Source organism: Vitis vinifera, chromosome 7, assembly GCF_030704535.1.
Source record: "Vitis vinifera cultivar Pinot Noir 40024 chromosome 7, ASM3070453v1".
NCBI classification, from domain to species: Eukaryota; Viridiplantae; Streptophyta; class Magnoliopsida; order Vitales; family Vitaceae; genus Vitis; species Vitis vinifera.
In genome coordinates this window covers 19,837,491-19,981,669 of record NC_081811.1, presented here as the reverse complement: position 1 = coordinate 19,981,669, position 144,179 = coordinate 19,837,491, and the positions used below count along the sequence as shown (strand labels likewise).

The following is a 144,179-nucleotide window of genomic DNA, read 5'->3' as shown; positions in this document are numbered from 1 at the left end:
TTAGTCAACTACCACCGATAAAATCACCAATAAAATCGTTGATGTAGTTACAAAAACTGGTGTTGTGTCAAAGAATCGGTGATATTTTGTTGAAAAATCAGATTTTTTCCAAAAGAATCGTGAAAATTTCTAATTTTTTCGATTTGCTCCATAACCTCCCTAGAAATGCTCCACTTGCGTCAAACCCTTAAAATGCTCCCTTGACCTGGTCAAACCTTAAAAATTGATTTGCACTTTGAATTGAACCCAAAACAAAATATTAACCTTGAAACTTGGTCATCATTGGGACAAATTCACTCTTGGTTGTATAATTGCACAAAAATTATCATAAAAACAAAATATTAAAAGAATATTTTCATAAATAAATTTGTTCTAATTATTTTATTTTTAAATTTTATTTAATTGATTATAAAAAAATATAAAAACTATAATTAGAATTTTATTAGCAAGTCTTTTTTATATCATGTATATGATATTTAAATATTAAAAAAGATATTATCATAATTTATTTTATATAATTGAATATATTTGAATTTAAGATTTTAATATTAAATATATTTTCAATTTTGACATATTATTATCATTGTTAAACAATATTTAATGTAGCTTAATAATGAATATATACTTATAAAATTTATATTTTTTATTGACATACATGATATTATTGTTAAATATGACCAATTATATAGTGCATATATTAATTTCTTCAGTAAACAATTTCAAAATGTCTATTATTACTTTTTCTATTTAAATATAAAAATATGAATATTAAAAAACATATATCATAATTTATTTTATATCATTGAATATATTTGAATTTATAATTTTAATATTAAATATATTTTCAATTTTGACATATTATTGTCACTGTCAAACAATATTTAATGTAGCTTAATAATGAATATATACTTATAAAATTTATATTTTTTATCGACGTACATAATATTATTGTTGACTATGACCAATTATATAGTGCAAATATTAATTTCTTTAGTAAACAATTTCAAAATGTCTATTATTACTTTTTCTATCATTTTGTAGAGTTTTCCTAATATTTCCATGAGTTTTGATCAATTTTGATCCCATCAATGTTTGTATTGAAATACCCACTGATATTTCCCGATACATCCATAAAATTGACTTATAAATATATCCATCAAAACAGATATTTTCATTCTTGCCATAGGGTAGGATTTATTATGAAAGAACACTTTTTTGGGCTACAACAAACCTTAAAGAGTTGAGTGTTAAAATACTAAGGTAAGAAGTAATAAAAATGAAATATAGCATAAGAGACATATAGTGTAGTTGAATTTTCATGTCTTCTAAGTTTGAGCATATGAGGTTATTCCTATTATTAAATGAAATATGCTAATCAGGTCTCTAAGAGTTGCCCATGAATATTAAACTGGAGTGTTACTTCCACACCAACGTTCGCTAAGCTCCAACAAATTTTTTTTGAACTCCAATGTGAGTAATTTTTATCACTTTATATTTTGATAGTGTTGTTACTTATATACTTATATATACTTATGTTTTTTTTATTACATTACTTTAACTTGAATTTAACAGTTATGTTTGTGTTTGCTACTTAAACCTACTCTAAAAGAATATCAATAAGATTATTATAAGTATTTGAATAAGTTAGAGTCATTGCATGGTGTTTCTCAAGAAGTTTTAAGCCAACCAACAACCCCATAACATGACACTACGAGTGGCCCAAAAGATGAAGATGACCCAATAGAAACTTTTGCATATGTTGTAGTTGCAATGGAAGATGAGAACAAAGAGGATCATACAATTATTTATTAATGTCATTTTTTATTTTAATTATAATACCAAAAACTTAACTACAACTAAGTCTTGGTGAACCATTTTATTTTAAGAACTTAACTATGCAATTATTTGTAAATGATAATAGTTAAGTCAAAGTAGAAAGTTTTAATTAAGAATGTAACCATGTAGGTAAATATTTCAACTTTAGATAGCTTAACCAACCATAGTTTAGTTCAAGTGAGTATGTTGATTCATAACTCAATGTTAGTTAAATTCTTTGTAAATTAATTTAAATAAGATTGTAATTGAGAACTTAAACCTAGTTAAGTTTTTTTTGTAAATGAAACCTAACTATACTTAAGTTCAAGTGAATAATCAAATTGAGAATTCTACCTCAATTAAGGTCTTCATAAGTGAAACTTAACCATAGCTAAGTCAAGGTGAATACTTTGATGAACATAACTTAAACTATCATAGGCACACATCATTTCTTTGGTTTTTTTTTTTTTTAGGTACAATGATGTATAATGAGTTGATGTTTCATTTGTTTACAATAAGTGCGGAATCTATGGATAAAGTTTATGAAACATAGAGAAAACTCAAAATCAAATTTCAATTATTTGAAAAGAGAACCAAAGGAAGTCAACACAAAGATAGATGACTTAAGACAACTTTTACTGGATGTTAGTGATATACTTATTGCATTTTATATTTTGTTGTATAAAATTATGTCTTGTATTTGTGTATTTATGTTATCATATTGTATGGTGTATATGTGATTTCATGTTAGAAGGAAAAATGAGTAATGTGCCACACATAATATAAGATTTCCAAAACTATGTATATATGGATGTGAAGACAAATAAAGAAGATATAATAACTACAAAAAAAAAAAAACATATAATAGGGATGGGAATGGTGATGATTTGAGTCTTGATCCAATTATTGATATTGTCAAACTATTTAGTATCCCTAGTCTATTGAGCAACCTTTTAGTTTATATATTTCTATAGTAGCTATTCCCCACTATATCTAAGCAAAGACATCTTACTTTTTGTAGCATCATTTCATAGACCCTTTAAAAAGAAGGAAAATGAGAAAGTAAGGATAAACACATCTCAAAACACTTTGCAGTCTTTTTCCAAAGAAGTAAGGGAGACCTTTCACAAGTGACTGAGTCTCGAGCAAGGGTAAGTTATGTTAGTGATAAGGATAATGATCTAAGTTTATCTCAAATGTGATAACGAGTTTATCTCCACTAGCTCTATCCTATATTTGAATATTTGTAATCTATGTTTAGATGTTTATCTCTTGTAACAACCTGTGTTTAGATGTTTATCTCTTGTAACAACCTTTGATTTTCTGAGTTTTTGATTTGATCCAAATGTAATTCCTCTCATATAAATATTTGTATATACTCTGTATCTGGTAAGTTTTTCCAAAACAGTTTTTGTTTCTTTCATGGTATCAGAGCATCTACAAGCTCACGCTTTACTCGATCCTATGGCTGTTTCATCTAATGCTTCGGCTACCTTTAACCTTCCAGCACAAGTTATTTCCATCAAGCTTGATAGTACTAACTTTCTTGCCTGGAGTGCCCAATTACTTCCACTTTTTCGGAGCTATGGCTTGATGGGGATTGTTGATGGTTCCAATCCCTGCCCTCCTCAATATTCTAGTGATGCCCTCTGTGACCAAGGTGTTCTTAACTCTGCCTATGTCATTTGGCAGTATAAGGATCAAACTGTGCTTGGTTGGATTGTCTCATCCATTTCTCCTTCAATTGTTTCCACTATTTATGGTCTGGAAACATCTCAGCTGGCTTGGCAAGCCCTCAATTCGCGTTTTGCTGCACCTTCCACTTCTCGAATTTCTCTCATCAAGAGAAAACTTCAGTCTGTTCAGCAAGGCTCCATGTCATGCCAAAGTTTTCTAGATGAAGTCAAATCTCTCTCAGATGAATTATCAGCAGTTGGCAAACCTGTTGAGGATTCTGACTTGATTTTATCTGTGCTCAATGGACTCAACTCCTCCTTTCATTCCTTTGTCACAACATACATGCTGCTTGCAAAGGAAAAATCCATGCCTTTTTCTGACTTTCATGCTGAGCTGCTCAACTATGATCTCATGCAACAATTTCACAATCACACCATTCAACCTGAGACTGGTTCCTATGCTCTTTACTCCCACAAAAATAGTTCTAAACCAGGACCATGTAGTCACAATATCAATCGGTCTTGCTCTTCAGGTACGTCCAAATTTCCTGGCTCAGTTCCAGTTCCATCTTCTTCACCATTCCGGCAACCTCTACCCCACTTGCCATCTTCATCTTCTCCACCTGTGTCCCATGCTTCTCGGTCTCGATCACCTTGTCAAATCTGTAAAAGAGAAAATCACCAGGCATTAGATTGTTACAACCGAATGAACTATGCCTTTCAAGGGAGGCATCCTCCAACAGAGTTGGTTGCTATGGTTGCTGAGGCCAATACCACCTACCTGAATCAGCATCAATGGTATGCTGATAGTGGTGCGAACATTCATGTTACTTCTGATGCAGCTAATTTGGCAATTTCTCAGCCTTATGAAGGCCCTAATACCGTGGGCGTAGGTAATGGGGCAGGTTTGATAATCTCACGTACTGGCACTGCTACTATTAAAACTCCTTCATCTACTCTTGCAAATTTGATGGCGATCCCCTACTTGATCCTTCCGAATATCGTCACACAGTCGGTGCCTTACAATATATAACTCTCACTCGCCCAGATATCGCTTACTCCGTGAATCAACTTTGTCAACATATGCAAGCCCCAACTACAGCTCATTGGACAGCAGCCAAGCGTGTCCTACGTTATTTGAAAAATACTTTGGACTTTGGTCTCCTTTACAAACCTGGTTCTTTCGCCATTAACGCATATTGTGACTCAGATTGGGCTGGTGACCCTGATGATAGACGTTCAACGTGTGGCTATGGCGTGTTTGTTGGTCCCAATCTTATCTCTTGGTCAGCAAAGAAACAACCAGTGGTATCTAAATCCAGCACTGAGGCTGAATATAGATGTTTGGCTCTAGTTACCGCTGAAGTATATTGGTTGCGTATGTTGTTATGTGAATTGGAAATTTCTCTTGATTTTCCTCCTGTTATCTGGTGTGATAACATTAGTGCACTTGCACTTGCATCTAATCTTATTTTTCATGCCCGTTCTAAGCATATCGAAGTGGGCTATCATTTTGTGCGTGAGAAAGTAGCACATCGAGACATCATTTTGGAGCACATTTCGACTTCTATTCAGCCTGCAGATATTTTCACCAAAGGCCATACGGCTGATAGATTTTGTTTCCTTCGTGACAAACTGGCTATCTGCGATCTTCCTACCAGTTTGCGGGAGACTGTTAGTGATAAGGATACTGATCTGAGTTTATCTCAAATGTGATAACGAGTTTATCTCCACTAGCTCTATCCTATATTTGAATATTTGTAATCTATGTTTAGATGTTTATCTCTTGTAACAACCTGTGTTTAGATGTTTATCTCTTGTAACAACCTTTGATTTTCTGAGTTTTTGATCTGATCCAAATGTAATTCCTCTCATATAAATATTTGTGTATACTCTGTATCTGGTAAGTTTTTCCAGAACAGTTTTTGTTTCTTTCAAGTTATCCTTAATTGAAACTTGTAATAGTATATTTTTGGTAAGTTCTTCACTTAACTATGATTTTTTGCTAATATGAATACAATAAGGTCTATGGTTGATATCGGTTACTTGCATGTAGACCAACAATGGTTTCAACCACTAGTTCATCATGGTGCATGACTAAAAAATAAAGGTTTGTAAATGTTCTTATTGTCTTTGCTTTTACTTATATAATGTTGACATTTGAATCAAATAGTGTAACTATCGTTTTTTGTTTATATTGTTTAGTATAATGTTTCTAGAAATAGAGAATAGATAAGCCATAAGCCTTTTCTCAAAATTTCACTACTATAGACTCCATGTTTTGGGTATGTATAATTTTTTCTTACTGTTGGTCCTCATATTATTAGATAAATTATGCTATTTTAACTATTCTTTTTCACATTTTCTTATATAAAAAAATGTTAAAGCAAGGTAGGAGAAACATATCAAGAAATGGAATCAATTCCAGATGCAAGAATATGATGTTCTTATTGACTATGCTAATGGGCGTCGTCACCTAGTTCCTTCCATTAAATAGTCTTAAGTGGACATTGTCTATATCCCTATCAATGTTTGAAGTATGCATCGACTATTAGAAGTAGTTCAACTACTCAGAGGAGAATATGTGTATGACTCATTGATAGACATTAATAATGATAATGGATTGAAGGGGGTCATCACACCTTTAGCTAGATTGCATGATGTTCCTTAACAAGAACATGAGTAAATAAACAAATACCTAAACATTCATCTTATCATTTTACCTTTATGTCTTATGCAATAATTTTTTTTATAATGATCTTAGTTTTGATTATCAGTGCTTAATGCAATTGTGATTATGAAATGTTCATAATAAAAAATGCAAAATACTTGATGCATAATCATCCATTCAACTCACTAATTGATCAGTTTGGATGAATTTTACTTGGTGTTCAAAGTTATAATTTTTTGAATGTAGTTTGATATGTTAAACCAATATTTTGAATCAAAATGAATATTTTGATTATAATATTATACATTTTGTTATTAACACTTTATGTGTTGTTGAGAGATACATAATCAAAATCCAAGTAAATAGTTTGATTTAGAAAATTTAATTCACAATTTAACCATACAAGTAAACCTATCATAATAAAATATAAGTATGGATTTTTAAGTGACAATTTAAGCATATAGGTAAACATTATAATTTTAGAGAACTTATGTAATAGTTTTTTTCAAATGAAACTTAATCAACTAAAATTTTCGAAAAGTTCTTCACTTCGGTTGAGGTACATAAATTTTCACTTTATGTATAAATTATTCATCTGTGAAGTCTTTACATATAGATTTTTCATCTTTGAAGTTTGTTGTGGAATCTGAGTAAAGTGAAAAGAAAAGATAAATGATTTTAACAAACTTATAGTTTATTCTACAACTTTATTTGATTACTTTGTCATATTTTTTGTGTTCTTTTGTTATTAAATTTCCAATTTCCAATTTTAATTTAACCTAATATTGTGATTAGTTTGCTAATTTGATTGAAGTCTTTCTAAATATTTTCTTATTACTCTTCCTAGTTTAGATTTGGTAAGTGAAAATAATTTATTAGAAGTTTCAGTTAGGTTTTCAAATCTTAAAGTATTTCATGGTAGTAGGTTTGAAAACCGATTTGATATATGTCAAGTGATTCTCATATTACTTTTTTTATCCTTTGGATTTTGAGGGTGAATTTTTTAATGCTACCTTCAAATGCCAAAGAATCTTAAAGTTTGTCATAAATTAGATTGATTAAGGTGAATATAGAAAATTAATTTTATTTTATTTTTTTGATAAAATTGAGCTTATCCAAAAATCTTCCTTGACCCCTTTAGCATGACTGTAAAGAGCTATGTGGTTGAAAGTGTTTTACAAAGCTAAATATAAGTAAACAGAGTTGAGAAAAAAAAATGATTTATTACATTTTATTCCATGCAACGAGCATTGGCTATCATTCAAACCTTACCCCACATTTCCTTGTTTATTTATTTTATTTACTCTTCAATCTTTGAATCATTTGCACCTAAAATTTTGTGATACAGTTTCTACATACATCAACCTCCACTTCTTAACTTTCCATTTCATTTATAGAATTATTAATTGTATCTTTCCATTTCATTTATCGAATTATTAATTGTAGAACCTAGGCACTATCAACTCTCCTAAAAGCAATTGCTATCAGGAAATGAACATGCCCTAACCTTACCCAAGGGTCCACGATATTATAACAAAAGGGAGTTGATGGACGCGACCAATCCTCTGATTTGGCAACAATTTTCTCTCTTCCTAGGGGCACCCTTAGGGTTCGAACCCGTGACCTCGACTTTGATATCACTTGTAAGACCTTAGACACTACCAACTCTCCCAAAAGCAATTGTTGTTAGGAAATACGCATACCCTAACCTTATAGTGCATTCACCTAAGCACTCACGACATTTGAACACAAAGGAAGTTGATGGACGTGGCCAATCCTCCGATCTGCCAACATTAACCTACATTCTTATATTAGACACTCTATTTGTTGGAATTAAGAATCTTACACATCTAGAATATCAATACATATTGAGCAGCAAGGAATTTAAGCTATCCTTAGTTTACAGAAAGTACTAAAGAAAGAAAAAAAATGTTAAGGAAAATAATTTTTCCATGTTTGGTTTCAATATAAAAATTAAGAATGAAAATAAAATATAATTGAAATTAGTTAGAAATTTATACATCTTTAAATTATTTAATCTTTACATAAAAGAGGAAAAAATAAGTTAAATGAGTTTGAAGTAGTATATAAAATCATTTATTAATTTTAAATCTATTTTTTTTTCTTTCATTTTTTCTTTCCTTCTATTTTTTCTCTCTATTTTCTTTCACTCACATTTTCCCTCATATTTTTTAGGACCCAAATATAGCCTTAAAGTTCACTATTACTTGAAATGTAACCCTAGTCATAAATCTCAAATTTAAAAGTTTAAATAAATTAATCAAGATATATTTTATTAATAAACTAAAATGGTTTCCTATTTACTTAATTTACCACATCTAGAAAAATAAAAATAAATAAAAGAAAATTGTAGGCCTTTGATAAATCAAGTTGTTAAGGATTGAATGATGGAAGTCTTTTCAACAATATGCCAACATGGCATGCACTTATATAATTAAATTAATCAATATTTCTTTGAATTCATTTTTAAGTATGATTAGTGATTTATCATAAAAAAAATAAAAAATAAAAAAATGAAAGAAGAAAGATGTAGATGTCATGAAGAGATTTTTTTAGTAGGAATATTCTTTGTGTGTTTGTCTAGCTTCTACATTTAACAATAGATAAACTAGAATCAAAAGTAATTACTACTATGATAGTTTAATTTTATATTTAAAAAATGTATTTTAAAATTTCTCTTTATTAAAGATAAAAATAATTACTTTTTTTGGAATTTAAACTACAAAAATTTAGTTGATGTGACGAACAGTACCATCTAATTGTAATTCAAAGATGATGAATGAAAATATATATAATTTACCATTTAATGTCTATCTTTTATTGAATCAACTAAAAATGAAAATGATTAAAAGTTCATGTAAGCTTTGAAAAGGTCAAGTTTTACATACCGTTAAAATATAATCAGAGAGCTAACCTATTTCAAAATTATGGTTATAAGGTGCAATCTTACACTTTTTGCACCCAAGAAGAACCTTCAATTTAATGCTCTTCTTGTATAGAACCGCTTGTATTGAGAATAATCCACAAGGGATGAGAATGGAAAAACTCTTAAGCCCACTAAGAATCAACTCCCGGTCTCATGGTTAGGATTGGAAACCATACTGTTAGGAATTTTAGGTTAATCCAATCTATGGTAATCACCCTAGAGGGGGGTGAATAGGGTGATGGTCTCTTTTCGCAAATTTAAATAAGTGAATGTAAGAGACAATTATATGCAAGTATATAATAATCAATATATAGACAATTGCATATAAATTAAAGAGTAGGGAAGAGAGAATGCAAACACAAGAGTTTATAGTGGTTCGGCGCAACCCGACCTACATCCACTCTCCTCTAGCTTCAATCCCGAGCTTGAGGTTCCACTAATCCAAGGCTTCCAAACCAAGCCTTTAAGCAATACAATTGGATTATGGTTCCAATTCACCCTCTTGGACTTTTGGCTCAAAGCACCCTTTACACTTCTCAAGAGATATCCCACTCTTGAACAACCCCTCAAGTGATACCCCACACTTGAGAAACTTCCTCTCAAATATTTACAAATGAATGATCTCTCAAATATCCTAGCACAAGAACTTTAAACTCAAATGATACAAGAAAAACTAGGATTGAATGGTGCACTAAAGATATGCAAGTTTTGAAATAATGGTGCACTAAAAAATACTCTTCCAAGGCTCAAATATAATCAAGAAAGATTTGGGAACGTTAAGCTCATAGAAACAATGAAGATTAGAACCTTTTTATAGAAGAAAAAAACCAAACTAGCCGTTGGGGGTTCGACCGGTTGACTAGCCGTTAACATTTAATGCTTAACAAGTGACTGTTGGGCCTCAACTAGACCTCAATAGGACCTTAACCGGACCTCAAATGGACCTCAACCGGTTGAGGTTTAACCTTGACTGGGAAGAGAAGGCCACTGGGAGAGAGAGAAACTTTTTGGCCTCTCTCAACCGGTCTTCGATCGGACAAGCACAACCGGTCAATCGATTGAACCGGTTGAGCCATTTTTTGGCTCAACACCCAACCTTTTTCAACTTAAAACCTTTTAACACAAGTTTGAAAATCATTTAACACAAGGTTTTAGTGGAAAACATGAAATCATCCAATTCTTAGAGATATTTAAAACAATATTACTATTGGATGATTTTGGTTCATAAATAAAGAATGAAATGCATGAAAGTCCTAGTGCACCAACAACCTTACAAAGAGATCTTATGAAGCTTTGGTCTTGAAAAACTCTTCTCTTTGAGGTGGTCTTTTTCTTCATGATTTTTCCTTGGCTTGATTTGTTTTTGTGATTGCCACTTTGGAAATCGTCTTGCCTAATCACACTTGAAATATGATCATTAGTTCTAAACCTTGTTTTGTTATCATCAAAATCAAGATTAACTAAACCTTGGTTTCACACATACCAATATCTTCACAATTGAACCACAAGACTAAGCAATTTCCATGTATTTGAATCTTGGTGGATACCATCAGCTACCATTGATGCATGTATCAGTCAATTCTAGGAAATCCCATACCCTAAGATTCAACATGGAGACAACAAAACCGTAAGAGAGAGTATGAGGGGTTGAATTACCTAGTTCACACAATTCTAAAAAGACAAACGTGCAATTTAGATTGCATAGAAATTTTATATTGTCACAGGGAATAAATTGTCTAAAGCAAAACAACTAAATAATATGAATCATTTGTTCTTACCTCATTGTAGATTGAAATTTCATATTTGTGCCAAGAATGCAAGACCTTTTATGGCTCCCAAGAAGGATTCCCAGTTCCAAATAGTACTTTAAAAGATGAATCCCTATTTTAATTGCAAAAAAAGAAAAAAAAAAAAACTAATGAGTAATAATATGAATTCATCTTTTTCTTAAGACAAACATTGTCATAAGTGTCTATAAAAAAGAACAAAATCTATAATACAAGTGCTCACAAGAATATCAAACTTACAATTCTTCATGTAAAGGAAAACCCATGTATAGCAATGTGGTTTCTCAAAAGCGGAGTCAATTAGTAGTTACCTAGAAAACAACCAAAACAGAATAACGATTACCAACCTTATCTATTAAAGCAAAAGCTTATTACAAGCTTTAACGATTTCACTAAGGGACGATGAGGATCTCATTCTAAAAGTGAATGAACTTTTAACAAAGATACACTACATTAAAAATGACTCAACTACCATGTTAACTTTTTTTACCATATGGTTAGGAAAATTTTGAGCATGACCACATTCTCAACCCTTAGTAAAGATTAAAAGGCTTTCACATTTTGTTGGGGGTTTGAGCAATGTGAGAGAACATGCATGATGCCTGAGCCATTCTCTAGGAAATGCTTGAAGAACATTTAACAACTTATAAAATTGTTTTTTTTTTCTAAATATTATTATTAAAATTAAAACAAGAAATGTAAGATAAACATAAATTAAATCGCATTCGATGCTTTTACCAGTAACCTTTCATCTTCTTTTCATTATGACCACATGAGAGAATGAAGCCCTAACACTAGATTCACTCCAAACATTGAGTGAGCAATATAAAACTTAAATTTCCTTTCTATCGGTATAATAATGAAAAAAATTATCATGGTATCAATGTAAAAATCTTATAAAAAAAAAAATCAAAAGCATTTAATTTTGAATGTAAAACAAGAAAAAATTGTTAATGCAAAATTTATTTGTATATTCATATTCATTGTTGCACAAACAACTATCTTCCATGATTAAAAGCAAATTTATATAACCATTTACATTGCTAAATTGGAAAAAAGGTCATGATGCAATAGAAACAATTGAGGAATAAAAAGAGTTACAAATTAGAAAGGCTTGAACTTCTCATTGAGTTTAGTTTAAGGTTAAATGACTAACAGATGAATTAGAAAACTATAATTCTAGTCATATAGAATGATGCATATGAACCAAAAAAAATGAGGATTTAAGGAGGAAATGCCAATTAGTAAATGCTATGAAAACAACAATGGCTATAGCATGCAGATTTAAAAAAAAAAAATGCAATTATATGAAAAATTCGAGTCTAGAATTGCAATTACATGACACATATGAACTGATACCAGTGAAATAGAAATTGGAATCACATGCACAATTTTTTTTTTAAAAATGGTGCATTTAGTACAACTCTTTTCGTTAAATAGAAATTTTCATCTGCTTATTAAATAATGAAAATTATTTTCTACCAAAACCTACAATTCAATAGACTAATAAACACCTATGTTCTGGAAGAGGATGGTATGCATAATGTACAACAAACTTTATTTAGAGGTAATCCATAGAAGGGATGATAAACCAGTCCCCCTAAGAGGAAACAATGTTTGAGTACAATGACATTCTTAACTCTCTCAGAGGTGTGACACCATGATTAAAAAGGCTTTCACATTTGATTAGGGTGAGAGAACAAGCATGGTGCAGCAAACATTCTCTATGAGGTGCTTGAAGAATGTGTAAGGGTTATAAAGATGGATTCCAAAAAAGTAATTATTATTAAAATCAAAATAGGAAATGTAAGATAAACAAATGAAAATAGCATACCATGCTTTTGCCAAGTACTCGTTCATCTTCTTGTCAATATGACATGAAGAGCTAACACCATATTTACTTCAGACATGAGATCTCCAATATGAAAGTGAATATTCCTTTTCGTTACAATAATAATGAAAAAGAATTTACCATGTTAGCAATGTAAAAGCCTGAAGAATAAATCAAAAGCATTTCATTTTGAATTTTAACCAAAAAAATTTGTTAACGCAAAAGATATATTTGTATATCCTTATTATTGCACAAACAACAAGGCATTAGATGGTAGTTATCTTCCATATGTAAAAGTGAATTTATGTAACTATTTGAATTGCTAATTTTTTTTTTTTTTAGAAAAAGAGGTGCGAGAATTTACAGAGTTTTAGTTTAAGGTTGAACAATTAATTGATGAATTAAAAAACCATAATTCCAATCATTTAGAGTGGTGCATGTGAGTGACGAAAGACTTCAATTAAAAAATAACAATTAGTAACCACTGCAAAAACAAAATTTGCATTCATATGCAAATCTAATAAAAAAAAAAAAGTGTTTATATAAAAAAAATGGAGCTGGAATTGCAATTACATGAAACATAGAAGCTGAGATATTGGCCAGATAAACAAGAGAAAAAAGCGACAGTTGTGAATTGGGGTACCTGATTGAAATTTTTACTGTTGTACAATGCCATCTAGATGGGGGAACTGAGCAATTCCAGGTCATTTTTTTCTTTTGTTTTTCCTGCACCTCAGTTTTAGCATAGGTCATCTCTTGATTTCCAGTGTTGCAAGTATTTGTAGCAGCCCTTCATCTGTTTCCCATCAAACAAATTCTTAGGGATCCAAACTCATACAAACCATAGCTGTTGCCATGCATCATTTCATGGTGTTTTCAGTCTCACAGTAGCTGAGCACAAGCCCCTCTGTAGCAAGTATTGGAAGATTAATTATCACAAGTCATAAAAGATAGCGATTTCTTCAATAATTAATAATGGTTAAGATTAAAAGAGGAACATAAACAAAGGAAAAAAAAGCGTACCATGCTCTTTCTATGTAACCTTTGAGCTTCTTTCAGAAATAATAAAATCAAGAGAAACAAGTGGACCTAATGTACAGAACAACAAGAAAAAACTGGAACAATTTGGAGAAGAAAATAATTAGTAAGTAGAATCTTTGATGGAAGATTACATAGAATTAAGGGTACCTGGTTGAACTTGTTATTGTTTTACAACATCATCAATTTCCATACTGAGGATGTGAGAAATCTTGGGTGAATCTTTTCCTTCGTCCTTGAGGCACCTCTTTTTTAGAATAGGATATCTCCCCATTACAAGGCATGCATGCAAGTCTTGGTGGCAGCCCTTCCTTTGGCACAAAGGACCGGAGCTTAGGAAAATGCTAATCCAGAAATAAATTATATAAGGAGTAGAACATCATAAATCACACAAACAAGCACATAAATTTTCTTTTGTGAATATTACCCTCTTTCATGGGAAAAAACTGTATACCTGTGACCCCTATGCTTGCCAAGATCAAGCCAATTAAATATAATCAGAATCTGGTGTATGAACCTCTTCCATGTCTTTAAAACCAAAAGAGTAACACTGATGCAACATTAATTAAAGATTGCATTAACAGGGAATGCAAAGAGAAGCAAACATTAAGGGTATTATATGGATTCTTCAAATTAATATATATAACTATTTGCCATGTATATAGACAAAGAACATGCAGGTGCAGCCAAACGCATGACAAGGAATGGAAAAGAGGTAGAAAGGGACTAAAAAAGCTTTACAGTCAAAGGAATGCACATGTCCTGTATTCAAGAACTTTTGGCTTATGGTGGTCTGTGGCCTTGCAAGCTAATGTCTTATTATTGTAAACAGGAGGTTGTGTTTCTTATAGCTGGAATGAGACCTAAGGAGAACACTTCTATTATTGTGGCTGAGTGCATGGCATAGAGATGATATCCAGATGGCAATTTTCAAAAAGGAATTGCAGTTGAATCCAAATTTGTTCTAGATGCTTCATTAAGACAGGAAATTATTCTGGGTGTCACATTAGGTAGCATGTTGGCAAAGTAAAAATTCATACTCCTTAGAGTATATAGTTTAAGAGGATCCAAGGGTTGTTATTTCAGTTTCTTTAACTCTTCCCTCTTTTTAAACTCCTAGTTTAGAAAGGATCCACTCTTCCCTCTCAGGGTTTGGTAATCTCCTTCCTTTAGAGAAGTTATTTCAACCCTCACGAAATCAGTCTTCAATAAATACATCTGATTATTTTTTTAATTCTGCAACCTTAATATTCATCACAAACATTCATACAGCTATTTAGATACACCAATTTCTTACCAGTACTCTTTGAGAGTTATTCTTGAGAGAATTATGATGTTCAGTATAAAGAGAAAAAAATAAAAAGCAAAAAATAAGAAGAAAAGAAAAGGTGGTAAGCGGGGGGGCATCATTGGATCTCATTTCCAACTCTCAGACCAAACCATAGAGTGAGGGAGGTCTTGATTGTTGATTGAACCAACAATTGCCCTCTCTTCAACTCTAAACTGATTATGAAAGAAGATGACATTTTATCCCTATAAGATTGGGCAAAATGTTACATGATCATGAGAGACTCCAAATACAAACTGATTATGAGTCATCAGGGCCTGGTTAAGTTACAGAAACTAACCAGAGATATTAGCAAACTCTCTTCTTCATCACTTGTAACATGAGTCATCAGGGCCGAGATTTTTACCAAGCCGTAAGCTTCACCTTCTTATGTATGTCATGGGCAGAGCATGCCCACTGTCGCAAACACAATGATACAAAAAGAATCATGTAACACTAAGTTATAAGAATTTTGGTGCAGAGACTTGAGCAATCATATAAAAATAGTCAAATGTGAAAGCTACAAAGACAGTAATGAAATATCATGTTACCTGGATAGGTTGCAATGGTCTTAGTCTACTTACTTTCTTGAACTTCTCGGATTTTGCGGGGGTTTTGTCATGTGCCCTGATTAGGGGATTTTACCTTCAGCTTATATTATATTGACATAAATTTGAGAGAACACATAAGAAATCAACACAAAATAAAACAGTGCTAAAGACAATTTGATGAAATGCAATGGTCAGTTTAAAAGTTTGAGAAAGTTATACCTCTACCTTTTTTGCAATACATATTTCCAAGCAGATGGCAGAATCCCAAGAAAACTTGGTATTAAACAAGGGAGCATTCCTGTGTAATCAAAGTACAAAAGAAAATCAAATAAAGGGGCTTCATTAACTTAATAAATGCAAATTTTGGATTAGAAGAAAGGCTAAAACAAAAATATCATAAATACCTTCTATTAATCAATGTTGATTGAAAAAGTATACTGGCTTTAAGCAAAATGACGCATCAGATATAAGGCCTCTTGCATTATAGAAAGGACGCATACTTTAATAGGTGTATCAGACATCTATCTCTATGTGGAAGTTGTGGGTTAGTTCTACAACTTCACAGCTTATTGTTGAGGAGAGCAACCCCTGATTACAGAACAAAAAGAAAAGAGTGGAATATTTTAGAGAAAGTAGTAAGGAGTAAGTAGAGTGTTTGATGGAAGATCAGAGGGAAATTGGGGGTACCTGATTGAAGTTTTTATTGTTGTACAATGTCATCTATTTCCACGTAAGGGATGTGGGCAATCTTAGACCAATCTTTTCCTTTGTCCTTGAGGCACCTCTTTTTCAGAATAGGACATCCTTTGATTACTAGTCTTTCAAGTGTTGACGGCAGCCCTTTCTTTGGCACAAAGGACCGGAGCTTAGGGCAGTCCGTGAATTGAAGGACTTTAAGAGAAATGAGGGTTTGGAGACCAATGGAGGCTATGGACTTCAAGTTGTTGAAATCAACTATGCAAAGAATGTTGAGAGATGTGGGAAGAAGCTGAGACCAATCATCCGTAAAAGAAATCACATCTGGAAATGGGCCATGGATCTCAAGAGACGTGAGTGTGTGGAGGCTCCGGGCAAATAGAGGCCTCCTCACATTGTTTTTGCCATTTGCAATGGTCAATGTTTTGAGGTTCGAAGTAGAAAACACTTCCAAAGAGGAGGACATCACGTCTGGACAGTTACATAGAAACAGGTTACGAAGAGAGGTGAGATTTTGCAACATCTTCCCTGGAATTGACTCTAGTTGATTGCAACCCCAAATGGAAAGTCCCTCGAGCGTGGAGGGAAAGTCGCCCCTTGGAATAGACTTGAGAGAGGAACATCCCCATACTTGCAGGCGTTCAAGACAACAAGTGTGGTGCATAATTCCATCAGGTAGAGACTCTAGTTTCCCACAATAGTGAATTATCAACGTCTTCAGGGTGGTGGGTAGCTCACCTCTTGGGAAGCCAATAAGAGATGAGCAATATGTGATTTTAAAGAACTCAAGGGCACGACTATTGATCATCATTCCATCTGGTAGTATCTCCAGACCCTCACAATTTTTCACCAAAAGATTTCTTAGCATGGGCGGCAAACCTGTCTCTGGGAATGACACCAGTTTAGGGCAATTCAGAATTACCAAATCTGTAAGAGATGTGAGGGTGTGCAATGCATTTGGCAGCTTCTCTAAGTTGGAACATCCTTTCACTTGTAAGTATTGAAGATTACGAGGCAGCCCCTGCTGTTCCAAGGAAACTACCCCATCACAACTAATGATCCATAAATCTCGCAAACTGCTAAGGCTTTCCAATCCCCTCAAACATGCCAACTCATCACATTGAATTATTCCCTGATCTTGAAGGGTTGTTAAGGGTTGTGCAAGCCCTTCCCATAAACAACTCGGCTTTGGAATTTCCTCAATGTATAATTGGGTGAGTGAGGGCATATCAACAACCCTACTTTTTAACATTCCCTCGTTGCATCTATTTACTTTCAAGTGAGTAAGAAATGGAAATCGTGGAATTGAAATTGTCAATTCTTGGCATTCTATAACATTAAGTGTCACAAGGCAAGCTAAGCAATCAGGCAAGTTGCTGAGTTTTGGACATTTTTTTATTTGAAGCCAACGGAGGCAAGGAAACAATGCTTTAGTTTCCCCACCCAATTTGGGAATTAACCAGTCTGACCACTCTGGCATATCCTCAAATGCCAGGCACTGCAAACACCGAAAAGGATTCACAATCTCCCCATAAAACTCTTTACCTATGCTTTTAATTTCATTCATGCCTTCAATAAACAAGTCTTTGAGTAAACACAGTCTTCCAAGTGGTGGCAACACACTGCATTTTTTACAACCTGCAAGTCTCAAAATAACCATTTTTGAGAATGACGGATCTCCTATCCACCGTGGGAATATTGTTCCGCCATAAAATGCAATAGTGAGTTTTTTCAAACTTTCATGAGGTTCCAACAGCTTAAGAACCTCTTCTTCATCACTTTTATTCCTTGAATTACCAAAATCCTTGCTCCACTCCATCTTTATCACTTGAATACTGGGTCTCTCCTTTAAATTAACATATCTCACATCTCTTGCATCAACAATATTGTCCAACCCTAAAATGGCAAGCTCCCCTTGAAGATTCAATAAATTCTTCAATTCTATTATTTGTGACCCATTACCTTCGCTCAGAATAAACTTAGACAACGTTTGCAAATTTATCAACTTGCTAATTTGGGGAGGCATCTCTTCCAATAGAGTTGAACCACTAATATCAAGGTGTCGAAGATTGATTAAATTCACAATGTCCACAGGTAATTTCATGAGTTTTCTACAATTGCATAATATCAATGATTGTAAATTATAAAGACTACTTATTGTTTCAGGCAACCTTTTGAGTGCAGTGTGAGATAAATTAAGGTATCGTAAATGTTTCAAATCACCAATTGAATCCGGTAACTCATTGATCTCATAACAACTCAAAGAGAGCACCCTTAAGTGTCTCAACTTTGGCAACAAGTAATGAAACACCTTAGCACTCAAGTAGGATTGCTCCTCATTATCTATGTTGATTGGTAGAGCAAAAAATGTTCGTAATTGCTCCCTTTGCTCACAAACTTCAAATTTTTTAAACACGTCGCACTTGCTACGCATGAACGACAAATGACGAGTGCTTTTAGAAATTTTATCTAGATTCTCAAAAGTGAAGCATATTTTTGCGGCAACATCTTGAGCTAGATCATTGATCAAGTCATGCATCACAAATCGCAATTCACGATTATTTGATGGTTGGAAGAAACATCTGGATAACAATTCATTAAAATAATCAGCACCTGAATCTTCTATTTGTCGATTATCTCCTTCTGCTTGATGAATTAAACCTTCGGCCATCCACAGTAAAATTAACTGCTTCTCCTCAAATTCATAATCCTTAGGAAACAATGCACAATAAGCAAAACATCTCTTTAAATGTGGAGACAGATGTTGATAGCTTAATCTCAATATGGGGACAATAGGGCATTTACTGGTATTCCAAATGTTGCTATCCAATACACGTTTCCACTCTTCAACTTGTGATTTGGAGCGTAAAAGTCCACCAACCATCTTTGCTGCTAAGGGTAAGCCACTGCATTTTTGTACTATCTTTTCACCAATGGATTTCAGATTCGGATGTTCATCAACATTTTTACTTTCAAAGGCATGCTCCACAAACACCGACCAACAATCATCATGAGATAAAGGCCTGAGAAAATGGTGATAATCGTCTGCTCTCATTAGTGATGCAACATTTGTATCTCGTGTTGTTACAACGATTTTACTTCCTCTTTTCCCAGACTTGAATGGGGCACGCAGCTGATTCCATTGCTCGTAGCTTTTAATGTTCCACACATCATCTAAAACTAGCAAAAACCTTTTTCCAGCCAGACTCTTGCTTAACTTGAGTTGCACTTGATTAAAGTCATCCCCATCACGTATTTCATCTGGAGACACTGCATTCAGTATTATCTTCGTCAACTTCTCTACGTCACTCTCATCTGAAACACACACCCACACCCTTGGCTCAAACTGCTTCACTATCTCATCGTCCCTGTATATGAACTGGGCCAGTGTAGTTTTCCCCATCCCACCTATGCCTACAATGGGAATGACCCCAAAGTTGCTTTCACCTGCTTCATCATTCAACAGCATGTCAATAATAACTTTTTTATCTTCATCCCTCCCGTGAACAGGTTCATTAATCAAAGATGTAGTGGGGGATCGTTGCCAAGTAGGAGCTGCTCCAGATGCAAACCTTTCCCCACTTTTTTCAACACCCGGGACCATATTAAAACCTAGCTTAGCTTTCCGGTTTGAAATATCGTCTAACCGCCCAGTGATTGCCTTGATCTTGGAGCCCATTTCGATATTAAACTTAACTTCACCAACAGGATTGGAACCAGTAAAGCAAGTGGGGATGAGGCTCCGTACCTTACTTGTGGTGGCCACCTGATCAGCACGATCTGCAATCAACCTGCGTCGCAACAGCTCGGTGGCGAACTCATCCAGCACATCCTCCATGTCGTAGGCCAAGTCTCGGAGATCGCCTACCCACTCTTTCACGGACAACTTTGTTACCTGCTTCTCCTCGGCTTCGTCCAGGACTTCCTTAATCATCCGCAGTTCCCTCTTCCACCCTTCCAGTTCAGCAATGACCTCCTCCCGGCGTGCAAACTTGAGCAAGTCAGAGGAAGCCAGCTTACCGAACAGAACTTCAACGGCAGCAGAAAGAACAGATTCTCCAACGACCTCCATTGCTGTTTGATTCTTTCCTGAAATCCAAGGACAGGGCGGTAGAGAGACAGATCGAAGAAACAAGTGAAGTTGAAAATTTGCTCTCCGCTGTGAAGACTTAGAGCAACAGATGTAGATTCCTTCCTGGGTCAATCAGCTTTGGTGTTGGTGGGCCGTGGAAGAGGTGCACATGGCCAGCTGCGACCTCAGTACATCAAATTTTCTTTTCCAAGAAATACATTTATTTTTTGGTTATTTTATTTTATTTTTAAATCTAATACGAATTCAAATAGGAAAGTTGCAAACATTTGAAAAATGTGAAAGGCTCGTTGAAACAACATTGTTTGATATAAAAAGATTAACTATGTTTTATTTTATACAATGACTAAGAATAATATTTAAAAGAAATAACCATTTTGAAATAATATGTATAATTTTAATCTCTATCATTATTAAAATAATGAAAAATAGTCACATCTTTTTTAATTATAATAAAAAATTCAAAATAAAAAAATTATTTTAAAAAGAAAAATTCTCTACAAAGATTAATAAATAAATATATAAAAGTTATAGTAAAAGAGACAAAATTCAAAATAATAACAAAAAATAAAAATAAATTTATTTATAGAATTTTGATTAGATTTAATTCAAATTGAGTTCTAATTGAAAAAACTTAATCAACACCTTCATGTTAATGTTTAATCGATAAAACTATCATGTTATAGAATGATTTATATAATAATAAAGTTTTATAAAATATTTCATGAAAATATTTAAAAATTATAAAATAAAAAAAAATTAATATGATGAATGAGAATCAATGAAGGAAATAATTTTAGGGTACTACCATATTAGGAATTTTGTGATAATAAGTTATTATTTTTTAACCGAAAAAAATAAAAACTGGATCATATATTTTCAAATGTTTTTGTTTGTATATGATTGGTCTACATTTTTTAATTATTTCAAAAAATCGAAGGGCGGGCCAGTAGAGAAAACAAGGAAATGAAGTTGAAGATTTGCACATGCCAATGGTGGCTGTTCGGCGTGGTGGGCAACACGTGGGAGCACATGGGTTGTTCCCACGCAATTATTGAAGAGAGAGGAAATGAAAAGCACTCGAAAATATAAAATAGAAAATTCTAACGCCACTCAAAAGGGGTTTACAACGGGAGTAGTGCATTTTTTAAAAAAATTATAACATAAAAAATATATATTTTAAAATTATAACATAAAAATAATTCTAAAATTACATTACTTTTTAATTTCAAATAGAGTTCATGTAATGATGAATTCAGAGAACTCGTTTTTTCAAAAAAACAAGTTCACTATAAAAAAAAAAATTCATAATTCATGTTTTAGAAAATGAGGTTCAAATCTGAATTCGTTTAGAAAAATTGAGTTTAATACAAAAATAGAATGAATTTTTTAAGAAGATAAGTTTAGTGTAAAAATTTAAGTATTACAAATAATTGTCTAAGTTTAGACAATTGCTTGGGTACGGTTGTTAGAAAATGTTTTAAATTAGGATGAAAATATTTGAAAATTATAAAAAATAAAAAATTAATTGGATGAATAAGAAACAATGAAGGAAGTTAAATTTAAGGGTTTGATATTAGGAATTTTGTGGATAATAGTTTTAGATCAATTGGGTATGGTATAATATAATAATTTATCATTTTTTAAGTGAAAAAATATAACATTCATCCAATTATTTCAAATATTTTTACCTGACCGGTCTACATTTATTTTTTCGACTCTTTCCCAAAATCAAAGGGCGGTGGGACCGGGGCGGTAGAGAAAAGTAAGAAATAAAGTTGAAGATTTGCACATGCCAAGGGGTTGTTGGGAAACTTTGTGGGTGGTTCCCATTGAATTATTGAAGAGAGAGGAAATGAAACTTTGTGGCAAGCACTCATCAAGGGATATAAAATATAATATAGAAAATCCTAACCCTAATCTAAAGCCACGCAACATTATATCCAATTTTTGTGGTCGATGAATAAATGGAATCTAATAAACATTATATCAAAATATAAACTTTTTAGGTTTTGGGGTTTAGCCAATCCAATCATTCATAGAGGTGGTCATCCAAGGATACCTAGCATCCATCTTTTTTCCCCTCAAGGTGTGTAGCTAGTTTACAAAAATACCAAGGTTTAAAGAAAGAGTGATAGAGTGGAAAATTGTTGGAAACTCAGATTCACTTCATTCTCATGCCCCGAATCTCATAGGATATATGAAAATCTATCCTAGGCTCTCTAAATCTATCATAATGAAAAACCAAGTATTAAAAAAAAAATCAATATTAAGACCACAGAAATTATAGATTTAGATAATAAAGTCAAATACATTTGATCTGGACGTTCCATATCAATTTCAATCAATGTAGACAACTCTAAAGTCGTAATGGATCATGTAAACACTATGATCTTTAACTCGATGACTCTTCCTTTTATCTAGAGATAGTGAAGATCTCAAGAGTAGAGGATAGAGTTCTCTCTCTGAATTGGGGAGAGAAAATGACAAGACATAAAACCCTAACCTCTAAAGAAGTATTTATAGGCTTCCTACGTATTGGGCTTAAGTGACTTAAGCCCAGATAGGTTTGGGTCACTGAATCTACCCAAAAAAATTGTTAATTGATTAATTAACCATACATAACCCTAATTTATCAATTAAGATAGTCCAGAGATACCACTCACTTATCTTTGTGCAATCTTATGTAATTATCAAAATGTCTTTATGCACAAAAGTGAACTAAAAACATATCCAACCCTTACAAACCGTACCATCAAAGAATATGAGCTTAGAGCGGGGACTATTAGGACCTATAGGAGTATTGATTCCCTCAAAATCAAATTTTAAAACTGACTCAACATCTCGCTATAGAGAGTCAACTTCATTCCAATACTCTATATATATTACAACGAGACACCAAGTGCTCGAGTCCGTGACCTACTATCCATTGCATGTAGAATCCTCATGAACAAAGTAGTGTTATCTCTATCAAGATTACCTCTCAAATCCTTGAGTTACAAATCTCATTTATTATGTGATCAACTGACATACTCTATCTCCAAGGGGCATATGTCAAATTCCAGTAAATGAATTATTATGATTACTAATTTTATGATCACATGTCCTTAAAATCACCCAAGGGGACACACTATCTCAATCTCAAAAGATGGTGTCTTTATTCAAAATACATGTTGCCACCAACCTCCATCAATAGTGACTCAATCTATAGGAATATATGACCATTTTAAGGTCTCACCTATAAGTCAAAACCTCATATTAGACATAAGCTCAATATAATCTTAAAGTTGGGAGTTCATGTAGTATAGCAGTTTGGTGAATCATGATAATTAGTAATCTTGTGTCATGATTCACTATAGGTCTTGTCCAGTGTGCATCACATACACTAGTGCACTCACTATGGGAAACTCATCTCGACGGTCAAGACAAGTCATCCTTCCAATTAGGAGGTGACGCACTACAATCTCTACTAAATTGCCCAAATCTATGAACCGACTATGGATAACTTATCCACTTACAAGGAACCCATGACTTGTATCTTCTGTGCAACCTCTAATGAACCCAAATTATGTACAATGTAAGAGACATGAACTGGATACTCAAATCAATGTCAATATACCAAAAGGATAGCAAGGGGACAATTAAGTTTAACTTTGTTACGTTATGTTTTACTTTTAAGGGTTTAATCCCAACAAAAATCACAAGGTGTTTGAAATTCACTACATCGATTGAAATCTGATCTCAAAACATTCAGATCAATGGTAAAATTTTAAGCACCTAAATCTAAGATGTATTGTTTCTATTGTTGATAGATCTAGTAGACCTAGGATCTAGAGAGAATACACCTTTGTAATGTTATTCCCAACAATTATATGATTAAAGTTAATATATTTTGAGTTAGTATAAGAACTGAATATGTAAAAAAAAAATGTTAAATATGTACAACCCTTGTTTTATTTTGATTATGGTTGGAAGGAGAAGCAAAAGTACCTTTGATCTCATGCCTACTAAACCTTACCAGGCTAAATTTGTTGGAATCAGAAGAAACCTTAAGAACATGGTTACATGATGAGACAACAATACTAGAAATTTCAACACTTCCATCAATCTTAAAGGAGTAATAGATAACATGCACCCTAAAAGATCTAGGGTTGGGAATGGAGATATCCAAGTATTCCATTCAACTGGTACAAGTGTCCTAAGTTAGAATTTAGAATGCTAGAACTTTTATAGGGTATGTTAACTCTAATTTGTAAGGTTTTTTTTTATTATTATTCCATGCTCTCTAGGTTTGAATGCATGAGATGTTTTTATTTATTTAGTTAACTATGACTATTAATGAATATGCTTCCCTTTTTTTTTTGTTACTCTTGATATTAGGTTGTAAACTCTATAAGGAGTGTTAGATTTTTCTTATTGAATGTAAAATGTTTTTCCTATGTTCAGATGGGTTGTACGCTCTAGTTTGAAGGAGCGTAAGATTTTTCTATAATGTAAAATTCTCGCTTTTACCCATCTTTGCAACCCAAGAGAAAGAATGAGGCACTCCAAAAGTTATGTCACATCCATGATGGAGAAATCAACTAACAAAGCTGAGCTTTTCAATGAAAAAAATGATCGAGATCCCTAAAGGAAGCAACCTTGACTTGGAGATGTTGGTGGCACTGCTCAAGTGGTTGGATTAGCACTCAAATGTGCAGGTAGCAATAGGGATATATAGTTTTGGAAATTTGTAATAGAGGGCTTGTATTCTTGTCTAAAATTCCTGATTTTTGGTTGCACAATCATTTTGGTGATTTGATAAAATTATAATTTTTTTAGTTCTAGATTTTATTACCAAAATATGTGATAAGATCTTTAAAGGTCATGGAAAATAATTTTTTTTTTTTAGGCTTTTATACTATTTTTTATATTTGCATATGTTTGGCATAAAAATTGATGTTTTGGTCAATCTTAGAAATAAGTTTTCATGATTTTTTCAAATGATTGAGATCCTTAAGAATAAAGTTTCCTTATGGAAAGTGCTTTTATTTTTCTATATCTTTATAAAATATTTTTTATTATTATTAGTTGTATGAGATTTTGATTTAAGAGAATAAGTATAATTTTGGGAAATTCATGATAGATAATTTATTATTAAGAAGGTTACCTAATAGTTCTAGAAAATATACTAATTTAGTGGAAATAAAATATTTTGAAAATATATTCCAAAATAAAGTGTTTATTAAAATAGAAAATAGTGTATAGAAAATGAGTTTTTTTTCTTGAAAATAATTTTAAATTTTTGAAAACTTATTTTTTTTTTTAAATAAGGTCAAAAAGTTTCATTTCATTTTACATGAAGGTTCCAATTTAGGAAATAAATAATTTTGGAGAATTTTCATGAAAAAATATTTTATCCATTATAGAATCACTGGGATTTAAATTAATGCTCTTATTTTCATAAGATTAAGTGGAATAAAGCATTAGCAAAGCCCATATCTTTCATTATCAAGCCTATCTTAATTTTGGATCATTATCACCTCTTTGGACCCAAGGAATCAAAGGATATGAAGTTTTTACATGGACAATACTATATATGTCTACAATGGTTACACACTTAACTTGGATCTGAAATGGTTTAATCACCCACCATGGTCCCACTTACATAGTCCAATGGCTAAATGGATTAGATATGTCAATCTTGCCTTGAGATTGATTAATGCAAGAAGATGAATTTGAGACCTAGTAATATGATCATGACCTACCCATGCTTAATTTTTAAGATGCTAGATTACCTTGCAAAAGGATATATATTTTTGCTAAAAAAAAATTATTCTTACTTTATGTGAGTACTCAATATTTTAATGAATGGTTTATTTTCTATTACAACAATCATGTTATATAATCCAATTAATCTCATTCTTATAAGTCTTAATTTTGTTGGACTTAACTATGTGGATTAGGAAAAAAAAAACTAGACCTAGTTCTCAAATATCAGAAAAGTTGAAATGGGTAATTCAAGAATTTGTTCCTAATATCCCTAAAAAATAATCCACGTAGGAAAAAAAAAGATATATATCATAGTTGGCTAAAGCATATCAAAAGGCCAAGTGTATCCTTAGACCCTCTATTTTATCATTTTGGCACATGTTATCCAATGTTGGCTAAAGCATATCAAAAGGCCAAGTGTATCCTTAGACCCTCTATTTTATCATTTTGGCACATGTTATCCAATGTTTGCCTTCTTTCATCTTTCGATCCCTTATTGTACACTTAAGATCCATTTTTTAGCTTTTATTATGTCTTCATTGGTGGTCCATTGTTACTCACCTTATCACTATGTTTGGACTTCTTTTAAAAATATATCTTGGAAGGTGATATAGATCCCTCGTGTGTTGTTTTTTTTTTTTGTTTTTTTTTTTTTTTTTTTTTGTTTTCCTTTTTAGTGACTCTAGTTCTAGTTTAGGAGTCTATTTTCTAGTGAGTCTTTCTTTTGTTTGGTTTTTGTTGTTTTTAGTGCTTTAGGTTTGTTTTTGTTTTTTATTGCATGTTTTTAAGTGATGATAAACTTTGGTTTGGTATTCGATTTTTAGAGTATGATTGATTTTTAATTTTTAGTGCATGAGTGATTTTTAATTTTAAGTTCATATTTTATTTTTGATTGTGATTGCATGTGATCTTAATTTTTGAGTTTGTATTTGTTTTTTTTTTATTATTACATGATTGATTCTAATTCTTAATTGCATGTTTAGCATAGCTTATTTAGCTCACTTAGATGCATTTTAGTTTGACTTACTTAGATGCACTTTAGTTCAGCTCACTTAGATATACTTTAGTTTCACTTAATTACATTTTAGGTTTAGTTCACTTAGTTGCACTTTAGGATAACTCATCTTAGTTGTGTTTTAATTCATTACATTTAGGTACATTTTAAGTTAGTTCATCTAGGTGCATTTTAAGATAGTTTATCTAGATGCATTTTAGGATGCTTTTAAGTAGATGGCATGTGCTTGGAGCTTGAGTTTGGATTTTTGAGATTGAGAGTTAGAGATTGTACATGGTCTTTGAGATTTTTCTTTGGATTTTAAAATTGAGATTTTTCTTTGGATTTTCAAATCCAGATTTTTCTTTGGATTTTGAAATTGGGAGGGCTCTAAAAAGGAAAAGGGAAAACTTTTTGGAAATAGAATTCTTTGAAATGGAATATACGACTACATTGTTTTTTTAGATAGAAAGTTTGAATTAAGGAATGAATCTTTAAGTATACTTAGTTGCATAGGAATTTGAAGAAAAAAAGACTCTCATGGTGATGGAGGACAAGGGGGAATGGAGATGGAAAGTTGGAAATTGGAAGTTTAAAGAAAGAAAAATTATCTTGATGCATGGTTTTGGAAAGTTAGAAATTTAAGGGATTCTCTCTAGTAGACAATTTTGGGAGTTTGATTTTGGAGGGATTCTCTTGAGTCCACATATTTCCATTGAGAGTTGCAAAAGTCCACGAGCTACCATAGGACTCTAGGAGAACACACTCATGGATTACCATGGAGATTGAGAGAGAGTAGGAGAGCTTTCCCATCATATGTTGAACAGGTTTTAGTATTTTAGCCATAACTCTCCTTATACATATTGGAATAAGTTGATTCTTGAAGTTATGGAAAGCTAAAAGAAAGGGATACGATTCTTAAGAAAACTTTTCCTAAATCAATTGTTATCAAGGAGTAAATTTTGTGATAAAGTTCGGGTGAGCTTTTTCATTATATGTTAAATAGGTTTTAGTATTTTGGGTACCACTTTCGCTACAAATATCGGAATAAGGTGATTCTTAAAGATATGGAAAGATAAAAGAAATGGCTACAATTTGTTTGTTGACAACTTTTTCTATACCAATTGTTATCAAGGAGAAAATTTTGACAAGGTTCATGTACAGGATTAGCCTCAAGAGAGGATTACATCATTGAGAAGAGGCACATGGATTTTGGATTCTTGGAAATTGAGGGCTACCATTGGAGAAGGAGAATAGGGTTTCCACCAATTATTCTTGAATAAATAGAGAGGCATCTTGAGAAGGAAATGTGAAGTCTTGAAGAAGAAAAGAGAGGCAAAAGGTTTTTTTTTTTTGGGAGAAAAATTCTAAGTATTTATTGTGTCCCTGCTATGCCTTATTGCCAATTATTTTACATGTTTTTAACATTTCAACCTCCTTATGAATATTTGTGTGAGCTTATTTGATTACTAACTCACATTGTAGATATATTGTATATGATAAATGACTCTTCTTTTATGTCTTATTTTCCTTTTTGATATTTTATTTGAATTCATTTTGAGGGTGTAATAATGATTACTTTTCTTCAAGCTTGATTATTGTTTATTCATTTTGAGGTTCATTTTGTATATTATGGGACTTGTGATATGATATGTTCATGAGCTAATCTTTGTTGTTTTATGAAAGCGCTTAGCTTGCTAATAAGGTGTGTTTTTTTATTTTCCTATTTGTTTGTTTTTATTGACATGTATGCCGTATGCAATTATTCTCTTGATATGTTTTCATTTGATTATCATTCTTGCTTAGTTTATTTACTTAGATTCTTGGTATCCATGATTGATTGACCAATTTTGTCATAATTATCTCAACTTAATTAGTAAAACATGTTATTAGGGTTTAGAGGAGTGTTATGGCTTATCATAGTACATTTCCAATAGGAAACCTAACCCTCGAACTTAGATTCGTCTTTTCAAAGACATGTTTAGAGGGGTTTTATTTCTTATTTTGTTTTCCGTTTAAAAAACAACTCCAACACTCTCAGTTTGCTTCTTGATAATAGAGCATCGTACCATGTCACTTCTAACTCAAGCAGTCTTTCCATTCATACTCTTTATGATGGCTCTAATGACACTGTGATCGGTGATAGCATAGGCTTTCCTATCACCCAAATTAGTTCTCATTCTCTCTCTACACCTTCTCATACATTTTCTTTAAATAATGTCTATTGTGTTCCTACCATGAAAAATAACCTTATGTCTATCTCCCAATTTTGCAAATCTAATAATGCATTAATCACATTCTCATCCTCTACTTTTCATGTGAAGGATCTACACACGAGAGCAATCCTTTTACAGGGTTAGACTAAAGATGGCATGTATGAGTGGCTGGTTTTCTCTATCAAGTCTTCTCCTTTAATTGTTTTTTCAAGTGTCAAGACCACTTTGTTTGAGTGGCATCATAGATTAGGACACCCATTATCTTACATTCGTAGGCACATAGTCTCTAGCTTTAATTTAAGACTTATCGAGTCATCTATCTTTATCTTTTAATTATAATGTTTGTCAATGCAATAAAAGTCACAGATTACCATTCTCTATTTCTTCAATTGTTTCTTCTCAACCTCTTGAAATAATATCTACTAATATGTGGACCTCTCTTATTCATTCGTTAGTCAATTTCAAATACTATGTTATCTTTATTGATCACTTTACAAAATACATTTGGTTTTATCCTCTCAAACAAAAATCTCATGTTTCTAATTTTTTTATTCGATTCAAAGCACTTATCGACAAAAATTTTAATCAAAAAATCCTCACACTTTTCTCTAACAATGGTGGGGAATATTAAGCCCTTACTATTTTCTTAGCAATTAATTGTATTTCTCATCTCACTACTCCTTCACACACACTAGACATAATGTGTATTCTAAACGACATCATCATCATATTGTTGAAACAGGTATGTCTTTTCTCTCTCATGTTGTCATGCCTCTCTCATATTGGTCATATGTTTATTCTACTATTGTCAATCTCATTAATCACATGCCAACTCTCACTCTTCATCTTTCTTCTCCATATGCAAAAAATTTTAGATCTTAGCCAAACTACTCCAAATTTCATGTCTTTGGTTGTCTATGTTATTCTTATCTTCATACATATCTCCACATAAACTAGCACCTCGCTCCACACCATGTGTCTTTCTAGGTTATTTTCTCACCCAAAGTGTCTATTTCTACCTAAATCCTTTTTCCTCCAAAATTTACACCTCTCGTCAATTGTTCGTAATCAAGCACCTTATCTTACTAGCTTCTCCTCCCCCTTCATGTTTAATGTCCCAATTTTACCTTCCTCAGTGCCCCGTATGTCGTCTCCACCACTAAACCCTATAGTTTCATTGTTCGACTCCCCTTAATGTGCAAATTTGCCCCCAACTAAACAATCTGCATCCCCATCTCCGTATTCACCCCCACATCTTTTTTCACCTTGAGTTATTATTGTCCGCTCCCAAAACAACATTCAAAAACTCATTCAAAAACTTAACCTTTCTAGTCGAATCTCTTTATTCGATGATCTTGAACCTAGCACCACTACCCAAACCTTCAAAGATCCTAAATGGCGTCAAGCTATGTTAGAAGAGTATGATGCTCTTATTCGAAATGGTACATATGAACTTGTCCTCCCAGAACCAAAGCACAATATCGTTTGGTGTAAGTGGATATTTCACACTAAGCATTCACCTGATAATTTTGTTGATAAGTAAAAAAACACAACTTATTGCCAAATAATTTCACGACAGCCGGGTGTTGATTATCTAGTCTTATTGTCAAACCCACCACTACACACCTTGTTCTCAATATTGCAATCAGTTGTGGTTGGTCTCTATGCCAACTAAATGTTAACAATGTTTTCATTGAGGCCACTTGAATATGTTTTCATGGTTTAACCACTAAGATTCATTGATCGTGATCTTCCCGATCATGTTTTCAAATTACGTAAAGCTATATATGGTCTCAAGCAAGCATCGCATACTTGATATCATGAGCTTTGTTAGTTTTTATCACCTCTTACTTCACCAACTCCCATGTTGACACATCAATATTTGTATTCAATATTGGTGGTATCATGGTCTATCTCCTTGTTAATATTGATGACATTTTCATTACAGGTGACAATGATGTGTTGTGCAGTAGTTCATCTTAACTCTTGCCCAACAATTCTCTCTCAAGGATCTCAAGTCCCTCTCTTATTTTCTTAGCGTTAAAGTCACACAACATCATCATGGATATTTTTCCCTCAACATCAATATATTAGAGATCTTTTAGGTTGAACTCACATGTCAGATACCAAACCAATCACCGCAGCACTTATTATATATCCAACTATTGAAATCCACACTAGTACAACCCTCTCTGATCCAAGAGAGAATCAAACTACTATTGACAATCTTCAACATCTCTCTCACACTTAGCTTAATATCGTTTTTGAATTGAATAAACTCTCACAATTTATGCATCATCCTACTAGTGATCACTAGAATGTCGTCAAACAACTTCTTCAATATCTTTGTGGCACATCTTATCATGGTGTGGTAATTTATTATGACTTCTCCTTCTCACTTCATGCCTTTTCTTGTGTAGGTTAGGTAGGTAATAAAGATGACTTCACTTCTATAAGTGCTTACATCATCTACCTTAACTACAAGCCTATCTCATGGAGTTCCGAGAAGCAAAATGTTATATGTTCTTCTACTAAAGCAAAATATCATTTTGTTGCTTTCAATAGACTTCTGGAAAAGGCCCATAGTCTATGTAATAGAAAAGACATTTAACGATAAGCTTGTGATTGTTTGGAGGAATCATCATAGTACGTCTGTTGAATAACATTAAGTATGTTCCTTTCTTACTAAACTTGGTGTTTATGTTTCTCACATACTTGTGATCTACTGCTATAATAGTGGTACTACTCATTTATGCTCCAATCCAATCTTTCTTTCTCGCATGAAACATGTATTAAATTATCACTTCATTTGTGAACAAGTTCAAAGTGATGCTCTTCATGAAGTTCATGTCTTCTTCAATAATCAATTAGTCGATGCGCTCACCAAGCAAGATTGGACTCTCCTGTCAGAGCCCCATCTTGCGGGGGCATATTAAAGAAATTTAACGTTTATCCTTAATTTATATATTAGTCTTTATCTATTGTTAGTTTGAATTAGAATAAGATATAGAGTTTGAAGTAGAATAATACTCTATTATTAGTTTGAATTAGAGTAGGAGATAGGGTTTGAATTATTGTATAATTTAAATGTATTTATATATAAATATTCATCATTCTTAATGAAAATGTTAAGATTATAATTTCTAAAATTCTCTTTACATCTTTTGTAATGACAACGATATTAGTTAAAACATTCATTTGGGGTTTTAAGCTATTTTTATAAATTTTTATGTTTTGAATTCATTCAGAGTAAATAATAAAAATTGTCATAATGGCTGTTGGAAATGAGTGAACTCCACTTAGATAGTTGACTCATTATTTTGAACACCAGTAAAATATTGTTTTACATTATCTTTGGTAAATAGTGCCTAAATTTCAATGCATGAAAGAGTAATATATTTTATACACTGAATATATCATAAATGAGGTTAATTATATTTATATAAATACTTACTAGAAAGAAAGGTGACACCTCACTATAATCCACAAGAAAGCAAGTGAAATTATTTCTTGGAGGGGGTGGGGGTGAGGGTGGTGGGCAGGCAAATTATTTTAACAATTTGTATAATTATTACATTTATGATCATTTGAGCTATATGAAGAACAGGGATGACCAGTAGTTAAACATGAATGCATTGGAATATGATGCTCCTCAAGGATGTTGTACTAATACTTCTACATCTACAAGTCTTCCAAATATAAACTTACAACAAAGAAACTACATATTATTATGCATTCTACAATAGAAAGTATTTGAACATTGTTGTTTCAGATGTTCAAATATTTCTTCTGTTGAAGTTCCATCACACCTCCAATGAGCTTTATACAACATTCATGGTCTCCCTGCTTCCTGTAAGGAGGATTTGTACGACTTAATCCAAGCCTAATCCAACCTAAGGTGGGTTAAATCTTATTAACCCACGATAGTGTTTTCTTGGGTTGGATTGGGCTCACTCCACCCATGTTGCAGAACTCTATGTTTCACAAAATGCCAATGGAAAGGTTATTCTGTAGACTCAAAAGATTATTGTGATTGGAGAGTTATGAGCCTCAAGAGCTCTTCTTTCTACAGAGAAACTATGAAGAATCAGCAAAAATTGTAGTCATAGCTCAAACAAAATAAATACAGTACAAATATATTTTTGAAAAAGAAAAAACACTATTCACATATGCATATATGCTTTTAGCAAAATTTGCTTCAGAAATACATGTATCAATGCCATACACTGATCTTCAACATCAAATTTGAATCCAAGAAAGAAGAAAACAAATCAAGAGGGGGAAAGAATCTATAGAACTTTAGCAAAAGTTCTGCAGGAAACACCTATTCATCTAGTCCCATTCTCTTCTATTGATGACTCCGAAGCAGTGTCATCCATTGTCGAGTTTGAGATTGTCTCAGATTGGCTCCCATTCTCACTATCTGAAGCTCCAGATGGTCTTTCTTCAACAGGTTGTTTCAGAAACCAGTACATGATACTTGCTGTCAGTGTGAGGATCATCTTCTGATTTACCTGATGAAGTTCAGCTAGGTATAAGATTAGGAGGAAAAAAAGGGAAAATAGATACACCTCTGTTAAAAGGCTTTAGCTGAAGTCAGTTTGATGCACATTGTGAGGCTATAGTCTAATGGCTTAAGTATCTAACAACCTTATGAGATGATTTTCTTCATGTTTGGCCATATAGAGCTGATACAGGCTAAGATTTCATAAACTTTAAGTGGCCTCATTAAAGCTTAAACGGTCATTTTCATTGCCATTTCCAGACATCAGTGTTCTAAATACAAGAAATCCAGTTGAATTCCATCCACCTAGTTCTTCATTTTGGGTTCATAAACCAAATGGTGTGGAAAGCTTAAGTGGACTCATTAGAGCTTAAATGGTCATTTTCATTTTCATTTTCATTTCCAGCCATCACTGTTTTAAATATGAGAAATCCAGTTGAATTTCCTCCACCTAGTTCTTATACCACCATTTATGTGGATGGTGATACTGCAGTTGTGTAGAAATTTTCTATACACTTTAATATAAAAGTTCGGTGATAATCCCATATATACATACCTCTGTGATGTCTTCAGGAAGCAAAAATATTGAACATCCAAGTTTCCTTGCAATACTGATGATATAGCTGGCATTCATCTTTTTCTCCTCATCTACATTGCCCCCGAATTTGGAGGGAAAAAACAGAATAATCACTTTCTGACATGATGTTAGATTCAAATTAACCCAATAAAAAAAATAAAATAAAATAATATTAATGGTCAAGATCAAGATGAGTTGAAATTCAAACTCGCACTAAAGGAGGAGATGAGCCCCTATAGAAAGAGGGATTTTTCTGTGACTCCTTTACAACACTCATAAAATTGTTGCCATTTAAAAGACTATTGAAGCAACCAACTAAGGACAACTTATCCAGCACATGCAACTAGTCTCCAAATCTTAAAACCATGTCTGAGACTCAGAAGCAACTAGTCTACAAACAGCTCAGTAGAATATTTAAGCCAAGTACTATTGGCTCTAGAAGCACCTTAAATGTAGAGTACAGGCGGGCTTGTTAGATAAGGGTGGGAACATTCAAGGATCCAAGATAAGATTAGGACTATAAGATAAGCCAGATTGTATCATGGGGATCAGATTCTTCTCTCATTGATGGGGCCAACTGTGCTCATCTAGTTAGTTGTTTGCCAGCTTGATATCTATTCTTATTCCCAATCCTTACAAGCATCAGATTTCAGGTAATGGATGGTTTAACCTGGTACCAGTTGGAATCTCTCTCTCTCTCTTTTTCTTTTTTGTATTTAAACCAGTGTGAGAAGGCCACATGTCAGACCAGGCTTTAGCTATAAGACAGATTGATATCAGTTGTTTTCTCATTTTGTACAAGCTTAAGCTTTTGGGGTTAATGCTAGTTTAGCACACCTATGTAGGCTATGCTTTCAGCATGAGCACCTCATCATAATCTGCTGAAACTGTTTATTAACTCACCTCACCATCTTCTTGCAGGAAAAAAGGGCATATGGCATATTTATGCAACCAGAATCAAGGGAACTTTATGCTCATCCCAATTTGAAATTTAAAATTTGAGCAAGAGACAAATAGTAACAGAAAAATGACCTGCTGTTTGCAAATTTTTACTTACACAAGTAGATGACTTGAGCAAGCTATTATTCCTGGGTTCAATAGATTACTGTGAGATATACACAGAGGCACCTTGGTCGTATAGGTAAGAGAGGAGCAGGATCATATATCCTTTTTATGTTTTTTGGATGACTGAAAATTTCAGATAGCTGACCTGTGATTTATAGTGACAATCTTTTAAATAAGGTCATCTAGATGTGGTTCATTCAATACCAAATATGCATGCACATATTCCTCAATAGTAGTTAATGATAAATCTCTTAAAAGGGCCATCAGGTTAGCAGAATTAGGAAGAAAAATTATTCTTAAAAAGTCAATTATCCATAAATAATAAAGTTGAGGAGAAAATCTTGTAGCTCTCTCCTTTGTCTTATTTTTCTGTTCCTTTTATTTCTTTTTCCCTGTTCTTTTCTTTCTTCCATTTCTAAAAACCCTAAAATTCAAAGCAATAATACATTAAAGTTAAGATCAGACAGAAAATTAAAATTAAAATTAAGTTATAGGATACAGTAGACTGAAGTGAAAAACAAGTCTACAATTGTTCAAAAGTATCAGCCGGTATTTTATTTACATGAAAATCAAGAATTTCAGGTGTATACGAACATAAACTCACTCAAATGTCAAGAATAATATGATGAAAATTTCTAAGAAATATGAAACACAACCAATTTGAGTATAACTAATTCAAGAACGACCATATATAAATAGAAGAAATCATACCAGTTTGTCCTTTCGTAACAAGACTCCAATTTACAACTCTAGGCTGCACAGAACTAAGCAGCTCAAGGAAAAAAATGCCATCTGACAAACTCTTATCCTGTGAAATTAAAGTAACAACAACATGAACTTGATTGCCATCTAAGAAACTCTTATTCATTAAAATCGAACTAGTGACTTAAAATAGAACATCAATCATCAAACTTGGATATAAATGTGATCAAACTCAACCGATAGGAGAAATTCAGAAACGCCTGAAATAAAAGATATATTTATCTGAATCCTTTTTTAAAACTGGCTCTAAACTTTTAGTAATAATGTAATATTCATCCAATCATAACTTAAGTCTCTTATGATGCTTAAGAATATATGAAAACTGACCCTAAATTTTACCTAAGGAACTATACAAAATTAAGCTTGCATGATAAGAGGCATCCAGTCCACCAACCTTAACTCAATAGAGCAATGTATGTAAAAGAATCAATAGGCCTTCTTCTTACGAACAAAAGGACACAGAAAGCATCACTTTTACTGTCTTTTCCACATAGTAGGCCTTGGATTTGAAGCCCAAAGAGCCAAGACTGGACTTCAAGGGTGAATGATATACATATATGGATAGATGGATAGATAGATAGATAGATATAGATAAAAAAGCAGTTCTAGGAATAATACCTTAAAACTATCCATGTGACTTTGACCTCCCAAACTTCTCACTTTGCTGTTAGCCCATTCAAGAATATCAGCATCAATGATTTCCTTCCCATGGGAATGAAACCTCAAGTTCTTTAGAAGTTGGAGGATGTTGAATCGCATCAATTGCCATAAATAAGCTGAAGAGCAAGGCCAACATTTTTTGTTCAGGTAATCAAGTTGGTATCTAATATATAGGGGAAAAAGAAATGTTAGACAACATACCCAATATTAATTTCTTGTTTCCCTGTACAATATCATTTCCAGCAATATTAACCAGGGAAAACTTTAATTGTTTCCCAATCTTTACAACTTGGTTGCAGTTTTCTACTTTTCTGAATGGCATTTTAATGGGAGGCTTAGTTGCAATCTTCCAATGAACAATCCCTGGAGACACCTTGTCAAGAGTCTCTAAAAGTACCCACCTGCAGAAAGACAGAGATAACACTTCAGCCTAAGGATGAGGGTAAAAAATGAATAACAAAAATCAAGTCCTTTAGCAAGTGAGCTTAAATTTGGAAATCCTTCAATTCAGTTCAAGCCATTGCAAAATTTTCAAAATAATAATATCTGAGCAAGTTCCAATCTTCCAAACACATATTTTCCAATACTTAGAAGAACTGTTAAAATTTGGGCTTCTGTTGGATGTTAACCAGAAAATTTGATAATGAACCTTAAATATCAAGTCAGAATTGTGATGGAAAAACCGTATTCTTTATTTGTAATTTAAAAGTCAGGAAAAAATATTATGATATAAATTACTTATGATTACAGGAGTAGAGACAATATACTCTAATAGAACTGCACTCACCCATTTCTCACATCTTCAAAAACGTTGTTGATATATGTTGAATTTCCAAGACTATTTATCCAAAAGCGAAATGCTCTCTCTTCTCTAGAGATTTGGGTGTCATCCGGTAAAGTTTCAAGAAAAGATATCTGTTTCGCTTGGGTTGAGAGCCCATTCCTACATGCAAATAGAAGTTAGGTATGACATCAATGAACTCTTAATGGGAGATACGTATGAAAGAAAATGTATGAATCAACAGTGTTTAAACAGAGGAACATTAAAATGTGCAACAATTTCCCATTAACAACCCCTCTACATGAGTTAAAAGTTAAAACTTAACATTACAGGCAATTTGGCAACCCTAACAAGTACACAAAAGGCTAGTCAACAGGCTTCATTCTTCATACATGAACATACAACTCTAAGATGAAATACTTATTATGCTAAACTAGATATGTCAAGACTAAAAGTATACCTTTTCCATTTTAAGAGCCTTATGACATAGAAACAATGAACACTATCATTTCAATGGCTATCAAGTTAATATGTATATTTATTTTGGTTTTACATAGCAATAATTCCATAAAAAGTAAGTAAAGAGCATGTGCATGAGAGAGAGAGAGTTAAAAGTTGAACAGAGATTCAATAGAAACACAGATGAATCAATGTATACTGTTTTTCTAACACTAAATTGAATAAACAAATATTTGTACAGGATTCACAATGTGCTTGCAACTTGAAGATTATGAAACCTCATAGAGGTTTATATCCAACTCAAAATCCAAGAGTAAATATTTAAATGGAACTAACTGCTCGTAAAAGGATCCATCCTCACCTATGTTGAAAAACGTGTGCAACAAAAGCAAGGTTAAGATTTGGAGAACCTTCCACAATATCTTTTGCGGTTAAGTATCTCTTGCAACCCATCCTATCTGCATGTTCAAGAATTAACTTTGCCCTTTCTAAAGGATCTTTCACAGATAATGTAGATGGATTGCTATGCTCAGGTGCAAGCACATTTAAGAGGTGAGCATATGCCTCTCCATCCTGCAGTTCAAGCATATAATTTGTAAACAACTGGAATCATCTAGAGAATAGACAGCAAAAATATACACAGTTCAAAAAAATAATACAAGACACCATTAAACCAAATTGTTGGTCTTTTCATTATTGAAATATATAGGGAAGAATCTGAATTTAACTCTTGAAAACAAAGAAAAGTAAATATAGAACATAGTCTTGCATTTCCAATATACAACTATGGAGCATCTACATGGCTACACTGCAAGCCAGAACAAAGAACAAATGACCAACAATAATAACCAAAATAAGAACAAAAAGAGGCATATCATGGAAAGCATTATCATAAATATGACAAAAAATAGTGTTAAAGTTTTAATTTCTTAATAATTTTAAATTTTACTATCAGTTATATAACTAACCAACAAGGTTATCCAGCAAAAGAAGAGATGAACATATCCCTACTGCATTAAGAGTTCATTTAAATTAGAATATCTTAATATGTTTTTTCTATATCATGAATTTTTTAAAATGCACCAACATATAAAAAACAAGCTATATCATAGTAGGTAAAGAAGACAAATAATATGGACACTGATAGCCTAATAGTGTTATTGTCCCAAGATCTGGGACTTTGACATATCAGATGTCTAGACCAACATTCACAACAATCATCACATGTCTCCCAAGTCCACATGATAGACAAGAACGACACTGTTCAGATTGGTAATGGTAAGGAAGATGACAATCCTTATTTTGGCAATGGATGGATCCAGCATCCTAGGTGGAAACTGGCAGCAACAGAACCAAATCTTCAGTTAAAAGTGCTGCAGCTATTACTAGAAACTAGCACCATTAATTAATGATACTTCTACAAAGCAAATATCAAATTCCAAGATGCAAAGATTTTAGAGCTAAAGAAAAATATGGTGCTATTATCTTCTTTATCAAGTAGAAGACAGTTTACCTTTTAGTTAATAATCATAGTGCATTCTTTAGCATAAACATGGTGAGGTCAATCAGGCACTTGTAAAACTAGACAGTGTTTTAGCCTTCATGCTATATTCAATCTAGAAGAATTTTAGAAGCCTTTCTGTTATAGCTCAAACGACACAGAATGGCATTAATACTTAGTTTGATTTTATTCAGAGTGGCTGAAGAATCCAATATACTGCACAGAGTTTGAGTTATATTTAGCACTGAACACTAGGAAATAGGACAAGCTTTTTCTACAGAGGTCAATACCTTTTTCTTTCATTGATTTTGAAATGTCAAAGGTTTATAAAATACATGAAAGAGAAGGCAGATACAAGCAAAACAAATTAACCACAGAAAAAAAAAATTAAAAACACTTAAAACTTAATTTCATTTTTACCTTCACATCAGTAGAGAAGTTTGTAACTATTCTCTTATATCCTGCTTTCTTCAGTTGAAAATTCATCCACCGAAGTAAGATCTTCTCTGGTGGTAGACTCATCAGCTCCTCCACATCCTGTTGATTTTCAATATAATTGAAATCATGTTTATACTAGAAATTATTCATATAAAACCCTTTAAGCCAGTAGCTAAGAACCAATAACTTCTAATTGGGAGAAATATCTTCACCTTACTATCATCAACCAACTCCACCAACTGAGGTGTTTTCTTCAAGTTGAGATCAGCTAAAAGTTGAATCTGTAAAGAAACACATTACAAGGATCAAAACTCACCCAGATCCAAAGTAAAGATGGATATGTGGTCTGCATTCAGTTTTAACTTAATGGCTTGAAGTCCTAAAAGGCTTCCCTTTAATACTTATAGTTCATATTTAATCCACAGAAGTAAGCATCTACAAAATGATTAAATAAGTCGATAACCATTAGAATCTTACCTTGATGATTTGAGAAATTAAACCAAGCACAAGATGGCGCTGAAAATAAAACCAAACAGGCATTAGTTTTCCTGACAAGGACAACAGCAAAACCAAAAAACCAGGCTAACAAACAATTACACTTCAATTTGGTCCAGCAAGAAGCATAACAGAAAGTAGAAGAAGAGATAAGCAGATGATTCTTTTTTACTTAAACAGAATGAATTGGTATGGGTAGGCTCATGGGTTTGTTTAAGCAGAGTTCAGCCCAGTTTATTATTTAGTATCTTTCTAATAGTAAAAGTGAGTTAGTAAGGTTGGCTTGGTTTAAACGGCAATAAATGGGAAGGGTTTGGGATGATCCTTTTCAAATTTTGACCCATTTATACTTTGGCTCATTTTAGAACAAATCCTACACAGCCAGATTGAGGAATTACTAGTTCTAAATACAGATGGGATGTAGTTGTCAAGCAGTAAAAGCCATAGAGACTTGTCCACAGGAATCCAATTGTTCAAGCCACCACAATTGACATGTCAAAACACAATTCAGAACCCATAGAAATTCACGGAGTTAAAGAGGAAAATATATACAGATGCAAAAACAATAAAGTCAGCGACTAGCTTTCACATGTGGAGAGTGTAGACTGAAACAGAGGAGAAAAGAAAAGGCCAACAAGATTGTGACCCAAAAGTAAAAACAAAATTGAAAAGGAACTTTAAGCCAACTGGAATATCAAAGACTCCAGCACAATCCCAAATGAAAGAACCCGAGAAAGGATATTTTAGCATTATACTACCTAAAGAATTATACCCTTTATAGCACAAATTACCCTATATTGGATCAACCACTGAAATAGATACATGACAAGCTCGGGTATCTAGAATCTTATAAACCTCAACACTTGAAGCCCAGTTTCCCAGACATATTACCCGATAAAACCCATCAAAACATCATTCAAGATATCAAAAATTCAACTCCCAAACAAAGCATTCATATATGGAAAGGCATGCAAATATACCCTTCCTTCAATGAAGTCCTGTGTCCCGATATTGACCACAGTACATCCAATAGCTTTGGCAGAGTTGAGGCAGAGGGTGTGATTTTCATTCCTCTCCCAAGGATTGAGAACTCTCTTCGTGTTAATGGCACGTTCATCAATTGTTCCGGGAACTGCCACATTGATGAGCTTACTGCATCATCGAATGAAAACCCTTTTAATCAAACAAAAAACCCAAACGAGTAATCTCCACAATAAAGAAAACAACAAAGAATATCACCATAGAAGAACTCCATCCTTAGCAATCTCGAACAGATCATTGGTGGAAGCATCCATGGGAAGATATTGCTTTAAAAACTTATCTTCGCCAAGGTAATTGTTAATATGTGCAACATAGGACGCCTTCTCGGATTCGCTAATCGTGTGAAGCAAAGTGGTGGTAGCAGCCTTGAGAAATGCGGATGAGTTTTTCGCAGCACTTCCGACTCTAGAACTCGCATGAGCTAGCAGTTTCAAATAGACCTGCCAAGAACCCAGTTTTGAAAAAACAGTGAATCACAATCCCTTTCTATTTTTCCACACTTTCTCAGCAACCAAACATCCATGTCTTACCCTCAAAAAGAGCTCGAAATCAAGATCCTCGTCCAAGTCCTGGTACGAATCTCGGAGAAACGAAGCGCGCTCCTCCTCGCTCAGATTCTCCCCAACAACCTTGAGCCTGGACATCTTGGAGGACAAATCTCGGAGGCTGAGCCGCCCATTGTCGCCCTCTCGCCTCATGCTCATGAACTGCCAAGAAAAAAAAAAAAAAAACAGAAGTTAGATTCAAGATTGAAATTCCAGACAGAGTTGATGAACATTAATCCGAACTCTCACATGAGCCTTCAAGCCCCTGAGCTCCACTTGCGTGAACTGGTTCTGGAGCCATGGATCTGACACCAGAACTCCAAAATAACCACCTCCACCTCCACCACCACCAGCCATACCAAAATCAAATCGATAGATTGAGATTCAGACAATGATCCGCAACAAGAAGAAGATGATGAAGATTTTTGAGAGGAAAGTGAAGAGTAAGGAATGGAAAGGAAAAGGAAGATGATCTCTTTTGGTAGAGCTGGGAGTGGGGGGAGTGAACATATGGGACATGGATGTGGCTGTCAGAGCTTTCAAAGTTGTTTTGAGAATTCAAAATATGACCATTTTGTCCCCGTCGTAACAGCTCTTTCAAGCTCACTCTATTTCAAATTTAATTCTGTGCTGGTGTTAATGATTCCCTCCCACGCTCCTTACCTTATTTACTGTGACCCTCAGCTTCTATTCTCCTCTCATTTTTTATTTTTTTTTTTAAACCTACCATAAAATTCAATATATAAAAAATTCAAGCTCCCCTAAAAATTGTATGTACTTATTAAAATATTTAAAACTCTATCCGCTTGGTAGTGTTTTTAAAAAACACTTTTAAATTAAAAAAATATTTTTAAAAATAAAAAACAAGTGTTTGATAAAATTGAGGAAATACTTTTAAAAATTCACTTACAATATTAAAAAATTATTTATAATATTTTCTAAAAAAAATTTCAATATGTGATTTTTCAAAAAGAATTTTTAAATAAAACACTTTCGCTAAAAACATTTCAAATAGAAATATTATCAAACGCATTTTGAAGGTTAAAGAGAAATTATATAAGAAAAATAAAATATGAAATTAAGGGTTCGTTTGGACATGTTTTCTTAAACTTGTTTTGGTTACAAAAATTATTTTTTATTCTTTAAATTAAAAACAAGTTTCAAAAAATATAGTCCAACGGACTCATAATTTCCTTTTATTTTTAAAAATAGGTGAAAATAACTTCTCCTTATTCTTTAAAAACTATTCTTTATTTTACTTTGTTTTTAAAAATTGTTTTCAGGCAACAATGACCAAACAATGTTAAAAAATTTTAAAAACATTTTTTGTTTTTAGAAATAGAAAATTGTTTGAGAAAAAAAAAAAAGCAAAAACTGTTTTTAAATCAGGATTGACTTTTTAAAAAATCATTATTATTTGAGAAAATATATATTAATGGATTTGATGAAGCCAACATGGGTTTTGAGGTTTATGTATCTCAATACATTCCACTAGCTAAACTAAAAGTTGTTGGTTTTATTCTAAGGTAATGTTTGGTTCGGAGAAATACCAAGGAAAGAAAAAAAAAATGTTAAAGGAAAATAATTTTATTATGTTTGGTTGTTTTATAAAAAATAATAAAGAAAAAATTAAAAATTTATATATTTTCAAATTATTTAAGTTTTATATTGGAAAGTGAAAATAAGTAAAATGAATTTAAAATAGCATATAAAAATAATTTACTGATTTTAAATCCATTTTTATTGTCCCTCTCTTTTTCTTTCCTTCCATTTTTTCTTTCTATTTTCTTTCCCTAGCATTTTCCTTTACATTTTTTGAGAACCAAACATAGCCAAAATAAATATCATAAAAATTAAATATTTTTCTAAATTTGTATTATCATTAATAGAATTCATTAAAAGTACAAGACAAAATAAAAATAGATTTTAACGTAATAAAATTTTCTTAAATATTTCCCCCAAAAAATTCAATAAATTTTTCTTAAATATTTAGTTATTGTATATGTTAGCACATGAAGTCAAATTAAAGCTAAAAAATTGAATGAAGAAAAAAATAAGTAAAAGGGAGATTAAATTTCATAAATTTACTTACATATATATATTTTCAAATTTATTTATTTTACGCTTTTCATATTAAAAAATAGAAAATTTGAAAATATATAAGTTTTAAATTTTTTTTTATTTTACTTTCTTTCATATTTTCTTGATAAATTAAACAAATTATTTTGCTTAATAGACGAGCTTTATATCAAACTTTTAATCAGTGTACAATTAAAATTGAATCATTCAATAAAAATAAAAACAAAATAAAATAAATTGAAGTACAAACAAACGAAACCAATATATAAAGAAATTAAACCTAATTGCTAAAAAATGCAATTTAGATGCAAAAAAAAAAAAAAAAAAAAACCGATATCATTATCGAGATTAAAAAATAATAATATGAATGTGATTAGATGATAATTTTTCATTGGCAACAAATAATGACTTCTCATTAGCATGGAAAAACCTTGTTCTCTCCATGTAGGAATGTTGTGAAAGTGTGCAAGATCTTACCTCAATGGCTTCTCCTTTATACAATTTGCAAGTGGATCCAATTCATGTCATCACTCACTACCCACCACCCTTCTTTTAAAAGTCATTGAAAAAAGTAGCAAGACAGCCTTCTCTCCAATGTATTTTCATGACCTCTCTCCTTATTTTAAATTTGATTTTACAAATCTTGTGACCACATGCCTCTATACAAGTTTGGCTTCATTATAAAACACCCCATGTGTTAATCAAATGAGTTTATTGAAGTTTGGTTTTTTCTTTCTTTCTTTTCTTTCTTTTTTTCCTTTTCCTCATTTGGTATAAATAAATTAAGAATTTTCATGTACTTCGATTTTGGCAAGTGCATGTGAGCCCATTGTAACATATACCACATCACATGACATAGATTTATATTATCAAAAACTTTATGTTAAAAATAATTTATTACTTTTGATTTTAGCTATAAGGTGAAATTTAAGTTAAAGCCATTATTTTGTATAAATAACTTTGGTCGGGGGAAAATTTCATCAAATATTAAATAATTTCTTATATAAATAAAATAAATCGAATAAAAGTATAAAGAAGTAAAAGTAATTATAAAACATTACACCATTCCTCGATACACAAATGGAATGTTTAGTAACACTTAATACTTATTACTTAATGATTTATGTTGACTTAAAACTTATTACTTAATTCTTGCTTTAAGTATTAAGGTTGTTTGATAAAATTAATTTAAAATTTATTTTAAATCATCAAATTAATATATTTATCCTCATAAATTATAATTATGGCAAATAAAATCAAATAACAATAGAGATCGTGAAATAATAAAAAAGATCGTGAAGGTAACCAGAATAAATGGAGGTGGACTAAAAAATAAGTTAATTATTTTGACTTATTACTTAAAGTTGTTTTTTTTACTTTATATCATACTATTAAGTTATTTTACCAAACATACTTAATTTACTTAATGACTTAAATTAAGTTATTAAGTCGATTTAAGTCATTAAGTTGGTTTACCAATCACCTACAAATAAAGAAACTTCTTTTACCATGTGACTTTTTTGGATTGGGTGAAACTTTTTCAATATCAAAATTTCCTAGGATATTAAAAATATAATTTTTGGTACCAAGCAAAAATTATCATCTAATCAGATTGGATCATGCAATAAAAAAGTTGTATTATTTTCTATTTAAAAATAGTTTTATTGCTTTATATATACATTTTATTTTTTCATATTTAGATCTCATTTTTTTGTATTTTTATATAGGTTATGTTTGGTTCACTGAAAATACTAAGAAAAAAAATGTTGAGGAAAATTATTTTCTCATATTTAGTCATTGTACAGAAAATATCAAAGAAAATAAATATTTTTAAAACTAGTTAAAATTTTATGCATTTTAAAATTATTTAATCTTTATATTACAAGTTAAAATAAATAAAATGAATTTAAAATAATAAATTAAAATAATTTATTGATTTTTAAACTTTTTTTTAATCTTCCCTCTTTTTACTTTCTTTTTACTTTTATATTTTCTAGTACTCGGAGCCCAAAGGCGAGGACTCAATTCATAAAAGCTCAAACTTACCCATCCAAACAAGAAACATAAAAGTTTGGGTAAGACCAGATCGAAGTATTAACTAAGTAAACGTCCTTTAATAAGAATACAATATTGGCTTCTTGTTGCATTTTCCCTCAAATTTTCTAAGAACCACCTTTCTAATTTACATTTAGTCGTACACATGAAAGACCCAAAATCTAAATTCAATAGGTCTTAGAATTATTCTTTGATACCATTAAAAAAAAATCCTCATTAGACTTTTTTATTAACAAAAGAAGGCAATTAATACAAGTATTTTCAAAAGGCACATCATTTTTCTTACAATAAAAAAGGTAATAGAGTACAATGTGATTGATAAAGCATCTATCTAAATTTGTGATCACCTTTTGAGTAGAATAAAAAGGACACTGGTGTCATTTCAAGAAGAGGAATGATTTAGGCATAGTTCATAAGAAGGTCCACAAAAGGAAATGTTGCTTGCTTTCCAAAAAGTTGGTGTTTTCAACACAACTCCATGCTTACAATTGAAATGTAATCTTGGATGCTTCACTTTTGATCCATTTTGTGAGTCACAAAGTTGATTAGAATGTTCCATAAGTTATTTTTACTTAGAAAAGTGTCTTGTAAAATGTATAAGAGTTGGTATATCTAATATTATGTCTATACTTGAAGCGATGTTCTTCAACATACTATGGAGAGATGCCAACAAAGAGTCTTTCATTGATATGTATGAAGTTTTAAAATATTTTATTTATAATGATAAAATTTATTTTTGTTTATATTTTATTTTTAATTAAATAGGAATGGTGGGAAATTCCTAAAATGAGATGTATCAGACTACACAAACTTTTAAATTATGTTTGATTTTTATAAAATTTGAGGAAAAATGTTAGAGAAGGACAACAAAAAAGAAAAGTAGAAAAAAAAGTAATAAATAAATAAATATATATTTAAAATTAATAAATTATTTTTTATATGCTACTTCAAACTTATTTCACTTATTTTTCTTCTTTTATATAAAAATTAAATTATATATATATATATATATATATTTAATTAAATTAAAATTTAATTTTTTTTCTCTACACATTATTATTGGCAGATTGGAGGGTTGGTCGCGTCCATTAACTCTATTTGTATTCATTGTGGGCGCTTAAGTGAATGCACTATAAGAGTAGGTATGCTCTTTTCCTAACAGCAATTGTTTTTAAAAAAATTGATAGCGTCTAAGGTCCTATAAGTGGTATTAGAGTCAAAATCACGAGTTCGAACCCTAAGAGTGTCGTGTATCCATCAACTCCCCTTGTGTTTGTCATAAGAGTATCTGAGGTCTAATTGGGTTTTCTTTTTCCTTCATAATTGTGATTTTCTCAAGTTTTTTTATCACATGACCATGCATAAATTGTGTTGCCACTACTATTATTTAAAATAAGCATTTTTTTTAAAAAAAATATTGAAATTACATTGGCATTTGGAATATAAAAATGGGTTAACTTCAATAAATTTGATGTAAATTAATAATAATTAATTAATTAAATCAAATGAAGGATTAAAGACCTGTTTGGTAACTGTTTTAGAAAATAATTCTAAAAAACAGTTTTTAAAAATTGTTTTATGATGTTTTGTAAAATAAAAATTTGTTTGTAAATCTAAAATGTTTTTACCCTATTTTAAAAAAAATAATTTTAGATATTTTTTAAAAATAATTTTTATATCAAGTGTTTTATTTTTAATCACTATATATGTTTGTATAATTATTTCTTAAAACAACCATTAAAAAACAAGTGAAAACAATTAAAATATGTTATCTGAAAATATCTTATATTTTCTTTAAGTATAGAAAATAAAAAATAGTTTTTTATTATTAAACATGATTTCCTGATTTTTTGTCGTGGAGAACAGAAAATCGTTCTCAAAAACAGTACCAAATATGCCCTAAGCAAGGTGATCATTTTCTTATATTAATTTTAAAATTTAGAATTCACCATCTATTTATTACCTTTTAATCTAATGTTGAAATATTATGATAATTGATGTGACATTGCCATATCATTACATAGATATTAGAAGTATTATATTAATATAATATGTAAAAATTATAGAATAAAATAATAAAAGTAATGATCAAATCTTAATTAATTAGGGATTTTAGCATGTCCCATGATTTGGTGGTGGAACAAAAATAGTGAAGTTTTAGCCATCTTCCATACCCTACTCTGAAAAAGTGAATTAAAAAAGGTGGATGGGCACATGGGTGACTGAGAAACCTATCCACATTCAAGGTTGAATTGACCCAATGCCCCTGGATTTTGGAATGACAAGACACACCCCTATATTTAGGGGAAAGCTAGATTGGATGTCATGATCAATCAAACTAAGGTTAAATTCCTTCACATACAATCTAAGTATCACATTTAAACTAAATCATTTATTATAATTTTGTTTTTGAATATTTAAGATGATGTTTGAATTAATTTTGTAACATTTATAAGCATGTTTAAGTTTAATAAAATAATTAATTCGATCTTTGAATTGTTATAAGACGATTATTGTTTGCATGACATGAAAAATGGGATAAAATTGTTTTGATGTGAATTTATTGTAATGCATATGAAAAATTATTTTATGTTTAGTGGAATTTTGTAATGCTAAAACTACCATTTTGTGTGAAAATTATTTTTAAAAATAGAAAACTATTTTTTCAAATTGGAAAAATAAGGGTCTGTTTGGTAGTTGTTTTTTAAAATAGTTTTTTAGAACAGTTTTTGAAAGCTGCTATCTGAATTTTTATAGAAAAAAGTCTATTTGAAAACTTAAAATGTTTTTAATATTTTTAAATATGTTTTAAAAATAATTTTTATTTATAGTATTTTATTTTTAATTATTCTAAATATTTGTATAATTATTTTTTAAAACAATCATTAGAAAACAAGTGAAAAAAATTATAAAAAAACAACTAAAAATTATTTTTCTAAAAAACATCATATTTTCTATTCTTAAGAATAAAAAACATAAAACAGTTTTTTGTTAGCAAACGAGTTTTGCAGGTTTTAGGTTCTTGATAACAGAAAAATATTTTTAAAAAAGTTGTCAAGTAGACCCTAATTTTTTAAAAGAAAGCAATTTATTGAGAGCTTGTTATAAAAATATGGTATTTTTTAAGAACATATTTTTATCGTTTTAAACCATTTTTATTAGTTTTTGATGTTATTTAAAAAATAATTAAAAATATAAAAATAATTTTAAAAAAATACTACATATAAAAATCCTTTTTAATAAATATTTAGAAACACAAAAATTAAATTAATAACATTTTAGATTTTCAAAACAAATTTTGTATAAAAAACATCTTACAATTTTTTTGAGAAAATTACCCAACATTTTCTATACATTTGGAATCATGATTTTTTGCTTTTTTGCTCCAATATCAACTTCTAATTAAAGTACAAGAGAAAGGTTATGTTAAATAAAGAAATTTTTTAATAACTTTCTTTTAACTAAAACACTAAAGTCAAAAGAAGCATATCACTATCTTAGATAGCAAGTGGTGGTTGGTCACAAATTTAAAGTAATAGAGGACTAATGGATCAAACTCATATAAAGTTTTAGAAAGTTTATTTCAAATCAGGCAACCTACTTACCTAAATAAAGTTCACTTCTGATCTACCCAAGAAGTTTCTTGAAAGAATTGGCCTAACCATAACTCTCAATCTCAAATACAAATACCAAGATTAATTATAAAAAAAAATATTTTTATAGAAAATTCTTTTATATATATTGGGTAGTGATGAGTCAAAACAAATATAGTGGAATCTCATTGTAATGGCCAAGTAGAACATGATTTTGCATCAAATCATGGGTTAGGCCTGAATCAATTCAGATACTCAAAACCCCAAGTTCCAAATTTATGGCAATGATATAGTTGTAGGGAGTTTGGAGAAACTTTGTGAAGATGACATTTTAACTAAAAGTAAAGCAAACCCAAAAGGGAAAGGCAAAGGCAAAGGCAAAGATGTGGGTAATGATAAAAGGAATGGTAAGGAAGCAAGTTTGGAATGAGTTAGACTGACTCCTACCTGCAAAAGATATCAATATCATTAACATTTCTTCTCCTAGGTTTCGCTCCTCTTTACTTAAAAAATAAAATTATTATTTCATGATGATGGTCAAAAAATGATTTTTATTTTTTATTTTTTTTAAGTATGATATTAGCCTTCTTCAATAATTTTTATTTTCTTGGGTATATTTTATTATTATTTTTAAATAGTTTGAAAATTCTTGAGGGATTCATTATGTTATTGACTTATAGTACATTGTTAAAAGCAAATGCTAATCCTTTTATTTAAAATTATGATTTTAATTTTATTTTTAGCTTAACTTATTTAGAACTTATTTTGGGAATGATTTTGAGAGGATTAAAAGTAATTCCTAATACTTAAAAGGTGTTTTTTAATTAATAAAAATTAAGAATTTAATAAACTTTTAAAGTCATTTTTTAAAAAGAGCATTAATTGAAATAATACCCAAATGATCAATATATAGGTGATTCTTTGAATTCATTATATGACACATTTCTTGTTTGTATTTAAACACTAATTTATTGTTTTGAATACATTTCTTGTTTTTTTTTTATTATTTAAAAATAGAAAATGATTGCAACTCATATATAAAATACAAGAACTCTTATGGACTTACTATATAAAGATAATGACTTTTAAAAACTATTTAAAAAAATCGATATATTAAAAAAATTTAAAGGTAGTTTTTAAGGATCCAAGAGAAGCCTATATTTCTTATAATTTTTAAAAATATAAACTAGGAAATGTAAGTGACTATTTGGATATACTTCCTATTTTGTTTTTAATCTTAAAATTAGAAAATAATAATAACTTTTGTATAAGATATAGGAAATTTTCAAAAGCTTACATTAAAAAATTAATGATTTTATAAACTTAAGGTATCAAAAAAATTATACTACCTCAAATTTTAAAATATGAAAAATAATTTTTAAATAGATAAAATAAATCTATATTGCTTTATGCAAGATGTTATACTTTTATATAAAATTATGGTTTTAAAAACAAAAAATAGAAAGTATGTCTTGACATAAGATAATTCTCTTTAAAAATATTTCTAATGAAAGTTAGTGTCATGGTTCCACTCGCCATCAAATATTGTTGAGTTCAAGGTTGTGATGGACACATATGGTTCAACAACTATCATTAGTTTTGCTTTTTTTATTGGGCCTACGTCCTCAAGAAAAGATCTCGATAACGTGTTGTGAAAACCCACCATTTATAACTCTTTCTCGTTCACTCAGGTGATGTGGAACACTATAGTTCATCTCCCTTGGTCCTTGGAGCCCAACATCCTTGTTGGCACACTTCCGGGTAAAGATTAGTCGTTGACACACTTTCGGTCAGAGATTAGACTTTGATACCATTTTATCATGACCCAACTCTCCACTTGATATTGTCTGGTTCAGGGCTACAGTGGCATACACAAGCCCACCAACCGACCCTGATTTTGCTTCTTTATTGGGCTTATGCCCTAAAAAAAAAAAAGTTTCAATACACATAATTACTCCCAAATTACTTTTAGTTAAAAAACAAAAGTAAAAATAAAAATGATGTATGTTAGAAAATTGAAAAAAAAAAAGAAGGAAAAATGTCACGTGGGCAAGATGTGGAGTTGGACATATAATAAAGAAGGGAGGGTGGGAACCAAATCCAAGTCGGTGGGAGTTGTATAAATGCTTTACACAAAGGGGGAAGGGCATGGGGGGGCGACTTGGGCCTAATAATTGAGGAATATGTAGGCATTCTTTGCTGCGTTTGCATCTATATCTTCCAACATTGATATCATTAGCTTGGCCCTCTTCACAATCCCAATGAATCATCTCTCTTCTCCCTTTCCCCACATGCCTCTTAATTGGATCTTCAATCCTCCATCATTGCCTTTGATTTCAAAGTTTTCCCAACATTAAATCATCATTCGTGCTTATGTTTATTTGATTCTTATGTTAAGTAAATTTGAACGAGTCAAAGAGTTTCTCTACTTGTTTGGAATTACTTTTTAATATTTGCATTTAACCATAATAGCAATGAAAATGGTATGAGAACGAGGGTGAATAATGATTTCATGTAGAAGAGAATAATTTAAATTCTTATTGGCTACATTTGATTCCCTGTAAAGTACTAAGGAAAGAAAAAAATACTAAGAAAAATGATTTTCTCATTTTGGTTTCAAGTCATTTCCATACTTATTTCATCTTTTCAGTAGGACTTTCTATCATCAAAATGGAGACCAAAAAGGATACAAGGAAAGAGAAGTAAGAAGGAAAAGAAAAAAAAAAAAAAAAAGACTAGAAGAAAACTAGTGGATATATGCAGATTCAAATCTATAGCCTTTATCCAGTGTGGAGAAAAGGCTAAAAGTTTAAAGGCAATAGGCAAGAGCAAAAGAGAAGAAGGGAATATCATCATGGCTTTAGCTTCACATAGTGGTTGACAAGGTGATATGTTGGAGCTGGGCCTCCTCTTTTCAGATAACAAAAAGAAAAAAACAAGCCAACCCTTCTTTCATTTCTCTCATTTCTTTCATGTCTCATTGTTGTTTCACCCTCTAGACTAGTCAAATTCTCCTCTACAGTGATGTGCCAACCCATTCTCCTCCACAAAATACAAGTAGATAGGGAACAGAGAGAAGACGATAAAAAGAAAAAGGGATTGCTTTCACCATTTACCAGAATTTGAGCTAAGTCCCAAATCCAAAGAATGCTGTATAGTCCACAAAACCGCCATTGGCGGCTTGCTTTACAACCCGGTAAGCTCCTACAAGGAAGTAATCAAAACTTGCAGAATGTATGTATATACAATATGACAAATATGAGCAGACCAACCTGGGTGGAAGATTAAGGGAGGATTTGGTGATGGTTGCAGTTTCCCAATTGGTGAGATAGTGGCCCAGTAGGTTTGATGCGAGAACTCCCTTAGTGTGGAATTATAAACAGTATTTTCACATAAAAAGTACTGTCTTGATCTCTCAATGTTCTATGCATTTTAACAGTCAAGGTGACACGCAAAACTGAGTTTACAACGTAATGGTCATATGGTGCCAGCTACGAAAATGCTATTTCCTGAAGAATTTGAAGTGTCTTCTGATGAACCTGATGCAAGATAAGGGAATTTGATTAGGAATGATACACAGAATTTCATTATGGTAATTTGGAAATATCCAAAAACATGCAATGTGAATTGTGCAAACGAGCTACAAGCAAAATGGGAGCTTACCCATTCGAGGTGTTGCGCTGTGATGCCAGAGATATTTCCACCATATATACCACCTAACACCTGCAAAATACAAAGGAAAAGTTGTATTAATATTGATCCATTCGTCATTGCTGGTTGCATGCTATGCGACATGAAGAACTGGGTGACGACCAGGACTCTGGCCCCCATGTGCTTGATACTGTGCAAAACAATTCTGTATAAGCTCAAAAATGTGAATTATGTTTCAATTTTCTGCAATATACCAATCCATTCTTGGCACAACCTCAAGTCAACTGGACTTGAAACCATTCAGTAACCACTCTTTGAATTAATAGCAAATGGAAATGAGTGTACCTTGGAGACAGTCTCAAGAAACATGCCAGGGCGCACAGGAAGAGGTTTTCGTCCTGTTACACTTGACTGCAAATCATGAGAAAAATCAATATTCCAGAATGCTTTAATTAATTTATTGATCAAACCGACCAAAATCCTCTTTCCCACCCATGAAAGGATCTATATATCAAGTGTAGTAAAACTCACTCTGCCTGCAATCCCACCAGAAAACTTTCCACTACTAGAATCTCCTTTGTCACCTTCGCTGTTGTCTGCACCTTCATCTTTTCCTTGCATTACGTTTTTAATCATTTCCTGAACAGTTTCCCCAGGTTTCAAGGCAACCAGCTTGGTCAAGAAGTTCACCTGCAGTGACAAGACTTGGTGGTTAGGCCACGACCACCATAATCAATAGGGTAAATTTCACTCACCTCCCTTGAGGTTTGAGCTAGATATACTTAGGCACCATTGATTTGAAATTTTGTTAAATACCTCCCTTATTTTGTGTTGAAGGGAAGGTGAGTGAAAATAACACACGAGAAGTGTAGAGAAGGTATTTGACGAAATATCAAATTACGATGGCTAGGTGTATTTAGCCCAAATCTTAGGGGGGTTTCAGTGAAATTAACTCATAATCAATAACAGAAACAAGAACAAAAGTTAATTCTTAAAAGAAAAAAAACAATTAGTCCTAAATTTCTTCAAATGGTTGCTGGTAAGTCTTTTCATTAATATATTTCACTAAAAACAAAGTTAGGCCAATGAGAATCATCTGGCCGTCCTATAATTAGATTCAAGATACCCTAAATTAAGAATACAAACCTCTGATTCGGGGAGGGTATTCAAACCACGGTCATTCCTTTCATCTAGTATTCCACCTCCCATCATATTCCGGGCTTCCTCTCTGATCAAAACCAGTCTTGCAAGTAGCTTTCGATCAGGAACAACTGGGCGAGTTTCCATTGTCTGCAAAAAAAAATTGATGTAGTATATAGGATGATTAAAAATACATAAAAATTGCTTTGTTTGGGGGATATCTGTATATTTCACCAAAAGGGGCACTTTGTAGTTCTATTATTATAAGCTCCAACTAAAATAAATGATAAACAGGAGGGAAGAACAAATCACACTCATTCTCTTTCTCCTTCCATTTCTATCCTTTCTTCTTCTACCCCTACATAACTCAAAATAATATGGCATCAGAGCTAAAAATGCTGGAAAATATATCAGAAGATAAAACAGAATTGGGGTTGATGATGTCAGCATCCATAAGGATCACTAAAGATGGAAGACCCTAGCTTCTGGATTACCTAATCTAAGAGGGCTTAGATATTTATTTTCCTGTAATTTTCTGAAAGTATCTAAGGCAGGCTTCAGTTTCTAAATATTTTTGAATTAGAGAAAGATGGACATGATGGGGAAGTGCATTTGGAATATCAAATTATCATACAATACCCTATCATTATACAAGACAGTTATAAGATCAACCATGCATTAAGTAGAGCATGATGGTCAGTTATAAAACAAGTCAAATGATGAGAGGATCAGAAGTGAGCATGTCCGAATGATGTTAGAATGGTGAGTGGCAATACAAGGATGAGAAATGAATCCTTTTGTAAGGAGGATATGGCTTTAAATAGAGTGGATGGTGCCCAAGCAGTTGGATTTAAGGCCTTGTTGATTTGATGACAGTCACATGTGTGCATGAAGACAGACACATTACTTCATATACGTTCAAAAAGGAAAAGAATTTTTGAATAAGCAAATAAATTTATTATAAGTACACCTAACACAAAGAGGGGACACAACAACAATGTCAAAGAAAAGGATGAAAAAACATAAAACCTGTTGGATTAACCCCAAAACATCGACAAAATCCAGCAAGGTCAAATGACTGATTTTTCTCAACCAGAAAGGATTGCTCCAAACCATCTAACAAAAAATCTATGAGTAGCCTATTTTATAACCAGATAAACCCCACTGCACTCTTGAAAGAAGGAAAAAGGGGCAAAGAGAAAAAAAAAGGTATGCAACCTATTCAACAAGTTAAAAACAGCACCAATAAACTGAAATAAGAAAAAAAATGATACGAAGATCTATGCTCCTACTGGGTATCAGAATCAAAAAACATGTGTTCAACAATACCTGCAAATTATTCATAAACTAATGAAATGAACTCTGTAAATAACACTATAATATTAAAAATAGCCTACATGCACCTGTTGCTTGTAGGAAGATATTCATATATGCAGAAGACATCTATCAAAGACACGGTTTCACCCTTCACCCTTTTTAGACCACAAATTTACATGGAAAGTAATTTTAAAAAGCAGGAACTTAAGTCCAGAAATACAAAAATTGAACATTTTATCTACCCTGAAATGGACATCTATCCAAGATGAGCTACATGTTCTTTAAAGGATATTGTATAACTCCAGATACTTCATCTATGTTCAAGGAAATAAAAAAACGAGGAATCCAATGTTTTTACAGTAATTACCTCTAGTAAATCATCAGCTTGGTTCGCTATATCATTTAGATTTGCCCCTGGAAGTTGAACTTTGGTGCCATTTTCACTTTGAAATACACCACCACCTGCAGCCACTCGGCGTAGCAATTCATGTCTGCTTTCTTTCTGGGGAGTTCTACAGAGTAGGCCAATCACTTGAACCTAGAAAAAGAGGAACAGAAGAACTTCGTGTTTATTAAATGGTAATGGTCAGCTAATCTTTGAAGAGAACAAGTATAGGGAATTTAACTCCAAGGAAACATCCTCACATGTGGGGGACATTTTTTAGTAAGATGAGATAATACAGTCTCCTTGATCACCTCCAGAAGTGACTTGCGCTGAAAAGAAAAAAATGATACATCATTCACTGCTGAAACCGACAATAACTTCCAATCAAAAGAATTAAATCCTGTAACAATAAGCTTAAGAGAGAGGACAAATACGCCTGATAATTGAACAAATGGCTTCAAGTTTGGCATTTTTTTAAGAAAGGAAAAGAAGGTTTACTGTAGCAACTATGTGAATTATTCACATGTGGTTTTAAATGTAACAATAGAGAAAAGCCACCATAATCATCCATACAGCCATCACAGCCTTGACTGGTATCATTACTGCTGCCATCAGTAGTGTCCAGGACTAGGTTCCCATCTAAATATGGCCTCAATCAGGAGAAATACACCAAGTTTCTTAACGTGATCCTAAGCCCCAGCAACCTACAGGGTAGTAAAAAAAATGGTGACAGCATACACCCCTCAGCTTCAGTTTATGGTATTAGCACATGTCACACTAGATGCTTTTAAAATGTTTCAAAAATGAATTATGATGAAACCTGGAACCATTTTCTCCCTTTTTTGTTGTTTTTTTCCCCTTCTTTCCACCACAAATGGAGTATAAAGTTTTGATAACAAAAATGAAAGGAATATAAAGCAAATGGGAATTAACAAAGAGTAATTATGCAAGCACCAAAATAAAAATGAAAACTTGAAATAAATACCTTATCATCCTGGTCCTTTTCAGCAAGTTGTATCATGTAATCTAGTGCCATCATAAACCCCGACTCCATTTGATCAACTCTCTTCCCAATGACTCCTTGTGCGGCCAACTCAACTGCCACTTCCTCGGATGCTTCATCCATGTTCATATCTTCCAACTGTACCCAAACTTACATATCAAAGGATTACTGGCTTGTACACAAATTGCATGTCGATGTATAAACAACTTATAACAAAAGAAGCAACAGGTTCTTGAATGATCTTGTGAAGATTCCTCTCGAAAAAATGAAACAAAAAAGAATGAACTTGGAAAGAGCTCAGTATTTGGCATTGAGCTTGCTAGCCACTCTATGAATCAATTTGGATTGAGAGGGCACTAAAACTATTTTAAAATGGACAAACAATTGGAGAGCTGAAGGACAGAATCCACTTCTTTCTTTGGGTATCTTTGACCAAAGAGTTTGCAGGCACTTCAATTTTTTCTTTTGATGGGTAATAAAAGCGCATGCATTAGAAACACCTAAAAGTGGCGAAAGCAGTACACATGAAGCATACAAACAATGCCCAAAAAAAAAAAAAAAAACTAGGCGGTAAGCAGACAAAAAAAAGGCCTTTCCTTACTTGACAACTAACCAATCTACAAAATCAATCATAGACAAAGTGTGATTCTCTATATACACCCTAACCTAATTCACAAAAGTACACATGAAGGGGTGATTGGTTCTCCATTTCTGGAAAGAAGGCATATTTCTAGTGTGGCATGGTTTTACTTGGGCCTTCATCTTTGGGTATTTAGGAATGAAGGTTTGCATTCCTTAATCTTTCCTTTTCTTTGAAGGATTTTCAATTCTTCTTTGCTCTTATTTCCTTTCTTCTGATAAAATTTGTCCAATTCCTATATGAGAAAAAAGAAAGGAAAATGAGCAGCACATATAAGAATAATGTGGGATCGACTTAAAGACTAACTATGTCATAACTTAGGCCTATTAGTCAAAACCCTGGAAAAAAATGCAAGATTTGAACTAGATAAACAAATATAGAAGTTACATTTGAGAAATTGCACTACTGCAAAGTGGCAGCTTGAGTAAAAGTAAAATAACCATCTGGGCTATGTTTTAACTACAGGGGGTCACAAGAATATGGGGTTCTGACTATGCTAAAACTAAACATGACACTTCATTTGATGTGCTGATGATCTCTTCGCTTGCTGTGTTGATGATCTCCAAACTTTTGGCAGCAAAACATGCCAGCATTTTGCATTCGAAGACAATTTTTTATGATAAAGTAAAGCTTAATCCAGAGTTAAGGAGGCATTTCAAGAGAAAGTCAATGAATAACAATCCTCTGCAGTTTAGCATTCTTGCAATTGTGACATTCAATTGATTTGTCTTCTAGGTAAAACTCCGGTGAGCCCATGTGAGGTTAGTTTCCTCTCTCTGTCTCATTCCCCAGTTATATTTGCTACGTTTCTATAAACACTCTTTTCACATAGCTGACCCTTCCTTAACCGTAATCTTCATCCTAAAACCCTAGCCCTGCTTTAACCTTATCCCTGCAAGTTGTTAGTTGGCAATCTCCCAGAGGCTCAACCTAAAACCCAATATTAGACCACATCCCACAACCCTACTACCATCTTCACATAGAATACAAGTAAGAGGTGCACAAAGAGACTCCCCTTGTTGAATCACACAGGATATTCTGAAGAATTTAAGAAACAACTAACTGAACCTTTCACTGATACGGAAAAGGGGTAAGAAGAGACATAGAAAATTATATCCACACATTTAAGAGAAGAATTGATCCGATTACGCTCTCTTTGAAACCCCAATGCAACAAATTCCTAGATGTCTTATCCTGGCAGTGTAATGGACATAGGCTTCAAGCACACACACCCGTGTGCTCAAGAAAACAAACGAGTCATGAATACGAACCATCTGAATTCGCGAGAACATGGGAGGTCGTGATGGAATACAAAATGAAAGAGAATATTTTCTGTTATGGGCACACTTTTCCAAGACACGACACATGTCCATCTTGGAAAAGTATCAAAACTAGAAGGATATTCAAGAAGGGTAACTTTTTCACCAAAACAAGCACCAAATCACTTGTTAGCAATGCTAAGATTGATGCCAAACCACTAGAAAACCAAGAAGAAGAAGCTAATCATCTTCATATGCATAAAGATCAAGACGTGAGAACAAAATTTAGCAAAAATCTTCAACATGGTAATAGGTGGTTTTGAACACCAAATAAAAAACTGAACTTTTCCGCTATCAGACACTCGGTTTTACCGGTGGTTTCCCTATTTACTTTTGGAAACTTCAAGATTAGCTAAGTGAACATATACTAACATAAAATCAGTAATAAAGCTCCAAATCAGAATGTTAATTTACCAACACAACATGAACTGTTCAATTGGGCAATTTCACAAGCAGTTAAAAGGCATGCCATGCCTGCTAATAGTTCCTAGAAAAGAATTTGTATTATGAATTTATGATTGGTCCGTTGAAATAGTAGTAAAGGGTCCTTATTGATTATCACTTTAGACCCATATAGAAACATCTTGCACCAATTTTTATTCAGAAAGCAAACACTGCATTCTTATTAGTTTCAAAGCTAAAAAACTTCTTTCAGCAGACAAGGGCTCTTCTCACAACCACCACCATATTCGAAAACAAACAAGTTGCTTTCTAGAAAAGAATGAGGAAAAATGGGTCCAAACAGGACCATAGAAGCATGCATAGAAACATTACAGTACATAGAAGATTTACAAGTAAAAAATTGAAAACCCAGTGACAAAAGTAAAATGGGCCAAACAGAGACTTAAGGTTATGCAAAACGACTTACATTACAGTTAACGTAGCGGTAATAAGCAACAGAAAGGAAGAGAAAAGAAGAGAGGACATACAAGGTTGACCATTTCTTGGAGAACAGAGGTGACTTGTTCACCTCCTTTGAGGAGAGCTTCATAGTGGGAAGTGTTTTCATCATCACCACGCTGTTCTTGTTGGGTCGATTGTGAAGTTCCACCAACTTGATAGATGCCACACATGGGGATGAAGCTATGCTTCTGAGTTTTCTTGCACATGGGTTGGTGCCAGTGGCAGTAGAGAAGTGGCCTTGTGGAAAAAAACAGAGAATTTGGGAAGGGAATTATAGGCAAAGTGGTGGTAGGAATCATGGAGAACATGACTGTTTCGGGAGGGCTGTTGGCTCTGAGGAAAATGATAGAAGCACAAGGAAATAGCAGGAGGAATATTTGAGAAGGGAGGTTGAAACGGCGTCGTACTAGGGAAGGTGCGGTGAAGATTTTCCGAAAGGAAATTGAAGACGACGTCGTATAGGAAAAAGGTACGATCTTTTTGTTACAGAGGTAAGGCGTGGCATCGTGAGAGGAAGAATACTCGAAACGACGTCGTACAATCAAAGCGCTGTAGAAAGAAAGAAATGGAATTCGAAACGACACCGTATAAGAAAGAGTGGTATATGACCAAGAAAGAACGGTAAAAGAAAACGACGTCGTATTAAAGAGGAGTAATAGATTGCAGTGAGAAAATTAAAACGACGTCGTATTAAGAAGGGTAATGGGAACACTATAAAAAAACATCGGATTAAAATGAAATAGCCCTGATTGGATGAGAACGGTAAAACAGAACGACGTCGTATTAAGGAGGGGTAACGGATTGCAGAGTGAGAAAAATAAAAAATACGTCGTGCTTAGGAGGGTTATAGGAAAACAATAAAACGATGTCGTATTAAAATTTAAGGAAAAAGAGAAGCAGCGCCGTCTGTGGGAATCGAACCCACGACCACATGGTTAAAAGCCATGCGCTCTACCGGCTGAGCTAAGACGGCTTGATGTGAAGTTTCGCAGTAAACGATAATAATCTATAATTTAATCCAGTTTTTTAATAATCTAAAAATAAAAAAATTAAATCAATATTTTCTTCTGTTGCTGGGAGGGAGGGAGCGAGCAAGAGCGATATAAGCATTGCGAGGAAAGGCGAAGCAGTGATCCCTTGCCTCTTTGCGGTTCGATTTCAGGTAATCATGTTCAACTTCCTTTTTCATGCATTAGGCTTACAATTATTTTATTTTATTTAAAGATTTTTGGAACAAATTAGGGGTTGTATTGAATTTTTGGGAATTAGGGTTAATGTCTTTTAGTAGCTAGTACTGATTTTTTATTCGGATTTTCTTCGATTTGGATAGCTTTTAGAAAAAATCCAAAAAAAAAAAAAGAAAAAAAGAAAAAAATTGTGTTTTTCGTATATCGTGATGAAACTCTACTCTACGATATACGACGGGAGCAGAAGAAGAAGAAGAAGAAGAAGAAAAAAATTAGGGCTGAGGGTGTAGAGTTCTGCAACCCGACGGGAGGAGAAGAAGAAGGAGAAGGAGAAGGAGAAAGAGGGGTGCTGGTCGGACCGTCGGAGGCGACTCAGGCGAGCGCCTTGCGCGCCTAAGCGGCGCCTTCCTGAAGGGGCGTCGCCTGCCTTCAGGCGAGGCGCCGGAGGGTGGCGTCGCGTCGCCCCGGGCTAGGCGCGCCTTTCACAACTATGGATGTTTCTGAATCTTACGTTTGATTTTTGAATTTTTTTTGAATTTTTTTTCGTACAAATAGTTAGATGTGAAGTCATTCTTGAATTTATGATTTGTCATGGTAGATATGTTTTTTTAACTCAAGTTGAAGCTGCAAAACAAGGCTTTTGTTAATATCCTAAAGGTCATTTGCAAACTCAGGGGTATTAGAGATGGTTAGGGGTATGCTGGGCTGGGTTGAGATGGGAGAGTCTTGGAATTGGGGTTGAGTCTGGGTAACGGGGAAGAGGTGAATGTGATAAATAAAATTTAAATAGCTTTGATTAAATGAGTTCTGGGATGGGTAGAGTGGATTGGCTTGAGGCTTCAGAATGGGTACTGAAGAAGAAGGGAGAAAAGTTCAGTAAATATGCAGGGATATCCAGCAAGAGTTCTGAAAAGCAGATGATGAAATTTTTATGGGTATGGAAGCTGGATGGAAACAGAACACTTTTAATAGTTCTAGAAAGAGGAGGGGGGATGGTCTTCCTTTGCATAACCCAAAAAAAGTCTTCATCAGTAAATGATGATTGAGCAAACTGTCAGGATCAGGTGGATGAAGGAAGTATTGGCGAGAGAGTGTGTTTTAGGTTGAGAGATGCGGGTCAGAATGTTGTCTTGGAATGTGAGAGGTATTAGTAAGATGAGGAAAAGGAAATTGATCAAACCTTTCTGGAAAAGCTAGCAAGCTGATATTATTTGCCTTGTTGAGATCATACTCTGTAAAAGGGGGAATCATCAAGCATAGTTGAAATAATATATACCTAAGAAACTAAAATGGAGTTGATGTCCAAGGAAATGGTTTGAAGCATAGATATGGATTGTTTTTTATGTGAGGTTGTTCTTGATGCTCGGAGTGCAGTAGGTGGGATGTTGGTGATATGGGATGCGAGAGTTGTGTTTGTCTTGGAGTTATAGATGAGTTATTATGCTAGTTCTCACCTTTATGGAGTAAGGTTTTGTCAATTTGTATTTGGGTTCTATGCAGTTCACTCCTAATACCTAGATTGATTTTAGTCCTGAAGATTGAGAACTGTTTTCTATTTATTAATCAAAAAGTTGAACTTGAGGAAGAAAAGTTTTTTTGAGTTGCAACTTCAACTAAGTTTTTCAATGACTTATTGAATGAAATTATTGATTTAATTATAGTTTGTTTTCGATTATGCATTGGTTACATCTATATTTGTCTTATATGATTGTCAATATTTTGGGTTTAGGTATATTTTAGTGATATTTCTTATAATTTATGAGGCAAATAATAAGATTGGAATATTGATTCATTGTGTTTTTTGTTTCTCACATTGAAGATTGAAGAAAAAGAAGAAAAGGGAAGAAGATGGGAGAGAGGAAGGTATTGAACAAGTACTACCCTCCGGATTTTGATCCGTCAAAGCTACCAAGAATAAGAAGACCAAAGAACCAACAAATCAAGGTGCGAATGATGCTTCCCATGAGTATTCGCTGCAACACTTGTGGTAACTACATCTATAAAGGCACTAAGTTCAATTCTCGCAAAGAAGACGTTATTGGCGAGGTCACTTTCTTTGCTCTCCTTAATTTCTCTCTTTGTTTTCTTTTCATATTTCTATTTCTACTTATCTAGGAATATATTGTTGTTTTTATACTCCAATTGCTTGTTGGAAATGTTGTAGAGAAAGGGGGAAAGGAAGGAATTTCTAATTATGTTATTTGGTTTGTCTTAAAAAAAAAAATAGGAAGGAAAATGAAATGTAATGAATATGAGAATAAAATTGGAGATGGTTATTGAGTTCAAACTTATTCTTTATTTTCCTTTATGCTTCATTTGGATCTCTAAATGTATTAGGACCAGAGGTACTAGGAAGGGGGAATAAAGGAAGGAATTTTAAAATCCGTTGTTTAGTTTGCTATTCTATGGGTACAAGTGAAATAAAATCGGAGAATATATTGTGTTTGGACTTCTTTTTATAAAAAAAGAAAAAAAATTCCTTGGCGATGCTTTTAGAAAGTAATGTCAATTTTTAGTTGTTTTCAATTCTTAGTGCTGGCAATTTTTCATAGGATGAAAAATAATATTTAAAAATAAAAAAATTCCTTGGGTCTTCTGCCAAACATGATACCTTTTCCAAGTAAGTACTTCAAATTGGTTCTCCCATAGCTGGAGTAGCATTCCCTATGTAATTTTTTTTTTTTGGTTTTTTCTTATCTTTTATATTTTAAAAGAGATTAGAAGTATTTATGGATTTGATCATGCTTGGGAGCTTATCTAGAGAAGAATCAGTTAGGAAAATATAGTACTACTTGGACTAGATGGAGCGTGAAAATGTTGTGGGTTTTTTTTTCTTCATTTGAAAGGTACGAAAAATATATATCCATGTCAAAATTAAGTACTATAATTTCATTTTTGCATGGGCATAAAATGTTACCCTTTACTGTTTCAATTTTCCAACTTGAAGTAGAAGCTTGAAGCTTCCAATATTTACATGTTATTATATCAATGCAAAAGTGGGTATTTATGAATAGAATGTTAGATTTTGATCATGTGCTTAATATTTTTTTTCATGTTGCTTGGTTCTGTTATCACTATAATGCATATTTATTGATTTTTCTTGATGGAACTTGAATCTTTTTTCCTATCAAAAAAGAATATTTAATGTTCACTGAACTGAGTCTTTAATGTTTAATCATTTGCAGACATATTTGGGAATCCAAATATTCAGGTTCTACTTCAAATGCACCCGATGCTCTGCTGAGCTTACAATGAAGACAGACCCACAGAATTCGGACTATGTTGTTGAGTCTGGTGCAACACGAAATTTTGAACCATGGCGAGCAGAGGATGAGGTGAAAATTCAAGTTTAGGTATTATTTAATATTATTTTCAACATTTTTAGGACTTCATCAATAAATATATTGTTCCTTTCATCAGGAAGCAGAGAGTCAGAAACAGAAAAGGGATGCTGAAGAAATGGGTGATGTCATGAAATCTTTGGAGAACAGAACGTTGGATTCAAAAAGAGAGATGGACATCCTTGCTGCATTGGATGAAATGAAGTCCATGAGGGTCTGTGCTTGCTTAATTTTGTATTCTGTAACAAGATCACAAGACATGTTCACAAACATAGTGACCTTTTAAGGCTCAAAACACATTATGACTAGGTTGGTTCTGATATTTCTGTCAGGGACACTTCTGGATACTTGTTTCCAAGGATAAAAGGCTGAAATTGTGATGTGATTAAAATTTTATTCCAGCTATGTTTCTTTGTTATCGTTTTCCCTTTTTTATTGCCTGATTGGTGCTATCTGTAGACAATTGGTTGTCTAACACGGTATCAAAGTCTTTTTTGGCGGGAGGTCATGTGTTCAAACCTCACCGCATGTTTATTTCCCGCTTTATTAAGCCCAAAAGAGGCTGTTTGAGCTTTGTTTATCTATGGGCTTGTGGGTGCCTACATGTCTCTTCATGTATGGATATGGAGTTGTACATGAGAGAGGGTGTTGGAGTGCATGATATACATTATAGGCTCAAATCCTAAAAGCTTGAGCTTTTAGGAAAATTAGTAGTTTAACGGTTTTCATAGATACTAAGTGCCTATTTTTTATGCCTGGAAGTTCTTTTAATCTTTCATTATTCATTCATTACCCTTTGAAATGTACATCAATTATATGCATTATCAATGTTAAAACATGTTTTGTTTGTGCTTTTCAGTCAAGACATGCAACTGTGACTGTTGATGAAATGCTGGAGGCCTTGCAGAACACAGCTGAGCAAAAGGTATGATGGTTATGCTATTTATTTTAGTTCATTTATACCCTGGAATGCAAATAGTATTTGGGAAACTGTGGACACCAAATCCTGATGGGTGCCATAGCTGGACTTTCTCAGATTTGCATTTCACAAATTCTGTTATGGCCTCAAGGATTAATGCACTCCTTTCCTTCGTAATTCTCTCATTCCTCTTGTAAGATTTGTGTCACTTACCATAACAATGATATACCAATGTATTGGTTGTTCATAGTTAGACAGAAAATATAACCTGGACTTGGTAAATGCATGAAATAAATTACCTTGTTTCTACATAGGCCAAATATTATTCTCAGAAGTTCTACCCATAAATGAGTTGTAGTATTGACCTGAACCATTCTTGATAGTTACACTTGAAATGTAGTGATTCATTTATTTATTTTGAAAAAAATTAGTTGAGTTTTTTAGCTCTGGGTTGAGCCTCTAAGTTCAGATTCAGGATGGATCACTTCTGATCTAACCTTAAATCAGGAAGGCTAAACAACCTGGCCCATTCAAGGCTGTAATTTTGCTGACACCTGCAGTCTGATTATCATTGGATTTTTTTAAGCTGTTGGACCAGCAGCATTATAACAAGTCATCTGGAGAACTTGCAATCTTTCTGTTTAGAGATGTTTGAATTACAACTGCAGTACTATGTTATCATCCTTATCATACAAGATGCCGTAACCAAGGACGAAAATTTCCTGAAATATCGGGGAGATTTTGCCAAAATTTCCTGCGTCGGTTAGGACCGACATGATATATCGTGGAGAAATATCCACCAACATTCACCATTTCTTCCTGAATTTTCGGGATTTTTACCGATGTTTCTCATTTTTTTTTTGGGATTTTTACTGATGTTTTCCGATTTATCAGTGAAATTTTCGGTGGTCAATGAAGTCAGGGGCTGGGAGGGCTTGAACCCAGATCTTCATTGTAAAAATTAAGGCCCTTGCAATGTGGGCTAGCTTACTTTCACTAAGATATGCAACACTTATATATATATATATATATATCTTATTTTAACATTTTTTGTTAAATTTTTTATTTTAATCAATGAATTAATTTTTATTATTTTATTTTCAAATTCAAATTAAGTAATTTTAAAAAATATAACAACCATCATATTTTAATTGGTCTTTATTTATATATTTTATGTAATGATTAAATACAAGAAAAACATATACTTATAAATAAATTATAAATCTTTTTAAACAAAAAACGATTATATATATTGTTTCTTTCATATTCTTAACTATATTCAAATTAATTATTTTAAATGTATTTTCAAGTCCTAGAAAAAGAATTATCCAATGTCAAATTATATTATATATACAGATTTTGTTCAACAAACAACTTTAATATATGTATTATTATTTCTTTTATAATATTTTGAAATTTCCCTTACATTTCTACAAATTTTGATTAATTTTCATTCTACCAATATTTTTTGTCAATATTTCTCAATATATCCATAGAATTCAACTACTGATTTTTTATTTATTTATTTATTTATTTTGATAGGTAAATTTTTTGTCCCCATTGGGACTTGAACCTGGAACCTCCCACAATTTGATATATCTGTAAAAACTGATATTTTCTTCTTTGTTTGTAACTAATTATGTTCAGTAACATGATTGTCATTTTTCATGTTTGTAAGGGAGCCATGGTATTTAGCTTTGTTTTATTTTGTTTTCTACTGCCCCTTTGTTTGACCATTTCTCTTCATGTTTAGTTCATCTCAATTAACTGCTACTTGAAACATCCATGATTTTAGATATATTCTGTGAACAAGTTATATATCCATTTTTTCCCTGGTGGGATCCCTCCATTATGTGTTGAAAGTAGATTGTCATGGTGGATTTTTATTCTCCAATGTGTTAATGATATTCAACAAGAAATGATTGTTCATGCATACATTCTTTTTCATGATCCAAGCACATGACGTATCTAATAGTGAGGGTTCGTTCGAAGCATATGGGCTGTACTTTCACATGTATATTTCATCATCTCATGTTGGCTGGTCTCACTGTGTTTGTCTGCAAATATTGATTCTCTGGGCATTTAGAGTAAGATTAAGTCTAGTTTTTTGGACTTAACTGGGATGAACAGTTGGTCCTTGGTCGAGAGTAGCTCTCTTTTTATTTTCGTTTAGTTTTTTTTTCATACCTTAACAATGATTGAGGAAAAAGAAAGAAAGAAAAGAACAGTAAAACAACAATTGGAAGCCCTTCTATTCATTTTTGTATGTTAAACCTCTTGAAGACTATGGCATGAAAATCCAGGAATTTGGACAAAATATATAGTATGTTTATGCTCCAATGTGCTGCATGGACTGCAAAACTTCTTTTCTTTTCCTGGGATACATTTCAAAATATTTTCATGTTTAGACAAGACAATTTTCTTGTGAGAAATTGGATTGAGATGAACAATCTCATGAAAGTGAACTTTTGAGAAAATGAAATTATTATTTATTTCAGAATTCCTTTGGCATGACACTTGCTGAGCCTGGGGTTTATGCACATATGGTTTGGTGATCTTAAGTATTGATTGATACATCTACTACAAGTCAATACATCTAGTATGTATGAGTTTTTGATGTGTGTGTGTGTGTGTGTGTATAACAGATTTTTGTGTGTATGTGTTTGTTTGTGTCCTTCAGTTTTATCTAAAAAATTCCCATTTTGCTGCTAATTTCCACACTTCTTATTTATTGATATATATTTAGTTGATATCTCTGTATTTCCAGAACCTCAATACTATGGCCTATGTTAAGATCCTCTTTCATCACACAAACACAAGACCCACACATATGTTTGCATAATGCTAAGCTTTTTATTTTTATTTTTTATTTTTGGGGTATATTTTTCCCCAATCACTAAGTTGTATTATTAAATTCTAACATTATGACAAATTTATGTGCTGACAGGAGAAGAAGTTGGAAGAAGAGGATGAGGCACTCATTAAATCAATAGTATTTCATGTTAGTAGATGTGCATGTGATTCTTGAACTTTTGCTAGTTTGCTTTCCACGGCCTCACCTTCTCTTTGATTTGGAAGTTTGTTTCTAATATGGTTTGCTTTGTCTTGAACTTATGATGCAGGGGTCTGAAAATTTTGTTCGAAGGATCCATGATGAAGATTTTGATGATGATGATAATGATGATGTAAATCCAACTAGCAATGGTGAAACATCTAGTGATAATTTTAAGGTATGCAGTATGCAAGTGGTGTGACAATTAATTCTGATTAAAAAAAGTGCTTAATAATTTTTATGTTGGTTGCTTCCCAGATATATCCACTTTGAATATTGTCTGCAGTGTTTAACATTTTCATGTGTGTTTCAAATTAAGCCAAATCATCCATACTTAGTGATTGCATCAGGTTGGATATGAGAATATTGCATGTGTTTCTAAAGAGTTCATATAATACTCTCTCAAAAGAGTCATTGCTGTGGAATAGGATTCTTTTTTACTGTTAAGAAAAGGAAAAGTGTAGACTGTGGGTCCATCAATCTTAAGTCTGAAGATTTTAGAAAACATAGAACAGCCATTACTCTTTTACTCAGCCTCAGCTTGAATTCTGGAAAGAATAGGGAAAAAACAAAGGAAAATTACTTAAAAATCAATTCCATTCCCAAGCAATTTTTAGGATATCCTTTTCTTTCCTGTTCTTTTTGCAATCCAATGGAGCCTTGTTTTTTCAATTCAAGACAACAAGGACAATAGTCAATCCTCATATGGAATCTGACTACCCATACACTTATTATACAGTCCTAGGTTCATATTCTCAGACATTTTCTATCTTAATGCTCCAGAATATTGAGTGTTTTCCGGCATTTTCCTCTTTGGTCCCACCTCTCCTGCTATGAGCCAAACCATGTTCTCCTTTAACATTTAGCCTCATTCTTTTATCTTCATATCAAGTGGAAGGATTCTATGTTTGAGAAAAGAACATTAGCAATTATCAGTATCTCTGTTTTTATGCTTGAAATTCAATGTTGAATTAATGGACTTATGCATGCAATAATATTTTAACTTTCTTTGCAATACAGAGGAGGAAGGTTGCCGAAGAACTTCCTAGTAAGCCAACAGATTCCTTGACAAAAGCCAGTTCTTTTGACAGGCCAAACAAAAAAGGTTTGTGATGTGTGTTTGTATGATCTTTTATTTATTTACTATTTTCAGGGTTAAACTGATTTAGTTTTTTTCTGTAATGTCTTAATGAAGCCATGAAGACATTTTCTTGATATGTGCTATCTTTAAACGAGGGATATTGTATATTTTATAGTAGTTTTGGTTTGTGTCCTTCCTTAAGTTCTATCCCGTAACGCGTAAACTTTTAAGCATTGGAAGTTAGTAGAACACAAAGCTTGCACATGCTTGCTTGCTACCCTCTTATTTATCTACCATAAGTTTCGGCCTTCAGAGTCTTGTTTAGGATTTGTTTAGTTAAGGTTCTATCTTGTTGTAATGTTCTTCTTACATAATAAAAAAAGTATAAAAATGTGTTGTTTCCTAGATGTTTGCTAGAGATAAACCTCTAGCATTGAGGTGTCCATGTAACCAAGAATTAAAGGAATCATAAATTGCCGAAATATTGGGGTTTGGATTTTTACAGAAATATTAGACGGAAGTTAAGACAAAAAATAATATTGGGATGGAAATTAATCAAAACTCATAAAAATATTGGAAAAATTTTCAAGAAATAATGAAACAAACAATAATAGATATATTGGGATGATTTTATCGAAAATAATATATGTAGGACATAATTTGTGATGTTCAACAATAATATACAGAACTTGAAAACACGGTTTATATCGATCTATCTAGTTTGGATGTATTCAAAGATATAAAAGAAATGATGATGTATTTATGATTTTTTTTGTTAAAAAGTACTTTTAATTTTATTTACAAGTTTATATTTTTTGTATATTTAGTTAATATACAAAAAAAAAATATAAAAAGGCTCCTAGATTATCATGATGATTTTTATATTTTCAACAATTAGTTAAATGGAATTTAAAGATAAGATAATTATAATTTATTTTTTTTCAAAATTTTGATTTTAATATTTCATTTTTTATATAGGCATAAACTCACTATATATAAAATATATGCCTAATGACAAATAAGGGCAACATTGTTCTATATAAAATATATGCCTAATGACAAATAAGGGCAACATTGTTCTAGTGGCAAAGGGTCACTATTTTCATCCTCTAGGGCTTGGGTTCAAACCTAGTAGTCCACATCCTTTTATTTTTAAAAATGTTGTGTTTGGTGTGGGGTGTCATGTTAATGTCACGTTTGGTGTGTGCATGTGTGACGTGTTTGGTCTGTCGATATTTCAACGATAATCACCAATAAGCCTAAATACAAAACACACACCTTCTCGAGTGGGATCTAATTCACTTTTATTCATCCTTGTGGGCCTCTTGCTTAGTTGCCTTTAATAGTGTTCCACTGAATGTTATTCAACATTCCTGGTATTTGATTTGTAACTCAAAAGAGGTGGATAACTATGAGAGAGTTTGAATCTTGAGGAGATTTGTTGTTATCTATATGTATGGTCCTCCTTGTGTTCAAGTCTTTTGTGTTGTTTTTTGTATTAAGAGGGGGGGACCTCTCATCCTTCTCTTGTACTTGTTCCTTTTCTAATATATTTCGTATTTTCGACCAAAACACACACACACACACACACCAAAAACATACTCTACCAAGTTTTGAACTTGGGTCTTGTGTGTGGAATGTAAGGCCCCTAATAGTAGACCGACAATGTTGTTATAATAAAAATGCACATGAATATGTGTGTGTACAATTAAAATGAATTATAAATGAGTTCATTTAAATTATCTTATTATGTCTTTTGTATAGTAATTAAATACAGGACAAATATAAATTTATAAATAAAATTATTAACATTTTTAAATAAAAAAATACTTTTATATATATAAACATTTCTTTTATATCCTTAAATATATCCAAACTAAATACATTATCATTTTATTACTAATGTGATCTCAAATTCAGTATATTATGCCTAATATTACAAATTTATTATACATATATAAATTTCTTCCTTAACACAACTTCAATATATGTATTATTGTCTTTTCTATCATTCTTTGGAGTTTTCCCTAACATTCCATGAGTTTTGATCAATTTTTGCTCACCAATGTTTTTTTGTCATAATTTTCATTGATATTTCTTGATATATCCATAAAATCCAACTACTGATGTATCCGTGAAAACCGATATTTTCATCCTTGTCCATGGATTAGTTTGGTAGGTGCTTGGGTTTGTTATATGAAATTAGGGTTGAATAGACAGACTTAATAATCACTCCTTTTATTCAATATTTTTGCTCAATACCCCTTTAACCTAGGTTCTGCTTTGATGGAGTTCTGTTAAAAAGAACTCATGCTTTGGTACAAAGGATACTACGACCGCATGGTATTTTTTCATTTTGATAGAATTGATACATTTTGTTAAAAGAATGGACTAATGAGAGAGAGAGAGAGTGACTTAGCACATGTTCTACCTGTGCCATAATGTGTTAACCAACACTTCAACATTGTTGGTTAGCATTTTGGAATAACTTGTCTTGCTTTTGGATGCAAAGAGCTCTTTACTTTTGCTCAGAAAAGCAATTAAGATGCTTCTTAAAAGGCAAACTGAATCTTAAATCATTTGTCTAGGCATTGCTATTTTTGGAATATGCTATTTCTTTGAGATCATGGAAGTCTGAGCATCCTATGTAGTCTATAAAGGCATTTACAAAACTGTGTTATTTGTCTTATTGTTAACAGAAAATTCAGGCAGTTCAGGTCAAAATGATGCTAAATTCATTTTCAAGTCATCATCAGTGAAAGTCTCTGTTGTTAAGAGACCAGTTGTGGCTTCCAAGGGTGACAATCTGGCAAAACTAGAAGAAAGAAAACAAGAGGAAGAGAAAGAGCCTAAAAATGATGGTACAAGCACTGGACTGCAATCATTATGCCAATATTATGAAAGTGATGAAGACAATTAGTGAGTATTTTAAACGTTTGCATATTGAATTTTCTTCATTTTCTCCCTTTGTATTTATTGAAAATCTAATTGTAATTTCATTTTTTGTTGGGATATTTGACAGGATCACATCCTCAAATGAGGATGGGTTGGACCTGTTAATTCTTTGTTGTAAGTGGGGTTGTTGGGTTGTGGTTGTTGTTAATATGAATTAACCAAAAACTACACACTGCTGTGTCAGTTGTGAGAGAGCATTTATTCCCCAAGAGAAGGGACCTATTTGGAGATTGAGCTCAATCATCTAGACATACATGCCAGTTGCTGCCAGGTGAAATTTAAGCTCCTCTTGGTCTCACATGTTAGACGTCACCATCCAGAATCTTTGTCATTAACACACAAGAATGCCAAGGTTCTGCACTGCCTGTACTTTTTAACAATTTCTTGATGAGCCTTCTTGAAATTCTATTAGGATAAAGTAACTGATATTGGATACTGAATTGGCATTGTTGGGGTAACTTGTGGTTCCTGTATATTTTAGCGTGTTATTGTAGTGTCATTAAAGAAACTCTGTGATCACATTATTGCAATTGGCTGCTGCTTGTGGCAATAACACAGTGTTTCTTACGAGGTGAATATCCCCTCCATTCCTAACATTTCCAGTTATTTGTCAGTCCAATGCCCCATCCTCCATATCAGGTGGTCTATGATGTCGTGAGTTTCACCTGAAGGCACAGTGAGAGATCCAACTAGAAGTGGCTGAAATATACAGACAATGGATTATTTCCTTATTCACCTTCAGATTTGCATCTCAATGTAAGCCTTTCTGCCTGAACAAAGCTAAGAGGCCTCCTTTTTGATGATTTGCAGGTGACTGCCAGTAAGCTGGGCTAGCTCATCAGCTTTTCAGTGGAGGATGAAGCTTGCAGTCTTCTGCAATGAATTTGCTTGATTGGATGGTTTTGTATAACAACATTATATAGTGCTTCTCTGTCTAACCTGATCCTTTGGGGACACTCCCACAGGGTTGGATTCATATTAGCTTCTTGGCCAATTTATCTTTGTAGTGAGTTCTGAACATTCTAATCCTGCAACGGTTCCTCTTCGCATCTTCAAAACTATCTTGGAGATCATTATGCCATTGATCCCATGACACAACCTTTCTCCCATACTCCCAAGTTTCTGCTTCCTCTCTGCTGCTTTTCCCCTTTCAGTCGTCTGCATTTGCTTTATTTCTGGTTCTAGCAGTTGACTAGGTTCTTTTGGCTCCATCTTTAGCCCTTGTCTCTTAGCCCTAGGAGGTCCACTTTTGCTAGTAGGTTTTCCCAGAAAACACATTTACTCTGGTGTGGATTGTCGCTGCATGGCAGGCAGTTCAGTTTACTTAGCTCTTATTGTTTCTGTTTACTCTGGTCTCTTATCATCTTGTTCACTCAGTTTACACTTCAAATCCATTTACGGTGGTCTCTTATCATCTTGTCATTCTGTTGGCTGTACTCAACCTGTGCGTAATAGCTCACTGATCGAGCTCTTGATTCGAAGATGAACAGGGCTAAGCAATTTACCAAAGTAGTGGGATGTAAAAAGGTCTTAGTAAAATCATTCTTCTAAGGCTTTGTCTAGTATATTAAATCTAAAATTTTTATGAAAATTTGAAGTCTTATTTAAGATCAAAACCTTTGTTTAACTAATGACACATGAAAATGAACATCAATACATGTTATAATTGAGAAATTTTTTTAAAAACTTCGTGGTAACATTTCTCTTGATAACATTCATGTGACTTCTTACTTAAAAAAAGTGAGCATTTGAAAATAAGAATGCTCTCCTTACATGTTTTGATTAATATTAAAATCCCAAGGGAGTAGTGTTTAATTTTTATGTATAATGATGATATGATTGGATTTTATGTTTTGAAATTATATTTTATTAAAAATAAAGATAATTTTAAATTATTTTAAAAAAATTTAATTAAATATTAGATTTAAGAAAAATATAACTTTTTTTGTTTTTAAAAAATTGTGGATAAACTACAATAAGAAGTGAGAGTCATGGTTAATGGTTTCATTCAAACGCTCTTAAAAATTTCATTTGATCTTGAAATGTCTTAAATTGAGTTTAATTGTCTAACCTTTACCACTTGGGATGTCAATGGATAGGTTTTTTTGGGTATTTACCCTATAAATTTAAATAATTGGATTAAGGATATTTTGAAGTAAAGGTAAGTTTGAGGTTAGGACTGGTTTGAATATTACCTTGTATTACTTCTACTTCATTCCAACTGTATACAAAATTATTTTATTTTTATATTATATATCTATAATAAATTATTTTTTAATAAAATAAATTATAAAAAATTATAACATTTTAATTACTTATAAAATATATTTGTTTTAATAACTAAAAAAATTTTAAAAATAAAAAATTAAATGGGATAGGATGGAATGGCCATGAGAAATTCCCGTATATCCTCTCATCTTATCTTGTTTTGTTAAAAAAAAAATTGATGAATTAACTATTAAAATTATTTTAAATAAATAGGATAGAATTGAGATGAGTTTGTCATGTATCGTTACATTATCATCATCCTTATTTATTATAATATATTTTAAATCAAGGATGTCATGGTCTTATTGTTATCTCATACCTCCTAATATTTGAAGTTTTGGCATGTTAATATTTGATTTTTGAGTTTTTTATTTTCAGTTCTAGAACCTTTTTTTTTAATAATTAATTTTTTAAATCACAATATTATTGACATCTCATTTACAATTTTTTAATCTTATAAATTATGAACTTTACTGACTTTAAAAAAATTATTTATTTTTTTAATTTGCATAAAATATTATATCCAATGATTCCATCATATTAAAAACGTTCGAAAAGCGTTTCACGAAAGACTGATACTTTTAAAAAGACACGTGTCCTCGACAAAGGGGTAGAAATGGTAAATAACAACTAAAACAAAGGGTAATACATAAAGTAAAATATTAAAAGAAAATACCAGCTTTGTCCCTACAACACGCGAAACGGTTCCGCTTCTCCGCTTCTATAAATACCTACCACTAACTTTTCTTTCTACCTTGTACTCTTCATTTCTCTCCATCTTTTAGGGTTTTTTTTTTGTCTCTGCAGCTTGTTCTTTCTCTCTCTCTCTACTCTCATCAATGGCGCAGGAGAATCAGAACGGTGCCTCCAAGGCAGCTGCTGCTGTGACCTTCACTGCTGTGAAGCCACAGCTGTTCGTGGAAGCTCCGAAGGCTACAGACGCCGTACAGTTCTACAAGGCTGCGTTTGGTGCTGAGGAGGTGAACCGTACAATGCATCCCAAGAGGAAGGCTGATCAAGAGCTCCCTCTCATCCTCTCTGCTGAAGTTAAGATCGGTTCCTACTCGCTTCTCGTTTCTGACCTCGCCGATGACTCAGATGCTCTGTACGGTTCTCTCTTTCTATATCATACTCTCCTTATAGTCTTCTCTCTGTCATTTTTTTCCTTTGGTTGTTTTGATCTGTATGTTTATGCTGTTTTTAAGCTTTGCTTGTTGTAGATCTTGCTTGAGGCTGAGCTTTAGGCTCTATCGATTCTGCCTTTTTTTTTCTTCTGGCTGTATTTGTTATTGTGATGGTTTGAACGCTTCTGTATATGTATGTTCTTTTTTATTCCATAGCATCGAAGGTTAAACGTTTACAACACTCGCCTTTTCTGCTTTTTGTCTTTTTTGTTGTAATTTTTTTTTGGGTAGTTCAATCGACACGTTTGTCTCACTATTAGGCTGCTCCTACTGTTCTTCACATTCTTTTTCTCCTTTTATTTTCGCTGTTTAAGAGATCATTTCTGACGAATATTTGTTATTATTTTTATGCATGTTTTCCACCCCATATATGCTCGTTTTGGTTTTTTGTGCGGCTTTGTTACTGTTGCAATCTGTTTGTTTGCCGAGAAAAAGAGAGGTAAACAGTAGATTTTACATTCTTAAACCTAAAACAAAAAAGCTGTTCTTCCTCTGTAGATATGCAGTGACGATGTGATGCTGTGTCCTAGGTTATGATCTGTTTGTTTGGAGAGAAAAATTTAAGGAAATGTTCTTTTTCAGCCCAATATTTCACATTTCTAAGCCTAGGACTAGCCAAACTCTTCGGTGCTTACTCTGCAAACACAAGGTGATTGACAATATAAACCTGGTGCTGGGATCAAAGTTTTCCAACCTCTGATCATGACCGTTGATTTTTCTCTAGGGCCAAGACTGTTGGAACCGGTTGCACGATCTGCCTGGAGACCGATGAGGTGGAAGCTGCTGTAGTCAAGGCCGTTGCCGCCGGAGCAACCAACGAGTGCGCCACCGCGGACGGCGAGAGCGCGTGCTGCGGCGGGCGCGTGGCTAAGCTGAAGGACCCCTACGGCTGCGTCTGGCTGATATGCTCGCCTGCGAAGAAGCCAGTGGACGTGGTAGCCTAGAGGCCGTCGGATCTCTATCCGTCCCCTGAATTTACTTTTCAACGTTGTCTTTTTTGTCTCTGCTTTGCTGGTACTGTGGACCCCCCAATATCATATAAAAAAATTTCGTAGGTTAGGGCTTAGTAATTAGACACGGTTATGGTGGTGTGGGTCTTACGAGATTTTGAAATTATTTTCAGTATCGGGGACCTACAGTTTGACACTTTATTAGACTTTATTACCACTTTACCCTCCTATTATTCATGTTATCACTTAAATTCTAACTCCAGATTATGGCTTTAATCGTAATTTCATTTTGTGTTACCAAATGTATTAGCATATTGTTCTAAGATTCTGGTAATATCTTAGTTGGAGTGGGTTTTCTCGGGGTCTGAAAAGTAAGGATGGGTTTTTCGTGGGAAGACTTGACTTTGACGCGATGTGTACTGTCAGATTCGATTGGAATGGGCACGTGTCAAAAGGAAGGGTGGCGATGGCAGGCTTTTCGTTTGCGTACATTAAAAAAATGGATAATCAGAATAGGCTTGGGGGGGGGGGCGTGGCAATTGGAAATTGCTCGGATGTATGTGTGGGTGGTCCTCCAAATGGATGTGGACGGTTGGGGTTGAGTGGGAAATGTGGAGAAAAGGTATGCGGCGTTTCTCGTGATATTCCTATTTTATAATATTATATGCATATGATGTTTTTTTACTTGTGATAATAATTATTATTTATTGGTTTCGATGCATTGGGTATTTAATGTTTGGATAAGATACATGGTAAACCCCCACAAGCTAAAAAAAGGGGCTACTTTACTTCATTGGAGGGAATACAGATGGATAGGGCTTACTTTACTTTATTGGAGGGATTAGGTTACAAACGGATAGGGCTGCAGGGACAAAAGTCTTGTGGATAGGGTGGTTTGGATTTCTTTCATGTCTTTTGAAATGGTTATTAAAGAGGTACGATAAAATAATAGGTAAATTTCGACAATAATGTTGGTAGTTGCGTTACCTTTTCTTTCATACGCGCGGGTCCAGCACCAGGATAAATCCTGGGCCCAATTCAAATGACCTGAAATGAATGGGGAAAGTGCATGAGTGATTGGTAGTGGGTGGCGGTCATTAACTTAATTTACATGATTTGGTGGTTACTGGTCTTGGCTATTGCACATCTTTTCATTTCCTTGATATCTTGTTATTGGCATGGTGGGTCTTAAGCTTAAGAATGAAAGCAGATGGTGAGTTAGTGGGGTCGGCCAGTCTTACCCTGAGGGGAGGGAATGGAACTAGAGGTTAGTGGGGCCAGGCAGTCTACCACTACCCCTTTCATACCATATTAACCAGCCGTTATTATTACGTGAAGCACGAAAAGAATCATGGTTAGGAGGGAGGTAAGATGTTGATGAGAGTTAAACATAGTCATGATAACAAAGAATGTGCAACAACCTGCTGCAACCGCACAACTTTATAAAATTAAAAGAATCTCATGCATATATAATGTGGTCTTTACAAGGTTAAAAGAAGTCCATATGGGAGGGAGGTAAGATCATGGTTAGGAGGGAGGTAAGATCTTGCTATTTTTATTTTTAGAAATAAAAATAAAAATATATTTAAACAACATTTTAATTGTTAGGCTAGACAGAATTATATAAACATTATAAAATATTATTTTGTCTTGAAATAATAATAATTCCAAAAATTAATTCATGAGCTAAAAATTTTGATTAATGGTGGCTCTGGTGGATTCATCTGCTTCCGATGGAACTTCCAAGTTATTGTAATCATACTCTTAATTATCGATGATGAGTAGTTGGTTATGTTTTTATCCTAACAATTCCCAAACCTCATAGGCTATGTTTGGTTCCCGGAAAGTGCAAAGGAAAGAAAAAAAATGCTAAGGAAAATGATTTTCTCATGTTTGGTTGTCCTATGAAAAATATCAAAGAAAATCAAATATAATTAAAACTAATTAAAAACTTATATATTTTTAAATTATTTAATCTTTATATTGATGAGTTAAAATAAATAAAATGAGTTTGAAGTAACAAAAAAAATAATTTATCTTATTTTCCTTTACTTTTTCTTTCCTTCTACTTTTCCTTTGTATTTTATTTCCCTCGCATTTTCCCTCAAATTTTCCGGGAACCAAACATAGCCTAAAAGAAGATGAACAACATCATTCCTAATAAAGTGAGTTATCACATGATCTAACTAATGATACCTTCACCAAAAATCAACATTAAAAGTAGTATTCAAAAGGGTGTTCGGATACAACTCTGTTTCACACTACTCCACACTTAGGCAGGGCATTCATACCTTTGTTCAAAAGCTAGAGAAAAGTATTTAAAAAAAAATTAAAAAATTATTCTTATTTCTAATAAAATCGTTTTAAAAATATAGAGCCTCAACTATAAATTCAATTGCACATCAATAGTCATTATTTCTATTCCTACTTATTACATATGGATAAATTAAATTTTAGTATTTAAGAGGCTCTTGTTAGTCGTGATGGTTGAAGTTAAATAGAAACTTGTCTAAAGGCCTCAATATGCATTGAGTGACTACAAAAACATATGGCAAAAATGGTTAGTAAGTGTTAAATACAAAAGTTAACTACCTTCTCCTTATTCAATCACTACTTTCCATACGAGTATATGGTGGAAAGACAAAATATATTTAATATATATCCATAACAAATTTTGGTTCGGACTTGCTTTTGTTTGTTTGTTCTACATCTTTCCTTCATATTTTATTTATGCCTCAAACTTCTTCCTAATCTTAGGTAAGATGGTGGTGCAATTTGGTTTGATGATTTGTTTTTAACTTATTACTTTAAAAAAAAAATTTTAAAAATGATTGAATAAAAAAAGTCAAAATACATTTTTTTTTTCTAAATACTAAAAATAACTTCACAAGCCTAACAAAACGCAATCTCAACACTCTACCATCACCCTCGACCCTCTTTCTCACTTGTTCACTACTTCAAGCCTTTGTTGTTATTACCAATCATGTTTCTAATTTTTTTTTTGGGTAGATTTCTTTGTCATTTTTTTTTATCTAGACTTAAGGTAGATTTCTCGCATGAAATTATTTTGTTAATGTTTTTTATGATTTATAGTTTACTTGGTTGTTTAATTAGTATGATTTTTGTGATTTGTTTGATTGTTGAAACCTAAAAGAAAAGTTTTGGGTGTTGTTCCTTTATCCATTTGGAGTGATAAATGTAGATTTAAACTCATTATTTATAATGCCAAGAAAAAAAGTGATCAACATAAGATGAAAATGTTGTTTATCATGCAAAAAAATTAATATATGAAGCATGCATTAGATATCACATGGAAACAAGCTTTGTACATATCATATCAATTATTTAGTCATTTTGAGGTTAATATTGCATAGGTGACTTTACTTTTATAGATAAGTAAAAAAATGGTGATCACATGTGCATCATGTTTTATGGTTTCTACAACGTGAATCATTTTGCTTTTGTTTGTTCCATGTTCATTTGCCTGATTGAATTTTTTGTGCAATCAAGATGACTTAGTAGCATGTGGGGTTCGATCTACGTTGCTTTTTTGTTTTGAAAAAAATGAAAATTAATCATTAATATTGACTTCTTTTTTCTTTTTTTCTTTTAAGAAAAATGACTCAAAATATCAAGTAAGGCAAATTGGATTGATTTCATTCGAATGAAACACTTTATTGATTTTTGTCTTCAGGAGACAAATAAATGTTTTAGATCAAGTGGAGGTGTAAAGCCTAATGTTTGGCCTCAAATTGCCCAAGACTTGGACAACTACATGAAAAACGCAACACTTCAAAACAACTTAAGAATGGGTGAGATAATATGAAAAAACAATATCTCAAATGGAGTAAATTTATCATTATGACAAGACATGATTATAACTCTATAATCAAAACTTTTGATCAACTGAAAATCTACAACTAATTTCTTTATTGATTGGATTAAATTCTTAAAATGATTGTCTTATATGTATGTATGTATGTATGTCTGTATGTGTGTGATTAATTCGTTATTTATCTTGTATATGTATATGTATGTGACTAATTGATTGTTTATCTTGTAAAAGTCAAAATATCTAGAAGCTAAACGATTCTATTTTAAACTATAGGTAAATATTAAGGAATTATAGGCATTGTTTAGAGGAGCGTTAGCTAATGGGATCAAAAATTAGAGTTATGGAGGAGTGATAGCTTCTAGAGTTGAGGAACTATCAACACATTATACATCTATGCCTAGTGAAACTTTGCTTAGTTTAGAGGAAGATGAGAATTTGTTAAGAAATACTAATGATGAAAAAATAGAAGGAAAGAAAGAGAAAACTAAAAAGGAAATAAATAAAATAATAAATGTGTTGGAGAATTTTGAAAGACCTTTGGTGAAATAATGTATGAAGATTTTGATGAGACTCTTAACTTACAAGGATTCATTGTATTATGTAACAATTAATGTATTTTGTAAGAAAAAAAAGTATTAAGAGTTGTGGATTGATATGAAAAGTGGCCAAGAGCGATCGTAATGGATTCAAAGTTCACAGAAACGACTTCAAATATTTGGTTTAATATTGTTTATATGATGATTGCAATGTGATACGTTTGATATTTTATTTGGGATATTTGATACCCTTGAATTCTATTATCTTATTTGAGTTTATATGATGATTGTGATGTTAGTACATTTGATTTTCTTATTTTAGATATTTAATACATTTAAAATTTAACAATTATGAGAAGTTTATCATTTTTTATGCTTTTTCATTATAAGAAATTTGATGTTTTAGATATTAAGTATATACAATGTGATGTTTTGGATATTTGAAAATATGTAATTAAATTATTAATTTTTTTAGGTTTATCATTTTATTATTTATCACATTATTAGCTTTAAAAGATTTTATTTTGATTATATAAAAAGAAAACAATTTAATACTTGATAAAAATAAATTGAAAAGAAATACAAACAATACCTGGCTTTTGGAAATTCATTACCAAAATAATTTTTATCCAAATTTGATCATGGACAACGATGATTTGTTTATTTTAATTAATATTTACAAGATTTTAGCACTACCCCAAAGCAAGAAGAAACCATCAATACGCATCTAAGTTGCATTAGAAACAACATATAATACACACTTTTGCATGGTAGTATAGCATGCAAATTTACTAGTAAGAAGAAACACAAACATTTCCAACATGAAATACAAACCCTTCAATTACCAACAACAGAGTCTTCTCGATATACACACACCTGGAAATAAAAAGAACCATAGTTAGTTGGAATTAAATGACAATCTTCATGATGCTACTTCCATTTCCAAAACTGATTACAAAATTTTATAAATTATAAAATTTATTACCAAAAAGAATAAAAATAAAACATAAAGAGGAAATTTTTTTATTAAATGTTTATAAACATTTAAGTCAATTATATAATTGCATAAGGGATGTAGTGATTTATAACATTATAAATCATGTAATTATTTATCATATAATAACTAATATATTGTAACGATTCGCATCCAATTGTGTAAATATTATTCGTTTTGAAATCAAAGGGTCTTCATAGTTTTAAAACACGTCTATATGGTTAAGAAAAACTTATACTTATATAACATTAAAAATTTTCTCTCTTATCCGATGTGAGATATCACAAATATTAAATATTTATTTTATTAAAATTTTAAAAAAAATTTCCTCTAAAGAAAACTACTCCATAATAAAACATCTACTAAATTTCTTCTTGTAATTCCATTAAGGTAACTATAGATTAACTAAGCCTTTAATCCATAAACATATGTAATGGACTAAGCCCAGCTCAACTACGGGATTCCTCTCTAATCAAAGCCCCGTTTAAAAAGGTTTTGACTTTTAATCTATTGGGCCACAAGCCCAGTGAAACATCTTATAAGGCCCAACAATTTTTTCTTGTTTCGCCGCCCCCCCCCCCCGGGATTAATGATTGGGCCAACTTCATTGCCCATTTTTTCTTTAGGATTTTTCCTGACTGTATCTTCTATTTCTAATTTCCAATCTTTTTATTTTTTTAATGTTTAAGGTTTAGTATTTAAGATGAGGCCTAAGCCTCATTAATATTGACTAATGAGAATCTCATCAACATAGGAATGATAGTCCTTACCATTGAAATTAGAGTGATTCTTGGAAAGCTAAAACCGCTTTCTAATACTTAGGAACACTTTCCCTATAGAAAAATATTTGAACTTTAATGATGTTTTAAAGATAATTTTTTAAAATATAAAAAAATCACTTAAAATGATTTTTGGACTAACATTTCATAGGGTTGTCTGAACCTAATGTTTGGACGGGTTTAAGCAATTATCTTTAATACTCAAGTTGGACTTCAATTAAGTTTTTTCAACCCAAATTCAATGTGGGTTGGACTCATGCCAAGGTTCAAACAACCCCAACCTATCCTAAACCCAATTAATATTTTTATAATATTTTCAATTTATATTATCATATATAATAATATTCATTTTTTTTATATTTGAAGAAAAAATAACAATTATATTACATCATATACTTTTTCAAAATTTTTAAAAATATATAAATTTATGTTTATTTTTTTTACTATCTTGAAATTTTATCCTCTTTATTAATTAATTTTTCATATAAATACCTAGAAAAAGTATCTTCAAAAAAATATTATAGATGGAATTTAAATTATGCAATTTAATCAACCCGATTAACCCAAATTCAACCCAATCAACTCAAGTCTAACTTAAACAATCTGAATTCAATTCCAATTTAGAGAAATGAGGTTGGGTTGGGTTAAGTTCCGATTGATTGTTTCTTGATTTGGGTTGGGTTCGAGTTAGTCATCAATCTGTCCAATCCCATCAAGTTGCAACCCTAACATTTTATAAGCATTTGCAAAAAACTATTCTTTCTTATTGTATATTAGTCCATTTAAAACACTACTTTTAAGAATATTTTTTTTAATGTATATTCAAATATTAATTAATTTTCAATTAAAAAAAAAAGTTTGGAATAGAAGTTTTATCAACATATGGACTATAAATTAAAAGCCATTGTATGAGATTCACTCCTAAAGTGCTACGTTCATGAGACGCAGCTAAGAATTGAGACAATTTCATATTCCGTGGGAAAACAAAGAAACTATAACAATCACTCCATAATGGCCCTTATTCAAGCATTTACGATAATGACAAAGAGCTACATAGGAATTAAGACAATTTTACACATTCACCATGAAAGAAAGGAAGTAATATTTCTCAAGTTACCAACTTACCTTAGCAGCTAGCAGGAGGGGTGAGGTTGCACTTGGAGGGAAGAGCCATGGCAAGATCAGGATCAATCCCAAGAAACGGCAGTGTCTCTGAGTTCTTATAAGAGCAAAGGCAAGTCAAATCAGCTCCTGAAAGCGCCTTGCAGCACTCCGGAGATGGATCCACCGGCGATGGTTTGCTCACTGCAGGCTTACATGTCATCAAATCATCCTCACTCATGTTGCACAAGCTGAACCCCTCTGACCCCTCCACCACCACTGCCACCACCAACACCGCCGCCACCATCATCACAAACTTCTTCATTCCTATCTCTATCTCCCTATCTCCCTATCTCCTTCTCCACATGCAGCAAACAATGCCGCTCATGGGCTGGTTATTATGTATCTCTCTATATATAGAGAGAGCGCAAGCGCATGGAGCCAGTAGTTTAATTTGGACCCGTGAATGAGAATTGGCTTCACTCCAAGTCACGGGAGCTACTTAGAACACCACACATATATAGTTTACATGTATATGTGGAACCCACAATTGGTTTTTGAGCATACGTGTATGTGTGTGTGGCTTGGGAGCTACCCACGTAGGTTGAATGATGTCTCATGAAGGGATGTGAAGGAATATGTTGAGGGTGTCCTATTATGTTTCCACATTGGATACCTTTTTATTCCATTTGTTTAATTGGACACACGTAAGCAAAAAAAGTACACATTGTTGGTGGCCTCAATCGTTTCTCCTATTTTTATTTTTATTTTTTAGCTAGGTTTTAGGTTCATATCAAAATGAGGGGACAAAAAAAATAAAGGAATTTTCACACATTATGTAATGGGTCTTTATCCATGCTAGAGGTGGTTTTGCCGCTCATTGTGATATTTAACAAATTCTCATGCTTAGAAGAGATGTTCAGCATGTGATTGAAAAAGATATGGAAGTCATTGATTGGCGAGGTTTAAAGTTGTGATATTAATCATTAACTTGGAAGATTGTAAATGAAAATTTATAAAGAATTAAGAAAATTAATTATAAAAAGTACAATTAGTTGGATGGGCATAAAAATTTGAATGATCAAAATAAACTTTTATAACCATTAACATTATTTAAATAATTATTAAATGATCATGCATTTGGAGTAATCTATAATAATGTTAAGAATTAAAAAGTCTTTTCTTTTAAATATATTAATTCTTTTACTAGAAGACAAATATTCAATAGTCAATTTTACATTGAATGGCACTCAGGCTCCGACTCATCAGCATCATCATCATCATTCGTACGATGAATACATAAATTAAGACAATAGTTCTTATAGTAATCATTTGGTAAAAACTTGATAAAAAATAACACCTAGCAAGGGTGAAGTTTCTTCTCCTCGAATTGAAATTTCTACCTCCTCCTCAAGCGTTGTAGCCATGATTGTGCTATCCAATTAAAACTTATGCATGTTTCAAGAATTTGTTTTCTCCTCCTCCTTTTTGATAGTGAGTAATTACTTATATCCTCAAAGAACTAGCAAGAATTGAAAGAAGGATAAGGTGGTTAGGTAAGTATAATAAGTAGAAAAAAAAAATTGTACCTTTGTTCTAAACCATAAGCAAATTGAAAAACTGTCTTAATATGACCCTTTTTTTTTAGAGTCATCATTATACTTTTTAATTTTTTTTTCTCAATTGTAATTGGAAGCAATGTTATTTAGGAGAAGTTTATACCTTATATGTTTTTTTAACACTCAAGATTATATTCAAAATGTTTTATTTCATAATTTCAAGAAGTCATGAAGTGAGAAGTCTATCATTGTTGATTCATAGTTGGTACTGTGGAATAAGACTTTTACTCCTCTCACCATCCTTAATTTCTTTAGTTAGTTTTTTTCCATTTAAGAGATGATAGAGAATACCAATGTCATGAACTAAGGGGGTGATTTGGTTTCGTCATAATAGAAAATTTGTGGTTTTAGCTTGATAAAAATCAAACTTAAACATTGATCATAAATGACTTGGACATTAAGATTATTGTTGTTGTTGTTCATTTTTTGTCCTTAAAGATGTGAAAAACAATGAAACACTAAATTTTCAAATTCATAATTTGTTATCTAGTGTATTTAGTCTCCCCATGAACTAGTATTTATAGTTTAGTAAAGTGAAAGTTATTAACCTTTTAAAACTACTTCTATTATCCTTGAGTTACAAATCCATCTATTAAAAAATTTTAACCACCTAATTCCTTGAGCCTCTTGGATAATTTTTTTGATCTAATTAGTTGTTTTTCACATAGGTAAAACCTTATTCACAAAAGAAAAAGATAGATACTTTTATTTGGTTTAAATATATGGTGCAAAGTCCAAGGTGATCAACCTTCGAAGAGAATTGGAAATTTTCTTCGCTCTCTACATTAAGGAAATTGAAAAAGTAATTTTCATATACTAACCAATTTGTTAAGGAATTGAAGAAGAAATTTGGAATATATGGAAGTAAACATACCAAGATTCCCATAAGCCAAACTTTGAAAGTAAGCAAGCACAAAAAGTGGTTAAGATTTGAAGTGGAAGGTCCATATATAGAAGCATAATTAGATTAAAAGCTACAAGCAATTGTTAACCCCATGATCAACCAACAGGTTGAGTCATCGTGCTCAAGGTTTTACTTGATCCTTTTAGTTTTTGTGAAAGCATGTTCAAGTGTGTTTCTATGCATCCATGTTATGACGGTGTTAACACATTTCTATGATGCAAAAATTTAAACCCAAAAAAAAAAAAAATCATAAAAACCTCTTCACTTGTCATTTATGCTTAGAAATTGAGTTATCTCATTGAATGGGCTAATACTCTCATAAACTAATCCAAAATCATTTAAGATATTTTTATTCATAATATTTGAGCATAATACAAACTAACTCCTATATATTTGAGTTTGGTCCTAGAGAATACCATCAAGCTTTGATTTTTACTATACTATAAGATTAATGAATGCCATAAGATGAGATATATTTCATTAGGTCATGTTTGGTTTCCGAAAAGTATGAAGAAAAAAATTGTTAATGATAATAGTTTACTCATGTTTTGTTTCATTATGGAAAATAAGAAAAAAAATCAAATATAATTAAAATAAATTAAAAATGCATGTAATTTAAAATTATTTAATTTTTATATAACAAGGAAAAATAAGTGAAATAAATTTAAATAAATATTTAAAATAAATTTATTTTTTACTTTTGTTATTTTTTATTATATTTCTTTTACATTTTTCGATAATCAAATATTACCTTAATGTTCTTTTATCAACTATATTATTCATAACTTATATATTATTGTTGTAATGAAAGAAACCATAGTTGCAAACTTGCAATATCTATAGATAGTGACCATGGTTGCTCCCTCATTGTTTATTTATTTATTTTTTATTTTTTTTGTTTAAATCTAAAGTAGAAAAATGGATTAATGGGATAAGAAAATGAGGTAGATGGAGGAAAAATGAATGAAAAAGGAGGGTCAAGATTTTTCTAAATGGGATATTTTGGGTTAAAGAGTAGGGCAAAGAGATAATTTCACACGTTCACTTATTTTCAAATTTAAAAAATAAAAAGAGAATTTAGGAAAAAGATAAGTGGAGTGTAAGTTCAGAACTCCCCTTGATTAAAAAGTAGCATAAAAAGGACAAAGGGACCACATAAAATAGGAAAAAGTGGGACTCATTAATTTTTCCACTGATGAGCTTTTTTCTCAAACACTCACTAAATCTTTTTCTAGATATAAAAAACGTATCTCAAGTGGTAGAACCTTCCACTTAGATTCTGTCATGTATATATACCCTGATAATTTGTTGTTTAAAAGGTTTTCTAACTCAACACTTTTTGATACAATTTTCAATCACTTCTTTTTATGAATGCTATCCTATGAATTTAAGCCACTAATATTTTTAATAAATCAATTAAAATTCATTCCAAACAATTATGGATGATAAAAATTTAAGATAAATACATCTTAAAAACAGCAAATAATTTGAAATTTTGACTCTTAAATATTCATTTTTTAATTTTTTTAAGAATAATTTTTAACTTTATAAAATCTGAATCAATTTTATATTGTTTGATCAAATATGTCGGGAGTCGAGTTCTTTATTGTGCTTATAAGTTTATAAGGTTAAATTACAGTATATATTTAATAATGTTTTTAGGGCTTTTTTAATAGAGTATAATCTTAGTTGAGAAATTTTTTTAAAAGTTTCATTATTATAATTCTTATTTTATTTTGATTAGTGAATTATTATGGGTTGGTATGGAATTAGAAATCATATCTCGTTTTTTATAAAAAAAAAAAAAAAAAAAAAAATCTACCCTTGTGTGCGAATGACATTTTGAATTGGTACAAAAGATTGGACTATCTCCAAGTAAAATAACATAAATAATAATAATTGAAAAAAACACTTGTCAATTAATATTTTCTCTGGGGAAGGATTCAATGCCCATTCAAGTGATAAAAGACAAAATTTGAAAAAAAAAATGATAATAAGGGCATCTACCTGAGGAGTTTAAACCAAGGCTCCTCTGGGAAAATAAGAGAACCATATCCTGAATCCCTGATCAACTCAACTGTTAACATTTTCTTTTTGCCCTTTTTTCCAAGCTTGTCTTCTGCAAGTTTTTCAACTTTTAAAACCTGATCAATACAGTACCATTCAACCTGTTCAGTGTTGACCCCTCCTCACTCCTCTCTGCTCTCTTTTCTTTCTTTCCTTCTTTCTCTCTCTCTTCGTTCATTTTCTTTACTCCTTTTTTAATCTCTCTTTGGGCCATTGCCCACTGTTCCTGCACGAAGCACTATGGCCCCTCTCCTGCTGCTACGCGTGTGGGGTTAAAAAAACACATATACCAAGCTTGCTTCGAGATTGGAGAAGCAAAGGAGAAAAACCTATCTTTATCAGCATTGGAATATGCACCCCATCAGAGACAAACAAGCAAAGCAAAGTAAAAAATTAAAAAATAAATAAATGAAAAACCCCTGAGAAAAAGATAAAGAAGAGAAGAAAAGAAAAAAAAAGGCAAAAGAAAAGCACATCTCCCCCTAGTCACCTTACCTCTTTGTCCCTCTGTCTGCTAGCGAAGGGGCTTAGAGATCTGGGTTGCTTTCCTTTTTTCCAATCGTATTCTGTATTATAACTTTGGATGCCTACAGCTTACCTTTCTCTCCTATATATATATTTATCCTCTTTTAAACCTCACCTAGAATTTAAAAAGAGAAGCCACATTTTAAGGCCTTTGGGTCTCTCTCTCTCTCTCTCTCTCTCTCTCTCTCTCTCTCTCTTTGAAGTCAAACTCTCAGAGTCTCATACTCCAACACACTTCGTTTCAGCTTCTGCACGACACAAATGGATGTAAGAGCCATGTGTATTGTGTGTTGTCACTGTGATTGTTTGATAGTAGGTAGAGTTATGTGATATGAATGGTTATTTTTTGTGGGTGTAGGAGTACAAGAGGAGCCATGTTCCAGCTTTTGGGAGCTGGGATTGCAACGATGATTTGCCATTCACGCAGTGCTTTGAGTCAGCGAGGCAGGCTGGGTTGCTTCGATACAGCTATTCTGAGGATCGTGATTTGTATGTGGCTGGTGACTTGTACCAGAATGATGTGATGACTCCGGCCATGATTGTCGTGCCTCGTCGAACGGTACTTTTCTTTGTTTTTCCAATTCAAAAATTCTTTTTTTTTTTTGAGCCGGGTTTTTCTAAGCAACCAAACATGCCATTTCTGTTGCATACATTCAAACTCCTATGTAGAATATGACTGTTTTTTTGGCATTTTAAACCAACCAAAGATGTCATTTGTATTGCGCATTTGTTTGTTTTAAAGTTCAAACTCCAACATGATGGAGAATATGATTGTTTTTCCTACAAGAACTCCCCCTTTTTGGTTTTTCTAAGTTACCAAACATGCCTTTTGTGTTGCCTATTTGTTTTTTTTTTTTTTCTACATGTATGGGTTCAAACTCCTACATGCTCTAGAATATTCTACGTATATGATAACAACAATGTACTCAAAACTCCTTCATGATGGAGAATACGTTTGTTTTTCTAACCCAAAAAACCCACTTTTTTTTTCTTTTTTTTTTTTTGGCCTTTTTGAAGCTACCATACCAAACCATGAATTTTACTGCATATTTGTTTGTTTCTCCACATATGATAATAGTAGCAATATACTCAAAACTCCTTCATGGTGCGGGATGAGATTGTTCTGATCCAACTCAGTGAAATACAACTTTCATTTTGTCTTTTTTTTTTACTTTTTCTGGTGTTGGGGGGTCTTGCAAGCAAGAAAAATGGTCCCAAATCCCACCCAATTTATTTTGCATACTTCTTTAGTTTTTTCCACATATATAATCTAGAACAGGTGAAGAAAAAGGATAGCTACAGTTTTGCAGTACTGCAACATTTCAAACTTCAACTTTTGGAATAACTTAATAATTTTATATTAGTATATATTCCAAGTTTTGGCTTCTAACCAACTCCAATAAGATCATCTTGCAATGCATATCACTCAACATGTAGAGAAGTAAATGGTGATGGTGATGGTTAATTAATACATTGCAGACAAGAGACTCCTACTCAGATGAGAAAGAAGAGAAAAACCAAGGTTGGGTGTGTGATGTGAAGGAGCCACCAAGTCCCATTCCAACCCCACGAAGACCATTTCCCAAAGCTGTTGACGAAGATTTGTACAAGATCTCTCCCTCTCTCCTTCGCAACAATAAATCTAGAAGAGTGAGTTTCCTTGCATATTTCTTCAAAAAACAAAATCTGAACACTCAACAGTTATGATTCTAAAGGTCCAGAGTTATCATTAAGCTTTTCAGTAGTTGCTGCCATTGTTATTTATTGTTGTCAATATGACTTTTTGCAGAAGAGAGTAATGGGCTTCTTTTCAAGCTGCCTCCTTCCTACCTGTTTTCTGTGAATGTGAAGCTCTACGTGGGGCTACAGTCTATGTATTTATATATATAAGAAAAATGGGAAGAGCTGAGAGAATACATGTATGGTGTCTTAGGCGCTTGAAGAAGAAGAAGAGAGAATCATTATTATTATTATTATCATATGATAATGATCAGTGATCATCATCTTCTTGCTAATTTCCTTTCAGTATATGTAAAAGAAAATGTAGAACATGGAGGAGGGAGACTACTGAGTGTGAATCTTCTTTTCCAGTTGTGTTGAGTCTTTTCAGAGATCTCTGATTCAACTGATCAGGAGGTGTAGGCATGTAGCATCCATCATCATCGCTCATTTCTTATGTACTACTTTATATTTGTGTAGGGGGTGTAATTAGTAATTACTTACTTTCATTGCTCTCTCATGGTCTGTACCAAACATTTGATATGGAATTTCATTTTATTGGGGCTTCTGCCTATTTCTTCTTTCAGATTCCAGACTAGGGTTTGTGAGTTTTTCTTAGTTCAATTTCATTTCACTGGGGTATATGAGTTAAGCCTTGTTTGTTCTTTCTCTCCAAAGCCATATTGCAAGATGTTTTTGCAGTGTATCTTTTAAGTGAAGTTTTATTTTTTAATATTTTATTTGACTGTAGAAAGTCAAAATCTTGAATTTTTAAGACTTAAGATAAAACTACGAAACTCAAAAAAGAAAAAGAAAAAAAGACCTAAATATAAAATAATGAATCATTCTTTGTTACTCTCTTAAATTTATCTGCTAGTTGTTATGAGATGGTCAGTACCCTAGTTGAGTCGACTCATCTCGGTTTGGTTGTAAAAGAAAATAAAATATTAAATGGGTATAAAAATTTAACAAAAAAAGGCTACAAATAAAAAAAATTTAAAAAATAAAGGAAAAAAGAAAGGAAAAGCAAAGTGGCTCATGCTCTTACTATAGCATTTTAAATTTTTTTTTTTTTTTTAATAAAAAGCAGTGATTGTTTTACCACATTTTTATGAAAGGTGATGTAAAAAATAAAAATAAAAAGGAAAAAGTGAGAAATTTGGACGAAATAACCCCTGTCTACCTAATGACTCAATGTGTTTACGGTTAACTAAAAGATAATGAACGAAAACGTGGAATGAGTAATATTTTCTTTTATTAAATCTTATAAAATAAAAAAGAGTTGGTAACCGCTGTTACCCAAAAAAGTGTTTTTTTTAAAAAAAATTGAATTTTTAAATTTTAAAAAATACTTTTAAAATCTAAAAATTCATTTATAGTTTTGAAAATCTAATTAGGCAACACTTAATAAAGGATTCTCTTAAAAACACTATGAGCTTGTTTGATACTTGTTTTGGAAAACAACTCTATAAAAAAGCTTTTAAGAACAGTTTTTTAAAAACGATTCTCTAATATATTGTAGAACAAAAGACTATTTGAAAACCTAAAAAATATTTTTAACGTTTTATTTTTAACCATTTTACATGTTTCTATAATTATTTTTTAAAATAATCCTTAGAAAAAAAAAATAGCCTAAATATATTATTTGAAAACACATTTTTTATATTCTTAAAAAAAAAATATAGTTTTCAAACATGTTTTATTGATTTTTTTTATAAAAAAATAGAAAACTGTTTTAAAAAATAATTATCAAATATATTATAATATTTTTATTAAAAACACTTGGAATAAAACCTTATGCATTCTAAATAATAAAAAACATTCGTTTTAATTTATTCAATGTAATAATTAATTTTTTGGCATTTAATTATCACAGGCAAATATAAATGTGGTGGTACAACTAATGGTTTTCCAAAAAAAATCTAATATAACAGGTGGGTGTTAGTTGTGACATTTTTTATTGATATTATTACATGGCAACAGTGTAGAATGTAGATATTTATTAGATTTAAAAATGATATGTACGTACAAGTAGATTATAAAAGTGAAGTAAAAATAGTAGTATATACATGCATGACACTTAATAAATATTAAATGCACGAACCTTTTTGAACTTTCACATCAATAAATAACAATAAATGTATTAATACCTGTAACATTTTTAATAGAACCGATTCTAAAAAGAAAAAGAAGAAACAAAAAACTAAAAAAAAAAGGTTTGGCAACCAAAAAAACATTAAATATTCTTTTCTATTCTTAAAAATAAAAAATATGATAATTTTAAACAATGTGGTTTTCACTTGTTTTCTAAACTTATTTTAAAAAATAATTATGCAAATATGAAGAATTGATATAAAATAACAGTTTTAGGTTGAGATGTCTAAAAAATCTTGATTGATTGTTGAACTGATCAATTTTTTATTTCAAGTTATGAATGAAATTACAAATATTTGAACTATTTTTTTCAAATTATAAGAGTCTTGACCTTCATTTTTAGGAAGAAAATAAGGGAAAAAAAGTAATCTTTTCTTCTTGATTTTTTGTCAAGGAGAAACACTTCACTTAATAAAGGGAGTTCCTAAGTAGTTTTAGAACAATCAACCCACTTAAACACCCAAACTCAACTCCAACAAAAATGATTAAAAACAAAACAATATAAAAGTTATTTTTAAAATATAAAAAACAAGTTAAAAATATTTCAAGCTTTCAAACAAATTTTTATTTAATAAAATATTATATAATAATTCTCAAAAACTATTTTTTTTACAATTATTTTTGAAAACACTTCTCAAAGATCTTATATTTACATCAATCCCATTTCTCTTTACATCGTATGAATAATGATTTTTTTGAGATAAAAATACTCTATGAAAAAATAACCAAACTACCCCTAAAAGATAAATACACATTTATCTCCTTCCTCGATGTCCAACGTACTAATGCCAAGCATTTCCATGGTGTGTGACCTTCCAAGTCTAGACCCATCCTCAATGTTCGAGACACAAACCTTGAACATTTGCATGGTGTTGAGATTTTTTTTTTTTTTCATTTTTTTTCACCTCTAAATCATTTCAAAATTCTTCCTAATTATTTTTCAGTTATTTTTATAACAAGGTTTTTAGCCATAATTTACTAAAAAAATAAACCCAAAATAAAATTTTAAAATTTTGAGAAGAAAAAAAGTCAAGAGAAAAAGGGAAAAAAAAAAAAAAGGTGTGGAAGAAAGAGTTTTTTAGGTAATAATGTTTATAGTTGGATGTATTAATAAGATTAATATTTTAAAGTGGATGTGTGAAACACGTAGTAAAGAGAAATTTGTGTGGTGGGGGGGAGAGGGAAAGGCACCATTATCCAAAGACAAGTAATGTTTCTCTTTCAGTAACATTAGTTAAGACTCCCCTCAGAGGTAGGTCTGATTGATCTCATGAAACTTCACCATCAAATGGAGAGAGGAAGGCACAGACAGCAGTGAGTTCAATTTGTTTATCTTTAATTTGCTTTATCACCCACAAGGTGTACATGAATCTTTGAGGGCTCCATGTATATACACATATCATGTGATCAACCCCACCTTTTCTTTTCCTTTTTCTAAAGTGGGAGTTAGCCTCAGGCCTTGTATTATTTATTATATATGTCGTCTGTATGTGAAAGGAAAAGTTGGTAACAGTGACTCTTCTGAGCGAGAAGAATGAAGAAGAAAAAAGGAGGATGATAAAGAAAGATTTTTGTACATAAAGGAGAGAGAATAATTTTTATTCCTTTGATGATGGTTGCATGGGTAGGGCTTTCTACTTTTGTATTTTTATTTTTTTTTTCATTTTGGCAGGGTTTGATTTTTGGAAAGTTCCTGCAAAGTGGAAGGAAATATGGAAAAAATATTTGAAAAAGATTTACAATATTATGTACTTTTAAAAATAAATAGAAAATAAAATAAATTCAAAATAATAAATTTACAAGGAACTTTTAAACTCTTCAAAAACTCTTTTAAACTTGGTTATGCCTAAAATATTTCCGTTATATTTGCTTTCTAGAAAGTACTTTTGGTTTTATTATGGAAAATAAAAAAAAATAAAATATAATTAAAATTATTACAAAAATTATATATTTTTTAATTATTTAATTTTTATATAGAAGAGTTAAATAAATGAAAAAAGTTTAAAATAATATACCAAAATAATTCATTGATATTAAATTCATTTTTAATTTTCCTTTAAAACAATTTTTATTTCTTATAATTATTTTTTAAATTTTAATAATACGTAAATTACATATTATGAGTTATAAACCATGAATTGATAACTTTTTCACTTTAATGATTTATTCTAAGGCATTAGTAATAATTATTTATATTTGTTCTACTACTCAACTTAAAGTTAAATATTATCCTAAATAACTCAAATAAAAGGGATTTAAGATTTGGAAAAAGATATTTATTTTTATTTATTATTTAAGTCATTTTTAAATTTAAGTTGAATTAAACAAAATATGTTTAATATTCTTAATAACTTAATTTTAGTCATTAAATCGTATTAACTCATTAAACCAATTTATTACCAAATTTTAAGTGTTAAGTTGGTTTTGTAAAACTAACTTAAAAACTTTTGCAAACTTTCGAAGTTGAGATATTTACATTTATCAAAAATAGGAAATGAACCTTCGAATCTTTGAGAGAGAAACAAGTGAGGAAGAGATGATTAGGAAAATTTGGAAAATTTGAAGATTATGTACCTATACAACTTGTAATTTCAACTACTAAAAACATATGATGAAATTTAAGTCATTGAATAAGAGTACAAATATACAAGATCAGGTGTAAAAACAAATAAAATTAAAATGTACAAGAATAAGACCAAGATTCAAGACAATTACAAAATAATGGTACTAAATTATATTTATAATATGTTGTGATTAGATGTTATAGCATAGCTCAAATGGTTACTAATTGAAATTCATTAATTACTTTTTACTTTAAAAATATTATTAAATTATTTTAACAAATATATTTGATATGCCTAATGACATTTACTAATTCACTCAATTATATTAAATCTTTGATGGGAAGGGATTATGAAAATGACAAAAGCATTCCTAAAGTTTTAAAGTAATTTAAATAAAAAAAAATTGAGGTATTTAAAAAAGTTTTAAAAATATAAAAAAAAATATTAAAAATGATTTTGGACTCCCACGTGATAGGTGATTCAACCCAATTACAAAATTATAAGGTAGTATCATTCTTTCCAAAATTCAAACAAAAGGTAAAGCAGCATCCAACTTTTCCTAGAAAAATTAATGAGACAAACATGTCAAAGTAGTTAATCATGCAGTGTGTGATGAGTCATTTTTACTGTAAATTAACCTTAAAGCCCTCAACACACACTTTTGGAGCATGGCCCCATGTCTGTGGCATTAAAAGAAAAGAAAGAATAGGGGTTTGCTAAGACTCCACTCCATTTCTATTCTCATCTTCATGGTGATGATGAGTTTTTGGAGTTATTGTGGAGTAAGGCTGCTTTCAGAGTTGGGTTTTTGCAGTTAAAAGGCACTAGCATCCATCAGTCTGGATTCCACCCTGGTGGGTTCACCAGAATAGATACTTTTCCAACACACTACTGTTTGAGATGGAGAAGTCACCATCTATGATTCAAACATATTGCTCTCTTTCAAAATTGAGATCATTCCTAGGACCATGGGTTGTTGGTCTTATTCAATTTAAGATTATCACTTGAATTTTATTAAAAAGTTCAATAATTATAAATACAAGTCTTGCTAATCTCAGTACTACAAAACATTTAATAATATCAATCATATTCTTTTATAAAATGAATTCAATAATTTTATTTATCAATCTTAACAAAAGGTCCATAAAAATTATTAAGAAAAAACCCATTAGGGTAACTCAATTGATGAGGGCAAACACTGAGAAATGTGATCTTAATAAGTAGCACATGGTCATAGGTTTGAATCCTATCACTATTGATACCCCGAATTTACAGAGCGTTAGTTGTTGTAAGACAATCAGCACCCTAAGATTTGGGTCTCTGAAAAGAGTCCTTCAAAACTTGGCATGGAAGGTTCTTTGGTTATTCAATATATATATATATATATGTTAAAAAAAATCTCCACAATTATTTGAAAGGCAATACAAATTAAAAAGAAAGGAATTGGAATGATGAGAATATTCGTTTTAACCTTTTTTTCGTCTTTTTCTTTTTCAGTTTTGGAAAGTATTTTGTAATGGGGTTCTTCATGGCTTGGGCAACATCTTAGCGGATTGTTTTCCTCCAAATATTTTTGTTTTTTTTTTTTTCCTAAGCTCGTATTTACCATAAGTTGTTCCCCAATTTCAAGGGGCAGAGCCTATATTGGCTCTGCCTGTGGATACTGGGATTGTTTTTGAAGTTTTCAAGCAAAACAACTTCTCCATAATAGCCACACAAGAATGGAAGAGAGAGCCAGACGCTCATACAAACAGACCATTTGCATTGAATCAAACTTTAGCATCCATTTGACAACAAACTGGTATTCAACATAAATCTTACAATTGTGTCTCCAAGAGTTCTAAATACATGTTTTGTCAGTATAAGTATGATTTAACTATGAAACTTGCATAGCTCTTACTCTCGCAGTCAATTCTCTAACTTGGTTCCTCAGACGTTCAGGATTGCAGAAGAAATCAACAAAAACCCGCCTCTGAAGCCCCACTTCCTGTGAATGATGTTTTACAATCTGTTCCAAAAAGAAATTCAGATGAGAGCTTGTATATGCAATGGTAGAATGAATCCAACTTCAATAACCAACAACAATGACCGCAATTATGAGGCCGTATGCCCTTTTTTATCTTTTCAAAATTCAACAAGTCACCCTACTAATTGGTTTGCTCCCATGCAGGAGCAAGCCATTTCTTTTATTGAGAGGTTTTCTATCTAAACAAATCACCAATTATCTTTCATTTTGGTGTTAAAATCAACCTAAACAAAGAAAAATGCATCAGAAGGCGAAAAATGCAAGAATGAAGAAAAAATTTCCTCACCAAAATAGGCTTAAATGCAAACTATATTATTCAAATAAAATATGAGGCCTATTTAATTTTCAGAGTGTAGGCACCAAACAATATATTTGCCCTTCCAGGACAGATAGCATTGAGGACATAAACAAAATACTAGAGATGAAATTCGTTGTATGATGTTTTGGCCTAAAAACCAATCAGACAATGGCATAAACGGGTGGCAGAGAAAAATTAAGCACTAGGCATCATAAAAAATGGCACCATGCACCATGTTCTTAAATGGACCATGTAGAAGCCACCTTCCAATGCTAAGAAAGAATTTCACCAACAAGATGAGATAGTAAAAATTTCAACTCAAATTACCTCATTCTTTTTACAATGCTCGAGTGTCACTTCTTCAACTGCAGCAGAGAGTTTTGCATTGACCTTTTCCATTTCATCTAACTCTTTCATTAGTGGCTGTAGGGAGAGAAATTTTGTACGATCAAGCACAATTAGTTGAAAACAAAAATCTCTCTATCAGGAGACAGTAGTAAGGACACAATTGTGGCAGTGGCTTGGTTAAAAATGCAAGACTATTAACATGGCTGCCATATCATATCTGATGCTCTATGCATTTCCTTTTTTTAATGTTTGAGTGTGTGTGGATGACTCATTTGAATAATGAACAAATTTCCAAAGGGGAAAAAAATCTATCACTAGAAAATTCAAACCAAAGTCAAGGAAGTATATGGTTTTGAATAAAGGAACATTTGTTGAAACTCCTCTTTTGCCACAGAGTGACCCTACCTTTCGATTTCCCTCCAGAAAGCAATCAACTCCTAACCCCTAGCTTCCTAATGAAATCCTAACTCTTCCTTACAATGTAATAATCATACAACGATCCAAGTGAATCTCTGCCTCACACCAGAAATTAGCACTGATGAGTCTCCCTTCACCATGCAGCCCTAGAAACTCCTCCAAATTGCTTCCCCAACATTAATGATTATATGGCCCTTCTACTGATTTTGACGATTGGATCTATCTTCCGCTGCATTTCCATCTCTAGGAGCATGCCTTGTACATTTCACAAAATCAAAGACATTGTGCATTGTGTCTTGACAAATTAGTCCATCCTAAGATAATAGCATCAGATATATATTTGTTGTATCTATAATAATCAAGAATTTTTAATTCAACTTGTCTATGGAGAATGATCCAAAGATGTCTGTTCCATCAAGCTTAAAAGCTGGAGCAAGAGATGGTTATAAACTAAGTTGCTAACCAATCAGCAATTTTGAACGAGTTAAATGAATGAACACAAACACCAGCCAATTCCAAATTGCTTGTCCAACAAACACAAGGGCATGCATTGTATCTTGTTAGAATCACTCAAAGGGTCCATTAGGAGAGGAGAATTACTCACATATTCAGCATCTAACTATACTAACAATGAAAACTCTAGTAGAAAGCAAGAGTCAACTTGTCTATGAAGAATGCCTTCCATTTCAAGCTTAAAACCTTGAGCTAGAGAGAGCTATGAAGTTTTCAAGTTCGAAACTTGAAACAGCCTTTTATCTTGTTAGTGATTAGTTTAATATCTTAAAAGTTTTAGTTCAGAGAATCACTTGAATTTCAGCTGCTTTTCTTTTATTTCCCACCATCAATGACACTGATAGTGCAGTCCTTTAAATGCACTTCTATTACTAACATAGCAAGGACTATAAATGGAAGTTGGAAATTTCACATTTTGAATTTGTATAACAAATATAGGCCGTGAGATGTAATGAAAAATCATATACCCGAGCTGTCAGTATTGGTTGTGCAGTTGTTGATGATGCGAATAGCAGTTGCTGTAAACTTTGGATAAGAGTGCACCTAACAGATGACCAAACAGAAAAGCAAAAAATATCAGAAGCTTACAAAAAATTAAAAGTCTTTGCTCAGTATTACTACTAATTTTTTTCTAAAATATATAAATAAACATTTGTTTAAATTCTATATGCATATGATACTAATTATTTACAGAGACAGAAGTGATGACCCCTGGGAAATAATAGTAACATCCATACTACAATTCTACAAGTATGTACTAAAATTTTTGTAAGTTCATAACCTATAATTATCAATATTGATACAAAATAAAGACAATTAGAAAACGTAGTGCTTGTTGCTGTGACAGCGATACTTACCTAAACATGACATACAGATAACATGATAAGCAGATACAAAGTCAAGTAACCACAAGAAGCCAAGGTGTCAAGATTGGTGGTCAATTTGAGGAACACAAAACATGAAGGAACTCTGTATCTTTCATGTTTTTATGATATTTTCTAAAGTTTATAAGAAATATAAATATAAAAGGTTCTATCATTTTAGCAGCTGGCAGAAAGAATAACTAGAGATTATGTTGCATCACCCAACAAATTGAAGCATATCAGAAACACTAGTTGTCAGCTAAAATGTGTATCAGAATTCATATTGTAAGACACAGGCATCAGAATATATCATACTTGAAACTGGTTAGATAAGGCAAATCTAATACCAGAATAGAAGAAAGAATCTGATTTAGCAGGGACAAAAAAAATGAAATAATAACTTACAGTTCATTGATACATCTATTTCTGTCCTCTGGAAGGGAATTTTCCAGGTCAGACTGAAGGGTCATCAAGTCTGAATGAAGGCCAGATATCTGCTGAACAATTCCTGGTGCTGATACATATGTTGATAATCCAGCTTGAGCATCTAAAAGAGTGGTAACAAGTGTAAGCAACAAACTGAATAATGGAGATTAATTCAAAAAGAAAATGTGGCTAGTATTTGAATGGATAAAACTGGTTATTAAATGAAAAACCAGTAGAATCATTACTTGAATGAATGCTTAAAAGGTCTCTAACACCATGTAGAAAAGTATCCCGATCATCCACCGCGCCTTGTTCTTGTACATCTGATGCAGATTGAATCAGTGCTAGGCAACGGCCCTATGATGATAATAATATGTCAAACATAAATTCAGGTAAAATCAAGGTTGCTAAGGCAATATGAAGCATAGTCTACTTAGAGGAAAATCTATAATCAAGTATGATAAATATAACATCCAAAGCAAGGACAGTGAATGACAGCTACCAAGATAATCAGACCCCATTCCTTTTCCTTCTGCCCAAAATTTGTTCATGTATGGAGAGAACCAGAAGGTCCTATCCAAGAGATCTCTTAGATCCAAAACCATGACCAGGAAATAATAAAATGTAATACTACAGCTTCCTCTTATCTGATTTGCAAAAAATAGGCAGACTGCCTAAAAATCAGTGTTTTTTTCTCTTCTTTTTTTTTTTTCCTAATTCTTCATCTTTTTTCCTTTTTCTTTTTTTTCCCCTTTTTTAATATTGCTTTTTAACCAGGATGCCTCCATATGGTGCCCAAAATATCTTAAGCCTCGGCCCTGCATCTACACCACAGAGCCTGATATTTCTTTGGTTATACTAATATTTCAAAGCTTGCCTGCCTGTAGGGGTAGACAAACAAACATAACCAAGTGAGGAAAAAAAGGAAAGAAAGAAAATGATACAACAGATAAACTGCCTCTATGAACCAGAGCTCCATACCATGTTCGATCACCAGATGGGCTAAAAGGTTATATATTACAGGATGGACAGCAATGCATATCAAACAAACAGTTATTACATATGAACATTATAGCTTAACCCAAGCTATAGATTTTTGCATGCTCCATAACATAATATATAGGAAATCAGACTGAGATTATTGGTGCACAAGCATGTTCTAGAGCAACAAGTAATGATAATTGCTAGACTAATCTAGCCAAATCTTAAAGAGAAAAGGCAAGAATGTTCAATATAGAGGTTACTCTCAGTTTAGATAGGTGGTGAAGCCAAGGGAACTGGTTACACTGGTTGATCCCCCCCACCACAAATTTTCCCAAAAGCATATCAATGTATCATTACTAACAGTCAAACAATGGTGTGCTGGATGCTCCTCCCTCTCTTCAATATTACATGGATCTCTTTATTGTAACATGGAATCAAAGCTGGAACCTATCCCCATCCTAACCTTTGCCACTTGAGCTGGAAGATTAAAAGCATTATATGCAACTCATAATTGCTCTTAATTACCAGGTAACATTAGGAATAATGCTCCCTAGGAAATCACTGTAAGGCAACAACTATTTACTAATTAAGCCTCTATTGCTAACTGTAATCCCCTAAAACCTAATGACCCCCTAAAGGACTAGAAACCTGACTGTGTCCAATCATATAGTTTCTCCTACCCTCTACAAAGAGAGTAAGAAATCCCACTAAATTTTCTCAATTTTGGAACTTACAAATATCGTGATTTTGAAGATTGGAAAGGAGTATGTCAGAATTTGCATCAAACAAGCCTGAACAAAGTGAACCTACCAGTTAAGGACAAATAAACTCCATTCCCCACATCAAGTCATCTGGAAAATTTTATCCACAACCAAGTCCTACAACTCAGTAGCCTTAGGATTGCCTTCAAGGGGGATGCCTAGATATGTCATCAGTCATCTGCATGTCTGAAATCACACAACAGAAGCCAGCCAGTGCAGATTATTATGATCAATGATGATCCAGCTGAACTGCTGTTGAAATTACTTAGCAGAAGCCAATTCTTGCATTATTGGAAGGACTTAGAAAAGCCAAACCTTTAGGTCTCCCAACCATATTGGTAGAGAGGGATTCAACAGCAGTTCTTTCTTGAGAAGCTAAGGGTAGGAAAAAGCCCTAGAGATATGATCATTGGCTATGGAGGATAGCACCCATCTCAATGAGGTAGGTTGTTTGTCTTCTTGGAAGTCTAATTCAGAGGGAGGAGCTTTAGCCCTTCATTCCTTCTTCAGGGATTTCCCACTCCCATGATATTTTCAGACTGTGCTTCAATTAGGGGCTCTATGGTGGTGGATATGGTGTTGATCTTTACCTTTTATCTTCTCCTGGGTATATTTTCTCTCTTCCATATATGCTATTCCTCTTGCTTTGAACACACACACATAAAAGCAGTTGTTCTTCAGTAATACATGGTAGAAAGCAAAAAAAAAAAAGCGCAGAACATGAAAAAATTATCAACACAACCAAGTGATCACATACCACACGGCCTTTGGTTGCAGAGAGGTAACCTTGCAGCTCTAACTCAATAACTTTAAGCAATGAATATGCTCCAAGCATGGTCTTCTTTTCCAGCTGACAAGCTATCTTTAGAAATTGATGCCTTGCAAGCTGGTTAATCAGATGATTTATGAACTGCCAAAAGGAATTAAGAATATGAACTCCATGATATAAATGACTGCAGCTTCAAAGTACCAAGTTGGTAGTATCAGCACAATAGAAGATGATATTTGTTAGACATTAGAAACAAACTATAGCCCTGACAGTTCCAGCCCAATCACCACATTATCTTCACCTTAAAATTTGCACAAAGAATCCAAGTTCCAATTATTTGAAAAGAGTATTTGTAAGTGATATTCATGAGATATAACAAATTCAGGTTCCAGTTGAATTTGGGAAACAAGAAACTGACCTAATTACAAATAAGTTGGGCTCAGGTTGGTTTCCCAGGTTAAACTTGAATGTGATTCTTTCATTCCTTTTCTTCCTTTTTTTTTTTTTCAAACTTTAAATATTTTTTATTTATTTCAGGCTTTCAAACTAATTTCTTAACATGTTAAAGCTGCCAATATTTCAAGGTGACCCTCTAGGGTTTCACCAACTTCTATGAAGAATCACTATGTTCTGTCTGAGAAAAACTAGTCATTCAGAATGCTTGATGAATTTTATATCCCTTTTTTATTTTGATTTGAGAGGGGGACAAAGACCCAACTACAAAGTCAGGGGTTAATGGCACCATAGTTATATCATTTCTGAAGCACTCCTTGATTTCCTTAGGAGGGTTTTGGATAAAGGTGAGTCCTAATGTCTAGTCATGACTGCAATGTAGAACCAGTTAACAGAAGTATCTCTCCATAAATACAGAGAATTTTGCACTCATGGTTAGGTGGATTTCTACTGGCCACAATCAAGGTTTTATGAGGGTTCATGATTCAGGATTCCTTTTGAATCAATAGGATGATTCTGGCAGTCCAATTCCACCATGATTTTTTCTGTAATCCTTGTGCCACACAAGCATTGAGCTTGGGTATACTGCCCAGAAGTCAGTTTCAGAAAAGCATTTGTTAATCTTTTTAAATAATTTTGCTAGGCTGCTAGTTTAATTCTATTCTGGACACTAAATAATAGCATTTTCAAAAAACTTCCTTTCTTTCCACAGGCAAACAACTGCAAAAGGCAAATATGGGATCCCGCAATGAGCCTAGGGCTCACCTAGGCCTGAAAGCCTTAACCTGCAGTCACAACTGAAAACTAAGAATTTCCTAGCCAAAAAGAACTATTCTTGAAAAAATTCTTCAATAAATATAGTTTTTGCATTAATCAATATCTTTCTGAAGTACAAATATTATAAATGTTCCAAAAATGACAATATAAAGAAGAGATCCCTACCGTCTTCTGTCGATTAATATAGTACTCTTGTCGCATGACCTTTAAATCATAATCACCTACAAGTTCAGAAATGGAAATCATAATAACTCAATTACAAAAACCTCTAATTGAAAATTTACAATAACACACTAAAAAATGTAAATTGAAATCATAATCACATAAAAGATCAGAAATGAAAATCATAATAACCCAAAAAAATAATCAAATAAAAAATTAACTTGCTTCTTTCACTTTTTTAACAGGCAAAGCATGTTCATTACCTTGCAAAATATACGTGTCTTGAAGCTGAGCCAGCTCCCAACAAAGGCTGGGAATAGTCTGGGGAAAAGAAATAAAAAAAGAGAGCATAAAAATATTGACAGTGAAATGATTATCAAGCAAAAACCTAAACAAAACCGGTAATGGTCCAACATCAGAGCAACAGGACCTTTTGGAAATTTTAAAAAATGATTAAATCATTTTTTGATAACTGCCCTAAAATAGCTTATGTTTCAATTATTTGCACCCAAACAACAATCAACAGTTAGAACATGTTTCAAAAAATTTAGTGCATTCGAATATAGCACCTTCAAAATTATAGACATTTCAATTATGAGGCTCTGGTTATGCGTTTATCTCTATTGTTTATTACCATAGGTCAGTGATTTCATGATGTCTTAACAAGTTCATTAGTAAGAGTCATCAAAACATGCAAGCAAACTGCAAGTGCATGATATCCAGATGCCAGCTCAATATTGGGATGGTTGCTTGTAAGTTATATCCAGCAACTTTAATGAGGGTTACTAACTTACCGTAACAATTTTTAAATATAAATAAAAGCATAATAAAACTTCACAACTTATTAATTACTATGACTAATTTATCCTACAAAAATTGAGTGAGTACTAAACCTTTCACAAAGCTGAAAATTGTAACCTAATATTCTAGAAAATTTGGGTTCTATATGCTTTAGATATTTCTCAAAATATTTCTTTGCTATATGTTGTTTTTATATCATGCACCTCTACTTGGTGTGACCTTTTGTGCTTGATGATGGTGACCTTTATTTGGTGATCTATGACTCTTCCTAAACTCACATCTAAAATGCAAGTATGAATCATGCCATAAACATTGTTCAAGATATCCCAATTTATGGTAACAGATCCCATTTTTGAGAAGTATAATCCAATCTCTCTAAAAACCAGTAGATTGGCAAGATACTTGCCATATAAAAAGTGATACTATAACCATAAATTTTGTTTTAATTTAATTATTACATATAATGAATATTCTAAAGGAAAAATACAGCAGTTATTCATGACTATATTGCCAATGATTTAGAAGAATATGACCCTACATAGCACTAAATGGTCATGTCACCAACCTCAACTAGTGCTCGATGAGTTGTATTTTGATGACTGTAATATGAACCAGTACATCAAATCAAACAGAGGAAGCAAAATAGCTACCATGTGGAATGCCTTTGTTTAGCAGCTTGGATTGAAATGATAAGTACATCAGACCAAGCACAGGTAGCAAAATAGTTACCATGTTGAATGTCTATATTTTTGCAGCTTGGATAGAAATGCTTTTCAAGCTGACTTGAAACTCTACAGGGCTATGACACATTATATTACTCCCATCTGTTGCACTAAAATAGTTTGCATGTTTGCAACAATATGAAGATACTACTCAAATGATAATGCAAGATACACGATGAATTATACATGATTTTGATTACAAGAACTAACTTGATTTGTTGAATCCATAAGATCAGGTTGTGATGCTTTTTATTTTATTGAAAACATGTTGTGATGATCCGACTCCTTGAAATGTAAACATGATTGCTGTGATGTTTCACTTAAAAATGCATGCCCATGATTTCTTCAGAAGTACAGAAGAGACCGGGGGTGGGCGATGGGGGACAAAATAATGGCTCTTAAGATAAGAGAGGTACTAACCAAATACTATTATCTATCTACAACAACCTCTTCCCTACATGGCTCTTGTGAAAAATGCACATTGCTAGAAGCTAGAGCAGCACCAAAATGGGTCCAAAGATATAGGGAGGCAGCTTAGAGAAAATTTAGAACTTGATACACATACAAACCTCTGATAACAATTTCTCCTCTTTGTGATAAAGATTTGATAATTCTCCCACCAATTCAGAATGCTTTCTCCTGAACATTAGCCAATACAATCAACATAAAAATATGTATTCAATAGCCAAAACATAGAAAATATTTTGCAAATGTAAGAGCCTCAATAACATCGATACATTTTGCCTCATTACCATTTTATTCTTAGGAGATGGGATCAATGGCAAACCTGTGAGATTTAGGGCCTTATTGGACCAGTTTTTTACTTTACGAGTTGTGTGCTGATTTCTTGAGCTTGGTGTGGCTAAAATATGGTTAAACATTGGTAAATCATTCAGGTTTTAAGATCTATGAAATCACTACTGGGCTCACACAACTTCCATCATCTAAGGCTAGGTTGCTTCAACAGGTTATGTAGTTAAGCATTTCCCAAATATATACAAGGAGATACATTTCCGTTAAGTTGTCACCAATTTGACATAATTATCATGTGAAACCTTTGATGTCTTGGAAGACTAGATAGGAAAATCAGGAAACAGAAAAGACTGCCCAATAGAGAGTCCATCTTTATGGTTAATTATGTTGGGGAATTCAATGATCCGTTAACCCTAGAGTCTGTACTCCATTCTTTCACCTCTATTTTGGGTCAGGATCCATGGGTGGATTTATGTAGGCAGCTATTTTATCTCTCCAGTTCTCTAGTGTTCATGAACCTTTTCTTTGGCTTTGTAGTGTCCATGTATCTTTTCTTTCTGAATAACTTTGCATCCTTCTTATAAATCTTTTTATTGCTTAATACATTTTATAAAGATGAAATATAAATAAATAAATAATAAGTGAGATATGTTCAATCTCGAATAATGAAACAATATGCTAAACTTTCTATTGGATAATTGTCAGGATTTGTTATTTTTTCCTTTTCTGAGTAGTTGGATGGGTTGACTAATTCCTGATTTCTTGGAACTTAAAAAAGGAGATAATTTTGTAATCTTTGTTAGGTGCTGATTTATAGGTGTGATAGACCAGTTTGTTAGTTTTATATCTTTGTAAAGTGGTTGATGCCTATACATATTGTACACTTTTTTAATATCAAATATAATAAAAAATGAGAAATTATCCTCAAAGCCCACCTCCCACAATAATTTCATCACATAATGTTCTTGTATTTTAAGAAAATCTCCCTAGAATAAGCGAACAGTTCTGGTTTAGTCTCCCAACATTTCAAAAAAGTAGGTAATTCGGATATGATAGCAAGACCATTGGGTCTTCAAGGAGAATAATTATAGCAGGGCTTTTCTTTCTACATGGCATTGATAAGGTTGATTTTTAAATTTGATTCTAGATGAGCAAATATGTTTCCAGACATTGTTGATACCCATGGGCATTCCTTTAAAGTGAGGCTAGGATACCATTTCAGTATTGATGAAGTCACTTCCTCTGCTACTGCCTTACCAAGGGATGTCTATGGAGAGAACCAAATTTCGATAGAAGAAAGAAACTTTGTATTGTCATCTGGCAGTGTAGCAGAGAATTCATCTTTAATTGAACTTCATGAATACAAGTTTTATCAGAAAAGTTCACAAGCATATCATTTAAGCTCAAGTCACATATCATATAAGACATACTGGAGAAGAAGCAGAATCAATAATAGAAGCTAAAGCTTCTAGAAAGCAGAACTTGACTAGTGGTATGGAAAACTCATACCTAAGAGAATGAAGGTCAAGATGAATATGAGCTTCATCTGATGTTACTTGAGATTTAAGTGTCATGAGAATGGCTTGCTGCTTAGCGTTCTCCACTTGGGCTTCTACCCACTGTCTTTCACTAGTTCCAAATCTGTCACAGTATTGAACAACCTATAACTCATACAATCATTAACATTCACCCCGAACCCACAAAGTAGCAAGAGATATATTTCTTGTCAAAGCGAGAAATAAACAGAACAATAAGTCACTTTAACCAAATCACACTATCAAAAAGCAAATAATGAAATGAAATGACATGGTTTAAACTTCTCCAATGTGTAGAACAGTTGCTAAGTTCATTACAAAAAATTGACAGCTTTAGATCCCAATCATCAAGGGTATTGTTAAAAAGTTGCATTAACTCTCATATCATTCTTGCAATAACCAGCCATAGAATGGGAATGTAACTTGACAGAAATTTCTTAAACCAAATTTTGGAATCACAATCATCAAATTCTATTCCCATTCCTAGGATCCATTCTTAAGGATGGAATACTCATTTCTAGCCCAAGATGCTCACAAGCCAAACATGCCCTAGAGAGTTTACTGATACTCCTTTCATCATCTTGCTGGACTAAAGTTATGTTTCTTACTGGAGAAGATTTTGCAATAAAGCACAATGGGCACCTCTGCCCACTAAATGCACTAAGCTCAAATTTGATTGGTGCTTCTTGAAAAATCCAGAACAAATGGGCATCAGAGATCTCTTCTAATAACGCAGGGGAGGGTTCTTAAGAATTATCCAATCCTACTGCTCTTGGCAGATTATTAAGGCAAGACTTAAGTGTTGTTTGATGGCTTTGCCAAAGGCAACTGCGATGAATGTTTGGAACCTTACAGTTTGCTTTACCATAGACATCATATGGTAGGACAGATCCTTCAAGATAAGACCAATGGATGAGATAGATTGATAATGTATTTGGAGGATTAGGGTTCTTCTTTGTGGAAAAGCTATGGTCAACTAATCAAGAAGCTGACGGTTCAGCTAAGACAAAGCCTCTTATTCTCTAGAGTAAACTGGGGATTTTTTCTTCGTCCATAAGCGTCTCAGTTATAATTGTGTTTTGGGGCAGTTTAGTGGGATGTTTGTGTTTGGCCCTGCTCTGTGGTTGGGATTTTTTGGCTTGTTCTTTCTTTTTCCTTTTTTTCTTTTTTCCAGGAGAAGTGTTATTTTCATTTTCAGTTCTCTCAAGGATCTATCAACCTTCATTCTTTTTTTCTTTTTCCTTTTATGATTGCTAACACTTTTTTTTTCCTCTTATTGCTGCAAGGACTTTGAAGCTTGGAACCTTTCCACTTCACAAGAGTTTTCACCACTTGTTTACCTTTTTTCCCCAACATTTGAGTTCTGATTTTTCTTGTTTCCTTCCAAAAAACTTTTAACAGTTATTTTACTGATATTCAAACAAAAGAAATGTAATTATTCAAAAATTTCTCAGCTTCCATCACATACATTTCGGTTGTTCCATTATGTCTTCATCATCCCTTCTCAGTCTTCCTTACAACCTCAAGAAGAAGGCCTCAACCCTTTCCATCTCCCAATCATTCAGATTCCTTGAAAAGCAAGGGTTATAGAGTCCTCCCTCACCCTGATGATCCTGGACATCTAAAACCCGAGCATGCTTTGTCAAAGCTATTGGACACAAAGACGGGAACAACTCTATTAGAGAAGAATCAATATACCCTTTATCTTTCCAAATTTCATCATCCTGCCATTGCCCACTCTGAATGATAACCTACTATCAAAATTTCCCCAACATCTCTAAATAGCCTTCTACAACCCCACGCCAAAACAACCCCTATTATCACGGGAACACCAAAATCGCTCCTTCCCATACTTCTCAAAAATAACCTGCTTCCAAATGGAATCATTTTATGAGGCAAACCTCCAAATCTGTTTGCCTAGCAGTGCCTCAGTGAAGGTTGATAGCTTCCTAATACCAAGGCTTCCATTACACTTCTTCTAGCAAGCAATGTCCCAACTCACCAAGTGCGATTTTTTCTTTAAAGAAACCCCACCTCACAAAAAGTCCCTTTGAATCTTCTAAATTATCCATACATACCCAATTAAAAGAGAGGGACAACATGAGAGAGAGAGAAAGAGAAGAAGTTAAAGAAGCATTATACGATAGCAATGATCCACAATCATAGTTTTGTAACATAAGAAAATCCTGCCAACTATTGCCTTCTAAAATTTTGATCCAGCTTGTCTGAAGATATCTTCCTTTTTTTACAGGCAACTATAAAAGTAGCTTTCTGATGGAAGCAAATCATAATATATATTCTAGTACCAACCTTACCTTAGTTCCTAAATATAAGAATATAGTAATCCACCTAAAATTTCTATGCCCAATCTAAAACCTGAAAAAATCATTCAACGAAATTAACCTCACCAATATCCATTACCATTTTTTTTTTTCGATAAGTAAACACATATATTAGCAAAAGGCAAAACGCCGCATAGCATACAGGGAGTATACAAGGCGACGAGGGCCTCACAACAAAAAAACAAAAGGAACAAAAAACCCACCAACCCTTAACTGGAGGCTAACCACTCCAAGAAACCTATAAGGGAGCGAGGCTCCGCACCACTATACAATTTTGCCCACCCCCACACATTACAAACAAAAGAATTCTTAACTTTCTGAATAGCTAACTCCCCCCCCCCCCCCCCCGAATGTTAATCTATTCCTCTCCTTCCAAACCGTCCAAAAAATAAATAACGGAATGGATCTCCAAATTTTCTCCCTCTTTTTACCCACAAAAGAACCCTTCCAGCTAAGAACCACCTCCTTTACAGATTCTGGAAAGACCCACTGGGCACCAAACAAACTAAGAACAATCCCCCACGACACTCTAGCCACTGTACAGTGAATAAGTAGATGATTTACATTTTCCTCATCACTACCACATAAATAACAACAATTAGGAAGCTGCCATCCTCTCTTTTGAAGCCTATCAAAGGTAAGAACCCTCCCCCACGTAGCTTCCCACGCAAAGAACGCTAGCTTAGAAGGAACGTTCTCCACCCAAATGCCCTTTTTAGGAAACATGGAAACACTAGGGCTGATCGTCAAATCATACGCTTCCTTAACGCCAAACTTCCCATTTTTTCCTCCCTTCCAAAAAGCCGAGTCCTCCTCCAAGGTAATTCTTTGACTCCTTAAAATTTGGAGTAAATCGCCTACCATGTTCAACTCCCAATCATTGAAGCCTCTAATGAACCTTAGATTCCAACCTCCTTGACCAGAATTCTGGTCCCACATATCCCCCACTGTGGCGTTCCTTTGGGCAGCCACATTGAAGAGATGAGGGAACCTCCAAGACAGCTCCACATCCCCACACCAAGGGTCCTTCCAAAACCTAATACTGGTGCCTTTTCCCACCTTAAAAGACATATTATCCCAACACCAATCAGCTTCTTTCAAGATCTCCTTCCAAACCCCAACACCAAACGCCCCATTTGCCTTTTTAGTCCTCCACCCAAATTCCTCTTGCCCATATTTTGCCAAAACCTAATATCCATTACCAGTTATACCAACCAATCAATCAATAGAGTGTCTTTTCATAAAGGAACCAGGTACTTTTAGAACACTAAAAGCAGAAGAATCCATACATAGAGCGAAGCCGCTGCAATTCAGATACACGTTGATGATGGGATTTCTCTAAATCTGCTGCATTGGAAAAAAGAACATAAGGTAAGAAACTATCCATATTATATATCTATGCAACTATAAAATGTGTATATTGATTATATCGATAAGATAAATTACACATTGAAGATAGGTCTTTTCTAAATCTGCAGAATAGCAAAAACAATTCAAATTAAGCCAAACCCTTGCTACTATTTAGTGCGCTACATGCCGTATAGCTAAGTAACACAATGTACGTCATACCAACAAAATTATGTACATACCATATACGTTTGTATATACAATGTTATGAACAAGCAGTCTAGTTTATAACAGTCAAAGCATAAGACAACAATTTTTTGCTCAACTTTTACATAGAAGCAATGGCTCAAAAAGTAATTAGGAAAATGAAAAGTTTAATGCTCTTCTTGTATTTCCTCTTTGATTATCACTAAATTTCTCAATTTAGTATTTCCCATAAGAAAACGAAAGAGTTGCATTATATGAATGCACAAAGAATAAGTTCCATTAAAGACAATTATATATTAAAAGCTAAATAGATACATGGATATCAGGTGAAATTAAATCTTTAAAGGTTTAAACTAATCATGCATGTTACAAAAAGATGGTCAAAAAGTACTTAGTGGAAAATACTTTCCAAAAGGGGGTGATAACCTAAACAAATACATAGGAGAGAAGAATACCTCGTACTAAGATATTTGAGATATCATCAAGACTCACCCACGAACATTTGGCTTTGCCCTCTTCAGCAACTAATCTAAAAGGACCCTGATTACATGATATACCATCATAATTAATAAGACACAAATTCCATGATATGAAGAAATATCCAAAATATATCCAGGGATTTGGAAATGATACACAACAGCATCTGTTAGCAAGATAAAGTATTTGCACTTCTTTTCTTTTTTGGTTACTTAGGCCCTATATATTATGTTTACAAGCCCTTATGCTACACAAAAACAAGTCAATAGATTATTTGTAAAAAATAAGTGATCAGATGAAAGGCAGTAAGAATCAACTAGAAGTCCATGAAACTGAAAAGTAGGAAAGATGATGGTCTGGCCCAGAGGGGAGCTATTTCTTAGACTAATGTTGTAAATGACTTCCCTCCTCCTAGAGTATCCCCAGGGTCTGTGTTGGGTGCTGCCTTGCATTTTTCTATTGTTGTTAGTTTCTCTTTCTGTTCTATAATATCTTTCATCCTTTAGTGTGGTTGCTCCTGTTCATTTAATAAAATTTCCATTTCTTGTCAAAGGAAAGAAAAATAGTTAACAGCACAGCAAATCAGAAGTTCCAATATTGGGAGCAGTAATTTTGATACTTCACTCCATGCATAAAACTGCCATCAAGAATCAAGATACATGGTAGAACTTCCAAGAGACAAAAAATCAATCTACAGAATTTTAATCTGCATCAAGCATCAAATTTCTACCTACAAGTATTGTTGTACCATGAAAATGAAAAGACATGAAATGTTTTCAGCTCTATTGACTGAAATTGTGAAAACTTCCCTAGGTGAATAATTCTCTACAGATAAAGACTTTTAGGGAATTATTTTCCTTGTTCTCAATAAAAGATAACTTTATATCACCCTCCAATAACTTCATCTCTAATAACCCCTTCTGATTTTTTTTCCCAACACCTGCATACCATCAGATTCTTTTTACAATATTAAAGGACCGCTTTTAGTGTTCTTTTGCATGTCATCCAATCATTAATAATCAAGCAAGCACCACTAATGTTTAGTCCTGATCACCAATCACATTGTTCCAAAGGATCCGCCTTTCTTATCATTTCAAGAGACAGAAAACTGCAGAAGAGTTCTAGCTTTTGAAATCAGTGCTTGTCTGGTACACAGACCCACCACATTGAGCAAAGTGAGAGGGACTGAAACTACTAGAAAAACACTATCACATGAACCAAACTGGAAGGGAACTCCAATAGAATCATCCCTTTTGTCACATGTTTCCTTCCATTTTTCAGTCCATAACATAGACGAGAATACATGCATCCTTACCAAGCATCCATGATCCTAATAATTTGCAATTTGACATGAGCTAAAACATGTTGCAGAAGATGAGTTTTTGGCAATTCCTGTTTGGTGAGTTTATTAAGCAATGTTATACTTTTTTTCTGGATGCTCATATTGGAGGCCTAAACCTTACAATTATGCAACATCACAAGATATGACAAAATTAGCAGTTACCAAACCAAAAATAAAAATAAAAAATATAACAAAAATGAGTTTGTATCAACATACCGTGTCCAATTGCTTAACAAACCACTGGTTTAGCTCCTTTATACAAGCTGAATCCCCAAGCAAGTATGAATGGAACTCAGAGTACGCCAAGTAGATGGCATCCTCTGCACATATGATAAATGCCAAAAACTCATTAGAGAGTGATGATAATAAACTAGTGGAAAATTAGTTGAAAATTTGTGTTTGACATTCATTTTTTCTGCTGGACATGAATCAATCTCGTAACCACCAAACACAAGGTCAACCATAAGTTTTCATAATGTTTGAAACAAAGATATATACAGGACAGCTGGCAAGTTGATGGAGGTGTAAAGTTTCCCGTAACTCAAACTGGCTGGCTTATAATCAAGTAGAAAACCTCCATGTCACCCAATTTATGGGATCAAAACCCACCAAATGCAATCCAATTCAATGAAACTAATGAAGAAATTAAAATCATTTAAATTAAAAATAACAATAGTTCCAGTTGCACGTTGATAGGCTCCAGCAGCCTAAAGCAACAGGAAGGTCTGAGGTTAAGCTAGTTCCTCCTGTTTTAGAAACGTGTCAAACCCCATTAGCTCTGAAAGGATGGAGAAACTGGATCAAATTTTGTTTCTCTACTTGCGAATTAAGGAAAGTACACTAAAAAATTTATACCAGCTTCACAAGATTTAGTCATTTCAAAACGTAGCAACCAATTAAACTAGACAAGTTGGGAAAGAAAGATACACAAAAAGGCACAGAAAAGACAGGAATACAATACCATCCCCTGAATGATAATGAGCCAACTCTTGTGCTGTAGAAGCAATTCTTCCAAGAACTGCATTCATCTAAATCACAAGAAACATGTCAAAAGTGTTTCTGAAAGGTCAACAACAAACAAATTGCTTTAAGTATTCTCTGAAAAGAAAAAATTAAGGGCTTGGCCATGGAAGGTTCCTCGGTTATCAAAAAAAAAAAATTTGAAAAGAAATGCACAGATCAAAATTAATGAAACCTAGATAGTCCACTCTCGCCACACAATGCAAGGCTGATTTTATTGAATAATAGATTTACTTTCCCATGACACGAAAAACATACACAAAGTCAAAATAATGCATGAACCTTACATCCAGATGCTTGAACAGGCCATAACTACAGTCTGGCCAGATGGAAAATCAAATATTAGCAACTCATGGTTTGTTTTAAAATAAGTGACTATGTTTATTGATACAGGAACGTGTATTAAAAAATTTATATAAAGTGCACATAAACCACAAAAGTCATAAAAAGAAAATGCTAGATACATATAAAAATACAACTTTAAAAAATAAAAACCAATAAATAGAAAAAATAAAAATAAAATAATTTCCATCAGAGCAAAACAAAGATAGAGATATCAAAAAATTACTAAATTCAAAAATACCAAACATATGAAGATCTAATAATCATATCCTAACTGCCCTAAAATTAAATTTCACACAATAAGAAGCTCTCTAATTCCTCTGTTTCCATGAAGCTAGAAACCACTCAATCTTATTCAATTGTCTAGTCACCAATATGTTGACAAAAGTTTCTATAATTTGAGGTGTCTGTGCCACAGCAAACAGGAAATCCATGCAAGGACAGTGGCAACAAAAAAAAAGTAGTACCTTAGTCAAATCATCAATGTTTTCACAAGGTCAATTTTACACAAAATTTTTCTCCTCCTTGATGGTCCTAAATCCACAACTTGAAGGGTATTTGATCAAATCAACTAAATAACTTAATATGACTTAATGACTTAACTTAAGTTATTAAGCATATTAAGTATGTTTGGTAAAATAACTTAATATTATAATTTAAAGTTAAAAATAACTTTGATAAATGAACTTAATGGCTTAATGTGACTTAATGACCTAAGCATAATTTAACTTAAAGTCAACTTAAGCCATTAAATCATGAGTCCTCAATCTTACCAAAAGCCCTCTTAGTCTCATCCAAGAGACTAGGAAGGTTATAATAGTCTCAGCCAAAAGACCAGGGAGGTTAAAAGAATGGGGACAGGGACAAAATTTTACTGGAAAAAATTCCTAACATTTGTTAGTTTCTCAACAAGCACAAAACATCCAAGCCTGGATTGACAGCTGATTGGTGACCAAATATGTGCTCTTAAAAGGGATAAATAATATGTTTTAGGCGTGAAAAGAGGCAAAATCACTAGCATTAGCTTAAATTTATGTCACTATACTATTTTGTGAAACTAATGTACTATCTTGAGTCAAAGGCAGGAATAGAAGCGAAAGGATGTAATCCGAGCACACTCAACAGCCAGGATTGAAGGAGGGCTCAAACATACTCAAAGGGGAGATCTGAGGCTTGTGAAAGAAGAAAAGAACCAAAGGCATGGAATCCAAGCTACAATCAAGAGGAACGGCAAAAGAAGACTAAGGAAAGGGAAAAGATGACAATCAACCTTTGAAAGACAAGTTTTGGAGTCAAAACCTAAGCAAAAAGGGAAGAAGGAAGTTGAAGAGGCAAACAAGTGGTCCAATTCGAAATTTTCAAATTGGAAAACAACATTTTGAATCAGAGGAAGAAAAATGGGGAAAACCAGTAGGTGAATTTGAAAATTTTCAAGTCACAAGTGGCATTTCAAATTCAGCAATTCAGGATTTCAAATTCAACATTCTAATTCGAAATCAACCTTTCCAATTTTTTCAAATCAGCAATCATCAGTTTCAAATTAACCTGAGAGATTTAGAACTCGAACAATTTTTCGTATTTTCAGATTTTTTTTATCGTGTTCTTTTTATAATAAGTGGCTAATTAGGAGGTGTCACATGTTATTCATAGGGTTTTGCATTATGTGTAGAGTTTTATATTTATAGAAGATATGATGGAAGATAGCAAAACAAAGAGAGGAAGAAGATAAGTTTGTGGTTTGTTTTCATTCTTGGTTTACTTTTTATTTATTATCAATATATTTGCCAAAAATTCTCTTATGGAACGTGTGTGTGAGACAACCAAACCATGAGAAGCTAAGGTAAAAAATCTGGAATTGAAGCATAAAAGTGTAGCAACAACATGAGGAACAATGGAATTGGCAAAACTAAAAAGATCTAGCTGGGTTTTATGTTAGATCCAATAAGAAAGAGACTTTCTATGTAGTTTGGGGGAGGATATGGTAGCCATTTATTTGGGCACTAGTGATGCTTGGAAACCATTAATCACTAGTTAATTCTATTTAACTTATCATTATCTACACTAAAGTGAAATCCACAAGATAAGTGAAACCTTAATGATTCAACTCAAAACCCTAATTTGAATCATTATCTTGATGGTATTTGGGGACCGGAGTTAGAAGGAATTATTAGGTTTCGAATGCAAAAATGTGTTATAGAACTCAATTTGATCATGGATGACCTTAATCCTCAAACCCTAAGATCACTAAAAGGAACCCATGTTCTCTCTAATTTTAATTCCAAAATTGGATTGTCAATATTCTAGACGTTTAGATATATGACTTTTCCCCAGTTAATTTTCTTACATTGCTTTTAAAATTGAATCTATAAAATACAAGTCGTTGATATTAGGATTTAGTTCAAAAACTCATTCTTGAACATACACCACTAGCAACTCTTTAGTCGATCCCAGAGGATGATAATCCGGATACTACAAGTTGCAGTTATCCACTCTTTGGTTTTTCTACGCTGGGATAGCTATGTACTTAGGAAAATTTAAATTAATAAACAGAGAACAATAACCAGTCTAAACCAAGAAAACATCCAAGCCTGTACTGACAGCCCTAGCAGAACTGGCAGAGGCGGCACCCTATAGCCACACACAAAATCAATCCCAACCCAGACCCCAGAAAATCAACCCAAAAATATGATACAATGTGTTTATATTAAATACTGGTACTACTCTTTCATTATTGAATTGGCTCCCTATGTCATCTAATACTCCACAAGAACCTCTCAAAAATGTATTCTGACAGGCTCCTAAGTGAAGATCCCAAGATCCTACAGCACGGATGAGGGAAGGGATTACATCACATCCCATTACCATCTATGGCAATGTCCACACACCACAAGAATCAATTACTATAATGTCAGGATCAATCAAATATCTACCCTCAATGTATACTGTGTACCTGTAAATTCCTTGCTGAAAGGCTATCATCGATCATAGTAAGTTGTCCATTGACAGTAGATGTTGCAGCAACTCGTGCTCTCCTTCCCTGGATCAAAGCTGAAGCCTGACCAGTGAGCATATCAAATTGAGACTGCAGATGCCTAAGCTGTCGCTGCAACTCCAAAGCTTCAGCTTTATAAGCTTGAGTTGCATCCCTTAAGATGAAAGGAATATATCAGTATGGGAACCAGAATATGGTAACACAGAAATCATCACTTGCTAAAATGGTACAACTACAAACATATACTAGGAAAATTTTATTGAACATTATCTTTTTAATGCATTCCATATCAAATTTATGGGACTAATACATACACACACACGCGCGCGCGCATATATATATATATATATATAAATTGGGACTAGCATGTTTGAGCAGTTCCAAAATATTCTACCCATAACAAGCATCATAAAATGTTGATATATCCATAAAACAAAGTAGAAACTTGACCAAAGCTAGATAAAACTGGTAATAAATTTTTATAGCCAATAAAAATATGTTCAATTTGCCAAAACAGGGGGAACTCTAGCATACAGGAGTCTCACAAATGACCACCCAATCAGAGTTTAAAAAACAAAAACAAAACCAAAAAACAAAAAATAAAAATTCAGCATCCAACACACCAGAAAATGGTTCTTTCAAAAACATTGTCATCTTCAAAAATGAGAACAATTAACATTTGGTCATTTCAACTGTTATAGTGTTAATGAGTAATAAGATCTCATGGGAGAAAGCGAGCGAGAGAGAGAGCGAGAGAGAGAGCGAGAGAGCGGAGGTGATGAGGGAGACGAGAGTGCGACGAAGCGAAGGAAAAGGGAGAGGAACAGTTTCGTCATGGAATCCAAGACTTTCGAGATCGATTTAGAAGAGAAAAGGGGAAAAATCCAAGTTGCGATCTGGGAGAAAAAGAAAGGGATCTCTTCTTGGGTTAGATTGGGATCGACGAGTCTAGGGTTCCTCTTGGAGAGCTTAGACCATTGTATTAAGGATGGGAAAGGAGGAAAATGGGAAAGGGATTGGAAAGAAAATGGGAGATCCTACTCCCTGGTGCGTGGCGAGAACAAAGCGGGACTTTTTCTCAGGCTGGGGGTGGTCGATCTGGAGAAGAAGAGGCATAGTATTATTATTCCGAAAGGTAGGGGAGAAAAGGGGGGATGGGTGACCATGGCGGAGAAACTACAACAAATGGGAGGTTTCAATGGGAGAAAGGAGCACAAGCAATCAGAGTGGGGTGGAGGGAAACTTGGTTTGGAAATATCGTACGCGGAAGTGGTGAAGAGACAGAAGAATAGAGATAGAAAACTAGTTAGAATGGAGGTGAGAAAGGAGGAAATCCAAAACAATTTGCGAAAATTGGATCACTGCATTATTGGGAGTTGGGACCCTAGCTCAGCAGGAGGAGAGGACCTGGAAACTTTGGGGCGAACACTGGCAAAAGTTTGGGGGCTGAAAGGCAACCTGGGGCTGGCAAGGCCGGAAAAGAACAGGGTTCTGCTGGAGTTCGAGCTTTTGGGTGAAGCTATTAGGGTAATGTCCTCTGGGAAAAGATCGTTTGGTGGGTTTCATTTGGGATTAGAGAGATGGAACCCTAGGAACGGTTGTTCGGAAGAGGGGGAGATTACAAATGAAGTTTGGGTCAGGATTGTAGGGTTACCATTATCGCTATGGAACCCGACCATTTTGAGAAGAGTGGGGGAGGAGTGTGGCGGATTTATAGCAATGGACCCTCGGACGGAAAAGCTGCAGGAGCTTCAATGGGCTCGGATCTTGATCAGAACAGATGGGGAAGACTTGCCAAGTGTGTTGGAGATTGCAGTTGAGGAGAAGGTGTACTCTCTTGTCCTCTGGTGGGAGCTGAAACCGGCTTTGAGAAAGGCTCAGGAAAATAGGCGTGAAGCGAAAGAGAGTACAAGAGGAGAGGTTAGGGGTGATGGTGTTTCACGCGCTGACACAAGAGTGGAGAAGGAGTTGGAAAGCACACGGCTCGAGGCGCTACTCCTGCCAGAAGAAAGGATGGGGGTTCAGGAGGGAGGGGTGGGCCGGGTGCTTGCCAAACGGGCTCAAGGAGGATCGGGGGCCCGTCCAATCATGGACGTTGTGGAGCTTGGGCCTTATTCTTCAGGCCTAGATTTGGGCTCAAAAGAAAAAAAGAGGGGGGTGGGCTTTACGCTCAAGGGGCAACAGTGGGCCGAAACTTAAAGCTAAAAGAAGTGATGGGTGAAGTAGCTGGGCCTGAGGCTGGGCCGTCGAAAAAATGGTGGACTGCTGAGGAGGAAAGCCCATCGTGCGACGGGGGAATGGATCTAGATGACAGCCCAAGCAAGCCACTGCTCCAAGACACTAACAAAGGCCATCAGATGAAGGTGTGTTCGTCGGCCCCTCCACTTTCCAATAGCGAGAGCAACACGGAGGAAGAAATTCTCAAAAACTGGGAGACAGAGGACTTGAGGAAGCGAAATATGAAGATCTTGCACTCGGTGACAGACTCGACGCTAGTTGAGGAAGCTCTGAGGTACGGGTCTGTCCCATTGTTGAGGGGTGAAAGGGTTTCTGGGTCTTCTCATCTTATTCCTTTTATTTTTTATCGGGCTCCGGAGGGGGAGCATTATGATCGTTCAAGGAATGTTGGGGTGGAGCCTCAATTTGAGGTTCCCTTGTGTGTCTTACCTGGAGAAGGATCAGAGGAGAATGTAAACAGCTGTTGGGATTTGGTAGAGACTAATGGTGGCAGCGATAAGTATAGGGGTGAGGAGCGGGGTTTAGGTTTGAATGATCCTCAAGCTGTTAGGGGAGAGAAGGAGGATAGATGGGAGGAAAGCAGCCTGGCAAAATTCAGTCACTTCTTGGGATTTTTGACTGAGGGTTTAGAAAAGGAAATCCTGGATTTTTTGATTAAAATCAGAAAAAGAAGGGAGAGAATACATGGTAAGGTGTTGCTAGAAAAGTCAAAGTTTGAAAGGGAATTAAAGAGGTTGGAGTGCTCAGTGAATTATGAGAAGGGAAGGAAGCAGAAAGACCCATCACAGGGTAAAGGGTGCCAAATTACAGTGGTTTAATGAAGCTAAAATTGTTGAGCTGGAATGTGAGGGGGGCGAATGAAAAAGTGAAAAGGAAAATCATTAAGACATTTATAAGGAATCAGAGGGTGGATTTAATGTGTATCCAGGAAACAAAAATCCAATCAATGTCGGAGGGGGTGGTGAGAAGCTTAGGTTCGGGGAGATTTTTAGATTGGAGGGCCCTGGACGTGAGTGGGGCTGCGGGAGGAATTCTGATATGTTGGGATAAAAGGACATTGGAGATTTTGGATTGGGAGGAGGGCCAATTCTCTTTATCTTGCAGATTCAAAAATGTGGAAAATGGAACTGTATGGGTGTTCACGGGAGTTTATGGACCTTTCACTAAAGAGGAAAGGGAGTGTTTGTGGGAAGAGATTGGGGCGATCAGAGGCCTCTGGGAAGACCCGTGGTGTGTAGGGGGTGACTTTAACATCACCCTGTTCCAAAGAGAAAGGAGCAGGCAAGGGAGAATAACTTCAGCTATGAGGAGATTTGCTCAGATTGCTGATGAATTAGGGCTGATGGATATTCCTCTGCAAGGGGGAGTGTTTACTTGGAGTGGGGGTCCTAACAATCAGTCTTGGGCTAGATTGGATAGGTTCTTGGTGAATACTAGTTGGCTAGATCAGTTCAGTAGCGTTCTTCAAAGTAGATTGTCTCGGCCTTTATCTGATCACTTCCCTGTCTTACTAGAGGGTGGTGGTCTGAGAAGAGGTCCCTCTCCCTTTAAATTTGAGAACATGTGGCTTAAGGTTGAGGGCTTCCAAGATATGATTCGAAGTTGGTGGTGGGAGGTTGAGGTGAGAGGCAGCGCTAGCTTTAGATTGGCTACTAAGCTGAAGGAAATTAAACAGAAATTAAAAGTTTGGAACAAGGAGGTGTTCGGGAATCTGGGGTGTAATAAAGCGGCAGCTTTGCAACAAGTGGAATTCTGGGACCGTGTGGAAAGTGAAAGAATTCTGTCAGTGGAGGAAACGGAATTAAAAAAGGAGGCCAAGGAAAATTATAAAAAACGGGTGCTTTTGGAAGAACCCATTGGAGACAATTATCAAGGGAGATCTGGCTAAGGGAAGGGGACAGAAACACGGGTTATTTCCACCGTATGGCAAATGCAAATCGCAGGAATAATTATTTGGACAGAATTAAGATTGATGGGGTGTGTCTTTCTGAGGAGCAGGAAGTGAGGGAAGGATTGGCAAACGCATACCAGCAGATGCTTTCAAAAGATTCGGGTTGGCAGGCTGACATTGGGAGGCTGCATTTAGATCAGATCAGCCAACAAGAAGCAGAAAATCTGGAATCTCCTTTCTCTGAGGCGGAGGTTCATTCAGCATTGATGGAGATGAATGGGGATAAAGCCCCGGGGCCGGATGGTTTTACAGTAGCCTTTTGGCAAAGTTGCTGGGGTTTTGTTAAAGAGGAGATCTTGGCAATGTTTAAGGAGTTCCATGAGCAGAACACTTTTCTCAAGAGCCTAAATAATACATTCTTGGTCCTGATCCCTAAGAAAGGTGGGGCTGAAGATATTGGGGACTTTAGACCTATTAGTCTCTTGGGGGGGGTTGTATAAATTATTGGCTAAAGTCCTTGCTAATAGGCTGAAAAAAGTGATTGGGAAAGTGGTTTCCCCTGCTCAAAATGCTTTTGTGATGGGCAGACAGATTCTTGATGCCTCCCTAATTGCAAATGAGGTGATAGACTCGTGGCAAAAAAGAAAAGAGAAGGGGGTCATTTGCAAATTGGACATTGAGAAAGCCTATGACAGCTTGAATTGGCAGTTCTTAATGAAGGTTCTCCAAAAAATGGGCTTTGGGCAAAAATGGTTGGGTTGGATGTGGAGTTGCATATCTTCAGCCAAATTTTCTGTCCTAGTGAATGGGGTTCCTGCTGGTTTTTTCCCGAGTACTAAGGGGCTCCGCCAAGGAGATCCTCTATCTCCTTACCTCTTTGTCATGGGAATGGAAGTGTTGGGTATCCTTATAAGGAGAGCTGTTGAAGGGGGATTCCTATCAGGGTGTAGCATTCAGGAGGGAGGAAGGACTGCTTTGAACATCTCTCATTTATTTTTTGCTGATGATACAATTATTTTCTGTGAGGCTAATAAAGAGCATCTAAGTCATATAAGTTGAATCCTCTTCTAGTTTGAAGCGGCGTCGGGGCTAAAGATTAATTTGAGTAAAAGTAAAATCATCCCGGTGGGTGAGGTGGATGATATTGAGGAGTTGGCAGTGGAGTTAGGGTGTCGTGTGGGATCTTTGCCATCCCAATATTTGGGCCTACCTTTAGGGGCTCCTAACAAGGCCTCTTCGATGTGGGATGGGGTGGAAGAAAGAGTGAGGAGAAGACTCGCGCTATGGAAAAGGCAATTTATCTCCAAAGGTGGGAGAATCACTCTTATTAAAAGCACCCTGGCCAGCATACCCATTTATCAAATGTCTCTTTTTCGGATGCCTAAGATCGTTGTTAGAAGGCTAGAAAAATTACAAAGAGACTTCCTATGGGGAGGGGGAAATATGGAGAGGAAAGTACACTTGGTGAAATGGGAGATAGTGTGTGGGGACAAAGGGAGGGGTGGGCTTGGTTTGAGGAAGCTGGGCCTCCTGAACAAAGCTTTGCTTGGTAAATGGATATGGAGGTTTGCCTGTGATAGAGAGAATCTCTGGAAGCAGGTGATTTTGGCAAAGTTTGGGCAAGAAGAGTATGGATGGAGGTCTAAAAAGCCTAATGGGGCGTTTGGAGTAGGGTTGTGGAAGGAGATCATGAAGGAAACTGATTGGTGTTGGGATAATTTAGAGTTTATGGTGGGGAAGGGCACTAAAATCAGATTCTGGACTGATGTGTGGTGTGCGGGTACAGCGTTGTCCCAAACTTTCCCGCACCTCTTTGCCTTGGCTGCTAACAGGAATGCTACTGTGGAGGAGATGTGGGATCAGAATTCTGATCAAGGAGGTTGGAATCTAAGATTCTTGAGGAATTTTAATGACTGGGAGGTGGGCATGGTAGGAGATCTGCTCCTTAAGCTGAGAGGGCTTAGGCCGTCTTTGGAGGAAGATTCAGTCTCTTGGAAGGGAGGAAAAAACGGTCAATTTAAAGTCAAGAAAGCGTACAGTTGTTTAGTCAATCCCATTGACACCGTTTTTCCGGAAAAATGCATTTGGGTGGATAGTGTTCCTACCAAAGTCGCTTTCTTTGCGTGGGAGGCTACGTGGGAGAAGGTGTTAACGCTTGACAGACTTCAAAGAAGAGGATGGCAATTCCCTAATTGTTGTTTTTTGTGTGGTTGTGCAGAAGAATCTGTAAATCATGTCCTTATTCACTATATAGTGGTTAGAGCCCTTTGGGAGTTAGTCCTTGGGCTTATAGGTGTAAAGTGGGTCTTTCCAGAAACTGTAAAGGAGGTTTTATTTAGCTGGAGAGGTCCTTTTGTGGGGAAAAAAATGAAAAAGATTTGGAAGTCCATCCCGTTATATATATTTTGGACGGTTTGGAAAGAAAGGAATAGATTAGCCTTTAAGGGGGGTGTGCTACATATTCAGAAGCTAAAGAATTTTTTTGTTTGTAATTTGTGGGGTTGGTCTAGATTGGATATTGGAGATGACTCCCTCTCCCTTCTAGGATTTTTAGAGTGGCTAGCATCCACTTAGGGGGGGTGAGGTCTTCTTGGTCTCTTTTGTTTTTTGTTGAGAGGTTATAGCTGCCTTGTATATCTCCTGTATGTTGTGTGGCTATTGGCCTCTTTTTTAATACATATTTGGTTTACGTATCAAAAAAAAAAACTGTTATAGTGTTTACATCTTTGAAAACATGGTAACAGTAGTTTAAAGCTCTCAGAATAAACTCAAGGAATATTTCAAGAATGGTATACATGCAAACATACATATATTTGTGCGTGTGTGTGTGTGTGTGTGTTTGAAGGCACGTCACTGCTCATGTTTTTAGTGTTATTTCCATTTTCTCTGTTTCCAGAAACAGTAAACAATTCTCATTGCCATTGCCAAACAACCTCTGAAATTCGAAGGGAGTACCTAATCATGCATCCTGAACCAAAGAGGCAACTTTTTGAATATTGAATTATGTTTTTATTATAAAAATAAATAAATAAAAGTCTCTTTAGTTTCCATCTATCGTTATGTGGTTTAGCCTTTTAGGTTTGAGTTGATCTCAATTGTGTGGCACTGATTAAAATATCCTTATTATTACCCAAATGTAATACCAGACATAGATTAGTGCTGTTGCTATAACCTAGTCACCAAAGACCTGCAGTCTGAAATTCAAGGCCTTTCTTCAACAATGCAGTTAAATCCACCTGACCTGACTTCACTTGTCATGTCAGCTAATCATATTTCCAATCAATTACTAGTATGACTGGAGTAACACAGGCAGAAATAGGCAACATACTTTATCACTAACAATGTTCACATAGCAACACTGAAGGTTACACCTTCACATCAAAATCAGAATCACTGAAATAAGGAGGAAGCCTTTCTTTCAGGTGTCACAAAAAAAGATAAACTCAAGAGTAGTGTGACAATCAAGGAGTTCATTAAGCAATGCCAAAGATATCAGCACCACAAGTCAGAATATATCTCCCATTAAGTTGCTAGAACCATTGCCAATATCCACACAAGTTTTGTCTGAAATATGCATGGATTGCATTAGTGGGTTTCTGGCAACTAGAAGAAAGACAACCTCTATGTTGGGGCAAATAAGCTATCAAGTAAGCACACATTATCCAAATTCTTAAAACATATATGACTAAAAGTGTACCACAAAGTGTTCTTATCAAGTTTTTATATTTCCATGAACCCATGGCAAGCTGCAATCAATTGTTTATGATTGTAATCCACATTTGAAAATGCTTGTTGCAAGCATTGTTTCAATTGATTTTATTTTATTTTTTTTAATAAGCAAAGATCAAATATATTAACAATGTCTAACAAAAGGATGCACCAAAGCATACACAGTCTATACAAGGTACCAAAAGGCCAAACACAGTAAAGGGATACACAAAAAACCTAGCCTTACTTAAAGCTTAACCAATTCATAAGTTCTATGACAAAAAAAAAAAATCTCCTATATACACTCTAACCTACTCTAAAAAAATGATACATAAATGATTGTTTGATTACTTTACCTACTTTTTTCAGTATTATCAAATGATCTCCTACTTCTCTCCTTCCATATGGTTCAAAATAAGTACAAAAGTGTTGCTCTCCAAGCTTTCTTCCGCTTCTTTTTTTTTTAATCAAAACAAAGATATATTAAATATTGATAAATAGATCAAGAAAGATGAGAGATCCTACCCCCAAAATACAAGATCTTATCATAATATGACTTAAACTCCTCCACTATAAATGCAAACCAATACAAAAGCTTTCTTCCTCTTCTTTCCAACAAAGGATCCACATCAACTCAAAAGGACATCTCTTACAAAGGAGTGCATCACCCACTCTATTCCAAATAGGGTAGAAACTAGTCACCACAACATAACTATTCTCGAGCAATGTAGAAGGACAGGATCAACTATTTCTTCTTCTCCTTTGCGCAAATAGCATCCATTCAACATCTTCCAACCCCCCATTTTAAGTTGATCGAACGTCAATACCTCTCCCCATGTAGCTTCCCAAGCAACAAAATTGACCATCATAGGAACCCAAGGACTCTAACCTACATTCTTCCATTAGAGAAAGAGAAATAAAAAATTTAATTCACAATTTATCACACTTCAAGTTCAACCAAACTCTTTTATTCTTTACATCCCTACAAATCAATTGCACTTGCAATGTCCTAAAAAAGGTCTCCACTTTGTCTAGCTCCTTGTCATGAATCTACCTTATGAACTTGAAGTTCCAGCAACCCCAATCCCTTACCTACTCTCGCACCTCCACCCATACGCCTTTGGCAGCGGTTATTAAGAACAACGCAAGAAAAGTCTCTCCCAAGGATAAGTCACCACAACATCTATCCTTCCAAATTTTCACCCTCTATCTGTTTTTAACCCTAAAATGGTTTTAGTATCAAAGGCCTCTCACCCACTTATGATTATCTTCAACACGCTCACCCCATACCCTTTGCTCACTCCTCCAAGGCACCATCTCTCCTCTTTTTCCTCATACTTCTCTATAATCACTCACTTCCAAAGAGATTCACTATAAATAGTGAACTCCAAAACCATTTGCTGAGAAGAGCCTTGTTAAAAATGGGCCAACTTCTAAATTCTGATACCCAAGCCCTAACTCATCTTATACATGCACACTTTGGACTAATTCACCAAATCCAACTTTTTCTAAAGTGCCCCTCCCCCTTGAGGGAAAATCTTTTAAATCTTTTCCAGCCTTAAACTTACCTTTCTCGATATGAAAAATAATGACATAAAGTATATTCATAAGCTAAATAGAGTATTTTTTTTATCAGAGTTAGTCTTCCTCTTTTTGCTATGTCCTATCTCTTCCATATAGCAAGTTGTTTCTGACATCCTTCCTCCATCCTATCCAAACTCATGATCTCAAAGGAACTCCTCAAGGAAGGCCCAAATAACTGGCAACAAGGGTACTTATTCTACAAGCCAATACCCTAACTAGGTCCTCCACATTAGCAATACACCCAACTGCTACATCCCAAACTCTTGATGATCAACATGCTTTTTTCCACATCAATTTTTAACCCTGCAACTACTCAAACCATGTGAATGCCCAATTCAAGTACTCCATAAGCTCCTTACTGTTGATTTTAATTTTCTATACTCATAAAAAACCCAAAATCGAATGGAGGTGATCAATCACATAATGAAGAAATGTCTATAAGGCCTCACAAGTACCAAACCCAAAAAACGGGTGTGATAGATATCATAAGGGAAGGGACTGAGTGTTTCACTCATTGTATGAACAATAAAGCGAGTATTAATAACACATGAAAAGGGAGTTTGATCAACATCAAGAGGATAAAGAGTTTGAGGTAGATGTTTGGTCCACTTATCACAACAATTATCCATCACATTTTTCAGATCATTCATATTAATTCAAAGATTAATACCATTTATATACAAGGTTGATGTGCCACAAAGGTCTCTCATCCACCCAGATTTTCATGCATCTTTCCTCAAGAAAAATATTGCCCTTCCACCAATATCTAATAAAGGCATTCTCTTACTCCAACTCCTAAAGCCATCATAGAATATGTATGAGGAAATATCCCCAAGTGATATTCTTTGATTGGAAAAGCTCTTACTTTGTAGGAGCAAATTTAGAAGAATCTAACAGTAGACCTTGAGGATGAGGGAAATTTTTTAGGCAATCACCAAGGAGTTAGCATGATTGTGCGGGCAAGCCTTAGAGTCCAAGTGTATATCACACCATACAAGTTCAAAAGGCAACAAAAAGACATTAGAGAACTCCATGGGTATTCATTCAAGTGGCTTTGGTAGTTTAGGTAAACTAATTAATTAAATGGGAATCCAGAAATATATTAAAGAAGTAACATTAAATAACACCCTATCATAAAATTTTTGACCCAATTGATTAGCAAGGATATACAGGTGAAGGAGGTATTAGGCCTTGTACCAAAATCAAGTGCATGGGGGGGCGCAAGGACCTTAACACTAGATAACATCTTCATGATGAGAAGAGATTGTATAAAACATTGTGTTTATTAGCCTATATGAGGATCAACAAAACGAATGAATCCTCCAAATAATTAATTGATAGTGGAAGAAGGTAAATAGATAATTTTAATCATATTTAAACTCTTGTCAATTTTCTTCACACTATTGAACACATCCTTCTTGTATCAATCATCCTCTTGTTTAAATACAATCAAATAGGTCCACATAGGGGGGTGTTTGCGTTGCCTCTCCCTTATGTGAATGTGTTTATAGCTGTAAAGAAAAAGGGAAAAAAAAGCCCCAAAGCTTTTGTAACTCCATTATGCATTTTATGGCAAATTAGCAATATAAATGTACTAAGATTTTCCAAACGTATCTCACAAAGAATTTCTATGGCAAAACATCTTCAATGTCAACAAGCATGACATCATATAAATTCTTCAATCAGTTGTAGATAGCAAAAATATAATAACGGAACAAAAAAGACTAAAAACCAAAGAATAAAGAACATATATGTAACGTAAAATCAATTACTAGATATCATTCTCTACATATATATCTCCGTTTTTCTAATTAGAGGTTACCTTATATCTTTTAACCCTTCTTCAGCCCCAAAAACTGCTTCTTGGTTGTCTCTTCTGGTTGAAAAGGCTGAAATGCTATCATAAGCAAAATCCAAGTCCTCCCCCTGTGAAGACATGTCATTCAATCAATGAGCATACATAAGCATACGTGAGTGGGTCAAAAAATGCAGCAAAGAACAGTACAAGATGCAATATTATCAAATATGTCTTGTACAACACAAAACACCTGTTGGCCCGAAGAAAGAGTGATCCATGCAAAACTCTCTTTTTCATACAGGTTATATTTGTATCAATAGAAATAGGTCATGGAAAGTTTTTCCATAAAAGATAAGATATTCTCCTTTATTACAATGGATATTTTAGCATGAAAATTGGAAAATTTTCACCATGTTTCTTCATTTAGATTTGAGAGGAAAAAAATAACAGAGCTTGAAATTTAATCATTCTTCCTGCAAACATTTCCCATCAAAAACAAATAAATCCTAAAGGAAAGAATAATCTGAATCAAGTAATAAATGGAAAATATGGGGAAGGAGGAGTGCGAAGGTCTTGTGAAGTGAGAGATAGATATGGGGTTGGGTTATGGGAAGTTATCAAAAAGGATTTGGCCACCTTTTATAGCAAAAAGTTCTTTTTTTTTGGGGAAATAGAAGGAAGGTGAAGTTTTAGAAGGATAGGTGATGTGGGAATAAGTTTTCCTACGCATCTTTCCCTTCTTTGTATGCCCTAGTCATATCAAAGGATGCTTGGGTGACACATTTACAGGACCAAACAGGAGAAAGCGGTCATTGAAACCCTTGTTCTAGACACTTGAATGATTGGGAGTTGGACAATGTAGAGGTTTTCCTTTCAAAGTTACAAGGAACATCAGTGAATAGTAAGTAGGAGGACAAGGTGGTGCAGATGGATTCAAGGAAGGATAAATTTCCTGTTAAGTCTTTATGGTGCTACTTCAAAACTAGGGTTTCGATTCCTTATCCAATGAGTGAAATTTGGAATCCATAGGTACCTTCCAAAGTCAATTTCTTCATGTGAGAAGCTAGCTGGGGAAAGATATTGACCCTAGATCAGCTTCAAAGAAGAGGGGTTATTGGCTAACAAATGTTATCTTTGTAAAGTTGAGGAAACCAATGATCATATCCTCTATCATGGCACCAAGACAAGGATTCCATAGCAATTGCTTTTTGCTCTATTTAGTGTTTATTGGGTACAACCTTCATCAATCAGAGAGACTCTTTTAAGGTGGCATGGATCCATTGTGGGCAAAAGATGTAAGAAGGTTTGGAATGCAACTCCCTTGTGTATTTTTTGGACAATATGAAAAGAAAGGAACTGAAGGTCTTTTGATACAGAAGAGCAGTCAGATCATGCTTTGAAAAAAAAAAAATTCAGTGATCTGTTCCTATGGGTGAAGTTGTACATAGATATTACTATGCATTTAATCGATTTTGTTGATTAGTTGAACTCTCACTAAGGGAAGGGAGTTGTTTTTTGTGTCCTTTCTTTTTGGATGTGCCTTTTGGTGCTTGTTGTATAGATCCTACGTACTTTGGAGCGTTATTTTTTTTGGTTCCTATTTATAAAATTTTATCATTGCCTATCAAAAAAAAAAATTATCCTTGATAAATCAGAGTGTGAAAAATCCCCATAAGCTCACTGAAGAAAAAATAAAATAAAAAATAAAAATCATTTATAAACATCCACAAGAAATTGTAGAGAAACATGAAAGCATTCACATGTGACAAAGAGACTATTCTATAACACTAGATGCATAACAAAAATTACCTCCAATAGCTTCCCTTCTTCTAGAAATTGCTCATACCTGAATAGGAAATACAAGATAATTACTTATTAGGAATGTGCACCAGTTAACTAAGTCTTCATTGAAAAAATACACAAGAACCACAGATACAAACAATTCAAATGAAAGGGTAACACTAGGTTTGGTTCCTAATGAAGTAAAGGAAAATAATAAAAAAATTTCCCTGTTTCTTTTCATTCCCTCAGTTTTGGTTCCCAAAAAAATGTAGGAAATAACAGAGATATCTGTTATCACTTGCCCGCTTCTCTGTGTAACCAAACAAAGGGGGAAAGGAGTACAAATCTGAATCCACTCTAAAATTCATACACAGTAACTTAAGGCAGGAATATGGATGTTCAAAACAAATCCTAACCCTCAGTTCAGTTGTTCCTCAGACAAAGCATGAAAATAATTAAAAAAAATTGTATGATTTTAATTTCACCTCCTCAGTTTTCTGGGTAATTAAATAGAAGACGAAAGAATGAAAATAAATAAACATACAAGGACAGCAGGTATAAAACCATAACCTCGGCTTCTTTACAAAAAAAATGTAGGAAAATAACAAAAATTTCTATTGTTTTCTTTTGTGACATTCCACATAAATTCTAAGCCTCGGGATATAAACACCCATTCAGTCCAAAATTCATGTTAGGCAAAATCTGAGGATTGCAGGTAGGACATTTCAAATAAGCCCCAATATCAGTTCAGTTTTCTCAGAAAAATAACAAGAAGGTCCATAATCTCCCTTTTATTTCTTAAGTTTTTGCATAAACCAAAAATAAACCCTAACCCTCAGTTTGGTTCCTAGGAAAATATTGGTAACAAAACCTTTTGACATCTTTCTTTTTATCTCAGTTTGGCTCCTAAGAAAATGGGGAAGATATAGATAGTTTATTGTTAGGAATAGAAATACAAAGTCCCTACAATTAATATAAATAAATAAACAAGAACTCCGGCTCCATGTATGGACAATTCAAAAACACCCTAACCCTCAGATTGATTTTCACAGGAAATGCAGGGGTCAAAAACACCAAAGTTTCTGTAATTTCCATTTCATTGCCCAAGTATTCTGATTAACCATTCATAGAGAGAACAAAACTGAAGAGAGAGAGCAAAGACATAACTGAGAAACGTGGGAAAATAAAAGAATTATTTTATTATTAAGAATACAACTACTATTCATGCTAAATTTCATATGAATACATAAGCAATAACTGCAGGTGCCAGAATTTAAGGTAAACCCTAACCCTCAGCTTCTGAGAAAAACGCAGGAAAAATATCAAAGAAAAAATACCAATTCACCCTAAATTCCACATCTTGAAGAGAGAGAAAGAGAAACAGTGGCTATAAAATTCAAATGAAGCCTAACCCCCAATTCTCATTTCGTTTTTCTAAATTTTTTCTAGTTTACAGGTATTTCCAATATGGCCAAACCCTCATTATGGTGAAATCAACCAAAAAATATCTCCATAATTTGCATTTGTTTTCCAGAATTTTTTCTGGTTAACAGGAATTCAAATAAATCCAAACCCTGACTTTACTGAACCCGAAAACAACATTTTTTTCTGGTTCACAAGTTCTCAAATAAATCTAAAAAGTTTTTTTTTGATAGGTAAAAGTGAGAATATATTAAAAGCCCAAAGAGCACATCAGTGTACACACAAAGTAGACAAAGTGCACCACGGCAGAAGAACAAAAAGAACAAGGAAAAACAACCAAACCCAACACCCCATAGAAACAATTTTCTCCCATCGCTCTCAATCACCCTGCAAACCACCCACTGCACAACACGCCTTGTCTTCAGTCCCTCTCCTTGTGTCCACCTTCCTCAGCAGGGACATGATCTCATTTTCGAAACCCACCACTGGCATTCGCAAAAAGCTACTGAACCTAGTCAGCTTATCAAAAAGATTCTCCGAAGGAAGCACCTCCCCCATGGAGCAGCTGCTTGACTTTATCTTGGAAGTGTCTGACTCCCCAAAACTGGCAACGATGTCTTTGCACAAAGAAATTGCCTCAAAGTTCTGTGGAAACGCCAGCAAAGAACCATCCTTCAACATCATCTTAAGCAGACGACTTCCTTCTCCCAAAGCCCCACCAGGAAGTCCCTCTTTCAACCGCGCAATCTTATCCCATCCACGACCTTCAACCACGAGCTGGTTCCCTAACTCCATCATCTAACGGCCCAGCCTTTGGAACCAAAGATGAAGAAAAAGGAGACAGCTGAAAACTACCATTTTCGTTTTGTTTCTGATTTATTTTTCTGGTTTGCAGGTATTCAAATAACCCCAAATCCTCATTTTGGCTATATAAACAAAAAATCTAAGTAATTTTCATTTGATTCTGGGACCTTTTTCAAGGTATGTAAACTTTCACTTTGCTGAAAATAACAAAAACCCCCATAATGTTCATTTCGTTTCTGGATTTTTTTTTCTGGTTTACCGGTATTCAAAAACAAACTCAAATCCTCACATTACTGAAAACAACCAAAGAAAAAAAATTCTCAGTAATTTTCATTTGATTTCCACAATTTTTTTTCCGGGTCACAGCTATTCAAATGAACTCTAACCCTCGCTTTGGTGGACGAAAACAACAAAAATAGACCTAATTTTCATTTCGCCTCAGAAACTTTTTCTTGTAAGCTAAACAAACAGATTGTGAAAGGAATTGAAGAGACGTAACTGAGAAACCTCGGAGAGGGAGAGAACATTGGAGGAGCGAAGGCTGGAGCAGATCCAATCGAGAATGGGTCGAGCATCTTCGTACTGGAAAGGCCATTCGAAGCTGTCTGGGTCGAGAGCTTCAGCTCCTTCGTAGCCCAATTCTCCCAACAGCGCGCAGAGCCTGGCGCCACTCATCGTCGGCGTATGGGCTCAGATCTGGAAGGCTTGCATTTCAAAATTGAGGAGATCTGACGAGTGGAAGCCGGAGTGGGTGGTTTGGCGCCGGCCTCCTTTGAGTTGAGATGCCGCCTAGAGCTTCGTCGTTTTCGATTTTTTTTTTTTTTTTTTTTATTACGGGGAATTTTTTTTTTAAACAAAATATAAAATTTGTTTCCGCGTGAATTTGAATCGAGCTTTTTTATTTTAACAAAAAATACTCTTCCCGTGCTTCTCTCTGTACTCTTAGTATAAGATGCACGTGTATACGTAATTCTAGAATATTAATAACAAATTGTATTAGTTGTTTAATGTTATTTTCACTTATTTTATATATAATTATTTTTAAAAATAATTATTAAAAATAAAACACTAAATATAAAAATTATTTTTAAAACATATTTAAAAATATTAAAAACGGATTAAAATATTTTAGGTTTTCAAACAAATTTTTGTTGTACAAAAATTAGAGAACGGTAAAAACTGTTATCACCTTTAAAAATAATGTTTTATTTTTTAAAGTAAAAAACAATTTTTAAATATCCATAATACTATGTGGCTATTATTTTTTGTTTTCGATTTTTAAAAATAATAGAAAAACATACACTATTATTTATCTTTCACATAAAATCATTATTTTTCAAATTTTTTTTGCTAGGCAAATTAATTCAAAATTAAAATAGACTTCATATGTTTGATTAGTTAACAAGTCTATTGATTTTTAAAAATAATTTAAAACTTAAATAATAAACTTATTAATACTATAAATTTATGAACAAAAATTGGTTCAAAACAACTTTATTGTTTCTTTTCTACATAAAATTATTATTTCTTAAATTTTTTTCACTAGCTAAATGAACTCTAAATTAAATAAGACTTAACTTGTTACATTCATTATCAAGTTTAATAATTTTTAAAAATAACTTAAAACTCAAATAATAAACTTATTAATATTATAAATTTATGGATAAATTTTGGTTTATAATGAGTTTATTATTTTTTAAGAAAATAACTTTTTATTTGTTATAATATTACTGTTTATGATTTTATTATAATATTACTATTTATATTTTACTAAAAATTGATTTATTTTTAAATTTTTTTATAATTACAAAATTGTTTTCATTTTCAATAAGACTTTAGTTAAATTTAATTAATTAATATTATATAAATCGAATTTAAAATGTTATTACAAATTAGAAAAAAAACAATTTATCTAAACAAGTCTTTCTATTTTTTATTTTTAAAATCCTTTTATAAAATCAACTTGTCAAATATCCTTATTTTTATAAAACATAAAATAAAAATAAAAATAATTGAAGATAATTTATTCTCTTCTGACATTAAAAAAGAAAAATCATCTCCTTTCGCATACTTCAAAAATCAAAGTTCCAACTATCAACACTTTGTGGCAAATTTCAAAAAAATTTCAAGCATGCAAGTCTCAAGTCCAACTCAAGTCCGATTTCCTCGTCTATAAATAGAGAAGTTACCATCATTACAAGGCAATGTCAAAAGAGAATAAATTATCTTCCTCTTCCTCTTCTTCACGTGGCTTTTGAAAGTCATATTGGTAAACAAATAACGCTATTTGACACTATTCATTACTATTTGAATAGGTTTTTTTTCTTTGCATTTCATACGCATTCTTCACAATTTGTTCATATTTTTCACATTTTTTTATTTATTTTTTACTGGATAAATACAGGGAGACAATTGTACAAATATACAGTTGTACAAAAGATTCTTGAAATCTTTTATCTAGATTGACTCATAGGTTTTCTGTAAAGGATTAACTTAGGGTCTATATATGAATCATTTGATAAAGTTGTCTCTTCAATTTCTTCATTTTCTTGATGATTGCCAAACTATTTAAGGGTTTGAATGAGTCCTTGATGATATTGCTCTAAATCAGTAGCAGTGGCTAATGAAGCTTAACATTTGCTTTTCAAAGTTAGGAATTCTTCTTTAGTCGACCCTTGAGAATAGCTTGTTGATTTGAATTTGATGATCCTGGGCTTGAAATTATTCACAAAATCTTTTGTTAACATACAAAATCATGATTGAATTTGTTCCACCATTTGATGTTGAATTTTTTAGAAAGAGACAATGGAAAAGGATAAGGTTGCTCTTGTTTCTTGATAATATTCCATGTGAGAATCCATGGAATTCTTAATATTTGGAACAAAACGTTAGGAGTCTCGGTTGAGTGATGGACTAAGATGAGGTCTTTTTTCTTGTAAAAGTCAAATTTTTCTTGAACTTTAAGAGGAAATATTGAGTCTAGTAGACCAAAGAAAGTCCACCGTTTTTTAAACCAAAGAGAAAATTTGGTATTACAATTCCTTGAAAATTGGATGAACCAAGAATTCTGGTAACTTTGCAAATAAAACATATTGTACCAAGCATCCATATAATCTATGTAATTGTAGCTCATGGGATGGAAAGGTTGACTAAACGCCTTACAGGTGAAGGGTTTTTTATTCCAATCAGACATGGTCATGACTTTAAGAATTTGACATTTGGAAAAGGCAATCCTCTGAGGATTGTTTTTATCAGTGTTATTAGTAATTTCAATTGAATCAGTGTCCACTAAGATGAACTCATAAAATTGACGAGTTTTCAAAGGATCATTGGAATTGAAGTTGACTCCTTGAGGAAAGATATAAGGAAGAATTTTAGGAATCTCTTCATAATTGAAATCTGGCTCAATGAAAGCAATTTCTAAGGTTTTAGATTTTTTATATATTGACTAGTTGGAAAATAAGAAGAATGAGAAAGTAATGTTGAAATAGTGCTAGGACTGGATTAACTCTGAACAAGAATAATCTTAAATGTTGATTTAGAAGCTTGAATGAAACTTTTTGAAGGTTAAAGATGAGAAAAATCTGAACTCAGAACTTGAAAGGAATTTGATGTCTGTAATGGAAAAGTAGGACGAATATTTGAAAAAATTGAAATCATTGCATATGAAGCTTTGGTTTTCTTGGATGATGAAGGAAGTTGGGGCCTAACGGGAGTGCCCATTAGGATGGAAGAGGATCCTTACCCTGTAAAAACTCCTAAGTAAGAAAGTTGGGAAGGGAATTCAACTCTCTTTTAATAAATTTAATTTCAAAATCAAAATTTGAAAGTAAAGTTTGTCATCTTGCAAAAATTTGTTTTGAAACTAAATTTTTGATATCATTTTGTAAAATATATTTTGCAGCTTTGCAATCGATTTTTAAAAGAATTTTTTTGTTTATCAAATCACTTTGCAATTTTGAAATACATAAAACTATAGATAAAACTTCTTTTTTGACAATTGAATAATTTATTTGAGCACTTAACTAGATCCCTGAATGATATCTAACTATATGTACTTGATTGTTATATTCTTGCTTTAATATGCCTCCATTACCTAAATTAGATGCATCTGATTCTACAATGAGAAATGCATTGGGATAAGGGATGTTAATGCATGGTAAATGTTTGACTTTTTGTTTAATTTATTTGACTAAATTAGTATGATGCTCAGTTCATGTAGGTGCATTTTTCCTAAGTCTTTTGTATAAAGGTTCACAAATGATTCTCGAATCTTTGAAATAATCAGAAACATAATTTAAATAACCTAGAAATCTTTGCAATTGTTTTTTTATCTTTTGTTTCATCAGGAAATTTTTCAGCAAATTCTATTAACCTTTGAATCGATTTTGTTTTTCCTTGAAAATTTTCATGTCCTAAAAATCTAATCATTGTTTGAAATAATTTCATTTTTGGAGCAGAACATGTCATTTCATTTGCTTTAATTACGTTGAAAAACTTTTTAAAATGAACAAAATGTTTTTCTTATGAATCAGAAAATACTAAAACATCATCAATGCATATAATTATAAATTGAAAATGGGGGTTAAAAATATCATTTGTAATATTTTGAAATTCAGAAGGGGCATTTTTGAGACCAAAATGCATGACATTCCATTCATAATGACCAAAAGGGACTATAAAAGCAATTTTGTATCTATCTTCTTCTTTAATTTAGACTTGCCAAAATCCTGATTTTATATCAAATTTTGAATAAATTACAGCACTATGAAGTCTTTTGAGTGAATCTTGCTTATTAGGAATAGGGTATCTTATCCATTGTAATACTTTATTTAAAGGTTTATAATTAATGACTAATCTAGGTGCACCTATTTCTAGTTCAACAGCATTTTGAACATAAAAAGCAGCACAACTCCAAAGGGATTTTGAGGGTCTAATTAATTTATTCTTTATTAATGAATCAATTTCTTATTTACAGTACTCTAAAAGTTTTTCATTCATTTGAATAGGTCTTACTTTAGTGTGAATTGTAGACTTATCAAAATTTTGAATGTAAGGTAAACTTATCTCATGTTTCTTTCGGGACCAAAAGGCATTTGGAAGATCATAACAAGTTTCTTTTTGAAAAATATCTTGAATTTATTTTATTATCTTTTGAACTTTATCTTCTAGAAGTTGTTCTTCTACTTTTTTATTATGAATTTCTTTTGATAGAAAATTTATATGAGCTTGTTTCCTTTGAATTAAATTATTCCTTTTATTTATTGAATCACTCTGGACTTGACGTATTTCATTTTTAGTTAATGGGTATATAAAAAGGAAAAATATGGTGTTTCCTAATATTGTAGTCTTGACACCTTCATCATTTACTTGAAAATGGTAAAGTAATATAATAAAAGGAGTTCCTAAGATTAAAGGTTCAGTCATATTTTATACTAACACAGATTAAGTTATAAAACAATAATTATTTTGACAGATATGAACATTTTGAAGTTTGTATTCTATATCTTTTTTTTTTTTTTTTTGCAGTAAAAAGTTCTTCTCCTGTTTTTTCATAATATTGAGTAAGGATTAATTTTTCTTGAATACAATTCATATGTCTCATGAGCCTATTAATGCTACTATTTCCATTTCAAAATCTTTAATTATAACTTTTACATTACTATACCATCTTTGAAAATCTATTTTTGATATTGTATTTATAATTGATTCTATAGGGGTTTGTTTATTAGGTATTATTATTCCTGGATCTTGATTATCAGATGTTTCAGCAAAATTTTCTTGTTTATATTGTATTATATTTCTTATTTGTTCATTTTCTTGTTTTAATTGATCTATTTGCTTTTTTATATCTTGTATTTCTTCTTTCAAATCTTCAATAGTTATAGAATCTTGAATCTTTTTAAATATATTGAAAACTTCATCCATCAAGTATTGTGTAGGTTTAATTTCTTGAGTTAATTTTCCGTGAGAATTAAGTTTTTTAAGTTTTGTAAATAATTTCTTTATGTTTCCTCATCTTTTATTTTATCTATAACATCAAAAAATACTTGCTTATCTACTTTTGAAGATATTACATTTATTGTTTTGATTATTTTGGGGTTTTCTTTATTTTCTATTTTTCTTTTTTCATTAATTTCACTTGTTGTTTTTTCTATCTTTGATATTGATGTTTCATCTACCTCTCTTGGGGTAGAAGAAAACAAAATTTGATTAAATTTTGTTTTCACTTGACTCTTTTCTTGATTTTTCTTGATTTAAGTTTTGTTGATCTAACAATTTTTTATTATGTGGAGAATTTTCTAATGCTTTTCTCAATGTTAATGTTGCAATTTTTTTAAGAGGTTTCCTAAATTTGAAAAACCAATGGAAAAAAAATGAATTGTGATCCTAACTTGTTGCATATATTTTTCATATTGTTTTCTTAAAGCATTTCTAACTTGAGAAGGAAGTTGTTGAAAATAATTTATTTTTGCATTATTACAATGAGAAAAATAATATGATTTAATCCATTCTACATCAGGAATAAAAGGATTTATTTTAATATATTTTATTCTAATGATATTTATGTTTATAGGAGGTTTATCATGAGAAAAAATATTTGACTCGGACTCTTATTCAAAAAAAGGAATTTTTGAAACAAAGTTTGACATATTTGACAAATATTTTAGTTGATTTTCTATTTGACTCATTTCTTCATCTAACTTTGAATTATTAAATTTTATGTGATGACTATATGGTGATGCAACTAATGATGCAGGTAATGAATTGGCAAATCTGTTTATCTCATATGAGGAACTGTCTAAATTATATGCAGAATTATTTGATGCAGATGCAGAACTATCATGGGACATAAGAGATCTGGAATAACTAGCTCTACTTAATTCCCTTATAATATTACTCATTGTTACAGAAAATAATCACAATTTTGTCCTTAATCAATTCAAATAATTTCCAAAATAGGGACCACCACAAACGGATCAACACGAGACTTATGCTCCTTCTGCCCTCAAACACCGCTATCTAGGTTGACCAAACCATTCACAGGAAATTCAATTTGAACTAAGTCAGGACTAAATTAGTGATTAAATATTGTTCCAACTTGTAATACAACTCGATTCTCAAGCAAAACGTGACTCTAATACCATTCACAACCAAGACATATAATAGTTCATGCACGCAACAAATTAATTATGTCTAATGAACTCCAAGCATAAAAAAAGAAATAATTACTGTCTAATTCTGTCTAATTTATAACAGAAATTTGAACATAAAAACACAGATATTTGAATTTGAAAATAGCTTTTATTGAAAATATACCTTGATTACAAAGAGTTGTTGATTACAGGCTTGTTGACAGCAAGAGGATGACTACAAAGAGATTAATACAAAGGATTAGATTTTTTGAAGAGTGAATTACAAAAGCAAGAGAGGGAATTTTAAAAGCTTGCACTATTCAGCTCTCAAGTTCTCCTTGTAATGACGGTAACTTCTCTATTTATAGACGAGAAAATCGGACTTGAGACTTGCATGCTTGAAATTTTTTTGAAATCCGCCACAATGTTGACAGCTGGAACTTTGATTTTTGAAGTTTGCAGAAGGAGATGATTTTTCTTTTCTAATGTCAGAAGATAATAAATTTTCGTCATCTTCCTCTTCTTCACGTGGCTTTTGAAAGTCATATTGGTAGACACTATTTGATACTATTCATTACTATTTGAATTTTTTTTTTCTTTGCGTTTTATACGCATTCTTCACAATTTCTTCATATTTTTCATAATTTTTTTTACTAGATAAATACAAAGAGACAAATATAAAGATGTACAAAAGATTCTTGATATCTCTTAACTGAGCATTTCTAAGAGGTATATTCTCAAAAACTTGTTGAGCCTATTTTTCAATGACATAATCCTTTTTGCATTTATCAACAAGATAAAAAAATTGAGTTTGGAACAGAAGAGAGACCCTAGAATCAAAATTTCTTGCAATCATTTTTTACCTCCAATGTCTGATTTTTTTTTAAGTTGACTTTAGTACAGGGCCAAGGGATCTCTGTACCAAACAGTTGATGTTTTCTATGATTGGCTTTGAGAAGGATCAAATGTTGAGCAAGATAAACTCCTCCATCATTCGACCATTCAGGAGACTTACTTTCAATAATGAGCTCAACTGATTTGAAGTCACGAATGAAGGCATTTAAAACACAAACTGCTAATTTTCTTCAAAATCCATCGGTTTGATCAGGATGGAGAAAATTAGTCAATAAAGCAATCCATAATCCATGAGAAGAGCAAGTGTTAGCTCTATTGACTCATTGTTGAACTTGATGACTATCGCCCTGTAACTGTCTAAGTCAATGTTGGCTTTGCAAATACTGTAAGTAAGAGCACACTTACAGTCATGCCTTTCTAGTGGAATTTTCCTACACAAAGGATCAATCTTTGAATAATCATTATTGGTGTTGTCATAATGAGTAATCAAAGTGAAACTCATTCCTTGAATAGTAACTCCAAAAATGCTACAGTTAGAAAGAAATTGTATTATATGCTCTTGCTCAACTTTTCTTGTAGCTTGAGCCTTTTGACTTATTATCTGTCTAAGGTTTTGAGGAAGATTCAAAATATTTTGCTTGAAAAAATAAAAATCATGAATTTTGAAATTCTAGGCTTTCATCAAAAAGTGTTGGAAATTCATTTTGAAAAGATTTTGAAAATGTAGTTTTAGATTCTTCTACAATTTTTCTGCAATTGAAACATTCAAAATTTGTATCAATTGGGATGCAATGCATATCAGAACTTGAAGAGTTAGGAAAACTGTTTAAATTATCATTTAACTGTTTAAAATGAAAAGACAAGGCATTTAAAGCTTCTAACTTTTGGATATCACTTTTTGCATTCTAGAGGTTGTCTAAAATGCATTTTTGTGATATGTCTAAACCTTCTATATCTTTATGAATCCAAAATGATAGATTACTTTTAGGAAGCACTGGAAGATTGAATTTTCCAAACTTAATCCGTTCGTGCTCCATCTGTAAAGAAAATTCAAAATTTAGTACATTTTTTGAAGCATAAATAAAATATCTAATTAGTTTATCTTTAATATACCAAAGTTGAAAATATATTGAATTTATGAGGGACACATAATTGCGAATAAGAATAATTTAGGAGTTTTAGAATTCTTTGAAATCAAATTTATTGATTTATAAGACATGCACAAATACCATCACAATTTTTTTTATCATCTAATTCTTCTTCATCTTGACTTGACTCTTCACTAGATATTTCTTGTGTTATTAATATTTGATTATCTTCTTCTGATTCATAATTTTCACTTGAATCTTCATTTTCTTTATCAGTCATTAATCCTATCATTAAATTTTTTAGTTTATCACTTATTTCTAATGAATTGATCTTATTTTCTAATTGACAATCTTTTGAGTAATGACCTACTTTTCTACATTTATAACATGTGGTTGTTTTCTTTTTTAAAGTTGATCTATTTGAAGATTTTGATTTATTAGGATTAAATTTTACAAATTTCTTTTGGAATTTTGACTCTATTGAAGGTTTTTTACTTTTTATATTACTTTGTTTATTTTTTTCTTTTTGAAGGGGTTATCATTGCATCATAATCATACTATGAACAAAATTTTCCTAATTCCTTTTTACTATCTTGCTTTTCTTTTTTCATTTGACTTTTTAATTTGAGATTTGTGCAAAGGGGTAAACCTTCATTATTGATGAAAGTAATTAATTCTCCATATGTTAATGACTTATAGGGAATTCTTTCATGATAAATATTTCTTATTTTTTGTCTAACCTTTTCTGCAAATAAAGTTGATAAACCATATATAAATTTTTCTTTCCAATAATGACTTCCACAATCATGTCTTGACATAACTTTGACTAAAAACATATCCTTATACCACTTAAAATCTTGAAGTTTTGAACATCTAAAATTATTAAGGATTTTAGAAGTTCTTTCTTGAAAATAGACTGGATCTTCTATAAAATGTTTTGTTATTGCAAATATTAATGTATTGATAGTGTCTTCTTTATAAGTTTGGATTGATGTTCTTTCTTATTTGATTTTTTTTATTTAATATATATTCTCTATCATTTTGACTCATATAATGATCCCACCAACCTTTAAACAAACCAGTGAATCCTATAACTAAGGCACTAGTAACATGAAACTCAGAATTACTAGTCTTGATTCTATAAGCACTAGCAGTCATC

At 32.9% G+C, this 144,179-nt stretch overlaps 9 protein-coding genes and 1 non-coding gene across 26 annotated transcripts; 4 read left to right on the top strand and 6 right to left on the bottom strand.

Moving 5' to 3' along the window:
* Positions 1 to 3,279: 3,279 nt before the first annotated feature.
* Positions 3,280 to 4,524, top strand: LOC104877828 (retrovirus-related Pol polyprotein from transposon RE1). The gene has a single exon (XM_010646945.1). It carries the CDS (start codon positions 3,280 to 3,282, stop codon positions 4,522 to 4,524), a length of 1,245 nt encoding a protein of 414 aa, XP_010645247.1.
* A 4,882-nt stretch (positions 4,525 to 9,406) lies between these two features.
* LOC100255137 (putative disease resistance protein At3g14460) lies at positions 9,407 to 20,615 on the bottom strand. Of its 15 annotated transcripts, none has more exons than XM_059738259.1 (14): positions 16,331 to 20,615; positions 16,048 to 16,231; positions 15,863 to 15,941; positions 15,644 to 15,743; positions 15,394 to 15,509; positions 14,220 to 14,315; positions 13,916 to 14,109; positions 13,751 to 13,842; positions 13,371 to 13,634; positions 12,731 to 12,834; positions 11,137 to 11,207; positions 10,888 to 10,990; positions 10,593 to 10,707; positions 9,407 to 10,511 (listed from the first exon to the last, which is right to left on the bottom strand). In XM_059738259.1, exon 1 carries the CDS (start codon positions 20,409 to 20,411, stop codon positions 16,344 to 16,346), a length of 4,068 nt encoding a protein of 1,355 aa, XP_059594242.1. In that variant the 5' UTR covers positions 20,412 to 20,615; the 3' UTR covers positions 9,407 to 10,511; positions 10,593 to 10,707; positions 10,888 to 10,990; positions 11,137 to 11,207; positions 12,731 to 12,834; positions 13,371 to 13,634; positions 13,751 to 13,842; positions 13,916 to 14,109; positions 14,220 to 14,315; positions 15,394 to 15,509; positions 15,644 to 15,743; positions 15,863 to 15,941; positions 16,048 to 16,231; positions 16,331 to 16,343. The 15 variants fall into 15 exon arrangements, with proteins under 15 accessions (XP_059594242.1, XP_059594237.1, XP_059594244.1 ...); XM_059738254.1 differs by having other exon boundaries at positions 13,751 to 13,816; XM_059738261.1 differs by having other exon boundaries at positions 13,751 to 13,816; positions 13,916 to 14,076.
* A 12,855-nt stretch (positions 20,616 to 33,470) lies between these two features.
* Positions 33,471 to 42,783, bottom strand: LOC100260224 (fimbrin-2). Its single transcript, XM_059738250.1, has 14 exons — positions 42,468 to 42,783; positions 42,204 to 42,380; positions 41,872 to 42,113; positions 41,613 to 41,784; positions 40,615 to 40,653; positions 40,350 to 40,418; positions 40,120 to 40,236; positions 38,560 to 38,771; positions 37,746 to 37,901; positions 37,160 to 37,359; positions 36,917 to 37,074; positions 36,248 to 36,344; positions 34,451 to 34,542; positions 33,471 to 33,904 (listed from the first exon to the last, which is right to left on the bottom strand). Exons 1-14 carry the CDS (start codon positions 42,573 to 42,575, stop codon positions 33,719 to 33,721), a joined length of 2,025 nt encoding a protein of 674 aa, XP_059594233.1. The 5' UTR covers positions 42,576 to 42,783; the 3' UTR covers positions 33,471 to 33,718.
* A 10,245-nt stretch (positions 42,784 to 53,028) lies between these two features.
* LOC100265443 (protein PEP-RELATED DEVELOPMENT ARRESTED 1, chloroplastic) lies at positions 53,029 to 60,811 on the bottom strand. The gene is made up of 9 exons (XM_002263402.5): positions 60,330 to 60,811; positions 57,424 to 57,579; positions 56,699 to 56,767; positions 56,421 to 56,591; positions 54,743 to 54,886; positions 54,128 to 54,286; positions 53,942 to 54,007; positions 53,609 to 53,668; positions 53,029 to 53,484 (listed from the first exon to the last, which is right to left on the bottom strand). The coding sequence occupies exons 1-9, from the start codon at positions 60,609 to 60,611 to the stop codon at positions 53,437 to 53,439; spliced, it is 1,155 nt and encodes a 384-aa protein (XP_002263438.2). The 5' UTR covers positions 60,612 to 60,811; the 3' UTR covers positions 53,029 to 53,436.
* Positions 60,812 to 61,203: 392 nt separating this feature from the next.
* On the bottom strand, positions 61,204 to 61,276 carry TRNAK-UUU (transfer RNA lysine (anticodon UUU)). Its single transcript has one exon. It is a non-coding gene; the product is annotated as a tRNA-Lys (tRNA).
* Positions 61,274 to 74,454, top strand: LOC100246531 (uncharacterized). 2 transcript variants are annotated; one of them, XM_059738249.1, is made up of 10 exons: positions 61,274 to 61,465; positions 63,310 to 63,536; positions 64,676 to 64,825; positions 64,911 to 65,045; positions 65,691 to 65,756; positions 68,698 to 68,751; positions 68,873 to 68,980; positions 69,823 to 69,907; positions 72,583 to 72,802; positions 73,649 to 74,454. In XM_059738249.1, coding segments are annotated over exons 2-10 (1,017 nt in total). In that variant the 5' UTR covers positions 61,274 to 61,465; positions 63,310 to 63,338; the 3' UTR covers positions 73,650 to 74,454. The 2 variants fall into 2 exon arrangements, with proteins under 2 accessions (XP_059594232.1, XP_059594231.1); XM_059738248.1 differs by lacking the exon at positions 73,649 to 74,454 and adding an exon at positions 72,906 to 73,414.
* Positions 74,455 to 75,834: 1,380 nt separating this feature from the next.
* LOC100251676 (uncharacterized protein At5g48480) lies at positions 75,835 to 77,542 on the top strand. The gene is made up of 2 exons (XM_002263248.5): positions 75,835 to 76,211; positions 77,015 to 77,542. The coding sequence occupies exons 1-2, from the start codon at positions 75,946 to 75,948 to the stop codon at positions 77,232 to 77,234; spliced, it is 486 nt and encodes a 161-aa protein (XP_002263284.1). The 5' UTR covers positions 75,835 to 75,945; the 3' UTR covers positions 77,235 to 77,542.
* Positions 77,543 to 84,339: 6,797 nt separating this feature from the next.
* LOC100256803 (putative lipid-transfer protein DIR1) lies at positions 84,340 to 84,898 on the bottom strand. The gene has a single exon (XM_019218372.2). It carries the CDS (start codon positions 84,808 to 84,810, stop codon positions 84,511 to 84,513), a length of 300 nt encoding a protein of 99 aa, XP_019073917.1. The 5' UTR covers positions 84,811 to 84,898; the 3' UTR covers positions 84,340 to 84,510.
* Positions 84,899 to 89,654: 4,756 nt separating this feature from the next.
* Positions 89,655 to 91,905, top strand: LOC100854001 (uncharacterized). The gene is made up of 4 exons (XM_010648525.3): positions 89,655 to 89,867; positions 89,959 to 90,159; positions 91,080 to 91,250; positions 91,390 to 91,905. Exons 1-4 carry the CDS (start codon positions 89,862 to 89,864, stop codon positions 91,441 to 91,443), a joined length of 432 nt encoding a protein of 143 aa, XP_010646827.1. The 5' UTR covers positions 89,655 to 89,861; the 3' UTR covers positions 91,444 to 91,905.
* Positions 91,906 to 97,779: 5,874 nt separating this feature from the next.
* Positions 97,780 to 134,811, bottom strand: LOC100248257 (AUGMIN subunit 3). Of its 2 annotated transcripts, none has more exons than XM_059738246.1 (18): positions 134,441 to 134,811; positions 131,743 to 131,779; positions 129,958 to 130,061; positions 118,673 to 118,868; positions 115,322 to 115,388; positions 114,577 to 114,680; positions 112,997 to 113,081; positions 112,277 to 112,334; positions 108,620 to 108,751; positions 106,927 to 106,996; positions 105,098 to 105,155; positions 104,838 to 104,893; positions 103,431 to 103,583; positions 101,174 to 101,285; positions 100,908 to 101,049; positions 100,107 to 100,182; positions 98,689 to 98,784; positions 97,780 to 98,045 (listed from the first exon to the last, which is right to left on the bottom strand). In XM_059738246.1, the coding sequence occupies exons 1-18, from the start codon at positions 134,614 to 134,616 to the stop codon at positions 97,914 to 97,916; spliced, it is 1,854 nt and encodes a 617-aa protein (XP_059594229.1). In that variant the 5' UTR covers positions 134,617 to 134,811; the 3' UTR covers positions 97,780 to 97,913. The 2 variants fall into 2 exon arrangements, with proteins under 2 accessions (XP_059594229.1, XP_059594230.1); XM_059738247.1 differs by having other exon boundaries at positions 112,277 to 112,331.
* Positions 134,812 to 144,179: the final 9,368 nt, after the last annotated feature.

Coding starts and splice junctions, on each gene's coding strand:
- LOC100854001 (XM_010648525.3), top strand. Junction 90,160..91,079: donor TTGTCGTGCCTCGTCGAACG/GTACTTTTCTTT, acceptor AATACATTGCAG/ACAAGAGACTCCTACTCAGA. Junction 91,251..91,389: donor GCAACAATAAATCTAGAAGA/GTGAGTTTCCTT, acceptor GACTTTTTGCAG/AAGAGAGTAATGGGCTTCTT.
- LOC100248257 (XM_059738246.1), bottom strand. CDS start 134,616: ATGAGTGGCGCCAGGCTCTGCGCGCTGTTGGGAGAATTGGGCTACGAA. Junction 115,389..118,672: donor TTTCAGCAAGGAATTTACAG/GTACACAGTATA, acceptor CTTGTGATTTAG/ATGAATGCAGTTCTTGGAAG. Junction 101,286..103,430: donor CTGCAACCAAAGGCCGTGTG/GTATGTGATCAC, acceptor TTATCATCATAG/GGCCGTTGCCTAGCACTGAT.
- LOC100260224 (XM_059738250.1), bottom strand. CDS start 42,575: ATGGCTGGTGGTGGTGGAGGTGGAGGTGGTTATTTTGGAGTTCTGGTG. Junction 41,785..41,871: donor AAGGATGGAGTTCTTCTATG/GTGATATTCTTT, acceptor TCGATGATGCAG/TAAGCTCATCAATGTGGCAG. Junction 37,902..38,559: donor GCACACGTTTTTCAACATAG/GTGAGGATGGAT, acceptor ATTTGCATGTAG/GAATGGGCTCTCAACCCAAG.
- LOC100246531 (XM_059738249.1), top strand. CDS start 63,339: ATGGGAGAGAGGAAGGTATTGAACAAGTACTACCCTCCGGATTTTGAT. Junction 63,537..64,675: donor AAGAAGACGTTATTGGCGAG/GTCACTTTCTTT, acceptor AATCATTTGCAG/ACATATTTGGGAATCCAAAT. Junction 69,908..72,582: donor TGACAGGCCAAACAAAAAAG/GTTTGTGATGTG, acceptor TATTGTTAACAG/AAAATTCAGGCAGTTCAGGT.
- LOC100256803 (XM_019218372.2), bottom strand. CDS start 84,810: ATGAAGAAGTTTGTGATGATGGTGGCGGCGGTGTTGGTGGTGGCAGTG.
- LOC100265443 (XM_002263402.5), bottom strand. CDS start 60,611: ATGTTCTCCATGATTCCTACCACCACTTTGCCTATAATTCCCTTCCCA. Junction 56,768..57,423: donor AAAAGGACCAGGATGATAAG/GTATTTATTTCA, acceptor TTTTCTTTTCAG/CGCAAGTCACTTCTGGAGGT. Junction 54,287..54,742: donor ATACCCTCCCCGAATCAGAG/GTTTGTATTCTT, acceptor TTGTCACTGCAG/GTGAACTTCTTGACCAAGCT.
- LOC100251676 (XM_002263248.5), top strand. CDS start 75,946: ATGGCGCAGGAGAATCAGAACGGTGCCTCCAAGGCAGCTGCTGCTGTG. Junction 76,212..77,014: donor GCCGATGACTCAGATGCTCT/GTACGGTTCTCT, acceptor ATTTTTCTCTAG/GGCCAAGACTGTTGGAACCG.
- LOC100255137 (XM_059738259.1), bottom strand. CDS start 20,411: ATGGAGGTCGTTGGAGAATCTGTTCTTTCTGCTGCCGTTGAAGTTCTG.
- LOC104877828 (XM_010646945.1), top strand. CDS start 3,280: ATGGCTGTTTCATCTAATGCTTCGGCTACCTTTAACCTTCCAGCACAA.